Genomic DNA, 127508 nt, shown 5'->3' with positions numbered 1-127508 from the left:
TGGGATTAGGGAACATGGTTTCATAGCTGAGTGCATGCCAGTGTTTGTTTAAAGGCGATGCTGGTAAAATGGTTACTGTAAAGGCTGTTTCAACTTTTGTCTTTATTTGAACATTTTTAGCTGTGAAATAATAGAGTATCGTAATTATACGTATTTCCAACCATTGAAGCGTTTGAAGAAGAAACACATGCAGTACAGATGAAGATATTCTTGCAAACTTGCAGTTACGAGAAAAGAGACTGAAAGCAGATGTGAGTTTCCATAGTGATGTCACATTTAACATTAATAAAATCCACTAGTGATAAATGTGCTATAATAATCACCATTCACATATGTTTTGATGGTAGGCCCATATAAAATATTCTTCTCTCACCACAGATGAAGAAAATGAAATAGAATATGGCTGCAATGGAGTGTAACATTAGGACATTTTTATACCCAGACCATATAAAGTACACTACTGGCCATTAAATTTGCTACACCAAGAAGAGATGCAGACGATAAACGGGTATTCATTAGACAAATATATTATACTAGAACTGACATGTGATTACATTTGCACGCAATTTGGGTGCATAGATCCTGAGAAATCAGTACCCCGAACCGCCACCTCCGGCCGTAATAACGGCCTTGGTAGGCCTGGGCACTGAATCAGAGCTTGGATGGCGTGTATAAGTACAGCTGCAACACGATACCACAGTTCATCAAGAGTAGTGACTGGCGTATTGCGACAAGCTAGTTGCTCGGCCACCATTGACCATACTTTTTCTATTGGTGAGAGATCTGGAGAATGTGCAGGCCAGGGCAGCAGTCGAACATTTGCTGTATCCAGAAAGGCCCGTACAGGACTTGCAACATGCGGTCATGCATTATCCTGCTGAAATGCAGGGTTTCGCAGGGATCGAATGAAGGGCAGAGCCACGGGTCGTAACACATCTGAAATGTAACGTCCACTGTTCAAAGTGCCGTCAATGCGAACAAGAGGAGACCAAGATGTGTAACCAATGGCACCCCATTCTATCACGCCGGGTGATACGCCAGTATGGCGATGACGAATACACGCTTCCAATGTGCGTTCACCGCGATGTCGCCAAACACGGATGCGACCATCATGGTGCTGTAAATAGAACCTGAATTCATCCGAAAAAAAAGACATTTTGCCATTCGTGCACCCAGGTTCGTCGTTGAGTACACCATTGCAGGCGATCCTGTATGTGATGCAGCGTAAAGGGTAACCGCAGTCATGGACTCCGAGCTGATAGTCCATGCTGCTGCAAACGTCGTCGAACTGTTCGTGCAGATGGCTGTTGTCTTGCAAACGTCCCCATCTGTTGACTGGCTGGACGATCCGTTACAGCCATATGGATAAGATGCCTGTCATCTCGACTGCTAGTGAAATGAGGCCGTTGGGATCCAGCACAGCGTTCCGTATTACCCACCGATTCCATATTCTGCTAACAGTCATTGGATCTCGACCGACGCGAGCAGCAATGTCGCGATACGATAAACCGCAATCGTGATAGGCTACAATCCGACCTTTAGCAAAGACGGAAACGTGATGGTAAGCATTTCTCCTCCTTACACAAGGCATCACAACAACGTTTCACCAGGCAACGCCAGTCAACTGCTGTTTGTGTATGAGAAATCGGTTGGAAACTTTCCTCATGCCTGCAAGTTGTAGGTGTTACCACCGGCACCAACCTCGTGTGAAAGCTCTGAAAAGCTAATCATTTGAGCATCTTCTTCCAGTCGGTTAAATTTCGCGTCTGAAGCACGTCATGTTCATGGTGTAGCAATTTTAATGGCCAGTAGTGTGCTTGGAAAGAGTTCCTGAGTCAGACCCTTACAAATGGTCAAAAAAGCTATAAGATTTGCTCTAAAAGTGAAATGTGCTGTTGATTCAAAGGGTTATGAATATCTGAGGAGCACCAACTACCCACTGCCATCAGCAAGGACCCGGAGGAGGAGGAGGAGGAGGAGGAGGATGATTGAAGCCTACAAATTTGCACCTGGCATTCAGCATGACATTATTCAGTGGTTAAGCGTGAATCTACAGTCTGAATATGTGCAAGGAAAACTGTTGAATATGACAAAGGTTTAAAAAGATGTAGGATTTTTTAGTGAAGAGTTAAGCAGTTCATCAGAGCTGCAGCTTGCCAGTCATGCCTTAGTTTTTATGGTGAGTGGTTTAACAGTGCACTGTAAGCAGGTTGTGGCATTTTTTTTAACTGGGAACACTAACAACCCAAACAAACTTTAGAACACACTCAAGAAGGCAATTGACTGTATACTCAAGGTGTAATAGTGAACTGTATTTCAAGTGGCGTGGTTGCTAGCAGTGTTGGCATTTGGGGAATTCTAGGAATTCATTCAATTCGCATGTAGATGAAGAGTAAAATTAAGCACCCTTACTTGCCTGATGAGAGCTTATAATTTGATGCATATGTGCCCCACATTTTAAAGAACACTAGAAATTGTTGTCACAAAACATAATATTGTCTGTGGCCGGCGTAAAAGAAAATACTCTGTCACAACACAGTTTCACTGAAGCATGTAGAATCTTCAATCAAAATTCAAGGGGAGGGTGGACCTGTAGTTGTTCCAAGTTTGTCAGCTACAGAGATTAATCCGAGTACAGTTGAAGAGATGAGAGTTCCAGTGGCTAGAAAATTGTTAAATCATATGTGGCTTCGGTTTTACAGTTTGCTTCATTAGCAGGGCTTCCTTCAAAAGAGGCTCTAACAACAAGCTTATTTATTAATAATGTTAATAAGTGACATGAAATATTGGTAAGTAGAAATAATGCAGAATCACTCTGCAAGAACAATGTAGATAGGATGATGAATTTTAGACAGATGCTGAAGTGGTTTACAACATTGAGTTTCAGCAACAAGAAGCAGCATATTCCAATACAAGCTGGACTTCAGCTGTCTATTACAACTGCTCTGGAATTTCCACAGACTCTGTAGAAAATGCCTTTTCCCAAGTCCGTGAAGCTGGTGATATTCGTCCTACATCAGTAAAACTAAAACATGTAATCAGGATGATAAGCATTGCACAGTATTCACATGTACCACGACCATCATCATATGCAGTGGATGATGATGATGATGATAAACATAAACATAAACATGAACATGAGCATTACCTCCACTTTTTTTCCAAATCAAAACAGCCAAAGGGTGAGACCGAGTTGGGGCCTCAAGCCTCAGACCTTGTAAGTATTTACACTGTTCAGCTAGCAGGACTGTATTACTCGCCTGGGTGGGTGGTGCATAAACGTATTAGAACTTAAAACACAGTTATATGTAACACATGTATTAAATCAACATATTCTCCAAAACTTTCAGAGAACCTTCCCTATGAGTGGACATCAGCTGCGAATCAAGGGACACTGATACATCCAACAGAGGCTGCATTTAATGTTACATGCAGTGGTGAAAGGGTCTTCCAAAAATGCCGTTTTGAACTATTGGCTATGAGCACTATGGAACTTGACATCTGAAGTCATCAGTCTCCTAGAACTTAGAACTACTTAAACCTAACTAACCTAAGGACATCACACACATCCATGCCCGAGGCAGGATTCGAACCTTCGACTGTAGCGGCTCCAGACAGTTATGAACTATTGAAGTATGAGAATGTGCCTCACCATTTGCTTACAATGTGTCCCACTTGTATTGAAAATGTCAGTGGTTCTTTTTGTCCTGAGCATGATGTCGTGGAATTGCTTTTAAAGACTTTTTTTCTCTGTGAGACTATACGTTTTCGCCAAAGGCTTAAACATGCTTCTCACTAGTATATCAGAAGTCTATGCCAGTAAATGTTCTTTTATGTGAATGAGTGCTGATGTTCAGAAATAATGTTTCGCTACTGTAAGTAGAACGTTGTTTTACCTGATCATTTCCTTTTTTGTGTTAAGCAAACCATCTACATACCTCATATTTTCATTTTTATTTTACAATTGCACATACTTTGTTGTAGCAGTTGCCTTCAGAAAATTGATTTGTTTTATCTGTTGTTGTTGTTGTTGTTGTTGTTGTTGTTGTCACTTTTGGCCATAATTATAATTTTTCTGTAATTGATATGGCAGTAATGTCACAGTAGGTTTAGTCTAGTACATTGAGGTTCAGCTACTACCAGACTTGAAACATGGCAGGTTGGTACATAAAGTTAAAGGAGACTGCTATCAAGTCAGCATGTTTCTAGTATGCTTGCTCTGGCTGAAACATAGCCAGAAAAGTTACTGCTTTTCAGTGACCTAATGAGTTTTGCAATATCTCTAGTAATTGTGTTGGCAAAACTGATGTCAACTGGTGGATTAGGTGATGCCAGTCAAAGAAAATCCACTGGGGTCTGCTTTTGATGGTCCATTTTGTCACTGGTTTTTCTAAAATGTCCTGACACAAGATACTTTGATCCTAGATGTGGACTACCTTTACTCTGCCCCTTCATTGAAATTGTCTCTATCTTGTAAAGATAACTGACTTCATGGTGACGTAAAAATTATTTTCAAGAGATGACTATATTTCTCGGTTATTATGTGAACTTGGTAAACTATTCACTGTTGAAAATACTGCTCAGGTAACTAGTAATCTAAAGTCTTGAGTCATTGTGAACTGTGAATGATGTGCACTGTTAGACAACATATTAGTTACCATAACTAGCGCATTTTTATGTGATCAACTGTTAAAAGTAAAAGTCTCGCACAGCAGCAGTTACGTTACTGATTTCCAGGAAATGTAAATCTTATACCACCGTGTTATTTGGGATTGTGTGTAAGTGAACTTTCTGCATCAATCAGAGTTTACAACAAAAAATTCCAGTTTTAGCAAGTACATCATACTCACTATCCTCATTTATCAAAATAAATATCTGTAAATAATTGGAATTTTCTTCATTGTTAACCGTTTCTTAATCGTGATGCCTCGGTCAGTTGCAATATTGGTTTGGTTTGAAGCGCTGAAACCAAAATTTATGAGGCATGTTGGTTGTACAGAATGTGACCATATTCATTCTCACTGCAATACTGGTATGTATCACTTTTAGCTAAAGATACAATTAGTAAATTGTATTACATTGGAAGGAAAATGGCCTTTTCATAAACAAAATTCTTCTTTCCATAAAGCATCAGGGGAACATAAAGCTATATGTTATGCTTTAAATAGTCTGTAATTGTGCCCTGTCTTCCAGTCACTGAAGCAGAATATTATTAATAAAAAATGTCTGGGGGGGGGGGGGGGAGAGAGGAGGAATGTTGTCAGTGGGATGGAACGTCTAGTGAGCTTTTCTGGTCAGATTTGTTTCGTATGCTAGCATGGTTTTTAATCAGTTTCTTGGTTTTAGGTACATGAAACGGCCCAACTTTGCAGGTAATGAGTTATTAGTGATTTTCCCGTGATACATTACGCAGTTTCTCTGACTCGTTTGTTCACTCTGAATACAGTACATACACTCCTGGAAATTGAAATAAGAACACCGTGAATTCATTCTCCCAGGAAGGGGAAACTTTATTGACACATTCCTGGGGTCAGATACATCACATGATCACACTGACAGAACCACAGGCACATAGACACAGGCAACAGAGCATGCACAATGTCGGCACTAGTACAGTGTATATCCACCTTTCGCAGCAATGCAGGCTGCTATTCTCCCATGGAGACGATCGTAGAGATGCTGGATGTAGTCCTGTGGAACGGCTTGCCATGCCATTTCCACCTGGCGCCTCAGTTGGACCAGCGTTCGTGCTGGACGTGCAGACCGCGTGAGACAACGCTTCATCCAGTCCCAAACATGCTTAATGGGGGACAGATCCGGAGATCTCGCTGGCCAGGGTAGTTGACTTACACCTTCTAGAGCACGTTGGGTGGCACGGGATACATGCGGACGTGCATTGTCCTGTTGGAACAGCAAGTTCCCTTGCCGGTCTAGATATGGTAGAACGATGGGTTCGATGACGGTTTGGATGTACCGTGCACTATTCAGTGTCCCCTCGACGATCACCAGAGGTGTACGGCCAGAGTAGGAGATCGCTCCCCACACCATGATGCCTGGTGTTGGCCCTGTGTGCCTCGGTCGTATGCAGTCCTGATTGTGGCGCTCACCTGCACGGCGCCAAACACGCATACGACCATCATTGGCACCAAGGCAGAAGCGACTCTCATCGCTGAAGACGACACGTCTCCATTCGTCCCTCCATTCACGCCCGTCACGACACCACTGGAGGCGGGCTGCACGATGTTGGGGCGTGAGCGGAAGACGGCCTAACGGTGTGCGGGACCGTAGCCCAGGTTCATGGAGACGGTTGCGAATGGTCCTCTCCGATACCCCAGGAGCAACAGTGTCCCTAATTTGGTGGGAAGTGGCGGTGCGGTCCCCTTCGGCACTGCGTAGGATCCTACGGTCTTGGCGTGCATCCGTGCGTCGCTGCGGTCCGGTCCCAGGTCGACGGGCACGTGCAACTTCCGCCGACCACTGGCGACAACATCAATGTACTGTGGAGACCTCACGCCCCACGTGTTGAGCAATTCGGCGGTACGTCCACCCGGCCTCCCGCATGCCCACTATACGCCCTCGCTCAAAGTCCGTCAACTGCACATGCGGTTTACGTCCACGCTGTCGCGGCATGCTACCAGTGTTAAAGACTGCGATGGAGCTCCGTATGCCACGGCAAACTGGCTGACACTGACGGCGGCGGTGCACAAATGGTGCGCAGCTAGCGCCATTCGACGGCTAACACCGCGGTTCCTGGTGTGTCCGCTGTGCCTTGCGTGTGATCATTGCTTGTACAGCCCTCTCGCAGTGTCCGGAGCAAGTATGGTGGGTCTGACACACCGGTATCAATGTGTTCTTTTTTCCATTTCCAGGAGTGTATATAAATGGGGATCCACCTTTGAACCCTATCCCTGATGTGATGCATGGTGGTGGATCCACCTAAAAGCTATATCCTGGTCCTATCCTGAACATACCCTGCGCCATGGGGATCCACACGTGAAACTGACACACACACACACACACACACACACACACACACACACACACAGAAAAGGGCGCAGTTGCACCGGGTGTTGACAGTTGTACTACATATACAAGCAACATTAGAATATGAGGCCAGAAGTGGGTGCAGAAGTGACGCAGAATCGGTAAAATTACGAAAATTTATGGAATATATGTGTAAATTGAGGAAAAAATACAATAAAATGTGTGAAAATTGAAGGAGAACGAAGAAGTATTTACATGTCTGCTTAGTGCCGGAATATTCCTGTACACGGAAACTAGTGTGGGACAGCAAGAGGAATACGAGAAGTAGTCTCTATCAGTTGTGTGGCATAACCTGCATACGACTTTGTATACAATAACTGCCTGTTCCGTGTGCGACATGTACCGCTATCTACCTGCAGTCATTAACAGCATACCTCCCCATACCACAATCAGCAGAGAACTTCCAACACATGCGTGATATATCAAACTCCTTCCGGTTCTAGCTCCATCATGCACAAACCATATGTTTCTTCTTCTTCTTCTTAACCGTGTGTTATACAGGGTGAGTCACATAACGTTACCGCTGGATATATTTCAAATACTGACGAACCGATTTCAAAGACCGAACGTGAGGAGAGGGGCTAGTGTAATTGTTTAATACAAACTATACAAAAATGCACGGAAGTATGCTTTTTAACACAAACCTACGTTTTTTTTAAAAAAAATGGAACCACGTTAGTTTTGTTAGCACATCTGAACATATAAACAAATATGTTGCATTGCATTGCATTGCAAAATGTTAATTACATCCGGAGATATTGTAACCTAAAGTTGACGCTTGAAACCTCCGACGTTCAGTTGCGTGTTGTAACAAACACGGGCCACGGTCGGCGAGCAGCATCTGCAAGGACGTGTTTACGATGATTACCGTGTTTACAAGTGTGGCTGTAGTGCACTGTTATGGTTTGGTCTAGCTGTCGCAGTGTCCGCATGTAGCGCTTGCTGCTATTGTTATTCTGCATTCGTCTCCGCACGCAGACCAACTGTAGTACACCATGTTACCAGACGTCTGGGATAGTGTAGTGTTGTAGGAATTGTGACCATGGTGTATTCGAACTTTGAAAAGGCGGAGATGATACTCATCCATGGCGAGTGTCGACGAAATGCAGCTGAAGTCTGCAGGGTGTATGCAGAACCGTACCCGGACAGAGAGCATCCAACGTGCCGCACATTGAAAAAGATCTACCGCCAACTGTATGCAACAGGTATGGTCATAGCACGCAAACGGGTCCGTAACATGCCCGTCACAGGAGAAGCGGGTGCGGTTGGTGTGTTAGCTGCTGTTGCCATGAACCCACACATGAGTACACGGGACATTGCGAGAGCCGGTAGACTGAGTTAAAGTAGTGTCATGCGCATACTGCATCGTCACCGCCTTCACCCGTTTCATGTGTCGCTACATCAGCAATTACATGGTGATGACTTTAATCATCGAGTGCAATTCTGTCAATGGGCATTAACAGAGAATGCGTTGCAGTTCTACGTGTTTAGCGATGAAGGGGGTTTCACAAACCACGGAACGGTGAATCTACGGAACATGCATCAGTGGTCCGTGGACATTCCTCGCTGGCTCAGACAGGTAGAGCGACAGCGACCGTGGACTGTAAATGTATGGTGCGGAATCATTGGCGACCACCTCATTGGTCCTCACTTCATTGCAGGGGCCCAAACAGCTGCAACATACATCGCGTTTCTACAGAATGATCTGCCAACGTTGCTCGAAAATGTCCCACTGGAAACGCGTCGACGTATGTGGTATCAGCATGATGGTGCACCTGCACATTTCGCAGTGAACACTAGGCTGACCCTTGACAGGATGTTCGATGGGCGTTTCATAGGACGTGGAGGACGCATACATTGGCAAGCCCGTTCTCCTGATCTTACACCTCTGGACTTCTTTCGGTGGGGTACGTTAAAGGAGAATGTGTACCGTGATGTGCCTACAACCCCAGAGGATATGAAACAACGTATTGTGGCAGCCTGCGGCGACATTACACCAGATGTACTGCAGCGTGTACGACATTCATTACGCCAGAGATTGCAATTGTGTGCAGCAAATGATGGCCACCACATTGAACATCTATTGGCCTGACATGTCGGGATACACTCTATTCCACTCCGTAATTGACAACGGAAACCACGTGTGTACGTGTACCTCACCCCTCATGGTATTGTACATGTGCGTCAGTGAAAAAGACCAATAAAAAGGTGTTAGCATGTGGACGTAATGTGCTGTTCCAGTCTCTTCTGTACCTAAGGTCCATCACCGTTCCCTGTGGATCCCTACGTAATTCGGTGCTCTCCGATACACACGATCGAACAGTGGAGGAGTGGTACTCAAGCGTCAACTTCAGGTTACAATATCTCCGGATGTAATTAACATTTTACAATGCACCAAACGGCACTGATTACGTATTTGTTTATATGTTCAGATGTGCTAACAAAACTAACTGGGTTCCATTTTAAAACAAACGTAGGTTTGTGTTAAAAACATACTTCCGTGCATTTTTTTAATGGTTTGTATTAAACAATTACACTAGCCCCTCTCCTCACGTTCGGTCTGTGGAATCGATTCGTCAGTATTTGATGTGGTTTACGAAATATATCCAGCGGTAATGTTAGGTGACTCACCCTGTATAACCAGAATAGTTTCAAATGTATCAGGCTAGTATTAACTGTACACCAATAAGGAGTGCTAACCTCAGCATGCATGCAGCTAGAGAGATTGTGTAATTGGATGGATGATGTGAGTAACATGGGTACGGAACAGTCTCTGTATAATGGCAGTTACAATACTGGCATGAGAGTACCTGTCTGTATCACTAGCGTCAGTCGAATGTGCTAGTTGGCAACACATGTTATGCTCTTTCCGAAAGCAAAATATTGAAGTATATTGATTATGTGGAACTCAGCTCGTTCTGTTCCTTCACGAGATATTGAATGTGACATGTATTGTCCTCTTACTTCTGGTCAGTTCCAAGTTAAATCGGAAACTATGTTGCAGGGAGGGTTGGTCAAAGACAGAGGAACAGTTACAAGATATATAGAGAGACCATCTAGAGTTTTAGTCGTGATCCTTAGCCAATACGTTGATTGAAGGGGTAGATCGTTTCGAAACAGAGAGCACAGTGCTGCTATGGATATGGTTCCTTTGTTGGGGTGGTAATCATCATAGGTGTTGGTGAGTTCCTTCAATTTCAGAATTTATCCTACGAATGCGAGAATACTTTAGGACCCCCATCAACATGGGGGGAGGGGGGGGGGGGAGAGACGGGTAATCATAATAAAATATTACCAAATTTATAAACTTTTTCGGCTAAGGGACATAGTTCACGCACCTCCTCTCAGCTGTTGGGTATTTCCTACACCAAGAAACAGTATTTGCGTTATGTGATGCAGGCAGTGTAGCAGGGTTCATGAGAATCATGCTGCAGTGTCACTGGCAGAGGGTGTCACCAGATCGTCGAGATGGGACGTTTTTGACGTGGGATGTCGCCGAGAGTGGTGATTTGGAATTCGTGTAATAGGGTAAATGATTTGAAATCAGAAAAAACCTGGTAAAATTACGAATATTGATGCAAAATATGTAAAACTGATGAAAATACAACTAAAATGTCGACGAATGAAAGTACTTACTTGCTTGCCTGGGTGTATGAAAGTCAATCTATTCTTCCACCAGTGCCATTGACAACTGACGGTGCATACTATCTTTGAACTATAGGTATAAGTCCTGCAGAATGCCACCTCCTTGTTCCACATGCGGTTTTTCAATGTAAGCCATAAAAAGGGAAGACATAGTGTCCAAAGTTTTGGAGGCCATGATGACCACCACCTAGGACATCAAAACAGTGATCATATACCTGGGTGCAATATGCACCACCAACATGAGGAATAAATGCTGTAGCTCTCTTTGAAAATGGAATACCGAGATATCTGCTACCCCATCACTGTCGAAGATGAGATTAAATTGAGAGGTCATCGCCTTCTGAAGCTGCTTGGAAACGCTCCACAGTGCTGCAAACTCTTCCAGTTTCCAAATGTTGCGATTTCTTCCAAATTTTTGCCAGTAACAAAGCTTAGTTTACACCATGTGATGTCCACCTTTCTGTGAGAGCAAAAGGGTTGAAACGTGTTAATGTGGGTTTAGTACCTGACATGAACCTCAAAATCACGGTAGAAAAACAAAATGTATGGCTGTGTTCACAGCTGTAGTTGTATACAACTTTGATGTGTTACAGAAACAGAAATAATGTGTCAAACTGCTAATGAAACACCAACACAAGAACCCTGTATTGTGACATCGTCTGTGGGCTATGGTCTGCCGCGTGGTTTGAGGCGCCATGTCACGGATTGCGCTGCCCTTCCTGCTGGAGTTTAGAGTTCTCCCTCGGGCATGGGTGTATTTGTGTGGTTCTTAACATAAGTTAGTTTAAGTAGTGTGTAAGTCTAGGGAACGATGACCTCAGCAGTTTGGTCCCTTAGGTATTCACACACATTTGAACATTTGGATATGGTCTCCCTCGAATGCAGGTGGCAAAAATTTTCACAGATCTCTGGAAGCGGTTTCGATCGCTGGCCGCCTGCTCCACTGGACGAGTTCACGTTAATGGTATCACCACATATGGTCAATGTCAACATGCAGACTGTATTTTTTTCATTGTATCTGAAGAGGGAAAGGTGATAAAATCTTATTGAGTTCTCTACCAGGTTGCATTAGCGAAGTTTTTATAGTTCGTAGTTTTACTCCATTGATTGTTACAAAAATGCCGAGGTGGGGAGGGGAGGGGAGGGTAGGGGAGAGGAGAGGATAGGATAGGATAGGAGGGACACACACACACACACACACACACACACACACACACACACACACACACACACAGAGAGAGAGAGAGAGAGAGAGAGAGAGAGAGAGAGAGAGAGAGAGAGAGAGAGAGAGAGAGGGGGGGGGGGGGGGGAGAAACTGTGCTGTCAACAAAGACTCTGACACCATTACACTGCCGTATTTCTATTGTAATAATCATGGGAATACGATAAAGTAGATTAGGTCAAGTACAGGGAGATATTTATAGGCAGTCATTCAATTTCAATGAATTGTACGTGTTATGCATCTGCATTTCTTCATGCTGTCCGTGTATACTGTGCATGGTTGTGAATTTCGTATGTTAGTGTGCTATTTTTTTTTTCGTTGTGACAGCTCTACTTAGTCAGTGCTGAGTGGAGGAATAGACAGTCTTCTAACTAATGGAACAGTGCTGTCGGAACGTAATGGGCTTTCGAAAGAAATAGCAGGGGTCTGTGAGTTGACGGGGGACACATCTTACTTGGCAAAATCAGGTGGATTCAACTGCTGTTTCGAAGACTGGAAGAATCGTGAGAATACAGCAGGTAAGCGATACTCTGACGAAAGAGGAGTAGAGAGGTGAGCTCTATACCGTTTCTTCTGAGTATTGTGGATAGACATATTACAATCTCTCACATACGTGTCGCTAAGTTACTGCAGTGAGAAAATTATGTGCTGATACGAAGGTTTTTTGCCGAGATCAGCAGCGGAAGTTCCGTCTTTTGTTTAATCGACAAATAAGAGACAACATTCTTTTGTGAGTTTTGTGTGTCTATAAATGTATGGACTGACATTTTAACAGGTAGAGTAAATTTACATCTACATGCATATGCATACTCCGCAAGCCGTTGTACGGTGTGTGGCGGAGGGTACCCAGTGCAACTACTAGTGATTTCCTTTCCTGTTCCACTCGCAAATAAAAGAATAACTGTCTGTATGCCTGCATATGAGCGTTAATTTCTCGTGTCTTATTTTCGTGGTCCTTACGTGGAATGTATGTGGACAGTGGTAGAATCCTTCTGCAGTCAGCTTAGAATGTCGGTTCTCCCTAGTGTTCTCTGAAAAGAACATCGCCTTCCCTCCAGGCATTCTCATTTGAATTACCTTGCGAGTGTAATCCGACAGCTGGAAAAAATTATTCACCATAGAAAGGGGCTCTGATGATCAGTTTAGTTAATTAGTCAATCTGTTTGATATAAATGACGTCCCGCCAGGTGGATGGAAGCAAGAGTAAGAGTAACACGGATAAGGTTCGCGAGTTGGAGCAGTAATCAGGCGTTTTGGCATTGCAGCGAGATCTTTTAACAAAATTTTAGTCTTCCATCCAGATATGGAGAGACGGTAATCATAACAAAATCAGCTATAAAGTGATACACAGTATTGACCTGATAGTAGAGCATGCTCTTAGCACCTGGTCATGAGCCACAAAAGAGCTTAATATTGTAGTCCTGTGATGCAGAACGTACCACATATCAAGCTGCAAGATTTTATTTTTTTTACTGGATGAGAAAATACAGCCTGTGTCATACTGTTGTACTGGATTTTCACAACAAGTAACAATAGTTAGTGATGTGAAAACGCTTGTATGGTCCAATTTCTTCTTTCTTCGAAAATAACTCGTTTAAAACGAAGGAATGTACATTTCATGTGAGAAATTCGAAGTGTAAGGACAAAAACATCCCTGTTCTGGATTGGGTAAAGTGGAATAGTGAGTTTATGTTGGAGTGGAATTGCAGTTAGAACTATATACGTCCAAGTCGGGACTGCTTGTCTCACAGTTTCTGATTCCAGTGGAATGCTCCAATCTGTCGGCTCTTGCCCGCAGCCGTAGGGGCATGTCCTGGCGGCGGCGCCGGCCGTAGTGGCCGTGCGTTTCTAGGCGCTACAGTCTGGAGCCGAGCGACCGCTACGGTCGCAGGTTCGAATCCTGCCTCGGGCATGGACGTGTGTGATGTCCTTAGATTAGTTAGGTTTAATTAGTTCTAAGTTCTAGGCGACTGATGACCTCAGAAGTTAAGTCGCATAGCGCTCAGAGCCGTTTGAACCTGGCGGCGGCGCCCAGTGGATGGCTGAATATTGAACTAGTCAGTATGCTGGTAGAGTGGCGACAGAAGTGAACATGTGGCTTGTGTAAGAAGTTTCAATATGGCGATTGTCTGAGCTGGATGATTACTCCCCTCTACCCCCCTCCCCGATGTAAATTGATTGGTTGACGGCTGGGCGATCACGGTGACAGCCTCTCTGGCCACTGAGCATCTGGTACAGCTGGAGATGTGCGTGGGTGCAGGTGTCTATTCCTCACAAGGCAGGAACGGACATGTCTCCCTGGCAGTCGGCGGACTGTGCGCGCTTTTCGATCGTGAGTTTGTGCAACCAGATGATTTTTTTCCACCAGACATGCTTAGAGTAAGGTGGAGACACCGTGGTGGAGGAGGGTGCTTGTGTCCTCAGACCTCGGTGCATACAAGATGTTGGATATTTTTAGTGCTACAATGTGTTTGAGCTGGAAATTTAATTACTTGATTAACATAATGTTGCATGTGATTATCAAACGTTGAAAATATGTCTTATTATGAAGAAGTATCATCGTAAGGTGGCGGTGAACGTTTTAAGCGATCTACACTGAAGAGCTAAAGAAACTGGTGCACTTGCCCAATATCATATAGCGCCCTGTGAGCATGCAGAAGTGGCATGGACTCGACTAATGTCTGAAGTAGTGCTGGACGGAACTGACACCATGAATTCTGCAGGGCTGTCCATAAATTCGTAAGAATACGATAGGGTGGAGTTCCCTACTGAACAGCACGTTGCAAGGCATCCCAGATATACCAAATAACGTTCATGTCAGGGGAGTTTGGTAGCCAGCGGAGCTGCTTAAACTCAGAAGAGATTTCCTGAGGCCACTCTGTAGCAATTCTGGACGTGTGGGGTTTCGCATTATTTGCTGGAATAGCCCAAGTCCGTCGAAATGCACAATGGATATGAATGGATGCAGGTGATCGGACTGGATGCTTACGTATGTAACACCTATCAGAGTCGTATCTAGACATATCAGCGGTCCCATTTCACTCCAACTGGACACGCCCCACACCATTACAGAGCCTCCACCACCTTGAACAGTCCCATGCCAACATGCAGGATCGTGCGACTGCTGCGGTCGCAGGTTCGAATCCTGGCTCGGGCATGGATGTGTGTGATGTCCTTAGGTTAGTTAGGTTTAAGTAGTTCTAAGTTCTAGGGAACTGATGACCACAGCAGTTGAGTCCCATAGTGCTCGGAGCCATTTGAACCATTTTGAACATGCAGGATCCATGGAGTCATGAAGGTGTCTCCATACCCGTACACGTCCATCTGGTCGATACAATTTGAAACGAGACTCTTTCAAGCAGGCAACATATTTCCAGTCATCAACAGTCCAATGCCGGTTTTAACGGACCCAGGCAAGGCGTAAACGGGTAGGCCTTCGGCTCCGAAAGCCTATACCGATGATGTTTTGTTGAATGGTTCGCACGCTGACACTTGTTGATGGCCCAGCATTAATATCTGCAGCAATTTGCTGAAGGGTTGTACTTCTGTCACGCCAAATAATTCTCTTCAGTCGGCGTTGCAGGATCTTTTTCCGGCTGCAGCTATGTCGAAGATCTGATGTTTTACCTGATTCCCGATATTCACGGTACACTTGTGAAATGGTCGTATGGGAAAATCCTCACTTCATCACTACCTGGGAGATGCTGTGACCCATCGCGTTCAAATTCACTTAAATCTTGATAACCTGCCATTGTAGTAGCAGTAACTGATGTAACAACTGCACCAGACACTTATTGCTTATATAGGTGTTGCCGACCACAGCTCCGTATTCTGCCTGTTTACGTATCTCTTTATTTGAATACGCATGCCTATACCACTTTCTTTGGCGCTTCAATATACACTCCTGGAAATGGAAAAAAGAACACATTGACACCGATGTGTCAGACCCACCATACTTGCTCCGGACACTGCGAGAAGGCTGTACAAGCAATGATCACACGCACGGCACAGCGGACACACCAGGAACCGCGGTGTTGGCCGTCGAATGGCGCTAGCTGCGCAGCATTTGTGCACCGCCGCCGTCAGTGTCAGCCAGTTTGCCGTGGCATACGGAGCTCCATCGCAGTCTTTAACACTGGTAGCATGCCGCGACAGCGTGGACGTGAACCGTATGTGCAGTTGACGGACTTTGAGCGAGGGCGTATAGTGGGCATGCGGGAGGCCGGGTGGACGTACCGCCGAATTGCTCAACACGTGGGGCGTGAGGTCTCCACAGTACATCGATGTTGTCGACAGTGGTCGATGGTAGGTGCACGTGCCCGTCGACCTGGGACCGGACCGCAGCGACGCACGGATGCACGCCAAGACCGTAGGATCCTACGCAGTGCCGTAGGGGACCGCACCGCCACTTCCCAGCAAATTAGGGACACTGTTGCTCCTGGGGTATCGGCGAGGACCATTCGCAATCGTCTCCATGAAGCTGGGCTACGGTCCCGCACACCGTTAGGCCGTCTTCCGCTCACGCCCCAACATCGTACAGCCCGCCTCCAGTGGTGTCGCGACAGGCGTGAATGGAGGGACGAATGAAGACGTGTCGTCTTCAGCGATGAGAGTCGCTTCTGCCTTGGTGCCAATGATGGTCGTATGCGTGTTTGGCGCCGTGCAGGTGAGCGCCACAATCAGGACTGCATACGACCGAGGCACACAGGGCCAACACCCGGCACCATGGTGTGGGGAGCGATCTCCTACACTGGCCGTATACCTCTGGTGATCGTCGAGGGGACACCGAATAGTGCACGGTACATCCAAACCGTCATCGAACCCATCGTTCTACCATTCCTAGACCGGCAAGGGAACTTGCTGTTCCAACAGGACAATGCACGTCCGCATGTATCCCGTGCCACCCAACGTGCTCTAGAAGGTGTAAGTCAACTACCCTGGCCAGCAAGATCTCCGGATCTGTCCCCCATTGAGCATGTTTGGGACTGGATGAAGCGTCGTCTCACGCGGTCTGCACGTCCAGCACGAACGCTGGTCCAACTGAGGCGCCAGGTGGAAATGGCATGGCAAGCCGTTCCACAGGACTACATCCAGCATCTCTACGATCGTCTCCATGGGAGAATAGCAGCCTGCATTTCTGCGAAAGGTGGATATACACTGTACTAGTGCCGACATTGTGCATGCTCTGTTGCCTGTGTCTATGTGCCTGTGGTTCTGTCAGTGTGATCATGTGATGTATCTGACCCCAGGAATGTGTCAATAAAGTTTCCCCTTCCTGGGACAATGAATTCACGGTGTTCTTATTTCAATTTCCAGGAGTGTATTTGACTCCTGTAAACTGTTAAACAATTAATTTGATACGGTAGTGCAAACATATGATTCCCAAAATTCTTTATATCGCATTTGCACAAGCCCTCTCTTTGTTCCCAGCATTAGACAATAGAAACACTGAGAAGGGATGGAAACCTCCGTCTTCATGTTGAGACGTTGGTTCACACACAAACAGGAAGTAGCCACTTGAGAGAGAGTGACGGTGATTTTGTGGGAATTCACCAGATATCAAATATCAAAGGATTGCCGTGACCTGATACTTCTTTCGGCAGGATGCAGCCACTTGACAGGGGTTGACGCATGTGCAGACGACCAGTCCTATCATGGCTGGCACGTGCAGGAATCCGCAATGTGCTGGCCAGCGCGGCTGCAGTTCCTGGTACTCATGTCTTGGGCGGATGGTGACGCATGGCTCCAATACATGTCTTCAGCAGTGTTCGAGTTGCTCTTATATGTATATATAGTCCAATAATGAGTGAATCATTGTTTTTAAATGGGACTTATCGATGTATTTGTGGTCGAAATTTCTTTTTATGTATGACGATGTGTGTATGTGATGCTCAGGCATTGTTGCAGACGTCAGATATGATTAGTGATATGACATATTTGTAATTACCTGTTTTAGATGTGTAATTCTCAGCTAAATTTAGCGGTGAATGTACTTACAGTATTCCACCATGCATGATCAGAATACCAGTTTAACTACTTTGTGGTCACCAACCAAAGTGCTCCCAGTATAAGCACAAAAAGACATGCCCATCAAGATTGGTAGCGTGACATTCTCTCACAAATTGTTTAAATAACCAATATTCCACATTGTCTTGGCTCCTGCAAATAAACATCGATATTGCCAGCACACAAAGACATTCTCCACCAAATTATCAAAGCTTAGTAGTGTGAACAAACTGTTTAAATAAATTTAATGTACAATGTGAAATAAATCCCATTATTTGTTTAAACAATATTCCAATATCTTAAATTGCTTAATACAGTGTGATTGACAATATATTACTGTCGTGAGATCCTCGCAGTCCAGCAGCTCAACACAGACTGAGCGATTTTTCCCGCCATTTTTTCCGGCTGTCGGAGTGGTTTGGGGTGGCGATTTCTCAGAGGATTGGCGGTTGGGGACATGCGTCGACTGGGGGAAAACTGTGATGTCATCAGGTGGAGTGTGTAATTAATTTAGTTAATTAGCATATCAATTTGATGTCAAAAGTGTCCCAGTATCAGCTTTACCCTGCTAAACCTGATAGTTTATTGCTACTGTATCTAACTAATACTGTATGTATTAAAGCGAGCTCATTCTCCTATTGGAGGACATAATGATGTCATGGCATATTCTGCAAAATCTCCATAATTATTAACAAAATGTATGACGTAAGACAAAGGTGTGTCATGTCGTAGGAAAAATGTGTAAGCACTACAGTTTTACCCATTTCCAAGACTGTCAGTCAAAGACGTGTAGAAATACATTATGTATAACAATTAGCACACTGCTACAAATGCACACCCAGATTACGAGCACTCGCCCCTGCATTCAAGGGATAATAAGAGTCGAACGCTTCAAGTGTGTTGGAACTCCTCGAACAGTCGCCGTCGTAGCTGCCAGGACAACCGAACCCAGGCCCGGAACAAGACAACTCCCCCCCCCCCCCCCCCTGGGCAATCAACACTATGCCAGACCATTTCCACAGGAGTGGTACAGAAATTTGCATTACTGAAACAACGGATGTGTGTAATCAACTCCGGCGCGACCGAACTGGTATGTGGTAAAGACTGCTACTAAGTCGGGCATTCATGGTGCGACGTCCCACTGAATTCTTTTCATAACTTGCCATCTTCATTGCGATCACACCGGAAACCTGTGGGCGACTTTGTAGACAAGCTTCGCTAACAATTTAAGCGCCTAGCACTGCCTTGCCTCATCTCTCTCTGGACCAATAAGAAACAAGCTCCCATCATCCCCAACCATCCCGCTTTCAATACTACAGCTTACAAATAGGCGACATTACATATGGTCACAACAAGATTTTTAAACAGATAAACCAGGGCTGGAGGAACGAGGCATTCCGCTCCTGCGATTGCTTCCTCTTCCAATTCCTCTCGCGGTGACGTCACAGCTGACGGTTCATTTGTCTGCTGTCAGCAATAGAGTGGGACAGCCTGACAGATCCCTGAAAGCATCGGCACCCTCATATTCACTGGCTGTCTCAACTTCGAAGACGCAGCGTTGTTTCGTTAGTCAACTTGCTCTCGGTGTTTTTTTTTCAGATTTTCTATCCATAATAGTGCGCTGTCGTCGGGTTGTCCTTTTGGTAATTGCTGAGGCTGTTATTCTGGGCTTAACTGTGGTTATTACTGCGGCTATTTTTCTATTACAGTTCTCAAGTATGTTGAAACAAAAGAATACTGAAAACCGTGTTTTCAAAGAAGACTGGGAGACTAAGTACTTCTTTGGACTCAATTCCGATGAAAAACCCCAGTGTTTAATGTGTAAAAAACACAACATACGTAGTAATCTTACTCGACATTCCTCGCCATTCCATGAAGCAACTTACGGACGTTACTCTCATGACGAATGACACCCTTTAGTGGATAAGGTAAAGAAATCGATGCAAAGTAAAGAGTTTAACTGCGCCGTTTGTGGTATGTTTAAAAGTAGCAAAACGTCAAAAATGCTTCAGGGACGGCGCATTTGAGAAAGAATGTGGAATAAAAATGGCAAAAGCATTTGCTTACGATGATGCTGTGGAACTCTTGAAAACAGGCCCTTTGACATGCAACAAAGTAAAAAGTCGTGTTATTGATATGGGGAGAGCGTAAAAAAGGCATTATACAGTTTAGTTGCAAACTGTCGGTAGTATTCTTTCTGTGTGAACGAGAGTACTGATCGAACAGATTTTAGTCAACTACTAATTTTTAATGGACGACTTTTCTGTACATGAAGAGCTACTCGCTTTAGATCCGTTACTCAGAACGACAGATTTGGATATTTTTAACGCAGTTAAAAATGTGTTGACAAAATTGGCGGTTTTAAAAAGTGCTCAGCAAATTGCAATGATGGTGCATCAGTTATTGTCAGAAGAGAAAGTGGCTTCGTTGGTCAGTGAAGAAAAAATAGAATAAATTGTTTAATTTTACATCGCATTATACACTAGGAAGCACTGTGGGCAAAGTGTCAGCATGCTGTCCGCAATAAAAGATTTCGTGAAGGTTACTAATATAATACGAAGACGAAATCGATCACTATCTCACAGAAAATTTAAACAATTTTTGGAAGAAGTTTACGTGGAATAAGGAAGTATCGTCCTTCACTCCGAAATTCGTTGGCTGAGCGCACAAAAATGCTTAGCTCGCTTTTTTGCACTCAGAATAGAACTTTTTCAAGTTTTGGAATGAAGAAATAAAATCAGATATTATAGAATGTGAAAATAAGTTGAAGGATTCACTTTTTTACCAGAACTAGCATTTCTATCTGATTTTATTCACTATTTAATTTATTTGAATTTTCGCTTGCAAGAAAAGGAACGCACTATTTGTGATATCATTACGGATATAATTATAGATTTCAGTGTAAGCTTACGTTATTTATATTGCAACTAAACAAGGAAAATTTGTGTCACTTCTCTAGTTACTGCAAATTAAAACACGTGTACGTGGCAGTATAATTTTCAGAGCTGTTTTCAAGATTTTAAATCTTGAGAGCCAGATATCATTTTCTTTAACAATCCAATGCAAATTAGTCTTGAAAGTGTTAGAAATGATGTTCAAAAAGAAGAGTGCAACTTACTAAATGATCCGTTCATGCTGTCCAGAACAAAAAGAGCTGCATCAGTTTTGGAAGTCATACCACGAGATTGATACCCAAAACTAGCAGGCTTTGCTCTTAAAATAAAATTATGTTTCCGATCAAGTGAAAATACACGTTCTTCAATGCAGTGACCAATGAGCCGTTGGAACATGAAATTCGTTTTGCTACAACGCACATTGAAATCGAAATTGCAGAACTTGTCGGCATCATATTAAGTAAATCTAACCTAAATATTTAAATATCTAATTAATCTAAGCACAACAATGTGAGAAAAATAAGTAAAAATGAAAGTTTTAGTAGACTAAGTCTTTCGACATTTACGTCTAAGGACTATGTAGCTCTCATGACCCACACCGCCTATAAGTCGTTTCTGCAATTGGCCAGCGTGACAGTCTGGGCCGTGACGGCATTGGATGAGTCGGGTTGGTGGAGGGGAATGTGTCGCGAGTCACGCTTTGCCAGGCCTGATAACCATGATCCCCAACCAACACTTTAAAACACATACAAGATTCTTGAATGTTTAGTATATTGTGTAACACATTATTTAACAGCAAATACACACTTGCTAAGCACTGAACGTCCAGTGTGCCTACGCTATTATCATGTGGTATCAGTGTTCGAAGAAACAATGCGCATACACCTGTCGCTCTTTACGTTACTTTGATTATCTCCCATTTTTCAAGGAAATACGCAGAATAAGGAACAGTCACTGCAGTAAAAAAAAAAACTAAGCCTACACACCAAGTGCCCATATTAAAGCATCACACTCAGCAGCAGTCGCCGCTGTCTCGCGCACATCCCTTCGCCATCAGCCACGACGACCCACGTCAGAGAAGTGAAGCGCCTCCATACTCTGGGCATACGTAACCGTCTAGCTGAGGGAAGAACCGCCAACTTCCCAGCACACATATGCAGTGGTTGCCAGTAAATGCCAGGAACACGTCCTATGCAAAACTGATAAATGGGGAATCACCAATCTGTGCTGCTATACTTAATGGCCCAGAATTTCTGTCGCTGACACGAAACGGCCACCTGCCTCCTGCAGATAACCTTCTTAAATGACGGCTACCTGACAGCGTCGTCCACACACTGTGGTAGAGAGACTTGCGTGCTATCAATATCAGCAGGATAATTCACTATGCAAGCGGCCTTAAAAACATTCTAAAATTATTTTTATTACAAGGCGTGTGTCGTAAGCATGTTTGTGAGCTGCTGGATAACAGAAACTAGCCATTATCCTGCCTTAAACAAAACGCATTGTTTAAGTGCCTCAAAATTAGTGGAAAATATGTAAAAAGTAAATTAAAGTAGAGGCTTTCATGTAAACATAAAATTACTAAGAAAAGTTTGTTTTATATTTAAGGCATCTTGTCATGTGGACCTGAAATCTTATTGGCTGGAATAGAATTGTCTTCAGTAATAAGTCTCGTTTCAATCTGATCCCCGATGACCAGTGAAGATGTGTGTGGAGACGCCCCGGACAACTATGGGATAACAGACTCTGTCACCCGCCATAGGGCCTGACAACGAGGAGTGATGATGTTTGGTGCCATTTCATTCCACAGCAAGACACCTTTGGTTGTCATACGTGGCACCATTACAGTACAGCGGTACGTTCACAGTATTCTATGCTACGTTTTGTTGCCTTTCAAGGCAAGCTATTTCAGCAAGATAATGCTCGCCCACACACGGCCAGAGTTTCTGTTGCTTGTGCTTGCCGAACCGTACTTTGGCCAGCATGGTCGCCAAATCACTCCCCAATTGACGACGTTTGGAGCATTACGGACAGGGCCCTGCAACCAGCTCGTGATTTTAACGATCTCACGTGCCAGTTGGACGAAATTTGGCTCGATATTCCTCAGGAGGACATCCAACAACTCTGTCAATCAATACCAAGCCGAATTAATGATTGTATTAGGGTCAGAAGTAGACCAACGTATTACTGTCTCGTTCCATTTGTGACATTCTTTCTCTTGAATAAATCATCCAGTTTTTTTCTGAAGCTGTAATCATATGTTTGTCTATAGATGTACATCACATCTACCGATTTCCATCCCATTTGAATAATTCCTTTGCGGTGTGTCTTTCTTTGTATTAAAATGTAGTTTCATCTGTTCCGTGTCTTGCGGTGCTTCTACAATGCGAACTACGATCTATAAGGCATTATGCTGCGACTACACTCTAATCACTACGGAAGTGAAAACGTAACTGACAGGGAGAGGCCTTGACGTTCAGATCACAGATTTGCTTCAACCTTTGTACACTTTTTGTCAGCTGTTCGTGCTCTCGTGGTTGGTGTTGTTCATCCTCGATCAATGGAGTCCGGATTTGATTCCCAGCCGGGTAAGCGATTTTCTTAGCTCATGACTGGGAGTGTGTGTGTGGTCCTCGTCATCATTTCGACATTATCGACGTGCAAGTCGCCGAAGTGGCGTCGAATAAAAGAAACGGGCCGCATATACACTGACGAGTCAAAACATCATGAGCACCTGCTTAATAGCGTGTCTGTCCGATTTTCGAATGAAATACATGAGTGATTCTGCGTATCAGGGATCCGGCAGTTTATTGTTAAGTTTTTGAAGATATGTGGCCTTAAATGTCTACGCACGGGTGATGTAATACGTGTAAATAACGGGCCGCTCATTTGCGTACACGGTGATGACGCCTGATAGCGACCCAAATGGTTAACATAGGATTTACATTAGGTGAATCTCGTCGCCGGGACATGAATGTGAGTTCACTACAACGCTCCTCAAACCACTGTAGCACGGTTCTGATTGTGAGACACAGACAGTTATACTGATGAAAGTCCACATAGCCATTGGAGAAGATATCAAGCATGAAGAGATGCAGGTGGTTCATAGCTGTCGGCGTGTCTCCGGTTACTACCACCGGGCTCTTCTAGAGCAGCAGAATGTCTCCCATAGCATAATACTGCCCTCACCAGCCTGCGCTTGTGGTGCGCCGCACGTTTCGAGTCGCTGTTCACCTCGATGACGGCGTTAGTGGAGACGACCATCGACCTAGTGTAGCAAAACGTGATTAACCCAAAGAGCTGATACGTTTCCATTGATTGACGGTCGAATTCGTATGGCTCCATGCCCACTGCGATCGTAACTGACGATGTCGTTGGGTCAGCATGTGAACACGTAGGAGTGGTCTGATGTGGAGCTCCATGTTTAACAATGTACAACGAACAGTACCCTCCAATACACTTGCGTGTGTACCAGCAGTGTGCTCTTTAAGCAGAGACGCCACCGATCACCATGTATTCTACTCTACAGAAGAGACAAGCCTCCAAACCCACGTTCTGTGAAGAGTCATGTTCGTCCAACCATTTAGCGCCTAGTGGCAGTGTCACAGTTCTTCTACCTCTTTTCGTAGATGCTCACGACAGTAGCACGCAAACACTCAACTATCTCCGCCGTTTCCGAGGTACTCGTTCACAGGCTCTGCGTAATAATAGTCTGTCCTTTGTCAAAGTCGCTTGTCTTAATGGATTTCCCTATTTGCAGCTGGGTGATCCCCCCTCCGTGTCTACTCCGTGAACATACACTCCTGGAAATGGAAAAAAGAACACATTGACACCGGAATGTCAGACCCACCATACTTGCTCCGGACACTGCGAGAGGGCTGTACAAGCAATGATCACACGCACGGCACAGCGGACACACCAGGAACCGCGGTGTTGGCCGTCGAATGGCGCTAGCTGCGCAGCATTTGTGCACCGCCGCCGTCAGTGTTAGCCAGTTTGCAGTGGCATACGGAGCTCTTCTTTTCCTTGTCGGTCAACATTTCGGAAATGTGTCAAACAATTTCAAGTTTAGAACTTAAATTCTGAAAGTAGAGCTGGATCTTATGAAAGCTGGGACAGAACACGCTAAAATACTTCCTAGTGATTTGTTCTTATATGAATTGTGGAAAAAAGCAATGCCTGCTGCTATTCCAGAAGGGTTTCAAAATTTCAGTAAACTCTCTTTTTGGAGTTAAAGTTATCGCACTGTATGTCTTTGACAGTGACTATATAGCTCATTGAGCTTTACAGTGACAAAGAATATGGAAGCTCCGTACATCTTGACTTCCAGGTCAAACCAAGACTATTTGAAGAACTTTTTTTCTAAACTTCATAGTCTGGGTGCATTTTACAACAACCCAACATCTTACGAGGTGTAAAATCAAATGCGGCTTCTAATACTGACTGGAAATATAGAAGACATCCCATTATTGACAAGTACACTGATAAGCCAAAACATTATGACCACTGCCCACCGTGACGTTTGATGTCGCCTGGTAGCGTTGCGGGCGCATGACACGGAGACAAAAACATGATAATTGAATGTTCACGTGTTAATGTCGTGAACATCTACGGAAAGAGTTAGAAGAACTGTGAAACTACCAGTAGGCGCTAAATGGTTGGAAGTCCACGACTCTTCACAGGACGTGGGTTTCGGAGGCTTGTCTGTTCTGTTTAGTAGGACACGTGGTGATCTGTGGCATCTCTGCCGAAAGAGTACAATGCTGATGCACCCCCAAGTGTTTTGGAGCGCACTGTTCGTAGCACATTGTTGAAAATGGAGCTTCACAGCAGACCACCCCTACGACATCGTCAGTTACGATTGCAGTGGATACGAGACCATCGAGATTTGACCGTCGATCAATGGTAACGTGTCGGTTCTTCGGGTGAATCACATTTTTGCTACACTAGCTCTGATGGTCGTCTCCACTAATGCTGTCATCGAGGTGAACGGCAGCACGAAGCGTGCAGCGCGCCACGGGCGTAGGTAGGTGGGAGCAGTATTATGCTGTGTGAGACGTTCTGCTGCGCCTGCATGGGACCTGTGGTAGTAATCTAAGACACGCTGACAGCTGTGAACCATCTGCATCTCTTCATGCTTGCTATCTTCCCCGATGTCGATGTGATCATTTCGCAGTGTAATTGTCCGTGTCCGGGAGCCAGAACCATACCACGGTGGTATAAGGAGCATTATAGTGAACCAACATTGATTTCTCGGCGACGACATTCGCCTGATGTAAATCCTAGGGAACGCATCTGGGTCGCTATCGGTCGCTGTCACTTTGTATGCAAATCAGCGGCCCATTATTTACATGAATTACAAGTCCCGTGCGTCGACATCTAATGCCACATTACTCTGCAAACTTACCAACAAACTATCGGATCCCTGATACGCAGAATCAGTGATGTATTTCGTTCCATAGACAGGCAAACAAGCTATTTAGCAGGTGTTCAAAATGTTTCGGCTCGTCAGTGTACATCCATTAGGAAGAGTACTAGTGAGGTGCCGTCACATGTTTCTTCATCGGAGGAACCGAATAGGTCGTCATACAGGCCATCATAAGCGAGTTGTGCATTAACATAATTGAAACTATGACAGATAATTTGTATTGTACCAATTTCAGAGAACAATAAGTAGTTCTGTTGCAGTTTGCTAGTGTTGAACCAGCAACCAGTGATGACTGCGAACCCAAGATGCACTTAAATATCTTGTGGTTTACGTAGCATGTAAATGTAAGCTTTCTCAGAAAAACATAAATTCAGATTAAAGCACTGGTAATGACTGGAACTCTTATCTTCAGAGTTCGGCTCACTTCTCGTTCAACTGCCTGGTTCCACAAAATAAAGGAGTTTGAAGCGATATTTTGCAGTTTTCATGAGTGACAAGTAGCTAAATGTGATGAAGTGATGCAATAGTTGCCGGCCGTGGTGGCCGTGCGGTTCTAGGCGCTTCAATCCAGAACTGCGGGACTGCTACGGTCGCAGGATCGAATCCTGCCTAGGGCATGGATGTGTGTGATGTCCTTAGGTTTAAGTAATTCTAAGTTCTAGGGGACTGATGACCTAAGATGTTAAGTCCCATAGTGCTCAGAGCCATTAGAACCATTAGATGCAATAGTTAACTTCTACAATAATGTCAGATTTTTCCGAAATGCATCAAATCAGCGGTTTCTCTTTACGTAAAGACAAAAACTTTTCCTAGTTCAAGGAATCCGAACACAACAGCTAAAACAGAAAACATAAAAAAGCTTGCAACGAAGGAAAATCTTCAACGGGTTGCTTCGTCGTCTTCGTGAGCTTCCACGTGTATTTATGGACTCAGTAAGATGTTTTAGCTCTTAATATTAAGTCCTTGAAGGTGGCAATTAATATAACATGCTGATGACAACGACGACGAGGACGACGACGACGACGATGATGATGATGATAGTGTGTAGGGTAACGATACGGGAGACCTACACCGCCGTACTATACAACGTCCTAATGGAGGTGGTTTGCCGTTGCCTTCCTCCGACCGTAATGGGGATGAATGATGATGATGATGAGAACGGCACAACAACACACAAGTGTCAAGTTCTTATAATTTTAGATGCAAGCGATGCTTAATAATGTGCGTCAGCACTTAACAATACGCATTTCATGAGGCTGGTGTTAAACGTAGACGGTAGAACAGTACTCCCGATGACGTCATACGCGTTAACCAACATCAACCCGATTCTCAGGAATGGCGTATCTGATTTTTTCTAGTTGCCGTAAGTCTCAGTAATTTTGTCTCCAATGGAATGTATCTGGCGTTTGGAGTCTCTTCGCTGGCTCAAATTCTCAATGTCGGAAAAAAATTTTAATTTCACGTAATAGACCATGTTCATATACTTCATTGGAATGAATGAGGTCCTTGTCAGTAATAAGTATCTTTTCTCCTAACATTTCGAGGGTAGACCGATAAAGTTCTTCTCCAGTCACTGCTGCACCTGCAGAAGTCGTTGCTGTCGATTCTGTATCAATATGTGCGCTTCTCGAAGAGGACTGTCACAGTACATGAACACATCTTTTATCTGACATATTGCAAAGCTCAATGCATGCAATCTTCATGACCTTCATCATCGGCAGTAGTCGAAGGATCGGGAGTCACATCCATTTTTACAGAAAAAACGTAAATTTATGATTTTCGAAGAATTCACACGTACGCTGTTCGTTTTTGTTATATTAGTAAGGTCTCCGCTGTGAAATTTAACTGCTGAATGGGGTCTGTCTGTGTCTGCAGGTCGAAGAGTTTCCTGGTGCAAAGAATTTCTGGGTATCTTACCCGACTGCAGGTATAAGGGATTTCTCAAATCACTACAGACATACATTTCCAGGAAAACTTTATGTGTTTGGTCGTTTACTTGTCGATGATTATAAATATAACACCTGTAGTAATTAAAATTACTAAACAACCAAATACCACTGAAAATTCAATAAAAGTTTATGCACATACAAATGTTTTCTCATTATATTACCTTGCAGTTTTCATATATACGAAATAACCTGAACAAGATGGAGAAAAGGCACATAAAAAATATTGAACGGGCTCTTACCAGCGAGCCACCGATTGCGGAACTTGAACGCTAACTACTTGAACGTCACTATCTCGTGAAACTTCTCTTGGGAGCTTCTCGAAACTGCCTAAGTAGTATGCCTTACTGCTCGCACTCTGTGTACAAAGTTTGTAATAAATCGATGATCCGAACGTCGTGGCCTCCGTTGGTGAGACATTATAAGGCCTGCAAGGCCATGTCCTACGTAAGGCCATGTCCTACGTAAGCGACAGAAGCGAGCGACTTCTAGATTCGCGACATTCCAGCGACAATCAGCAGCATCGGGCGAAAAGCTTGGATGTCCTGCGTGCGAGCGACCATGTCGCGCTACAGTATGGCTGCTTAGAGCCAACCAGCTGTTTCTATAAAACGGCGTCCCTAACCTGTGGAATACTGTAGCTCGAGAGTAAGGCTACAGAATTAGTTTTACTCGAGAAAATAAGGCGAAAAGGAATGCTGTGCATGAAATTTACAAAGGGATCATCATAGTTGATGTTATTCGTGAAATTCTCCATGGAGGTTCCTCCCTTTGTAAATTTCATGCAGAGCATTAATTTTCGCTTTATTTTTTTTTTAAGTAAACCTAATTCTGTAGCTTTACTCTCCAATGACAGTATTCTGCAGGTTAGGGACGCCGTTTTATAGAAACAGCTGGTTGTCTCTGAAACATCCTCTTTGAACAATTATACACTGTGCTTAAACTGACACACAATATTTTTAGCGCAACGCAATCTGACTTTCAATAATCCCTACAAAAGAAAGGCCCTGACTAACATTAACCTATACCTTTCACAAATCACTTACCTCATCAAAAATCTTCGTTAGTCGAACTACTGCAATACAGCGAGCGCCACTACTGCCAGCTAAATAAAAGATTCAAACTACGGAAGGCACTAACTACTGATAGACACAGTTAGCAAATGAAAAATTTTAATAGAGAACAAACAATGGTTTTACCTTAATAGTCATAATATATATATCAGTTCATGACATCCATTCTTACAAATTTCAAAACTCCGCCATCTCTCTCCCCACGTCCACCACTGCTGGCGGCTCACCTCCAACTGCGCAACGCTACGCTCCGCTAACAGCCAACTGCCTAACGCTACAATGGCGAGTATTACAACAATGCCAACCAGCCACAGACTGCCCACAGCACAGCCAGTGATTTTCATACAGAGGTGGTGTTACAAATAAAAAAACCTAAACAGCCTACTTACAGCTCTAAGCAGCCAACGTGTAGCGCGACATGGTCGCTCGCACGCAGGACACCCAAGCTTTTCGCCCGATGCAGCTGCTTGTTGCTGGTGTGTAGCGTATCCAGAAGACTCACGCTGTCGCTCGCTTCTGTCACTCACGTAGGACACGGCAAAGATGTGCAAAGCTATGCATTAACAGGATATTGTAGGTGGCTGTATGGCTTATAGCGAAGTTGTCATTTAACTTTAAGAAAAATTACCTGAAAGAAATTGTTTAAATTTTTGGACATGGGTGTTTATATGAATTTAAACAGTAGTTCCCTTAGTATAGGTCATATTATATCTTTAGGCTTAGTGTCTACTGCTTCATGTGTGATCGTCATTTTTAGAGGAGAAAACATGAGGTCATTTTTTAAGTTAATTTCTAGTGGAATTATCCTCTAGAATATTTAATCTTTACTACTCTTTAAGCAGCTTCAGGTATTGACAATAGCCTCGCAACACATTACAATCTATTACATCCTGTGATACTACTTTTTTTGATACGGCAAAGAGAGTAGAGGAAAGGAAAAAGTCAGTTCGCATCAGAACAAGCAGTATACTTAAAGAGCAAGTTATCTAATAATTTTATCTGATGTGTGAACAAACATAAGTTTAGTTTAGCTCCGAAATATTATCCATTGGCGCATGAAATAGCCATTCGCTGAGCCAGCTTGGTGTTAAGTTACGTTATCTAACGAATATAAAACAGTTCACGGAATAGTAATCGAGCTTTGTATTTCAGAATGCTCTTAAGCAACACTTAGTGGGTTCGATTAACGGTTTCAAATTAGTGCTTCCGTGGCGAATTATCAATGATGGTTCGTTCGCCAACACCAAAAAGGCTCTTAACTAACTTACAGCTTCGACTAAGATAAACTTCGAATCCAATGAAAATTGTAGTTCAACTGACGCAATTGACTGTGCAGTGCAAGCTACAAGTTAATGACACGCCTGACATTAAAATGATAGTTACTATTTCAGAACAGAAATAAGGACATTCTCACAATAGCTGCTCTATTCAAATAGTCTCAACAGAAAGTAGACTACAATAGAATGGTAATAATAATCTATGTGCTTTTAGAAGAAATGTGGGGCGCCTAAGACACCTCAGAGATGAGAACGAATACGCAATCTATGGACTCCTTGTGACAGTGAAATATTTTATTGACATTCAATTTCGAATAGTTCTCGGAAGGATAGAATACTATTCTGTGAAGGGTTACTAAAATCCGTCGTTAGAAACCGGTTATAACACAAAATTTATCATAGGATACATAGATATAACATTTACAATTAAACTATACCAGAAAACTATTTTTTAACATCGTAACGTCCCAAAATAATGGCGCGTGCGTTCAATAAAATCATCTTCAGTACAGCGTCAAAGAATTTATCAAAGATACTTAACAGTGTAATAGGGCCTTTGCGCTGAGAGTAGCAAGCTCACGTGCCATCAGTCCCGCTGTGGAAGGCACAGGCAGTTGCTTTGTGAGAGCCATACAAACAACATGCCCTTGGATGCGGTCACCCTTCAACGTGCGTGGCATCAGCATAATATACTCTTCTATTCAGTTGTTTGCTTCGTGAGTATTGCAGTTGTCGAAGAAGACCGTCTTTCATTTGCAGTAGTGATTAAATGCAACCGTGTAGATGTGTGTGTGAAGTACCTTATGTAGGTTAAAGACGAAAATATGGCAGTATTTAAAACTTTCTTTAAATATATTTCGTGCTACGCAACCATTTTCCAGCTAATTTTGTTACTGCAAGCCGCTGTGCAGTACATCCTGCACGTTCCTTTGGGGTAGTATTAGAGGCTTTCCTCCTACACTCGCGAATCGAGCGAGGGAGAAGTGTCTATATATTTAGGTATTCAGCTTACTTCCTCTTGTTCCCCCATATCTACACAAGACAGAGACTGCAAAATTTTTGCAGAGGCTACCTTGAATACCAGTTCGTAAATTTACCCAACAGGGTTTTGTAAGCATGCAGACTTTCTATAGATTTCCATTGATGATCTCGGTTACATTTTAGCGTGGGCTATACCGACTAGTGAATACCTTAACAGCTCGTCTTCGAATTCCTCGTAGGTCTCGTATCTTGCCTACTCAATAAGAACTCCAAACACTTACGCAACGCTCTTGGAAAAAGCCGAACTAGCGCCTTGGGTTGTTGTTGTTTGCTACACGGATCCACCGTGTTTTCGCACAACACTCCCACCAAAGTGGCTATTCACGCTCCTTCGCAACTGATCGCTCCATCTCTCATCACTTCATAGCGTTTCCTATAAATAAATGTGACATTGTAAAAGTTCATCACTAATCATTTATGACTACTAAGTGGGTAGGATTATTTTGACACAAATTTTGTATTTATCCACATTCAAAGCACTCTCATTGTATACAAAACTGTCGTTCGACTTTCCCTCAAAATTAGTGGGTGGAGATATATTACTGGAAGTAAGACATCGTCACCGAACTGCCTGTAGTGCCTCGCTGATGAATGGTGTACCGAAGAAAAATTAGGTACTTACTAAAGTTTTCTTAAGTACAGCAGGCGTTACTTTATTGTTACGGTTATATGCTCTTTTCTTGTTGGTTAGTCGGGATATACTAAACGTCACTGCACCACCGTTCTGCTTCAACCACTAACGTTACAATCTACTTTTGTGAAAGGGGAAGGGGCAGCTGTGGTGACGAGTGATCTGTTGCGTAACCCGAGATTTAAGCTGGAAGACGATGCCTTAGTTTCGTTTGGCGAAGCCAACTTTGTTTTTAACGTTGCGTGCTACATAGTTCCACTGACATTCATGATGAGTATCCTCCTATTTTCCCCATGTGCTATAAAATTTTCTACTTTTTAGTATGTTTGATGGCGATAATAACACGAACATCTCTCCACCCTCCCCAGACAGCCATGTTCCCGTGGGAGATAAGACTTGGATAGCTAAAATTCGTACCATTATGAGACGCTCGCCATATTGGTTAGTGTCACTGAGAAAAGCTATGGTATACATAGACACCTGGTACATATTCTAAGCAATACGGTTATTTCTGTCAATTGGAATTTTTCCTGAGTGTGGACACGTACCAAGAACAAGCGACGTGTCGCGGCTGTAACAGTAAATTGTATTTAAACATGTGCGCACACACCCATCTCATTGATAACCACGTCTACGACCGACAGCGTGTCACTGTGTTTGTTTCTTCACAGCAGTGCTTGCAGTCGAAGAGGGGGGCGGGGGGGGGGGCGGGGGTTAACAGGACAGTATCTCGGCAAGCAGTTGACGTGAATTGTGTGTGTGTGTGTGTGTGTGTGTGTGTGTGTGTGTGTGTGTGTGTGTGTGTGTGTGTGTGTGTGTGTGGAGGGGGGGGGGGGTGGGGGGGGGGTGGTACATATACATTAAAATGAATGAAACCATTAGTGTTTGGAACGTGGTAAACGTCACATCGAAGTTACCTAACGGAAGACAGTGTAGAATAGGATAATTTCGCAGTGTTTTTGATGGATCTGAATATTCAGCAACACGAATATCCGGCTGCTTATCTGAAGTTACGGTGGATACGATAGTGCATGAATAATACTTTTCAGACGATAACGCGATTAAGTGTTAAGATCGTTGTCCTAGTGGCAGTGACGGAAACAGTTCTCCTCAAAGAGAAGCTAATAGTTCTGGTGATTACGAAACTTCATAAGAAACGAAATCCAATACCGTTAGCCTTTTGACAATTTCGGAAGTAAGTATTGAACTTTTTTACGATCATCATACGCATATACTTAGTTGCCATCGACCACTCGTTACTCAAGTCATCCATCTATAAACCACACATCGAACATTAAACAAATATTCATGCTAAGGAAAAAAAGACGTAGCTAACACTCATTTCGATGATAAAAGCAGATTAAAGAACTGGAGTGATAAAAGCAGATTAAAGAACTGGAGATAACACATTCCACTCCAGTTTGACATAGTAATGAATGAAGGAAAATGTGTCGATAAATGTCACCTGAAATTTTAGGCAATACAGCATTGTTGCCTCGTAGAATGGAGGACGTCTTCGACGTAGATGTGGCGTTTAAATGTACGGCTGCTCACAACGTATCTTTCGGCTCTAACACGAATTCAGTGTTAGTTTCCTTTAGAAGCTTTACATACCTTTCATAAGGATCGTGAAAGCATTTCATTCTTTCACTCTGTTTGCCCACTATCGTACTTTAAATATGTACATCAGCTTCAACAGAATACCTGAAACAATATGCAGACTCACAACAGGTACATCTGGCAAAAGCAGTATATGGACCATCTTCAGACTCACATTCTTAAGTTACAAAATTAAATGCCCCGTGAATCACATTCTCGAATTCAGCATCATGTGCGGGAGAAGTGTACACGGCCGCTTGTCAGGAATATTTAAGAGTAGGGGGTACAATGCTCCAGCACATGATGCTGAATTCAAGAATGTGATTCACGGGGCATTTAATTTTGTAACTTAAGAATGAGAATCTGAAGATGGTCCAGATACTGCTTTTGCCAGCTGTACCTGTTGTAAGTCTGCATATTGTTTCATGTATTCTGTTGAAGCTCATGTACATTTTTAAAGTCCGATAGAGGGCAAACAGAGAACAATGAAATGCTTTCACGATTATTATGAACGGTATGTAAGTTTTCTAAAGAAAACTAGAACACCGAATTCGTGTCAGCCGAGAGATACGTTGTGAGCAGTGGTACATTTAAACGCCACAGGCACGTCGTAGATGTCCTCCAGTCTACGAGGCAACAATGCTAGCCTGAGATCAGCATCTCCCAAACTTTAGGCTCAAACTTATGCTGTCGCTACAGCATCCCAAAATGATTATTTTTGCTTAATGATTCAGTCGCTAGAAATGTTCAGTGGTGAGATCTTGAACAAGCAAAACGTTAGTCGTCTGTGATGAATTTTTTCCTATGAAGTCTTGTGTACGAATCCGTAGTAGAAATTGCTGCGGAACTGTTACATTTCGAACTGCCTGTAGCATGGCAGTACGGCATATTTGAGACGCAAAATTCTTGCGCCGCTGTAGAACACGCACTGAGACTGCTATTATCATAAGTTGCTATGTGGTGTAAGCTTTCAGAAAAATATTGTTCCAGTCATTACTTGTTTCAAAATAAACGGTTTACGATTTTTCTGTCGGTAGACTTTAGACCCTTCGGGTATCATTCTATAATTGTTTGCACCTGCTGCAGGAGGCCTTGCGCCGGGAAACATTTTCAATGAATCTGACACACAATCTGGAATACTCATAGTCAACAGCGAAATAATGGATCAGCAAGTAGCCTCTGTTGCCACTACGGAAACGATTTAACAAATGTTATCTAGCTGTCGTACCGTATCTCAAAGCATGTTTATTTGCCATTTGATCAAAGTGATAACAGTTCGATATTAAGTACAGCTGTCCAGTTCCTGAGATCTATGGACCTTTCACTACACACATTTTGTTGCTAGGCAGACTTGACAATGGCACAGAACATCACACGTTACCGTTTTAGCATACAAGGTGTCGAATTGCATTAGTAACATAAAATTAACAAAAATCTTGTGAAGAAATTGCATCTTCTGTAGCGCTTTTACTAATTTTGCTTTGGCCGATTAGTCCACTTTCCAAATCCCTCTTATCTTGCATTCTGGTTTCGTTAATATGTGGCCCATTACGCTGCAATAGTCACTCATGCGCCGGTGGAAACGATGGCATCTTTGGACGGGGAGAGTATGTTAACCACACACCCTCCAGAGTGTGAGATTAAATATTGCGTCACAGGTTGTACGCACTCACGGGGGGATTTCCCAACCATATTCTCCACACAGTGCGCGTATTTCATTCACAGGCTTATAACGACACAGGCTGTAAATGTGTAGTAAATATTTGAAAAGCAAATAGCCACTATTTATAATTTATTCGTGTTTACACATAACACAAGAATTTACCTCCTATTGTGATTAGTTTTAACTTATAAGCTATGTTTCATGTGCGTGTTGCTCAGTAGTACTGATAACCATCCTTTAGCCACTCCACTTGGACTCACTCCTAGAAAATAATTGCCGATGCAGGTAGCTCAAAAATAATTGTTTAAACAATTTTGGATACATCTCGTAAGTTTACGATCCTTACCGTCTAAGATTAGAAGAGCAGATAAAAGAATCCAATAAGAGTAGCGGATTTCGTCACTGGTTCGTCTAAAAAAACGAGAGAACAGTAAAAGTGCCCATCCAATTCTAGTGGCAGGAAGTGAGATGATATGAGTGATGGAAAGGTTAAGCATTAAAATTCCAAGAACGCACTATCCAATAAGTCGGGCAACATATTCTCTCGAATATTCACGCCACGGAACGATCACGGCAGCAAAATCATGAAAATCCGAAATGGTACGAGATGCCATAATTTCCATGCATCATGCGTGAAGGGAACAAGAAAGAAATGGTGGCTGACGAATTTCTTCCGACACTCTGTAAGATGACTTGGCGGAAAGGATCTGCCGTTTCAAAGGAAACCAGTCAGCTGTCGGAGCCAACCCCACAAGGAAACTTCTGGAAGAGCTGTCTCGCAAACTTAAGACTGCAGCTTCAAAAGGGTGTTAAACTTTCATAGTGTATGGCAGACACCTGTGTTAAGATTACATGAAAACAATCGTAAGATAAACCACAATCTGAAAAGTAACGAGAAACGGGCATAGGCTGGCGAAGATCTAGGGCATCCCCAAAGAATGGAGCTTAAAGAAAACACGAAAAAATTCCTTTTGCTACTTGGTATTAAACTGTAAACACAGTTTTACGGTAGTGATTGAACAAAAAAACTTTACATGTAACTAAGAGGTATTTGTTTCAGGTATGTTCTGCTCTGGTGTTCGTAGAGGCGTTTGAGAAGATACTCAGTAAATCTAAGACTACGTGGTCTCCACTCAGGATATTTGGACCGCCTGTGTGGCTACCGGTTACAACTGACAAAGGTACGTACTTTCAAAAGTATCTTGCCATTTGATTCCGTAAGACTTCGGGTGAACAGAAATTCAAAAAAGCAAAGCAAAAACTTCGCGATCGGGCCCAAAGGCCTACTGCCGTGTCCTCACTCGAATGACATTTAAATGCTTTATGCAGTGCAATGGAGTTGGCACATATCTGCCAACCGTTGTCAGCTTTTCAGATGCTAGACCCGCTCTTTCTCGTTAAAGTAACTGCTCATGTGGCCTTACTAGGTTAAGTAAACACCATTTCAGTACTCCCATCAAGGAAAATTATTGCAAATTCCGGGAATTGCACCTAGGTTCTCCTCACGGCTGTTCACTCAGCTTCGAATGTTTACCTCCAGGTAATTAGCGTTGACTATAGTCGCTAAGGAACAATTTTTTTTGTAGCCTTTCGGTTGATAAACAGTAAGATTTTTAAAACCTTTTTTAGGGTGAGAAATATTGTTCGTGTCGATGACTTCTTAAAATGTTCATCGAAGGTGGACGTTTGATAGTGTTCTTCCTACCTACCCGTCAGTACTGACACGGAGATTTAACACAACAGCTGGTGACCTCTTTCGTCCAAACTTCACAAGGCCTGTAAAATGCTATTCGGTTTCACCACAGTAAGCTGAAGCTTTGAGGTGCGCTTAGTCGGATTGGTCGGCAGAGCACTAGCCTGTACCGGTTCGACACAATTTTAACTGGGGCACAAATAACACGTAGGCACGTTGGATTTAAACATTAGAAGCGTATCACCTAAGAGTTATGAGGTGGTTTTGTCTCGAGTTGTATGTCCATATTCTTGTCAGTGCTTAACAAATCACAATCTTAACGTGGTTTTTTTCTGTTTTGCTTGCACCGAAATAGCAGTTTTGCAGTATGATCGAAAAGTACCTCTGGTGCATGATACCGAGTGAATGATTCATTGTATCAGAGGCGTTAATTGGTTTTACATTTGTGATTTGAAGACTTAAGTGAACAAGGAAGTAATTACTATTCGAAAGAAGGCGGGTGCTGACAGGTGTGAAAGACATCGAAGCATATGCTTAGTAAGTCATGCTTGCGAAATAGACGAATTACTTACTGAAGAATGGAAAATTGGTATAAGCCGACCCAGGGGAAGATCAGTATGGGTTCCGAAGAAATATAAGAACACAAAAGGCAGTACTGACCCTAAGACTTATTTTAGAAGGTAGACGAAGAAAGGCAAATATACTTTTATAGCTGTTGTAGATATCGAGAAAGCTTTTGACATTTTTGACTGGAATACATTGTTTGAAACTCTGAAGATATCAGGGGTAAAACACAAAGAGCGAAAGATTATATAGAACTTGTACAGAAATCAGACTGCAGTTGTGAGGCACCATGAAAGGAACGCAGTAGTTAAGAAGGTAACGAGGCAACGAGGCAGGGTTGTAGATTCTTCCCGGTGTTATTCAGTGCACTGAACAAACAATCAAGGAAGCCAAGGAGAAGTTCGGAAAGGGACTTTAAGTTCAGGAGAGACGAAGAGGCTTGCTCGGGCTATAGTAGTGTGGAGACCTGCATGAAACCAGTCTTGAACACACTTTAGACAGGCCATTAATAGCAGCACCTCTGAGGTGTCGAGTCTGTCAGCCCATCAATCCATCCATCAATATGTGGCCATAATGCCAACTCATGTGAACTGGGTTTGTGCAGTTGGAAGACACTGGGCGTACCGCAGAGGAAAGAGTGTAAGAAACCAATACGTTCAGTGTGGCATGGTTATTTTATTCTTATTCGACAGAACCTCTATAGTACTAAGTTACAAAATCTGGTATCGGGCTGCTCGGAAGCGGACTGTCCGTCCGAGCAAATGGACCCCCATGGACGATAGAGGACGGTGTCGCCGCAGGGCTGCTCTGGCCTTGTGAGCGCGTCATCGTCTCGCCGCGTGAATACACCGGCCATTAGTGTCCTTTGTGGTCGTCAAAAATGCCACCGCACCTCGACCGCTCGGTAAGCCGTATACTTAGTCACATAGGATTCGTTACTCTCTCCACCGTACTACTGACTAATCATGGACGACTTCGTTTTGGTATTGGTCTTCCTCTTTGATCTCGATTTGGGTTGTGGCTCGTACTTGACCCGTTGACAGCGTTGTCAGAAGTGCTTTGCACTTCATTGTTGCGTAGGCTGCTACTGACTTGCTCTTGTTGTCTGGTACTTGTCGAGCACTTGATTCGTGGTTGGGTGTGGTTGGGTGTAAGTTAGATTAAGTAGTGTGTAAGCCTAGGGACTGATGACCTCAGCAGTTTGGTCCCATAGAAACTTACCACATATTTCCAAAAAAAATTCTGTGCATTCTTATAGCTGCTTGGGTGATTGGTCCCTCAAACAAGGGAGATTATCATGGAATTCAAAGAAATCCACAACCGCGTCACGCTCTGTAATGAAGACGCTGTTACTGTCGCTCACAATGTTCACACTAGGAAGCTCAAGCACAACGAACTGTCTGAATCGATAGCGCTACCGGTGGTCTGATTTGGTCGGTCGGCCGGTCCTAAAATAATAAGTGTTACACAAGACAAGCCTAGACACGACCTGAAACTGCGTTTGGTACAACCAAATCTGACCATATCGGTCGTTTGTAGCGCCCTTGGCCGGTTAAACTCATCAACGGCAACAGAAAGACTTTTAATTTCACTGGGAAATTGGAGAGACTACCTTGTTCAGGACAACTGGTCACTGTCGTATTCCCTAAAACGCCGTGTAGAAAGCAAAACGCTCCAGTAGCTCGGTACTATTGCGCCTATAGCACCACGCATGATTTGCATGAGTTTGGATCTTCGAACACGGCAAGCTTTTTTCAAATGCAAAAAACTGAGAATAGTAACGAATTCAGAGTGAATGGCTGTAACTAATTTATTGCTCAGCAAATTACACGAGTGTTTGTAGCTGTCCCACTTCGTTCGGCTTGATTGAATCGTGATTCCATGCACGTACTAGATCGATAAGGCATAAATTGGGAGGGATTTTAGCAAAAATATGTCAAAGCGTACCACTTAACATAAAAATTGTAATTTATCACACTGCCTTAGCAAAGATTTGGAGCAATCGTAAGAATAGATCAAAAAAGATGGGTAAGCCTGAGCTCAGACTGATGACAGTATTTCACTGAAATATTATAAAACAATACGGTCTCCTGTACTAAAGCAGACAATTGACGTTTCAATTAGTAAATCCTTTATAAACTCACGTTCATAAAAAACAGAACACCCTGAACGACTATATAAGACGTATGAAGCGCAAATTGCGTCCCGTGGCTGCATTCACCTGGTTCTAAAGTTCATCTGTGGTAGTCGGCACTGGTTCACAGCGGTGCATCGGTAATTCAACCATATTACACACATTTTGGATTGGCGACAAGTCTGGTGGTATGGCGGGCCAGGTCAAAAGGCTAACATCCGGTGACACAAAGAAGACACGTGCTCGTGCTGCAATATGTGGTCGTGCATTGGATTGCTGTAAGTTAGGGTTCGGGCTGTTGTCCAGAAAGGGTGTGGCTACAGGTTGCAGGATGTCATTGACGTAGTTCACACTGGTCGGTGCCCTGGAGACGCGCCAACTGTGATTTGTGATTGTACCCAATACAACTCCACACAGTACAGCCTCGAGATGCCGCTGTGTGTCTCGTGCGAATTCAGTCGGTGATGCAGTGCCCCGTCTGTGACAAACCAAAATGCGGTTATCACTTTCAGAGAGAACCTGGATTTGTCTGATAACAACCCTCTCCAGTGACGTCGTACCATACACCATTCCATTACAATGTAGCATGTCTCTGCACATTTCTCAAAGGTAGGTGAATAAATGGACAATGCCTACCGAACCATTACCACAATAAACAGCGATGGACTGTCGCCACTGATAGTGTAAGATGTGTTACTGTTCCATTGTTGTACCAGAGCCGAGGAGGATGGAGATGCATTCTGCAGTGTAATTCGGATGAGGTTGCATAAACGATTGGTCCTCCACTCAGGGGGTCCACAACTTTTGTGGATATGTGCATGGCGAGCACGGGGCCCCGAGTCATTGCAGCCTTCTTTCTCCCTGGGGCTGCATTTCCTTTCCCTTCCCCTCCTTTCCCCTCCTTGCTCCTTTCCCCTCGCCCTCTCCTCTCCCTCTCTTGGAGTCCTTGCTTATGTTCCCCCCCCCCCCCCCCCTCTATCCTCCTGGCTCTGTTGGTTTTACAATTCGGCTTTGTTGCATAATCATCTCCTCCTTTTGGCATTCCTTGGTCCCCCTCTGGGGTTTGACCTCAATTACAAAATTTCTCTTCCGTAGTGTGAGCCATTTGGGGAAGAGCACCTTACCTAGTGTCTCCGGTGTGCGCCTTTCTAGTACATTCCACCTTTTCTTTCATGTCATTGTCTGATACTAAGGTGCATAGCCAGCATGGTAGCCAGCCCGTGTGGTGGTCGCCATGTGCCCTTTTGGTTGAGCCCCCTGAACACACAGGGATCACACTTCTGATACCTTAGCTGTGACCACCTCATGCATGCCTTGGAGTGGTTGCTCGTCATCCTGGAGCATCGGAACTCCTGGCAATGGCCGCCGTGCCAGAAGGCCCTTGCTGTGGCTGGGTGGCGCCCGTGAGGAGAGACCCTGATTGGAGTGGGTGGTATCAGGGCAGACGCTATGTAAATGAAACGCATACAGGTCCAGAATTCTGGCCGTTCTTCTGCGGCTGTCTCTATGTGTGGAACTGATTCCTGAAGTGCTGCTTCCCTTGCCCCCTTCGGACTTCCCTTCCATGACTACCCCCTGGGAAGAGGGTCAGGCCCATCAGCTAAGGGCGAAACCTTTCCCCCATTATCTAGTTCGCACCAGGACTGATGAGATACCTTCACCAATACCAAACCTTTATTCCTTGTGGAACACGTTGAAGACAAGTTTGGCGAAGTGGACTCCCTGAGCAAGATGCGGTTGGGTTCATTGCTGATAAAAACTGCTTCAGCTGCCCAATCTGCGGCACTTAATGCCTGTACCCATCTTTGCACAATTGCTGTGTCCATTACCCCCCTCCCCCCACCAGCCTCTAAATATGGTACAAGGTGTGATTATTCACATGGACCTCATCCTTCAAACTGTTGAACTTGGGGACAATCTCGGACGGCGGGGTGTTCACTTTGTTCGGCGTGTTCAGAAGAATCCTAAAGACATCGTATTGATACTGGTGCCTTTATCCTGGCCTTTGAAGGGATACCCTCCCTGAGAAAGTTAAGATTGTGTTATCGATGTGATGTGAAGCCATACATCCCACCTCCTATGAAGTGTTTTAAGTGCTTGCGTTTTGGACATGTCTTCCCGTTGTTCACAGGCCCCTCTCTGTGTTGACTGTGGACGTCCACTCCATGAGGGGAGTCCCTGTGTTCCCCCTCCTATGTGTGTAAATTGTCATGGTAGTCATTCTTCACATTCACCAGGTTGCCCAGTATATAAGAAGGAAAAGAAGATACAGGAGTAAAAGTCCCATGGTCGTTTAACCTACAGAGGCCCGTAAGAAATATACACAGACTCCACCCTGTGTCCATGACATGTAGTTACGCCTTGGTTACATCTTCACCCCTTCCTCCCCCTTCCTTACCCCCATCCTGGACCCCTCTCCTACCCCTCTCACCTGCAGCTCCCACACCTTCTCCTCTGGGCGCTTCTCCCCCTCCCCAGCCGGAGAAGTGTCCCACTCCTTTGGCGTCTGCCGGTCAAGGGCGACTCCCCCGGGATGCACCTTCCCGGCACAAGGTCTGCTGCCACGCGACGACCGCGAGAGTTGCGGTCTGGCGGCCCCCCAGGTCGCCCGGTCTCTTTCTGTTCCTGATCTTGCTGCAGCTGGCTCCTTTATGCCACACAGCTCTCCTCGATCTGAGCCTGAAAAGAAGAAGCAACATAAGTCCCGGGACAAAGAGCCTCTGGTGTCACCAGAGGTCCCTTCCCGGACTTCACAACCGGATACTGACCTGTCGTTCATGGATGTCGCCCTCCTCGTTGTCGGTGATGGGTGGGGACCCGGTGGTATAACTGGATTTAGCGTGTTCAGCCCCCATTCAACCCATCGTTCTGTGGTTCTCGAATGGAATTGTAATGTATACTATCGTCACCTTCTGGAAATGAAATCCCTTCTTTCTTCCTACTGTGCAGCTTGTGTGGTTCTCCAGGAATCTCATTTTACTGATGCTCACTCACTGACCCTCCGTGGGTTCCGTGTTTTCTGTCGAAATTGGGTCGGACACCTGTGGGCTTCTGGTGGCGTTCGTACATTGGTCTGTACAGACATTGCTAGCATGTGGATTCCTCTTCAAACTAAACTGGAAGCGATTGCTGTTAGGGTCCACTTAGACTCTGCAGTCACAGTTTGCAATCTTAATCTCACTCCTGACAGGACCCTTACACCTGCTGCTTTAACTGCCCTTCTTCAGCAGCTTTGTCCTCCCTTCCTCCTCCTTGGGGATTTTAATGTTCATCATCCCTTGTGGGGCAGTGCCTTTCCATCTAGACGAGGTCTTCTTACAGACCAATTTATTGCAGACCACGACCTGTGAATTCTTAATGATGGCTCCCCTACTCGTTTCAGTTCCGGTCATGGTACCTCTTCTGCCATTGATCTTACTCTTTATTCACCCTCTCTCCTCCCTTCATTACGCTGGTCGCCACACGACGACCTTTGTGATAGCGACCATTTCCCATTGATTATCTCGCTCCCTTCCCGCTCCCCGATGGACAGGTTACCTCGTTTGTCTTTCCAACGTGCCGATTAGCCTCTATACACAGCACAGGTCGTGTTTTCTCCCTCTTAGTCAGGTTGTATTGATGACGTCCTACGTGACATGTCTGACGCGATTGTTCGCGCTGCTAGCCTTGCTGTCCCGCGTTCATCTGGGCCACTTCGTCGCCGGCAAGTCCCGTGGTGGAGTACGGCCATTGCCATTGTCATCCGTGATCGCTGTTAAGCTTTGCAACACCTTAAGAGGCACCCATGCGTAGCCAGTCTTACTACCTTTAAACGCCTGTTATTTAATCAAAAAGAACAATCGGATATGTTGGGACCGATTCGTTCCTTCCTTTGGTTCTACTGTCCCTCTGTCACGGGCATGGGCTACATTTCGCTCTCTCCAAGGTTGCCATCGACAGTCCACCCTCCCAGGCCTTCACCTCCCAGATGGCCTTTGTACGGACCCATTAGTTCTTGCAGAACATCTTGCGACCCATTTTGCAGTGGCATCAGCCTCCTATCCAGCTGCTTTCCTTCACCAAAAACAGTGGGCTGAAGCTTCCACCTTAAGTTTCATCCCTTGTGAATCAGAATCTTACAACGAACCTTTTACTGAATGGGAATTCCTTTCTGCTCTATCTTCTCATGATACGGCCCCTGGCCCAGGTTCCATTCATAACCAACTGCTTCAACATCTCAGTGCTCCACAACGGCAACATCTTCTTCGCGTGTTTAACTGTACCTGGCTCCAGGGTGACTTCCCTTCTCAGTGGAGGGATAGCATCGTGGTTCCTGTCCTTAAGCCTGGTAAGAACCCCCTATCTGTCAACAGCTATCGGCCAATTAGTTTGACCAATGTTGTTTGTAAGTTCCTTGAACAGATGGTAGCCTGTCGGCTCAGTTGGGTACTCGAATCTTGGGATCTATTGTCCCCTTACCAGTGTGGCTTTAGAGAGGGACGGTCTTCAATCGATCATTTACTTCAGTTGGAATCTGCAGTTCGGCAGGCTTTTTCCCAGAGCCGCCATTTGGTTGCAGTGTTTTTTGACCTTTGTAAGGCCTATTACACGGCCTGGCTCCATCACATGTTACTTACCCTTCATCAGTGGAGTCTTCGGGGCCCACTCCCGATTTTTACCCGCCAGTTCCTGTTCCATCGGTCATTCACAGTTCGAGTTGGTACTGTTTTTGGTTCTCCACGGACCCACGAGAAAGGAATCACACAGGGTTCTGTCTTGAGTGTCCTTTTCCTCATTGCTATCGATGGACTAGTGGCCTCTGTCTGTCCCTTGGTCGCCCTTGCCCTGTATGTGGATGATTTCTGCATTTGGGTTAGTTCCTCCTAATTGGCATCTGTAGAACTGCAGCTCCAGGGAGCTATACGGCGTGCCTCTGCATGGACCCTCTCACATGGGTTTAAATTCTCTCCTTCAAAATCGTGGGTGGTCCAGTTCTGTCGCCGTACTACGATCCACCCTGATCCAGAGTATCTTGCTGCACAGCGATTTCCTGTGGTCCCACAGTTTCGTTTCCTGGGTCTTCTTTTCGACAACAAGCTCACTTGGCTGCCCCAAATCAGACATCCTGAAGGTACGATGTTTCCGTAAACTCAATGTCCTTCGCTTCCTTGCCCACTCCTCTTGGGGTGCGGATCGTTCCCTCCTTCTCCGTCTTTATCATGCTCTAGTTCTGTATCGCTTGGACTATGGTTGTCAAGTTTATGGTTCAGCTGCTCTTTCCACACTGCATGTGCTGGATCCAGTCCACCATCGTGGTATCTGTTTGGCCACCAGTGCCTTCCCTACTAGCCCTGTTGATAGTCTCCTGGTTGAAGCTGGGATACCCTCCCCCTTTCTGTTCGGCGGTACCAGCTTCTGGTGTCTTATGCACTCGCTATCCGTTCCTCTCCTACTCATCCTTCCTATTCTATCCTGTTCCCAGACCATGGACGTCGCCCACCCGACTCCCGCCCACGAGCGGGTTTACCTGTTGGGCTCCGCCTTGGGTCTCTTTGCCGTGAGTTTCAGCTTCCTTCTTTGTCCTGTCTTCCTCGCTCCCTCCCCTCCCTCCCCTCCACCCCCCGCCTTTGGTTGGTTTCTCGGTCTCGAATTCGGATGGATCTCCGCCGAGGTCCGAAAGATTCTTCCCCCCGGTGGTGGTTTGTTCCTTTTTCCGCCAAATTTTATGGGAGTTTCGGGATGCTGTTGTTTTTTACAATGATGGCTCTAAATCTGCTGATCATGTTGGATATGCCTTCACGTCCTCTGTTGGAACGGAAAATCATGTGCTGCCACCTACATGTGGGGTGTTTACTGCGGAATTGATGGCAATTTCCCAGGCCCTTAACTTTATTAAACAGTCCCAACACAACCGCGTTTTGTTATGTACGGACTCGGAGTGGCCTTCTTGCCATTGACCAGTGCTTTTAGCGCCATCCCTTGGTCTCTGCCATCCATGACCATCTCGCTGATATTCACCGTGCTGCTTGTTCCATTGACTTCCTTTGGGTCCCTGGCCATATGGGTATCCCGGGTAATGAGCTCGCTGATCGTTTGGCTGGGGGAGCAGTCACTTACCCCCATTTTCTGTAACCCCTCCTGCAGCGGATTTATGGCTTCACATCAAATCCCACTTCGCACAGTCATGGGCCAATTCTTGGGAGGCTACTCCCCTGTCTCTTAAAGTTCGTGCAATTAAGATGACAGCAGGCACATGGCGTTCTTCCTTTCGCCTCTCCCGAAAGGACTCTACCACACTGTGTCGTCTCCGCATTGGCTATACCAGGCTGACCCATGGTTTTCTTTTGTGATGAGCCACCCCTACTTTGTGGTTATGGAGCCTTCCAGCCAGTAGCCCACATTTTGGTTGAATGCCACCTTATTTTGGCTCTGCATGCTAAGTACAGACTTTACTTTTGATGTTGGCTGACGATTCCCGGATGGTCTCTCTGGTGCTCGGTTTCCTCTGGGAAAGTGGCGTTATTCTCAGTTTTAAGGTTTTTAATCTTTCTCTTGTGTTGGGACAGGGCGGTGATTGTTTGGGTGTCTCCCACTGTAAGCCGTGTTTGGAGATTCCCGATTCACCTCACTGACCGAGATCCTCTTTTCTTCACCTTTTACTCGGTTTTTACCTTTTTTAAGGATTGGTTAGTCTCTTTTTCCCATACGTATTTCTACATTCTACGGGTTGCACCTTTTAAGTCACAGGTGGTCTTGCCTATGCTGCTTCAGCATAGCGTTGGGTCCATTCTCTTGCCGACTTCTCATTTTGTTTTTTACCATTGACAATATGACTGCCCCTTTACATTTTTACCTTTTCCCTTTTATTTTTCTGACTTTCCTGAGATGTTCCATTAGCGAAATGGACCATATTTGAAACAAGAGACTGATGACCTTGCTGTTTGGTCCCTTAAACCTCAGACAACCAACCAACAACCAACGATTGGTCCTACACAACTAGCAATATCTTAGATTGAGGCCCCCTACGGGTCTAGGGGCTAGAATAGGCCTGAGGTATCCCTGCCTGTCGTAAGAGGCGACTAAAAGGAGTCTCGCTTTTCGACGCTATAAATTCAGGTATCATTTTATGGTTTCGCGGCCACTTTCCAAATTCTACAGATATGCGGGCCGTATGGGGAAGGATGCCTTACGTGGTGCTTCAATTAGCCATAGTGCCCTTAGATTCGATCTCCTGAACCTCTTGTAATGGCTTTGCCTCTCTACCTGCAATTCAACTGTTTGGGCGAGGACACTTTTTGAGGTATGTCATCTTCTTCCGTTGTCTCCTGTCCTCTTTCGCCCCCATTACTATTGGATTTCTCTGCACACAATATCCAGTCCGTTGTGGTGCGGCCGTCATGTACCTATTTGCTGGTAGCCCCCTGACAACACGAGGATCACACTGCTGATGGCTAAGCTGTAAATTCCCCATGTATGCCAAGGAGTAGATGCCTGTCTTCCTGGGCATCAGGACTCCAAACAATGACCATCATGCCAGGTGGTCTTTGCTGCGGCTCGGTGGCGCCCATAGTGAGAGCCCATGGTTGGAGTGGGTGGCATCAGGGCAGATGACCTGCAAACACGCGGATTAAGTCATTCTCTTGCTGATGACCATATGGCTCCAGCAGCCTCTAAGAAGGGTAAGATCGAATAAAATGCCGACAGGTATGACCCTAAGTAGTTTCCCTCCCTCACTACATCATGAGGGAAGTAAGGCTACAGAAAGAAGAGCCATATTCGCCTCAGTGTTTAGTCTTTAGCACAATGGATGGGGACTCCTTTCTACCTATGAAGCCTGTTTTTTGTTGAACATCTTCAGGTAAGTTTGGGGAAGTGACAATACTGTCAAAGATAAGTGGTAGTCTTGATCCAGACTGCATGCCCAGCCCAATCCTCGCAATTACTCACTTGTGACCAGCTGGATGGTACTCCTGTTTCCGCCACTCCCCATAAAAGCCTCAACATGGTGAAGGGGATTATTTTCCATCACGACTTCCTCTTGCAATCTGACGACGACCTCTGCGCCAATCTAGAATGGCAGGGTGTTCATTTCATATGGCACGTTTTCACGGAACCCAAGGACAACAGGTTTGCTACCAGTGCCTTCATCTTGGCCTTTAAGGGTGATTCATTGCCTGAAAAGGTCAAGGTGATGGTTTACTGCTGTGACGTTAAACCATCCGTCCCTCCCCCTATGAGATGATTAAGTGCTGTAAATTTGGACACAAGTCTTCCCACTGCACTTCCAACGCCACATGTCGAGACTATGGACGTCCACTGCATCCAGATACTCCCTGTGAGCCTCTTCCTACTTGCATCAACTGAAGAACAGCACTCTCCCTGCTCGCCAGACTGCTCATTACTCCAACAGGAGCAGAAACATACGAAGAGGCTGAACGTAAATTTGAACGATTACACCACGTTGGGTTGATGTCCACATGCACTGCAGCTACATAACCATTGCTATCACAAGTACCTGTCGTACCACACTTAGTGCCACACACAGTGGGCCCTCCGGGCTTACAGGATACATCTGGCCCCTGGGTGGTAGGGGGAAAATATCCTTCCTTTGATCCCATAGTACCAACTTCAGGAGCAAGACGTCCCCCCCTCCCTCAAACGCAGGGATCATCAGTCCCCTCCCCTCAGCTGGAGAAGCCACAGTCTCCTCTGGCTCCTCTTGCGTGGAAGGAGTGCCTTGGGACCCTCTCCCCCAAGGTCTCCCCTAATGCCACAGTGGACACTCGCCAATGGCTAAAGGAGCCAAAAGCTGCTGGACAAAGAGCTTCACGGTCTTCCTCTGTGCCTGAAGCTACTTTGGATAAGTCCTCCCAGCAAGCCCCTAAATAGAAGCGAGAAGACAAGCAAACAAAGAAGTTTGCTAAGATAAAGGACTCACCAATGGTCCCAACGCCGCCACTCCCTACCAATTCTGCACCTGTAGTTGAGATGGAGATCTCAGCATGCCCTGAGGACCTGGGTCTCACTAATGCCTCATCCACAATAGGAATGTATACAAATACTCACTCGGTGGTAGCATGTGACCCTGAGGCATAACGTGTGCCCCCTTGCATGCCCCACGCCTTCCCAGCCTCACGATAACGTCATCCTGCAGTGGAATTGCTACGGGTTTTTCCACCACCTGGCTGAGGTACAGCAACAGTTAAGCTTTACACCGACTTTATACATTCCCATCCAGAAACATGGTTACCAGCAATTCAGACCCCAGCCCTTTGTGGCTATAGGGGATATTAAAAGAACTGTAGCAACTATAATAGTGTGTCAGGTGGAGTTCGTGTCTATGTCCTGAACTCCATATGCAGTGAACTTGTGCCCCTTCAAACCCCTCTACCCCGCAGGTGCTCAGCATTCATTTGCTCAGCATCAGCTTGGCGACCCCAGTGTTCCTGAGCTAGACTGGTAAGCACCACCGGTCTGCTGTCACTGTAAGCTCTGGTCACACCACAGCGACCACCGTGTGGCACAGCAGTGGAATGTTGTATCTTTCGGAGAACGGGGGTCTTGGCTTCACTGCCTGGACTAAGAGGAAGGTACACAACTCTATAATAATAATAAAATAATATAATAATAATAATAATAATAATAATAATAATAAGAATAAGAATAAGAATAAGAATAAGAATAAGAATAAGAATAAGAATAAGAATAAGAATAAGAATAAGAATAAGAATAAGAATAAGAATAAGAATAAGAATAAGAATAAGAATAAGAATAAGAATAAGAATAAGAATAAGAATAAGAATAAGAATAAGAATAAGAATAAGAATAAGAATAAGAATAAGAATAAGAATAAGAATAATAATAATAATAGTGTCAACCTCAAGGTGTGCTACGTGCTGAGGAGTTGAATGGCTGAGGTAAAACAGTCTTCACCAAGCAACCTCTGGGCACCTACTGCCCTGCAGTTGTGCAAGGCTTGCTCAGGCATGAAACGCTCTGCCTGGATCGTTTGTTTCCCCAGTGTCTCGTGGATCCCTGTGGGACTGTCTCATGAAACTACTTCTCCTGACTGAACAGATGTACAATCAGGCAGTACCTACAGCCATTCCTCAAAGAGAAGCAGCCTAAGAGTAACAGACAATAGTGTGCCATAACACTTTCATTGTAATCAAGTGAAACGGGGGAAGCTTTGAGAAGGTATCCCATTTCTACATTCACAAGGCCCTGGAAGGTATTGCTGGTCCTTAAAAGTGTCAAACAACTTCGTAATGGAACACCTCTAGTTGAAACTGCCAATTCCAACCAAATATCTAAGCTTGTGGGATATAAGGCCTTAGGTGACTACCCAGTATAGGCTGAGTTGCATAACACCCTTTACTATAGTAAGGGTGTGGTTACCTGCTCCCATATATTGGAGGTGGACGCGGCGGAGTTAGGTGAAGAATGGAAGAATATGGGCGTTATGGCGGTGCAGAAGTATGAGAAGAGTCAATGGCAAACTGGAAAAATCGGCAACATTTATTCTAACTTGTAGTACCCCAGAATTACTGGAACATATCCTTGCAGGCTATATCTATCTGCCTTAAGGTTCGCCCATTTGTTCCTAATCCCATGCGATGCTATAAATGTCAAAGATTTGGCCATACCACTATTGGATGTAACGGGAAGGCTATGTGTGGCAATTGTAGAGGCTCAGCTCAAGAATCAGGGATTTCTTGTACACTTCCTCCGAAATGTGTAAACTGCTCTGGGATCACCCAATGTGGAGCAGAAAGTGTGGTGGTCACAACGATGAAAGAAGAATTCAAGAGATGAAATTAGACTCACACATCCTATGGTGAAGCTAAAAAGGCTTTCAAAACCATGCAACCACCCGTTTTGCTACTTTTGCATCAGTCCTTTACGCACCAATAGCTAAGTGTGATGCCTCCACATAAACTCAGACCACAGATTCCAGTACAGACATTCACCTGCTGATGTACCTGTTTGGGGAAACACTGCACTTGCAACTGATGTCGTTCGGAAGCTGTCAGCGGTAGGTTTACCACCTAAGCCACGCCGGCCGCTGGTGGCCGAGCGGTTCTGGCGCTGCAGTCTGGAACCGCGCGAACGCTACGGTCGCAGATTCGAATCCTGCCTCGGGCATGGATGTGTGTGTTGTCCTTAGGTTAGTTAGGTTTAAGTAGTTCTAAGTTCTAGGGGACTTATGACCTCAGCAGTTGAGTCCCATAGTGCTCAGAGCCATTTGAACCATTTGAACCTAAGCCACATATCACTCCCCAACATCAGAAGCCAACCAAGCCACCCCCACAACCCAGGCAGCTGCCGCCTACTGTCAGTAAAGAACAACGTCCTTCGAAAAGTAGTCCTAAGTCCAAGAAAGCGGTAGGTAAACTTTCAGATCGACGAGCACCCTCACATCCTGATGGAGACTATGCTCTTGAGGATATGGACTTCCAATAGGAGGAACCAGAGAGCACTGAACTGCCTAACATTCCCCCTGACCTCCCCAGTAAATCATTGCCTTTCAGGGAGAAAGAAAAGAACCACCACCGCTGACAAATTGCTTCCATGGGGACTTCTGTGTTGCAGTGGAATCTCAAGGGATATCGCTAACATTTGGAAGAATTGCAGCTGCTGGTCCCGAATGAACCTTTCTGCAGCTGCTCACAAGAAATTCATCTTAGTCACACGCCTGCATTACGTGGATACCATGGATACCACATACAGGAAGGAGGATACTACTGGAGAGTTTGCTAAAGGTGGAGTGGCTGTTTTCCCTGATGACAGATGCCACTACTCTCCTGTTCCTCTTACCACCATCATGCAGGCAGTTGCTGTGAAAGTTATCACACCCTTTACTATCACAGTGTGTTCTTTTTACATGCCACCTAATGACGCTTTGGCGGCAGGCGCACTGGCAGACCTCTTCCAGTCATTCCCTCGCCCATTCCTCGTTGTGGGAAAGGGGGGGGGGGGGATTTCAGTGCCCACAATAAGCTGTGGGCCTTGCTCCAGAGGTCATGATTGAGACACTCGTCCATTCTGAGAAAATCTTCCTTCTGAAGATGGGTCAGATGACTAACGTTGCCGCACCTACAGGGTCTATTTTAGCTATTGATCTTTGTTTTTGTTTCCCAGCCATTGCAGACTCAGTTCAGTGGGAAGTGGCTCCTGATCTACATTCTAGTGACCACTTCCCAGTGTTGGTCCGTCTGCTGACTAGGACAGTGGCCAACAGAAGACCGTGCAGGTGAATGATACAAAGGGCAAATAGGTTACAGTACAGTCGAGAGGCCATTTTTGAACAAAAGGACTGTGCACAGGCGGCGGTGGCCCATATCACTCATGAAATCAAAAGGTCTGCCACAGAGGCCATCCTCAAGTCTAGCAACCACCTCAGACGGCGGCCTGTACCCCGATTGGCAATCTGGGCCAGAAGAACAGCTCTGCAGAACTTAAAGCAGTGTCCAACTACAGACAATCTTCATGCCATCAGGCCTGCGAGAGCACATGAAAGGCGAGTGATCAAAGAATAGAAGAGGGCTTCCTGGAAGGAATTCACGATTTCCATTAATCACACCATTTCAGCTGCATACGTTTGGGAATCAGGCAAGGGTATTACACATCCCCTTACGGCCTTGTCAAATAATGGGGTCTTGGTGGTCATGCCAGAATCCATGGCTCACGGTTCAGCTGAAAATTTTACTGTTATTGAGTCATCCAGACAAGCTCCTGTTGTTCAGGTATTCTGTCGGACTGCAGAGATGAGGAAGCTCAATTTCTTCTCACGCAATGAGGAAGGCTACAACCTCCCATTCTCCATGTGGAACTGGAATCAGCTTTGTTGGCACCGAGACACTGTTCCAGGATCTGATGACGTCCATTGTGCCATGCTTCATCTGTGCCCTGAAGCAAAAAGACAGCTTGTCTCCTGTTTCAATCATATCTAGTTTGATGGACTGTATCCCACGACTTGGAAGGAGGAAATATAAATTTCATTTTGGAAACCACGCAAGGACTGTAGCGCCCCTAACATTTGTCGAAGTGGTGCCCTTATTAGTTGTATGGGTAAGACACTCCAATGCATGTTCAATCGTCGCCTTGTCTGGCTGCTAGAGTCACAGGGTCATCTGAGCTGCTCCCAGAGCAGTTTCAGGAACAACAGTTCCACTACTGAAAACTTAATTCTACTGGAGGTGGTTATGCAGGAGGTCTTGTTACCCTGAAACCATTTAGCTTGTGTGTTTTTGACCTCGAAAAAGCATATGACTTGACTTGGAGGTACATCATCATTTGCAAACTTCGTGAATGGAAACTACATGGGCCAGCCAGGGTGGCCGAGCGGTTCTAGGCGCTTGTCAGGAACTGCGCGAACGCTATGGTCGCAGGTTCGAATCGTGTCTCTCTCTCTCTCTCTCTCTCTCTCTCTCTCTCTCTCTCTCTCTCTCTCTCTCTCTCTCTCTCTCTCTCTCTCTTTCTCTCTGTGTGTGTGTGTGTGTGTGTGTGTGTGTGTGTGTGTGTGTGTAAGTAATTTATTTATGTTTGACTAGATGTACGCGACCATTGCCCCCCCTGGTGGTACCTCCTTCCAGGGGGGGGGGGGGGGGGAGGAGGGAGGAGGAACAAGAACATGATAATGAACAAAAAGATGTACAGTTTCTTTATGAAGTAATGAAAATTGAATAATTCCATTATATGTGTTTCCTTTTATCTGTGCTGCATGGGGGTAACTCGACAACAAGCCTGTCTCGTCTGACGCAAAGGATAGAGCTTAAATGAGAAGTCAGGTTAGAATGCGGGTTTATAATTTTGACTTAAAATGGATCTACTTTATAAGTTAAATTTTTATAAATGATTAATTTTATATTATCTATATAGCATGTGTGTAGAATGATGTTTGAATTTTAATTTAATGGGGGTAGTTTGGGGATAGGTGTATGTAAGAAAATGTAATTAACTTGTCCTTGTGATCATGCGCTTCTATAAGATTGAATTTGATGCCTTCATTAGAAGTGAAATATATCATTAGAAGATAAAGTAATATATGCGGTGTGAAAAGCTTGTGTACAGTTAATAAGAGTTCAATAAGAATAATATTTAGGTATGTCTGGGCACGTTTTTGAAAGACTGTTCATTAGTCCATTGCCTAATGTGGTTCAAGTGAGATCGGGATGGTGAAATTTACTTCTAGGCATGGTGTTACATGAGGTTGATTTGGTACGATTGTCTGTTTGACCACTGTGCAGGTGACTGGTGTGGGAGTGATTAAAGTTTACAGTTAATTCAATGTTTGAGTGTAGATGACTTAAGTGATAAGACTTAAATGGTTAAATGTAATATTTAGTATGTGATGGTTAGCTTTGGAGATTTGGTTGAGGTTTAAGAAGACTGAATAGGGTGGTGAGTTTGAGCTCCGACCTTGTCAGGTCTGGTCTAAATTGGATACTTCTTTGAAGGACAATATTTTTATTTAATTGAAAGAGAGAAAATAATTGTTCTGTCTTTGTACGTTATCTATAGATAAGGGAATTAGTTCTTTTAGTAAAAAAAAATTGTCTTACAAAGAAGAGATTGTTATGGAGGAGTGAATATATAAATTTGCTATATTTAATTCTAGTTAGAGGTCTATGGCACTAGGACTGTACATAAATAATTTGGGCTATGTTAGTATGTGCTTAATATCGAAGAGTACGACGGGAATTTTATAATATTAAAAATAGTTTTGGTCTTCTAATACGCGAGTCTGGAGACGTCTGTAAAAAGAAAAAAAAATGGCTCGGATCAGAAAGACTGATGCGTTTCTGTCATCTGGAAAGGGTCTTGAATTAGCTGAACTGTTCTGAGAGCGACTTGGGTCGACTGAAAGTGCTCTGATGTAAAATGGTCATTTTGTACCGTTTAGGAAAAGGAATTCTATCTTTACTACAAGGACAAGGTGAGCATCGGAATATTGTTATGATGGGTGTGTGTTTAAGTATATAATATTAAATGCCCTATCCTCAGTGAGAGGGGTGTATATGTAGGTAAAAGTATTTGCCTATTTAACTACTTGTATGCGTAATTTAGTACGTTCAATTGTTCATCGATTATGACTATCTGTGGAAAATAGAATTATTATATTCTATTGAGCTGGGTTGTGTGTGGGGGCGTAAATGGTTTTACAAAATTATTATAACAGGGTGGGTGGCCTATAAGTAGAGCAAGTTCTGTGAAAGCATGTGTTGAAGGAATGGGCGAGTGGATGACAAGACTCAACTATGACATCTTCTAAAATGTCGGATATTGTAAATTGAGGTCTTCTTTTTATCATATGTATGACTTTTGCTTGGAATTATGTTTGTCTATTTGTTCTAAATGCATATGCATCAATGCTTAGACAGGAAGAACACTTTTTTATTATTATTGAGTTTTCGCAGGAATGGATAGGCTTTTATCTATGCGAGTGTTTGATTTGTGAGCCGAAATGTCAGCGAAGCGTGAATAATGCCAGGTTCGCTGGCTGGCGGAGACACTATTTACATGTACAGTTGGAGATGCAGGGGAGGAAAGATCTGCGCTATTCAGGAATCCATTTGTACACTGTATGTCGTTAGACAATAGTTGGAAAGTAGGTATACAGAGAGCACACTTAAGCATGCTGGTCCTGGGGCTGAGTGGACGGCTATTCAGATGGACAGATATGTGGCTTTGACATGCCGCCGCTGGCGCTCGGCCGCTCGCTTTTTAAGGTGCAGTGGGATTAGTTTCAGCATTTAGTAGTTTTGGTGGTTACTGGATTAAGAACTGTAATATTGAAGGTCATGTCTTCAGCGGGAATGCTGTGTAATTAAGTGTTGACGTAATTGAAGATATGTTTCGCGATTGGTGATAAGTTGATGGCGCAATGTAGCTACCAATGTAAAAAATAGCTGTCTGCTGCTGAAAAGGAAGGAAGGAAGAAAGAAAAGTGACCTTGCTCTCAGACCTAATGGACGAGTTATTAGATAAGAGCAAGTGATGGTTCTTGAATGATATTGTGTGTTGGGATATGAGTCTCTAATCGGCAGTGTGAATGAATGTGTATGTTGAATGGATGAAGTGTAATGCATGATGGAAGGAGTGAGACATTAGAACATAGACGACGAACGAATTCGCGTTTTCCTTGTTGTTCAATGAATTGTGATGATGATTACAGTACACAAGCCCACGTCGGCGATGACTTCACAGGCCTTACGCACGCTGGTCGGGTATTCATTATCAGGGATAGCGATTGAGGCGTGTGGCTGATAAGTTGTTTTTCTTATGTTGTATAATGACTAGAGAAGATCAGTTTGCATGCTATCATGAGGGGGGGTGCAGCTTGAGGACATAGATAATTGGACGAGATTTTTTATGTGGAAATTTATGCAATCTATAGATAGTGATATTCGACCGCTAGTGACAACAGTTAAGAGCGGAAAAACAGGTTCAAATAGAGCGCTGGCAGAACGTTGCGGCAATGGTAATAATATTTAAGTGGCAGGTGGTAAATATGGACCAGGCTTTGAATATTGGCGCGAGTGTGGTATGTGCTTGATGGTCTGTATAGTAGTTTGGGGTGCCTTAGTTGCGTTTGGTATTTAGCCATGTGTGTAAAATAAATTTTAGTGTTGAAAGTGCGAGAAAGACGAGTTGATTGGTGTTTAGATAGAGGTGGCGTTTGTAATTCGAAAAGAGGGGATGAGAAAGGTAAATTGATTGATTGGACATGGTTTGTGGGGTGATCCATGAGCGTCAAGATAGGACTGAGGACGTTTGCGTATGTTGATGGTGGGATGGGTGTGAGTTTAGGTACGGTGGGAGGAGTAAATTAGACTTATTTATTTTAAAAAATGTTGTAAACCAATCATAATATTGAAGGTTTTAGATGCCTGGTCACGCGACGAGGCGAGAGCAGGGATGTGTAGTGTTTAAAGGGTTGTGTAACGCCAGGGCAGATTTCACTCTCCAGTAAACAACTTTGGCGCCAAGCGTGTTCTTTGTCCACCATGAAACCACGTGGTTGATCGCTGTGACGTCAGAATCAGTAGGTTCCAGTGTGTCCGGCGAAAACATGTTTACGCCGCTGGACCTGCACAGTCCTAGCGAGCATGGCTTCAGAAAACATCGCTCTTGTGCAACGCAGCTAGCTCTTTATTCGCACGAAGTAATGGCCGCTATCGACAGGGGATCTCAAGTTGATTCCGTATTTCTAGATTTCCGGAAAGCTTTTGACACCGTTCCTCACAAGCGACTTCTAATCAAGCTGCGGAGCTATGGGGTATCGTCTCAGTTGTGCGACTGGATTCGTGATTTCCTGTCAGGAAGGTCGCAGTTCGTAGTAATAGACGGCAAATCATCGAGTAAAACTGTAGTGATATCAGGTGTTCCCCAGGGAAGCGTCCTGGGACCTCTGCTGTTCCTGATCTATATAAATGACCTGGGTGACAATCTGAGCAGTTCTCTTAGACTGTTCGCAGATGATGCTGTAATTTACCGTCTAGTAAGGTCATCCAAAGACCAGTATAAGTTGCAAAGCGATTTAGAAAAGATTGCTGTATGGTGTGTCAGGTGGCAGTTGACGCTAAATAACGAAAAGTGTGAGATGATCCACATGAGTTCCAAAAGAAATCCGTTGGAATTCAATTACTCGATAAATACTACAATTCTCAAGGCTGTCAATTCAACTAAGTACCTGGGTGTTAAAATTACGAACAACTTCAGTTGGAAGGACCACATAGATAATATTGTCGGGAAGACGAGCCAAAGGTTGCGTTTCATTGGCAGGACGCTTAGAAGATGCAACAAGTCCACTAAAGAGACAGCTTACACTACACTCGTTCGTCCTCTGTTAGAATATTGCTGCGCGGTGTGGGATCCTTACCAGGTGGGATTGACGGAGGACATCGAGAGGGTGCAAAGAAGGGCAGCTCGTTTTGTATTATCGCGTTATAGGGGAGAGAGTGTGGCAGATATGATACACGAGTTGGGATGGAAGTCATTACAGCATAGACGTTTTTCGTCGCGGCGAGACCTTTTTACGAAATTTCAGTCACCAACTTTCTCTTCCGAATGCGAAAATATTTTGTTGAGCCCAACCTACATAGGTAGGAATGATCATCAAAATAAAATAAGAGAAATCAGAGCTCGAACAGAAAGGTTTAGGTGTTGGTTTTTCCCGCTCGCTGTTCGGGAGTGGAATAGTAGGGAGATAGTATGATTGTGGTTCGATGAACCCTCTGCCAAGCACTTAAATGTGAATTGCAGAGTAGTTATGTAGATGTAGATGTAGCGCATGGACCGCTACCGATGGCTGTGGGGTAGGGTGGGGTGAGGTGAGGTGCCCGCTTGCTCGCGGGCTATAGGCGGCGCCAGGGGTAGCTTCCTCTCCTGGCAACTATTTGAACTAGGGCAGTTTGAGTCCTGACCTAGTGGTGAACACACTTGCATGAAATTGTTGAAAGTCTTATGTACAAGTCCCTTTCCAACGAATCCTTAGGTGGGAGCAGTCTGGTGACTGAGATTAGTAAACTGTCTTTTCTTCCGCGCCATTTTGTTACCTTAGTAGACATATGGGAATTGAATTTTGTTCGTGACAAAGCCGGCCGGAGTGGCCGAGCGGTTCTAGGCACTACGGCTGGAACTGCGCGACCACTACGGTCGCAGGTTCGAATTCTGCTTCGGGCATGGATGTATGTGATGTCCTTAGGTTAGTTTCAAGTAGTTCTAAGTTCTAGGGGACTGATGACCTCAGAAGTTAAGTCCCATAGTACTCAGCCATTTGAACCATTTGTTCACGACAAAAAATTAAAAGTTGGTGCCAGTTCGTAGGAAATGGTGACTGTTGGGTTACTTAGGTTAGTGGAGGTAGGCCAAGTGAGCTATTTTCGTGAGATTTTCTTTGCTTAGTAGAGATAAGAGCGGTGTGGTGCATTATCATGTCGGAATTTGAACTTGCCACCATTTTCTGGGGGTTGGGGGGTCAGGTTAGTGGATGTAGCACAATTGGTCTATTTACCGCCTTTTTCGGGGTGTGGCGGGTTATTGTGCTGGAATTTGAATTCCCTGCAAAATAACTAATTGTGAATTAGGTTCGTACAAAAATATAAGTGACAGTCAAAAGTTTGTAGGATATGAAGTATTTGGTAGGAGTGATCAATTATGGTGTTGGAATTTGAACTTGTCACAGATTTTTGTTATGGATGTAATGCAAATGGCTTTCTTCCCGCCGAAATCGGACATCTTGAATAAATAATAAATGATGATGATAAATAAAACTACAGTTTTTCGAGACATCGTGTTGGGATTTGAATTTGGGGGCGGGGGGGCAATTATGTACTGAAAGTAGGCTAATAACGAATGATATAACGGTTTTGCAGGCATTATCCTGTTGGAATTTGAATTTCGCGCCAATTTCTTCTGGAGGGTTGCGTTAGAGAGCATAACCAAATTAGCCTATTTTCCCGCCAAAATCCGCTATCTTGACTGACATGCTCTGTTGCCAAGTCTACATGCCGCCATCTTGGATGACGTCACCGCCACCATCGTGAATAAATTTGCCAAAACTGGAGTGTGTGCTGATAGACAGGTTGCCGCACTACGTCTAAGGACGTTAGAAAGCCTCTGAAAGAAACAATTTCCACAGGAGGGAAGCATTTGACAGTAGTGTACATTGTTTTTTCCGGATTACAAACATTGCTCAGTGTGACGAGCATCTGCATCCACATCCTGGAAATTACTACAGATACCATTTCACAATTGTTCACAGCATTTTTCGCATAGTGCACCTTGGAATGGTCATCTGTTGTGACACAGCTCATGCAATGCTTGAAGATCGCATTTCCTCTGGCGCTCTCACCCACAACAGTAACCTATCAAACAACTTGTGACGCAACTGGCTGTTGGCCTCCAAGGAGCAATTCCCAAATCGCCAGTTAACACGAACTTCTGAATAATGTTAACTCAGTGTAGAAAGAACCTCTACATATTCCTTTAATGCATGGATACACCGGAAGAACAGCAGCACTATTGCTATTTCATCAACAGTTTTGAGTAAAGCCCCGCTCACCTAGGTCAGTCCAGCGTTTACTATCTGCAGCTGTAATGCATATTTACGCTTATTTCAACCCTACATCGCCGTAGCAGTACCGGTGCATAACGGTAAATCATGACGCTAACTCTACTAACAACGAAAATCCTGCAGAGCACCTTCTGAACATCATTCCTATAAAGTTGGGTACCCGACTGTAAATAGTTTTCCTTGTGAACTGACTCGTGTAGCGTATATTTAATTATAACAACCCACTACTCACGTTTAACTGGAAAAAGTAAACAACCGAAAGGCTCAGAACAACGGCGGATCCTGCCAAGAGATGCTGACATACGCAGTAATAGCAGAGTAAGACGATCTTTCATTTTAATTTTACCACATTTCTCGGATATTTTTTCGGAAACATCAACATTAACAAACGTTTGTCACTGTGCGAATATTTTCAGGAACTTTTGAATACCGTTAAAATGAATATTTTAGAAATAGAAAAAGAAACTTCATTCAATATCTCTGTTGGTGGAAGTTAAGAGCATAAAACATGCAACAAACCTACGTGCCCATCTGCGCACTATCATCTACCGAAAACCTTGTTTCTGTATATACTGCTGTTCAGGAAGCAGGTTTTACGCCTTTTCACTCTGTGCATCTGTGCTGCTTTTAGTGCTTGAAAACTTTTGTAGCTCGGTAACTAAGGTAATTGAGTAATATGGCTACGTCCTATATAACGTAATGGCTCCCAAATGCATAGAGATAGCATATTTATAAAAACACACCTCAATGACGTCACTGTGTGCTGCATTCTCTGAAATTTAGACAGATTTGAACGAAAGTTATTTTATGTTCCAGGATACCTCACCGCCATGCAAGCTATGATCATTAGTGTTACGTACTGCGTAGCGTGCTGTTTCCTGTTCAGGGCACAATATGAGGTAAGCAGTAATTTTTCTTTCGTTGGCTGTCAGTGTGGTGTAAATATATCCTGCTTGTGAAAACTAGCACAATGAAGAATGTACGCACATTGTGAGGAACTTTGATGAAAATCTAAGTAGAATAATGTAACCGCTAATATAATAACATTAAGCCAGTGTGAAATGAACTGCCGGGTGTGTGGTGGAGACATATTGACCCTAATAGCAGTAATGCACAATTACCTGAGATAAACTGAACTGTCAGTAATTACATCCTACATCCCAGGTATCCCACGTCACTGCAGCCACTAATCTGGGCAGATAAAACTGAGAAAATTCAAATAAGTGACTCTTACAGGGCACAAAACATGACAGCTACAAGAACAGTAGTACCCGTGCTCGCCTCTGCAAAGTGTTTGCTCTTCACACCGCGAAATTTACACCTTCGCGAGCCGCTGTGCGTGGTGATGGCGGCAGGTCTTCTACCTCGAAACGAGGACACGGCCCATCGCAGTGTGAACAAATGGTGGTCTTCGTAGGATAATTCGCGGCGTCGCTCTGAATCACGTTAGGAGTGTATTCGACCCAGGAGGCGGTAGTTCGGGGAAACGTGAGTTGGCAGGAGAATCGTGAGATATCAGTCGTCAGTTTCGCCAGCGTTGACCAACAAACTACGGCAGATCATACTGTATTCATGAGGGTACGTAAAGTGTAATTCCCAAAAGATGCAAATTGTTACCTTCAAATACTACAGGTGGTTTCCTGAATACCACTTGCCATGAAATATTAAGTCACGATTAAGAAACACGATGGATTTCTGCAAATTATGTCCGCGCTAACTATCGTTATCATAACTGGAGACAACTTCCCTCTCGTCAACATCTTCATCTACGTGATTAATCTGCTATTCACAATAAAGCGCCTGGCAGAGGGTTCAATGACCCACCTTCAAGCTGTCTCTCTACCGTTCCATTCTCGAACGGCACGCGGGAAAAACCAAGACTTAAAATTGTCTGTGCGAGCCCTGATTTCTCTTATTTTATCGTGATCATTTCTCCCTATGTAGGTGGTTGCCAACAAAATGTTTGCACAATCGGAGGAGAAAACTGGACTGAAATTTTCCCCAATTTCGCGATAATGCAGTACTTTTTCGATGTCATCCGTCAGTCCCACCTGATGCGGATCCCACAACCTACTCCAGACTATGGCGGACAAGCGTGGTGTAAGCACTCGCTTCAGTAGACTTGTTGCACCTTCTAAGTGTTCTGCCAATGAATCGCAGTCTTTGGTTTCTCTTACCTACAACATTATCTATGTGATCATTCAAATTTAGCTTATTTATAATTGAAATCATTAAAAGTTTTTAGTTGAATTTACAGCCTTAAGATTTGTGACTTATCGCGTAATCGAAATTTAGCGGATTTCTTTTGTTACTCCCGTTATAACTCCACACTTTCCTTTATTCAGGGTCAGTGGCCACTTCTCGCACCATACATATGTCTACATCATTTACAGTTCGTTTCGGTCATCTGATGACTTAAGACTGTAAATGACAGCATCCTGTGCAAACAATCTAAGACGGCTACTCAGATTGTCTCCTATGTCGTTAATAAAGATCAGGAACAATAGAAGGCCTATAACACTTCCTTGGGGAATGCCGGATATTACTTGTTTTACTCAATGACTTTCCTTCTATTACTACGAACTGTGATATTTCTAACATGAAATCACTAATCCAGTCGCACAACTGAGTCGCTATTCCATGGGCACCCAGTTTGGTTAGAAGACTTTCTGTAGCTCTCGTCCCAATTGGTTTATTCTCCTGACATGGATGCAGTAAACAGTGCATAAGAAAGTGGCAAATGGGAGGGAATTCAATGATTTCTAAAACTGAAATTGCGGAGTGCTGGGATACCACTGGATTTTTATTTATAATTATAGAAGTCAAGAAATCGAGAAAGATTCTTAGAGCCAGTTTATCGTTGACACTCGTAACAAGATTCCCAGTCATTAGCTCCCGAGCACTGCAGAAGTCGCAGTAATACACTTCCAACGATCTTAGAATCAGCATGCGACTGCACGAATGTTTTCAGAGTCAAATTTAACAGTTAATTCAGTCTTAAAGAGCAGTTGCACGTAGCACACTACCTGTGGTGTTGCCACGTCTAAACCAGTCGTAGTACAAAGTGTCGAGTCGTGAGCTGTTTTAACAGTTTGATGGCAGCCCTTTCAGGGCCATCTTGAATCTCACCCCCATCAAGATTCATCCTGACACCTTGAAACTTATTAGCACTCTCTCCACCAACTACATACGCTGAAAATCTGTTTATCGATTTTGGTTCTCGTCGATTCCTCTTTAACCTTGTTGCGCTGCAAACTTTTTTGATACAGAGCGAGGGGTCACAGTTGCCAACACAATTCACGGTAATCCAGAATAGTGTTTCTCGTGGCTTCCTAAAACTGCGTAGTTAATTTGAATATGACGCGGCAGAGTTTCTCTACTAGTCTGTATTTGTGCTCCGTCCCTAATGGTCTCTGCGTCGAAAGGACGTTAAAACCTAATGTTTCCTCACCTTGTTTGAAGAATATGCGGCGTCGCGACCTCCTTATCACCAGAAAAAGATAGGTGTAGAATGTTACCTCGTTTCTGCGTCCCACAGTTCCTCAGTCTTCACACCACGTGCCCTACGAATGAAATGTTACGCGAAGCGTACTGGGTGGAACACGGCGCTGGCTACAAATGTTGGCAACTATTGTGCTCAGATGACCCACTAAAATTCTTCCCTTAAGATACGTGACGTCAGGAAAGATTTTCTAACGAAGCAGCCAACGCAAGGCTGTTCCTTCAGACTCAGGAATAGGTATCTGAAATTCCCTTCTTGTTGGTATGCTTCCCATACGTTGCTAAATCAACGTGATGTCAGCATGCATTTTATTTTGATATTAAATGGCGATGCTTACATGCAAATGAGATCGTTTTTTCATGAAAACGCGGGTAGCAGTAAGTGGCTTCCACAGTAATTAAGAACTAGTGCGACAGTGCTCTCGACCTGTGCAGGAGCATTGAACCTTGTAGTATCGTCTCTTCCTACCTGTAAACACATGAGATGACATGACTAGGCGACATTTTGAATGCAACAAAGTCGATGCATGAAAGTGGATTATTGCGTTACGGAATTATTGCTCAGATAACTCATCAGTGCATTGTGGCGATGATCGTGTGAAGGACGTAAGATGAAAGGAACCAGAATAGTAATATGTCCGGCAACGGATTGTCAACTGGATCGCCTACGTGGCAATGAGTTAAAGGCACACCTTGCTAAAACAGCGTCATCAGTACAGACGGCAATATAACGACTGAAAAACTCGTCTCTTGTTTGTCCAGTTAAGTGCACCATAGTCGCATTACGTGAACGTGGACTATAACAGGATGTACCATTGCAATTATAGCGAACACCATCTTCCTGTAGCTGCATTCCAACAGAAAAAAACATGTCAAAGTGTTGGAAAGGTGGTTAGTCTGTAAAATATACTAATTTCTTCCTAGCCTGGACAGTCCTGACATGTCAGCTGTAAAATGTTTGATATTTAGTTAGTAGCAGCTAGCTGCTGATGGTTTCCCAGTGCCAGTAATAGCTAGAAAAGCTCCAAGCAAGGCGCATTGCAACCAGAGGTGCCGAAAGCGAAATCTTGAGAAACCATTTATTGGAGTGTTTCGGGTTCTCTATGTACTGATTAATACGGATGTAATATAAAATTGTTTAGAATCGTGCCTTATCATTTAGTTTAGGATGAAATTTCAAACCTTCAATTCTTCCTTTATGTCGCAAGTTTTAGAAGCAATCTAGATGGCTGTAATGTAACATGTTATAAAATTTCTTTTCCAGGGGAGGAAATTGCTGCTCACACCCTGGCTGCTGTTGCATTCGTTCGTTGTGACATACCAAATGCTGTCCATAATGGCCTTCACAAAGTTCTATCAGTCATCAGATCTCGCTTTAGCTTCGTGTTCAATTTGTAAGTATTATAGTATTGCAAAAAGCACACTCGTCTTACGTACGATAGTGGGCCCCGTCCACCTTCAGACCTAATTCGCTATTAAGTCGGGACCTTAGGAATAGTGACACACCTAGAAACGTAGATTACTATGCACTATTTGTCGAAAATGAAACATGGGAAACACAAATCATGACTTCGTATAATTACACATCCTAACATAAATTTAATGGAAATCTGTCAATATTAATGTGTAGTATTACAGTACTACATGTAAAAAAAAGCACAGCACGGGGAATGGTAGCAAACATGCAGCTACGGGATAAATTAGGAACTCGATGACTGGCAGACGGTTTATTTTGTACAAACACCAGATGCACACTCGTCCGAACAGTTCAAATACTCTTGAGTGGAGGGGACAGTGCTAAGTCTCCAAGTCTTCGTAGACGGAAAGAAAGTCTGAGAAGTTACAATACTAGACACATACAATACTGAGAGCTAAAGCAACAGTTTAAGGGATTATTGGTGTCAACGTTAAGGACATTCGCTTCGACAGGGACGGACAGACGGGAAGAAATTAAACAATGAGACATAACAGTAGAATTTAGATGGCCACAGGACTCGCATAGAGGATCTGAAGTTCCTAGTACACATAATATTTATGTGCCTTAAAAAGGAATTCTAAATGGGTTGATGCAACTGTCAACGGGACTACTCGCCATAGAAATAGCTGCCGAAATTGTGCGCGCACTGTTACAGTATCCTAGGGCGTATTATATAAAAGTTAAAATATTCGTAAAGGGGAAAAAAGTTTCCCAAAGAATCAGCGCGGACTCAATAAAAAATTACTGGTCTGAAATAAGTCTTTGTTAATATGCAATATGTTACAAATAGATGGAGCTGAAAAATCTTGATTATCTTGCTAGGTTTCCGAAAGACATTACACACTGCGTTTCTACTAACGTAGATACGATGATACTACCTCCACAAATGTGATTGGCTCTACCAATATTTGGCTAATAGAACACTGTACGTTGCCGAGAGAAGAAATTTCGTTGGGTGATCGTAAGGAAATAGAGAAACTCAAGACTGTATTTCCACCTAGAATAACGAATGTCAGGTCCAGTAAATGTGGACAAATAAAATGTTTGTAACACATGGAAAGAACCCGATAACATCCGACTAGTCGATTGGTGATACACGTCGCAAAGTATAAGTATTTAGGGGTGATACTATTTAGTGATATGAAATGTGACGATCAGCATTAGAGGAGGCAATGATAGACGTAGTTTTCAGAATGAGATTTTCACTCTGCAGCGGAGTGTGGGCTGATATGAGACATCCTGACAGATAGAACTGTGTGCCGGACCAAGACTCGAACTCGGGAAATTTGCCTTTCGCGGGCAAGTGCTCTACCAACTGAGCTATCCAAGCACGACTCACGCCCCGTCCTCAAAGCTTTACTTCTGCCAGTACCTCGCCTCCTACCTTCCAAACTTTACAGAAGCTCTCCTGGGAACCTTGCAGAACTAGCACTTCTGAAAGAAAGGATACTGCGGAGACATAGCTTAGCCACAGCCTTGGAGATGTTCGCAGGAGAGCTTCTGTAAAGCTTGGAAGGTAGGAGGCGAGGTACTGGCAGGAGTAAAGTTGTGAGGACGGGGCGTGAGTTGTGCTTGGGTAGCTCAGTTGGTAGAGCGCTTGCCCGCGAAAGGCAAAGGTCCCGAGTTTGAGTCCCGGTCCGGCACACAGTTTGTATATGTCAGGAAGTTTCAGACGTAGTTTTGTCTTAAAGGTACCTCGAAAATGCAATTCACCTGTAATGGAAATAGCATATAAGACTATAGTGCTACCAGTTCTAGAATATTATTCCAGCTTTCATAGTTCTCAAGTACTCAGCACAACATGGATCGAACGAATTAACGAACGTGCAGGATCGTAACAGGTCAGTTCAGTCCATACGCAAGTTAAAAAAATCGGGAACTTAAATGGGAATATTTGGAAGAAAGAAGGCGTAGTTCTAGCGTAATGTCGGGGAATCTGAGAACCTCTGTACTCGAAAAAAGCGTGGGCGACCATTATGCTGCCACTATCATAGATCACGTAGTGATCATGAAATTAAGAGGTTAGGGCGCACTTCCTCGTAAAGGATGTTATCGCACAGTTGTGTGTACTTGACAGCATATGCTCCAGGAGGCGAGTTGGGCGCCTACGGCGTTGTCACAGGTACCGTGATATACACTAGGATGCCAAGTCTGCAGTGGACGATGATTTACATGTCATGATAATTAAAGCAAGCTTTATAAACAAAGGTAGCTAAAAATCATTTTATAGGATGACACTGTTGGACAGAGCTATGCTGTCATAGGATATTGTGCTTTAAAATATGTACACCATATTGCTCATCAGCGCTGCAAGTCACTTTGCATTGCAGATGCAATTCCCATTACCATGAAGATCACTACAAATCACCATATCAAACGTAAATTACAAACATAACTACATTGCACTGATTGCAAGTGCTCATGTCCAACACTAGCTGGCAACTTTTTAGCGAGCTTGGCTTATGAAGTTTCCTTCAGTTATTATACATTGAAGATGGTCTCCAGACTGACAATGTAACGAATACATCAAAAGTTACTTCCCAGTTGTCAGTTTAAAGTAGCCTTCGTACCAGTCAATGTAGTCTCAGAAAGTAAGCAAGCAACTGAGTAGTTTCTACTAGATAATACGTTTGGGATTACATCGATAAAGTCGTAGCGGCTAGTTATTCACACAGAGAAGTTGTCTTTGAAGACAGTATGTTGCTTAGTAGAATGTCGTGAGGGTTGAGCTAGAACTGCAATGGTACAAGTCTACCCCCAGATAAATTGATATCCTTACAGCTGTCTCAGGACAGTATACTGACTAAACGGTTTCACGGCATCCAGAATACTACGGATCTAGTACGGATTATTTCGGAAAAAGGAACGGGGTAATTTCACTGCCTGAGATGAACGGCTGTTGACTTACAAATCCGGCTGAAGACTCCGTTCAGGTAACGGCGAGGATCTTGCATTGTACTAAAATATCTTGAGACCCAGAACGTAATTACGTGTTATTTGAATTTATTCACCTAGGATCATTAATGTTCCAGATATAGAGCTCAGGTTTCTTTCGGACCAACTAATGCAGACTTAGTACCCCAGGGAGATGTTTGCCACAATCCTAACCACAGCCATAAACAGCCCGTTTTATAGTAAATAGAAATATGGCTCTGCCATGTAACTTTGCTTCCGCCTTGCCAGCCACGGCAGCCACGCCAGATGAAAGACAGAGGAAAATGGGTTTCAATATCTCGATGAGAAAACTTCAAATCTTTTGTTTCCAATATAAAAACAGCTGAAACGCGGGAAGGTTCCAAATAATTGCAGACGTTCCTGCGTCTGCAAAGTCCCCGATAGAGCTGCGTTTGATTGCAGCGTTTTTGGAAGTGATACAGATCCTCTTGCGGTATGAAACAGTGAAGAATTTCATGTTGGGAAAAGTCCTCAGTGGTATAAGCGGGTGAGATGAACAGGACTATCTGTCCGATCACCTGAATTTACGTCAATTTTGGCGATTGTTGGAATGTCGACACTGAATGGGCCCACCACCATCACTAACCTTGACTCTCTCTGTGGTAAATTAAAATAAGGGTGTCGTTGAAATATTGTATAATTTGATTGGAAACAGCAAATGCTTGTGTACAAATGCCTCTCGGTCGTAACGTAAGATGACACGGAAACTGTACAGCACGTCAATTATACAGCTGCCTCATTAAATTAATGTGTAATTTCCACGACAGTAGACGACGTCACGACCGAGTATAAGCAGAAATCTATAAATACAGTAGCACAGAATATACAGTTCAGAACGACCATAGCACTGTTTGTAACACTGCTGCTATCACTAGAGGCAGCTAAACAGTTGACATCCTAATCATATAAAAATTTTAACGTTCTCAATAGTAATATTTTCAATGCTTATGCTGTTAACATGAAAGAACTTACTATATTGATTTTTTTAATCTTATATAATTAGATGTTTGTTTTGCAGTTTTAAATTTGCTCTTGCTGTGGTCCTCATTTGTCTCCATGAGCCACGTGACAGCGGACAACAATCCTATATAGATGTGAGTGGTAACACTTTGTAGCACCACCTTCCGAAGTTGCGTCCCATGTTATGCAGCTGTAAGGAAATCAACTTTCTGGAAGGCCAAATGTAATTCTGCAGGGATTAAAATCACTGCTCAAAGCTCGGCGGAAAAACGAGACGAGCAGCCGTACATTTACACATCCACTTAGAGCAGTCCTGGCTACTGCTAATTTTACTCCACCTAACTATTAAGATGTTACAACATATCTATGCCGATATTTTATTAGTTTGTGTTGTACGCATGCTACGTTAGTCTTACGTACATCTTGTGATGTCGAAGTGTATAAAATCCTACTAGTAGAGTTGAAAATTTGGTTTTCTAAAACCTCTGCGAAGGTTCATATGACCAGAATAATCACTGTGATTTTGTTAGAATAAACATAGTAATGACGAGATCCAGTTGATTTCTTGTCCATTTTTAATATTTATTAAGTTATTATGCTGTTCGCTATTACTGCTATTAATACTGTACAGCACAAGGTTTTATCATTCTATTTGTAATGCCTGGATCTGTCCTAAAACGGCCTGTGTTGGTTTCCCTAGAGAGAACGTACACAAATAAAGTACTGTAACAGAGCTAATTGCACCTCACTTTCTTTTCCTCTGCAACGTACATGTGGTAACCAGATATTCCTAACATGCCTCCGAATGGAGGCTGAGAGATTTTGCATGAAATAAGTTCCTCTGAAAATTGCTCTCGTGTGGAGATACTTAGGCGCGTATTGCTTCCTAATGTTTAATAACATTGGCTGGTGGTAGAGCTATTGGGGGCATCTGACCACAACACACATTTTTTATATGATCAACGCACCGTTCAGTACTGCTGCCGTGATAGTTTTCTGTTACTGGTATTACAAAATGCTCTCCAGCATGGCACACGTAAGAAGTGGCCAACGACTTGCTTAACTGACGACTTCCCAAACTGAACTAAACACCGACAAGAAACCGTGCCAGAGGAAGACGAGGTAAGTGTTAAAGGTTAACTGGCCTCTGCGTGGAAACTAAATGTCTGGGCATTACGATCCAGTCCAGTGCTGGGACTGAACTGTCAACATGCATCGCCAGAGAAATCACCACTAACAACTAGGTTTTCCACGGGTTGCTGAAAGCGACTACTTGGGTGGTTTCCTTGAAAACATGACTTTCTTCCCTAGCTTTGTTCCATATATCATCCTCCGTCCCTTAACGTCTCTGTCGCCGATGGAATGCTCAACCCTAATCTTGGCTGTCTTCCCCGTGATAGCCACCCAAGTGGTTGTGCTTAGAAGTCTACAGCAAATGATTATACTAACAGTGAATTACTTTAATTACTCTAGTAGATTAAACATTATTAAAAAATCTCATTATTGCGCCTGCGTAGAAGTGACAGTGAGACTGAAAATGTTTCCTTATGAGTTACTGAGTTTCGTTATAGCCATTTGCAGCTACACTAAAAAAATTTAAATTCTGTTCCAGCGAGCCTGAACTCGATGAGTAATTCAAATTTCACGCACTAGAAACTGTACTGTACCGCATAGCTAACATACTACTGTGGTAGACTCATTGCCGTTATGGCGGGTAAGGCAGACAGTACTAAAACACTAAAGATACGCAGGAGTAATTTGTCTAAAGGTAAAAATTTACTTACTGTCGCAACCTATGTGTTATTCAGGTCTTTTGGTAGACTTAGGAAAATAACAGTGAAAGACTTTGGACATAGATGCGTCACAACTGTGATTGATTGGATGACAGTTATAAAAAAACATGTTTCACAATCATGACTACTGGTGACGGACTGTGACTCTAACCCGGACTGCCCGCTTAACGCAAGCGGTCGCCTTAATCTCTTTGGCTAACCGAACATGCTTACCTTGCAACCCAAATTCTCATTCCTATTCCCGCAAGAATTCGTACATTGTGTGCACCCGCACTCAAGTTATTATCGTCAAGAAATTATATAGTGGTGTCGTCAGACGGAAGACACCACAGAGAACACACACTTTCAGCCCATCAACGAAGACCAAAGGAGGCAGATTGGGGAGGGCAAACATCGTATAGTTGCCAATTTTTGAACCGAGTTAAGAGTGTTTGTCCTGAAAGACATACTAAAAATACTGACCGGAGAGGGGGGGGGGTCAGTGTTGGCGTGGGGAGTTTAGAGGTACATTCATTTTTTTTCTCGAGTAACTCGAAAACCGCGACTTCAAGCGAAAATGTTTCCCCAGTACAAAATTCAACTAAATTAAATTTCATACAAGAAGGTCCTCATCATTTTTCTCTAGGACCAGTAGTTTCCACGTTGCAAACGATCAAAAAATGCTAAAAAACTAAAGCTTTAATAGTATAAAATTAGTTTACTGACAAATGAAGTGGGTTACAAATATCTAGCATGTATCACGTCTATGTGCAGTAGAGTAGTATCAAGGGATAAATTTGTGAAACGTGGTGGTGGTGGTGGTGTGTGGGATGAAAATGAGACAAGGTACGTCGCTAGATTGAGTTCGTGAACTTAATCGTCTTCATAGATTTTAAAGCTGAAGAGTTTTCCCCCTTCCACTGTTAAAAGAAGAAACTACAGTGTGTTTCACAGCTGTACCGACCCTCCGCAGTGCGACTTGCGAATCACTGGCGACACAGTGTACAGACGTGCCCGAGGGTGTTTATTTTCCGCTAAATGCGTCAGCACTACATGAACTGCATAAACGAATTTCTAATGCTGGCGCAAGAAACGTATGATTGAATCCACATACAGCCTTGCCAGGGTTCTGCGATGCTACAAATTAGTTAGTCGTTGTACGGCAGCTGTAGTGTTCTTCTCGGAAACGCAACTTCCTCCGCCATCTTCAGTTTAGACAACCTATTTCACCATGCATTTTTGTTCAGTTTGACATAAGTGAATAGACAAAATGTCGCATGGGCACGGGTGTACGTAGAAGTTATTTTCAATTTATTAAATAAATACTTATTTGCAGTTAACTCTCTTTGCGCTCGAGGTCGAATTTTGGAGAGCCTCCTAACATCTCAAATGTTGTGCATCCTCAACACAGGTACTCACTCATTTCTCTCCTGCTACAGGGTCATTCTCAGCCATTGACCTATCTTTCTGCTCTCCAACCCTCACCGACTCTGTTCACTGGGAGGTCATTGACGACCTTCATTTCAGCGATCACTTCCCTATCCGCATTCATCTCCTGGATGTATTGCTGGAGCAGCGGCCACCATCGTGGATAATAGGCAGGGCTAACTGGCCACTGTTCACTCGGTTGGCTGTCTTTGACCGCCACCATAGCATCCAAGAATGGGTGGATCACATCACGCTTGTGATCCATCATGCTGCTGACCTGTCCATACCACAGTCTTCTGACACTCTTAAGCGGCGCCTTGTGCCTTGGTGGACAGAAGAGTGCCGTTCAGCCATCCGGGACAGGCGTGCGGCTCTTCGCAGATTTAAATGCCGTCCAACAGCGGTCAATCTTACCGCCTTTCGAATCGCTAGAGCCAGGGCACGCCGTGTCATTAAAGAGAGCAAGAAAAGGTCATGGGAGGCGTTCCTGGACTCCATCAACCGTTCCACTTGTTCCACAAAAGTGTGGGAAGCCATCCGGAGGATTTCCGGTAAACATATCCGTTTACCAATAGCTGCTGTCCTGAACCAGGGATGCCTCCAAACGACACCCAGAGCCATTGCTCAGACGCTGGCAGAGCATTTTGCACAAAGTACTGCCACTGCAAATCAGGATCCAGCGTTTCGTCGCTACCGTGCGATGGTCGAAAGAGCGAACTTGGACTTTCGGTCGAACAGTTCTGAGGTGTACAACTCCCCTTTCTCCATGTGGGAACTTGAATCGGCTCCTAGTGAGACTTCTGACACTGCACCAGGTTACGACCGCATCCGGTACTCCATGCTTCGACATCTGCCAGCGGCGTCAAAGGAAATCCTCCTCGAATGTTTTAATCTCATAAGTCAGACAGGAGTGTTCCCCACCTCGTGGCGGGAGGCAATCCTCATCCCTCTCCTCAAACCAGGAAAGGAACGCACATGTCCCAGTAGTTATCGTAGTATCTACTTGACAAGCTGTGTCGCAAAGAACCTGGAACGGATGGTTAACCGGCGTCTGGTCAGGCTGTTAGAGACCAGACAGCTCCTTAGCCGCGTTCAGTGTGGATTCCGAAAATTTCGGTCCACGGTCGACAACCTGACCACCCTAGAGACGGCTATTCAGAAGGCTTTTCTCCGTCAGCATCACTGTATTGGTATCTTCTTTGATATCTGTAAGGCATATGATACTACTTGGAGATACTGTATCCTTGCACAACTGCATCAATGGGGCCGCCTCCGGATTTTCATTCGGTCTTTCCTGTCTCAGCGGTTTTTTCGGACCCGCGTTGGTAACACACTGTCTGATCGCTTTGAGCAGGAGAACGGTGTCCCCCAGGGCAGCGTTTTAAGCGTTACCCTCTTTGCCATAGCCATCAACAGTATAACGTCTACAGTGAGGAGTCCAGTACAGTGTTCCTTATTTGTGGACGACTTTGCTGTTTTCTGTTCCTCCTCCAGTATTGCAACCGTGAGCCGTCAGTTGCAGCTAACAGTGCGGCGGTTAGAGGAGTGGGCTGCAAAGACGGGTTTTCGGTTCTCTGCCGATAAGTGTGTTTGTGTTCATTTTTATCGTTCTCGTCGTCTTTTTACTTTGCCTGCCTTGCATATGGGGGATACTGTCCTACATTTTAGAGACACAGTGCGGTTTCTGGGCCTAATTTTTGACTCCAGGTTGTCATGGCTGCGACACCTACGTGACTTGAAAGCCAGAACCCTGAAGGCACTCAACATAAAGTGCCTCAGCCACAGGTCTTGGGGAGCGCACAGGGCGCGTCTCCTTCAGTTTTACCGAGCTTTCGTGCGTTCACGGTTGAACTATGGGTGCACAGTATATGGGTCAGCGAGGCCTTCTTATTTGCAGATCCTTGACGCTGTTCACCATGCTGGGATTCGACTGACCACGGGTGCTTATCGGACCAGTCCCATACCCAGCCTCTGTGCTGAGGCTGGGGGACTGCCACTTACCATCCGGTGGCAGCTCCTGCTGGTGCGCCAGGCTTGTAAGTTTCTTGCAGCTCCCAGCTCGCCTGCTCACCATCTTGTTGCCCATCCACCTCTGGACCGCCTTTTTTCCTGCCGTCCCCGGGCTACGTTGCCGTTTGGGATCCGTGTGCAACGTGTACTAGAGTCCCTCGTTGTGGAGTCTGTACAACCCCAAATCCAGGGTTTTAACCGCCTGCCACCCTGGTTACTGAAGAGGCCCAGAGTGATTTTAGATTTATTGCAGTACTAGAGAGATTCCACGCCTTCTTCCACAGTTTTTAATGCAGCATTTTCTGCCATTTTATCTGAGCACCACGACTATGTAGCTGTTTTTACGGATGGGTCGAAACAAGGGGATTCTGTTGGTTGCTCAGTTGTTTTTCCAGATCGTGTCTTCAAGGTCCGCCTGCCTCAGACTTTCGCTGTCATTGATGCAGAATTGTCTGCGATCTTGCGGGCACTGGAGCACATGAGACATTCTTCCTCTCCTAAATTTCTTGTCTGTTCAGATTCACTCAGTGCCCTTCACTTATTGCAACGTTTGTATCCGGCAGACAAAACTGTCCAGACCATCCAGGATGCCCTCCTCCGACTACAGCGACTGGAGAAGGTTGTAGCTTTCTGCTGAGTTCTGGGGGATGTCGGCATTGCTGGGAATGAAAGGGCAGATCTCGCAGCCAAGGAGGCGTGTCTCGCCTCACAAGTATCTGTGTGCCATCCCCTTGCACGCACTCACCTCGCTGTTGAGCTCACGGGTTATGCGTCGGTGGGAGGATGAGTGGCTGGAAGTGACTGACAATAAGCTCCGTATAGTCAAGCCCACAACGCGTGTGTGGTGTACTTCCTTTCAGCCCCATCGACGGGACGAGGTTCTCCTCACTCGGCTTCGAATAGGCCACAACCCTATGACGCATGGCTACCTGCTCCGGCGAGAGGACCTTCCAATGTGTGGTGCTTGCGGCGTCCAGGTCACTGTGCGCCACGTTTTATTGGATTGCATTTTATTTTCTGACCAGCGGGCCGCAGCTGACTTGCCAGCGGACCTGCCATCTCTTTTAGGCAACACTCGGACGAATGTGGCTAAAGTTTTAAAGTTCTGTGACATGTCAAATGTTTTTACAAAGATTTTAGGGAGAGGATTTTAATTTTCTCACTGTGTGACAAGCTAGCCCATATTTTATCTAAGTGGGCAGCCAATAACAATTTCCTGTGACATTCTTGTTGCTATGTTTCCCCTTTCCTTAGGTATTACTTTCTTATGTAACATTTTCCTTTTCCTGCTTTGAGTGTGTGCTTTAGTTTTCTTAGGTCTGTCCAGGTTCGTTCTTTTAGTGTGTGTCAGGGCGCTCATGACCTCGATGTTGAGCGCCCATAAGCCCCAACACACCACTGCAGTTAACTAAGCCTTAGAGTATACGTTGATATACACAATGGCTGAGAAGTATTCAAATTGTGTTGCCAGCGATTTTTTTAATTTTAAGGGAGGGAAGAGATTGGATTAGTAAATGTGACACCTTTCAGCTATCCGTCGGTGAGTGTATTGTAATACTGTAGAATTGCGTTGTAATCACTTGGTGATAAATTAATGAACGGGTAGAAAGTTAATGCACTTCTTTTATCACTGTTATTAGTAGACTGTATAAATCTTTCCCATTCAGGTATTGCTGGCACTTGTCGAGTGGGATGCAAAGAGTGCAACCACTCACTACACACACCAGCGGTATGTCTCCCAAGACAGCTGTTAATGTCTGATGTAATGGGTCTGGTAATGTTAAAATATAGAAAAGTACTCTGCTGTAACCCGTTGCTCGAATTACATTGAAATAGTTATCTTGTAGAGGGAGATCTGAGGCTGGGGTGATGCATTTGATACCCCTCAAGTGGTGAAAACTACTCCAGGCAGTGATAGTGCGATAATGAAATAGACATCGTCGAATATATTTTGACAGCATGTTAAATTTGGGATAGGCTCTTCAGTGTGGTACAGTTAACAGCAGTAAAACTTGAGCTTTTTAGAGTTTTTTACATAATACCTCATTTAACTCCAAATAAGTCTTCACTACACTGAAAATATCTCCACTACATATACATGAGCTCAGTGAAGTTTCGTATATTCACATGAGGGAACCTACATGAGAGAACTGAACAGGAAATTCTGGGGAGGTGCAGTCTGTCTGTATACTGAAAAGTGAGCAGTCCTCGTGATGGGGAATTGGCTTTTCTGGAAGATCATTACAGCTGTCTTACAGAATGACAAAGAATCAGTTACACCTCCAACCGTGTGGAACGTGTGCAGAGATTCACGTACATTATGTCCATAGGGGTCACTTGCGTTAGTATATTAACTCCTATCTGCAATACATGTTGTGTTAATGCACATTGTGGTAAGTGCGCGCACGCCCATACACGTCTACGCACTGCATAGCAAGTGATTCAAAAAGTATACTGTGGAGGGTCGGTCGGCCGCGCGGGATTAGCCGATCGGTTTAAGGCGCTGGAACTGTGCGGCTGGTCCCGGCGGAGGTTCGAATCCTCCCGTGCGTGTGCGTGTCTCCTGAGGGTAATTTAGGTTAAGTAGTGTGTAAGGTTAGGGACTGATGGCCTTAGCAGTTAAGTCCCATAAGATTTCGCACACATTTGAACACTTTTTTGTGGAGGGTCCGTATAGAACACTCCAGTTTCTTCTTATGACGTAATGGGGTAGATAGTGGGAAATTACCTGCTCGCTCTTCAATTTTCAGACCTATGAAAGAGAGAAGTGCACGACCATAATCCGGCGATCTACCTAGTATAACACATCTACCATACACTTACCCACTCCCCTTTCCTCCTCCTCCTCCTCCTCCTCCTCTCCATTCCCCCACCTCTCATGCTTCACTCGAACACAATTTATCCTTTAACATGGCTCTACTACACTTAGACGTGATACAGCTGTTTCTAACCCACTTCATTTAACAGCCAAACAGTAATTTTATACCGATAAAACGGTATTTTTACCTGCGATTTCTTAATCCTCCGCAATGTGCAAACTATTAGTCCTCAACATAAATGAATACTTTTTGGTTTTGCAGGAAACTTAATGTAGCTGAATTTTGTACTGGGAACCATTTTCACTAGAAGCCGCAGTTTTAGTTACTCCAGGAACGTGATAGTGACCCTTCCACCACCACCACCACCACCACCACCACCACCACCCCTGCAGGTCCAGGGGTTAGAATAGGCCTGAGGTATTCCTGCCTGTCGTACGAGGCGACTGAAAGGAGTTTCACTCGTTTCGGCCTTTGTGATGGTCCCCTTTAGGGTTTGACCTCCATTCTTCAAAATCTTCCGGAAGAGCGAGCCAGTTAGGCAAGGGCGCCTTACAAGGTGCATCGTGTCCATCGTGCATTGAGATCTTTAGCCCACTTTCTCGTCATCGCATTACAGTCCTGCTCGTGCTCCATCGCTTGGGCGAGGACACCTTCCTGGGTGAGTTTTCCAACATGCACTATGCAGTGTCGATTTCTGCATCTACGATGATCATGGACTTCTTTGCACGGTAGCCAGTCCGTTGTGGTGGAGCACCATGTACAGTGCTTGTTATAGCCCACTGACCACACAGGGGTCGCTCTGCTGATGCCTACGCCGTTAAATCCCCACATATGCCAAGAGGTAGATGCCCATCCCCCCCCCCCCCCCCCCCCCCCCCCCCCCCGGGACAACAAGACTCCTGGAAATGGCCATCCTGCCAGGTGGCCTTTGCTGCGAATGGGTGGCACCTGCAGGGAGGGCTCCTTATCGAAGTGGGTGGCATCAGGAATGAATGACACGTGATGAAGTGTAGTCCATCATCTATTACTGGTGGTGAAACACCAACTATTTCCAAGCGATCACAAGCTCAATTCAACGCACAGGAGTATGGCCCCAAATCGATCTGCTCCCTCGCCACACCATGGGAGGAATGTCAGGCTAAGGATGGCAGCAGATCTTACTCTCCCCAGTACCTTGTATGGGGAATCGTTCATGATGATGAAGACCCAGTTTTTTGTTGAGCATTTAGAGGACAAGTTAGGGGAGTTGGAGGGCTTGTCCAAAATGAGATCTGGGTCAGTCCTCATAAAAACAGCATCCTCCGCTCAGTCACGGGAGTAACTAGCTTGTGAGAAGCTAGGGGATGTTTCTGTAACCATCATGCACCATAAAAGCTTAAATGTGGTCCAGGGTACCATACTTCAGAGACCTTTTGCAGTCTGACAAGAGCTGGGCGCCAATTTAGAGCAGCAAGAAGTACATTTCGTCTGGAGTGTCCACTGGCGTTCGAAGGATAATAAAGTTGCCACTGGTGCCTTCATCTTGGCCTTTGAGAGTGATACATTGCCCGAGAAGGTCTAGGTGATGGTCTACAGGTGAGAGGTAAGGCCCTATATCCCACCCTCGATGAGGTGCTATAAGTGCTGGAAGTTTGGCCATATGTTTTCTCGCTGTACTTCCAGCATCACATGCCGAGATTGCGGAAGCACATCACATCCCAATACTCCATGTGTCCCGCCTCCCATCTGTGTCAACTGCAGAGACCACCATTCGCCCTGCTCACCTGACTGCAGGATTTTCCAGAAAGGAAGGAAAATCATGGAGTAAAAGACCCTGGACCGAATGACCTACACTGAGGCTAAGAGAAAATTTGAACGCCTGCATCCTGCGCATATGACATCATATGACAGTGTCTTACATTTATTCTCCGCAAGCCACCCAACGGTGTGTGGCGGAGGGCACTTTACGTGCCACTGTCATTACCTCCCTTTCCTTTTCCAGTCACGTATGGTTTGTGGGAAGAACGACTGCTGGGAAGCCTCTGTGCACGCTCGAATCTCTCTAATTTTACATTCGTGATCTCCTTGGGAGGTAAAAGTAGGGGGAAGCAATATATTCGATACCTTATCCAGAAACGCACCCTCTCGAAGCCTGGCGAGCAAGTTAAACCGCGATGCAGAGCTCCTTTGTTGAAGAGTCTGCCACTTGAGTTTGCTAACCATCTCTGTAATGCTATCACGCTTACCATATAAACCTGTGATGGAACGCGAAGCTCTTTTTTTGGATCTTCTCTATCTCCTCCGTCAACCTGACCTGGTACGGCTCCCACACTTATAAGCAATACTCAAGTATAGGTCGAACGAGCATTTCGTAAGCCACCTCCTTTGTTGGACTACATTTTTCTAATGACTCTCCCAATGAATCTCAACCTGGCACCAGCCTTACCAACAACTAATTTTATATGGTCATTCCACTTCAAATCGTTCCGTATGCATACTCCCAGATATTGTACAGAAGTAATTGTTACCAGTGTTTGTTCCGCTATCATATAATCATACAATAAAGGATCCTTCTTTCTATGTGTTGGCAATACATTACCTTTGTGTATGTTGAGGGTCAGTTGCCACTCCCCATACCAAGTGCCTATCTGCTGCAGATCTTCTTGTATTTCGCTGCAATTCTCTAATGCTGCAGCTTCTCTTTATACTACAGCATCATCCGCGAAAAGCCGCATGGAACTTCCGACACTATCTACTAGGTCATTTATATATATTGTGAAAAGCAATGGTCCCATAACACTCCCCTGTGGCACGCCAGAGGTTACTTTAACGTCTGTAGACGTCTCTCCGTTGAGAACAACATGCTGTGTTCTGTTTTCTAAAAACTCTTCAATCCAGCCACACAGCTGGTCTGATATTCCATAGGCTCTTACTTCATCAGGCGACAGTGCGGAACTGTATCGAACGCCTTCTGGAAGTATAGGAAAATGGCATCTACCTGGGAGCCTGTATCTAATATTTTCTGGGTCTCAATAAAGCAAGTTGGGTGTCACACGATCGCTGTTTCCGGAATCCATGTTGATTCCTACAGAGTAGATTCTAGGTTTTACAGATGACATGATAAGAGAGCAAAAACATGTTCTTAACTTCAACAGATTGATGTCAGAGAAATAGGCCTATAGGTTTGCGCACATGCTCGACGACCCTCCTTGAAAACTGGAACTACCTGTGCTCTTTCCAATCATTTTGAACCCTCCATTCCTCTATAGACTTGTTGTACGCTGCTGTTAGAAGGGGCCAAGTCCTTTCGCGTACTCTGTGTAGAATCACACTGGTATCCCGTCAGGTCCAGTGGACTTTCCTCTGAGTGATTTCAGTTGCTTTTCTATTCCTTGGACACTTATTTCGATGTCAGCCATTTTTTCGTTCGTGTGAGGATTTAGAGAAGGGACTGCAGTGCGGTCTTCCTCTGTGAAACAGCTCTGGAAAAAGGTGTTTAGTATTTCAGCTTTACACGTGTCATCCTCTGCTTCAATGCCATTATCATCCCAGAGTGTCTAGATATACGCCGGCCAGAATGGCCGAGCGGTTCTAGGCGCTACTGTCTGGAACAGCGCGATCGCTACGGTCGCAGGTTCGAATCCTGCCTCGGGCATGGATATGTGTGATGTCCTTAGGTTAATTAGGTTTAAACAGTTCTAAGTTCTAGGGGACTGATGACCTCAGAAGTGAAGTCCCATAGTGCTCAAAGACATTACAACCATTTTTGTCTAGATATGCTGTTTCGAGCCCGCGAGTTGGGTAACGTAAGACCAGAACTTCCTGGGATTTTCTGTCAAGTCGGTACATGGAATTTTACTTTCGAATTCACTGAACGCTTCACGCATATCCCTTCTTTCACTAAGTTTGACATCGTTTAGCTTCTGTTTGTCTGAGAGGTTTTGCCTGCGTTTAAACTTGGAGTGAAGCTCTCTTTGCTTTCGAAGTAGTTTCCTAACTTTGTAGTTGTCCCACAGTGGGTTTTTCCCGTCCCTCACAGTTTTACTCGTCACTTACCTGTCTAAAACGCATTTAACGATTGCCTTGAACTGTTTCCATAAACACTCAACATTGTCAGTGTCGGAACAGAAATTTTCATTTTGATCTGTTGGGGAGTCTGAAAGAAATCTGCCTCCTATTGCTAAACAGATAAACCTCCCTCCCTTTTTTTATATTCCAATTTACTTCCATATTCAGGGACGCCACTACAACAGTTCTGGCACCATCAGCTCCACCAACCCAGTTCACTTCTGAGCCGGAAGACTACACCTGCCCCATTGTTGGTGAGGGGCATTTCCATCCCTGTTGCTCCTGCACCACCTACTTCAGGTGCAACAAACCCCCCCCCCCCCCCCATACCATTGGGGGACGTCCGTCCCCACTTCTAAGCCGGAGAAGCGTAAGTCTTCTTCAGCTTCTCTCGCTAGGAAGGTTCCCTTGGGTCACTCCCTTCCCATGTTTCTTATGTTTCTTCTAGTGGGAAAGATGACACCCGCCAGTGGCTGAAGAGCCCAAAATCAGCTGGTCATTGGGCTTCATGCTCAGTCCTGGAGACTGAGCCAGTAAAGTCTTCCCAGCCAGGGAAACCCATGGAGTAGCGAGAGAAATCCAAAAAGAAAACCCCTAAGACCAAGGAAATTGCGGTGGCAGCCATACCACCGCTACCTACGAGCTCTGTGGCTGAGGATGGGGTGGAGATTTTGGCGTCTGCAGAGGACCTAGATATGGCCAGAACCTCAGACACAATGGATATAGACTGCTCGGGCAATAAATCGGTGGCAGCAGGTGACTCTGAGGCCTAAGCTGCCTCATTGAATGTTTCATGCTTTCCCAGTCTCACGATGTCATCCTCCAGTGACATTTTGGCGGTTTTTTCCACCGCCTTGCTGAGCTACAGCAACTGTTAAGCTTTACACCTGCTATCTGCATCAACCTCCAGGAAACCTGGTTCCCAGCAATGTGAACCCCTGCCCTCCATGGCTATAAGGGATATTACAGGAACCGTAGCGACTATAATAGTGACAGGTGGAGTTCATGTCCTAAACTCGATCTGTAGGGGACATGTGGCCATTCAATAACTGTCTGCAATGTATGTCTTCCTCCAGATGGTGCAGTACCCTGAATGTATTACTTGCACTGATTGGTTGACTAGCTAAATCTTTCCTACTTCTGCGAGATTTTAATGCCCATAATCCCTTGTGGGGTGGTATCATGCTTACTAGCAGACACAGAGATGTCGAAGCTTTATTGCCACAATTCGACCTCTGCCTCTTAAATACTGGGGCCACCACACATTTTAGTGTGGCCCATGGTAGTTACTCGTCCATTGATTTATCAATATGCAGCCCAGTACTTCTCCGATCTATCCACTGGAGAGGACATGATGACCTGTGGGGTATTGACTGTCACTACCCCAGCATCAAGCACACGGACGCCTGCCCAGATGGCCTTTGAACAAGGTCGACTGGGGAACTTAAACCTCTGTTGTCACCACTGAATCTCCCCCACACGGTAACATCGATCAGAGTTAAAGTTCTTATACATTGTAAGCCGTATGGAACTTAGTGCATAAAAATTTGATTTGTTAATAAGTTATTCCAATGTTGATCAAATAAGGCAATAATTGGTATTAATAATTGTCATTGTATAATAGACGATATGTGATAGTCATTGTTTGAAAAATGGTATTTTCATTTTTTGGTCATTTGAGCGTACGCGGTGTAAAGACGTACTAGTACACCGCGCGTACGCTTCAGGCGTTCAGAGTTGGTAATGGTTGGCTTACAGTAGCTATTGTACGAGGTGGGTCTAGTACTCCATCTGTACCAGGACTAGAAAGTTTTGTCGACAGAGACATAATTGCCTATCGTACTTATCATATGGCTGATGGTTGAACAGGTAACTACAGCAACTGTTTCTGCGGCAGAGGCGCCTGAGGCGTAAGGAAGTCCCTTGGTGGTCGCTGAAGCAATTAAGCACCATTGGCGACACCCTTCCCTAGAGCACTTAATAGCTTTTTAAACAGCTCCATGTCAGTGTTCACTACCTTATCAATCAATGGAAGGAGTGTTGGGAGAGATACATCTCCACCATTGGATGTCACACGTCACCTTCCCAAGTCTGGGAAAAGATCAAACGTCTTTTCAGGTACCAGGTCCCATCAGCTATCCCCAGTGTTACACATAAATGGCGAGTTATGTACCGACGTAAACGCGTTGGCCGAGCACTTTGCCCGAGCCTCTGCATCGGGGAATTACCCCCCAGCCTTTTGAAAACACAAACAGCGGCTGGAAGAGAACGTCCTCTGATTATTCACTACACGCTGCAGTGAATCTTATAAAGCCCCATTTACAGAGTGGGAGCCCTTCAGTGCCCTTGCACATTGGCCTGACACAGCTCCTGGTCCTGATTTCATCCACAGCCAGATGATTAAACATCTCTCACCTGACTACAAGCGACATCTTCTCGTCATTTTCAACTCGCTCGGGTGCAATGGCCTTTCCATCGCAATGGCGGGAGAGCACCATCTTTCCGGTGTTCAAACCCAGCAAAAACCCGCTTGATGTGGATAGCTATCGGCCCATCAGCCTAATCAACGTTCTTTCTAATCTTCTGGAACGTATGGTATGTCAGAAGTTCGGTTGGGTCCTGGAGTCAGGGTGCTTTCTGTCTCCATGTCTGGGCGGCTTCCGCCAGGGTCGCTCTACCACAGATAATCTTGTGTCCATTGAGTCTGCCACCTTTTCCAGGTGGCAACACCTGATTGCCATCTTTTCTTATGTACATAAAACATACGACACGACTTGGCGACATCAAATCTTTGCCGCACTGTATGAATGGGGTCTCTGGGGACCACCAGATTTTTATCCAATACTTCCTGTCGCTCCGTACTTTCAATGTCCAAGTTGGTGACTTCCATAGTTCCATCCATATCCAGGAGAATGGAGTCCCTTAGGGCTCCATATTAAGTGTGTCTCTATTTTTAGTGGCCATTAACGATCTAGCAGTAGCTGTCGGGCCCTCTCTTCCACCTTCTCTGTATGCAGAGCACTTCACTTCAGCATTTCGTACTGCTGCTCCAGTATTGTTGTTGCTGAGCGGTGCATTCAGGCAGCCATCCACAAGGCGCAGTCATGGGCTCTAGCCCACGGCTTCATGTTTTCAGCCGCAAAGTCGTGTGTCATGCATTTATGTTGGCGTCATAACATTCAGCTGGAACCCACACTTTACCTTAATGACAATCCACTCACTGTAGTGTAGACATATTAATTGCTAGGACAGGTTTTCGACACTCGATTGACTTGGCTCCCTCATCTTCATCAGCTTAAGCAGAAGTGCTGGCAGCACCTAAATTCCCTCCATTGCTTGAGCAACACCAATTGGGGTGCAGAGCACTCTACGCTGCTGCTGCTGCTGCTCTATAGAGACCTTGTCCAATACCGAATTGACTATGGAGCGACTTCAGCATTGCATTTACTGGACCCGGTGCACCACTGTGGGGTTCAATTAGCTACAGGAGCTTTTAGGACGAGTCCAGTGACAAGGGTACTAGTGGAGGCTGATGTCCCTCCACTGCAGATCAGACGTGCGCAACTGCTCGCCAGTTACGCAGCAGACATTCATAGTTCCCCTGAGCATCCAAATTAGTCTCCTTTTCCCACCTGTAGCAGTCCATCTCCCGCACTGCTGGCCCAGATCTGAGCTAACAATTGCGGTTTGCATGCGGTCTCTTCTCTCTGAACTGGAGTCTTTCCCTTTACCACCTCTACTTGCTGTCCGTTCACGTACACCTCCATGGTGTACACCTCACCTGCAGCTTCGTCTGGACTTTTCGCGTGACTCAACCCCGCCGCTCTCCGCATTCACCTCCTCGATTCTTGACGTGTTCCGGGGCTCTGAAGCGATTTACACCGATGACTCAATGGCTGATGGTCACGTAGACGTTACGTATGTTCCTGGAGGACATATTGAGCAGCACTCCTTGCCAGTTGGCTGCAGTGTTTCTACTGCAGAGGTGGTGGCCATATCTCGTGCTCTTGAGTACATCTGCTCATGCCCTGGCGAGTCATATCTCCTGTGTACTGGCTCCTTTAGCAGCCTACAGGCTACCCTAGTCACCCTCTAATAGCGTCCATTCGGGAGTCCATCTATGCACTGGAACAGTCTCGCCATTCCGTTGTATTTGTACGGACCCCAGGACACATCAGAATCCCCAGCAACGAACTTGCCAATAGCCTGGCAAACAGGCGATGCGGAAACTGCTTCTGGAGGTAGGCATCTCCGAAGCAGATCTGCTTTCGGTTTTACACCACAGTGTTTTCCGGCTTTGGGAGTCGGAATGGCATAACAACATGGACAACAAACTGTGTGTCATTAAGGAGACCATTAATGTGTGGAAGTCTTCCATACAGGGCTCTCGTACGGAGTCAGTTGACATCTGCCAGCTCCGCATTGGCAATCTGTGGCTAACGCATGGTTACATACATAATCGTGAGGACCCACCTCAGTGTCACTGTGGCTCCCAAATGAAAGTTGTGTCCACCTCTTGCTGGACTTCCCACTTTTAGCCACTCTGCGGCAGACTTTTAACTTTCCCAGCACCCTCCCTTCGGTGTTGGGCGACAATACCTCCACAGCAGCTTTAGTTTCATTTTATCTATGAGAGTGGGTTTTATACTTCTATGTAGGTCTTAGAGCATGTCCCTCTGTGCCCTCCACCCTACTGCTTTTAGGATGGAGGTTTTAATGTGTTGCAGTGTGGTTGGCTAGTCACTGTAGTCTATCATGTTTTACTCTCTTCTGTCTCTAGCGTCTCTCTTTTGTTCCTTTTAGTGTTCATTGCCTTCCCTTCATTCTTGTGGCTTTTCCTTTCTTTCCATCTTGCGTTATACATTTCGCCCGTTTTATTCTCACACTTGTGGAATTGTTTTATTAGGAACAAGGGACCGATGACCTCATAGTTTGGTCCCTTCTTTCGCCTTTAAAGAAACCAACCACCAACCCCCCCCCCCTCCCCTCCAGCGCTCACACCCCACCAGTCAGTGTGTTGTTTATGACACACACTCTCCTATCACTGTGCAAAAATTTTAGATTACAGTTTTCACTCCCCCCACCCCCGGATCCTTCTTTTCTTTGTTGAACGGGCTGTATCATGTATACGTCAAAATACAGCAATTTGGGTGAATGTTCTAATATGTTGAGTTAAAACACAGATGATGCAAGGATATCTTTAAAATACATATAGAGTGGCATTTGGCTGGCTGATGACAAAAAAATTGATCAGTGAGTAACCCTGATAAAATTACTATGTGAGGTCATGGAATAGCGATACACACATATACAAAGGGCTGTAGTGCCACGTACACAAGGTATAAAACGGCAGTGCATTGGTGGAGCTGTCATTTTTATTGAAATGATTTAGATGTCCAACTTGATTATGGCTGTGTGACAGGAATAAAAACGTTGAATGCGGAATGGTAATTTAAGCTAGATGCATGGAACATACAATTTCGGAAAATGTTCAGGAATTCAGTATTCAGAGATCTATAGTGACAAGAGTGCGCAGACAATACCAAATTTCAGGAACTACCTCTCACCGTGGGCAATACCTTCACTTAGCGACGGAGAGGAGAGGCGTTTGCGTAGCGCTGTTAGTCCAGACGGACAAGCAGCACTGCGTGAAATAACTGCAGAAATCAGTGTGGGATGTATGACGAACGTATCCATTAGGATAGTGCCTCTAAATTCAACGTTAATGGATTATAGCAGCAGACGACCGACGCAAGTGCCTTTGCCGACAGGTTGGATCTGTCAGATGTGCCTCGATTTCAGCTGTTAGTGTTTGAAGAACATTCTGGACAATTTGAGTGAATGATTTGGCCACCCAGACCGCCAGACATGAATCCCATCAAACATTTATGGGACCTAATGAAGAGGTCCGTTCGTGAACACAATCCTGCATCGGCAACACTTTCGCAATTATCGACGGCTATCTGCATCTACATGAATACTCTGCAAATCACATTTAAGTGCCTAGCAGAGAGTTCATGGTACCACCTTCACAATAATTGTCCATTATTCCAATCTCGTACAGAGCGCGGAAAAAGCGAACACCTATATACTTCTGTGCGAGATATGATTTCCCTTATTTTATTATGATGATTGTTTGTACCTATTTACTCTGACAATAACAAAATATGTTCGCATTCGGAGGAGAAAGTTCATAATTGAAACTACGTGACACTATTCCACTGCAACGAAAAACGCCTTCATTTCAATGATGTCCACCCCAAATCCTCTCTCTCTCTCTCTCTCTCTCTCTCTCTCTCTCTCTCTCTCTCTCTCTGCCCCCCCCCCCCATTTCATGATAATACAAAACGTGCTGCCCTTCTTCGAACTTTCTTAATGTACTTCATCAGTCCTGTCTGGTAAGGATTCCACACCGCACAGCAGGTATTCTAAAAGAGGAGGAACAATAGTAGTACAGTTAACGTCTTTAGTAGATATATTACATTTTCTACGTATCCTGCCACTAAAACGCAGTCTTTAGTTAGCCTCCCCCACATCATTTACTGTGTGTTCATTCCAATTTGTTGTTTGTAATTGTAATTGCTCTTTATTTAGTTGAATTTACGGTCTTCAGATCCGACTGATTTATCGTGTAGTCGAAGTTTTAACGGATTTCTGATAGCATTTATGTGGATGACATCACACTTTTCATTATTTAGGGTCAATTGACAATTTTTGCACCATACAGTTATCTTTTCTAAATCGTTTTCAGTTTGTTTTTTTATCTTCTGATGATTTTACTGGTCGATAAAGGACATCATCATCATAATAATCTGCTATAGAGGTGCATGGCTCAGTTTGCAGAGGATTTTCAACAATTTGAGTCCATGCCACATAAAGTTGCTGCATTACACCGAGCAAAATGAGTTCTGAAACGATCCCGTGACGGTAGTTACCTTAGTGTACAATCCTTAACTGTTCAGGGAGTAAGTTGGACAGTACACAAAATCTTAAGTCGTACAACATTCTTCTCGTTGTCAACTAAAATAAAGGTCAAATCTGCAGGTACATAAGCTCGTGCTGTCTTTACTAAAACATACTGGCAATAAAATGAAGTGCACTGCATTCTGTATACCCCAAGCACCCAATACTGGAGAGACCTATCACTAAAGCAAGAAGTAGTGCCTCATGGGGCTGTGTCCTGTGAGGAATTGTTAGGCTCTCAATTCGTCTGTGTAGCTGGAACGAGGCATGCCATGCCTCCGTTGTTGACTAGCTGCAACTCGTTGTCAGCCCCTTCAGAGCCATTCTCCTTTCTACCCATGCTAGACATTGTGAAAGAATGAGGTGGTAGCATGTGAATCCTTTATCACTACGTGTCCCCTGAGTTGCAATGTCTCTTTTTGTTCCACTGCCGTGTGCCCTGGCACCCAGCTTGATGATACCTCATTCCACAGGGTTTGTAGGTGGAGACGGGTGTCCTGGATATTCTGTGCAACATCCAATTGGATACAAGCTTTATAGAAAGTGAAGGGCACTCAAGCAGTTGGAGCAGATGGGATCTCATACATTCTTGCTTAGTTTGCAGTAAATTCCTTAAGTAACGAGATTTCGACGGCACGATCAGGGAAAGCCACAGAGCAGCAAACGAAGACCTCGTAATTAGACCTGATTGTGAATACAGTTCTATAGTTGTGTTGCTAATAAAAATTTCAAAGACTGTCGTCACACGACCTAAAATAACTCTAGGCCTTTTCAGTTATCATTGTGGCAGTCTTTCAATCCTGGGTTTGGGCTTGTGATTGTCCAATACCAAGTGACTAGCTCTTGCTTCACGCAGTTCCCAAATCGTCTTTTCATTCTAAGACGCTTTGAGAAAATTTGTTCCATAGTCTGGTGAACAATGGTATGGTATGGTATGGTATGGTATGATGGTGAACTTATAACAAAGCTCTGCCACTGGATGGCAAGTGGCAGCTCCTCAGTCTCACTGCAGCGAATGGGTATCGGGCTTGTCCACCACACACAAGACCGTTTCGAAGAGAGATACCGTACCTCAGAATTTTCTATTCTGATCTCAATGTCGTTTGAGTTATTAAATGTTGCACATATTACTCGGTTGACTTTCCCACTTCACTGATGCAATTTGTAACCATCTGCCACTAAAGGCCTCCGAATTGTCACATGTAACATGTCAGTGCGTGAAAAATAATGTGCTGTTATCAATTTGTTGTCAGTTCGTCCACACGTGGAGCACCCTCTCCTTCAGCATGACAATGCCAGACTACAAAAAAAGCACTGTGTGACATGTGGAACAAACCTTCGCTTTGGATTCATGGTCATCAATCATCCTCAATACAGTCACAACTCGGCCCCTTCCGGCATTCATCGATTTACAGATCTTTACGGACACTTTCGAGGGCTTCACTTCAATATTGATAAAGTAGTGCAAGCAGAAGTGAGGTTGTGACTCCATCAGCAAAGTCGAACATTTTACTGCGATAGTATCGACAAACTGGTCTCTTGTTGGGAGAAACATGTTTATCGCCAGGGTGACAGTCGAGAAACGAATGTGTAGACATGGAAAAATAAAGATGCAGAATGTTAATGTTTGTTTTACATAAAAAGCTTTAAGAGTTTATACGTTGGAAATGACAAAGCGCAGGAGTGTACTGCCAGAGTCCTCCCAGTTGTGCACAGGAAGCTAGACTTACTTGGGGTGCGGTCAATGTGACTACCACATCAAATGGAGCTGGTCATGCAACACAAGGCAGTAGAGACTGCAGATAGTCATGGTAGTGTTCTTCAGTACAGCGTGGCCTGGTGACATAAGGATAACTTCACTGGGAAGAATCATTAGGAACACGGTAGGAGAATGGAGTGTGATGATTGTAGTCCAGGAGTTTGGTATTCCTCACAGGAATAATTCATGTTTATGGGTTGTTGTTTTCAGTCCTGAGACTGGTTTGATGCAGCTCTCCATGCTACTCTATCCTGTGCAAGCTGCTTCATCTCCCAGTACCTACTGCAACCTACATCCTTCTGAATCTGCTTAGTGTACTCATCTCTCGGTCTCCCTCTACGATTTTTACCCTCCACGCTGCCCTCCAATGCTAAATTTGTGATCCCTTGATGCCTCAAAACATGTCCTACCAACCGATCCCTTCTTCTAGTCAAGTTGTGCCACAAACTTCTCTTCTCCCCAATCCTATTCAATACCTCCTCATTAGTTACGTGATCTATCCACCTTATCTTCAGTATTCTTCTGTAGCACCACATTTCGAAAGCTTCTATTCTCTTCTTGTCCAAACTAGTAATCGTCCATGTTTCACTTCCATACATGGCTACACTCCAAACAAATACTTTCAGAAACGGCTTCCTGATACATAAATCTATATTTGATGTTAACAAATTTCTCTTCTTCAGAAACGCTTTCCTTGCCATTGCCAGTCTACATTTTATATCCTCTCTACTTCGACCATCATCAGTTATTTTACTTCCTAAATAGCAAAACTCCTTTACTACTTTAAGTGTCTCATTTCCTAAACCGATTCCCTCAGCATCACCCGATTTAATTTGACTACATTCCACTATCCTCGTTTTGCTTTTGTTAATGTTCATCTTATATCCTCCTTTCAAGACACTGTCCATTCCGTTCAACTGCTCTTCCAAGTCCTTTGCCGTCTCTGACAGAATTACAATGTCATCGGCGAACCTCAAAGTTTTTACTTCGTCTCCATGAATTTTAATACCTACTCCAAATTTTTCTTTTGTTTCCTTTACTGCTTGCTCAATATACAGATTGAATAACATTGGGGAGAGGCTACAACCCTGTCTCACTCCTTTCCCAACCACTGCTTCCCTTTCATGCCCCTCGACTCTTATTACTGCCATCTGGTTTCTGTACAAATTATAAATAGCCTTTCGCTCCCTGTATTTTACCCCTGCCACCTTTAGAATTTGAAAAAGAGTATTCCAGTCAACATTGTCAAAAGCTTTCTCTAAGTCTACAAATGCTAGAAACGTAGGTTTGCCTTTTCTTAATCTTTCTTCTAAGATAAGTCGTAAGGTCAGTATTGCCTCACGTGTTCCAACATTTCGACGGAATCCAAACTGATCCTCCCCGAGGTCTGCATCTACCAGTTTTTCCATTCGTCTGTAAAGAATTCGCGTTAGTATTTTGCAGCCGTGGCTTATTAAACTGATTGTTCGGTAATTTTCACATCTGTCAGCACCTGCTTTCTTTGGGATTGGAATTATTATATTCTTCTTGAAGTCTGAGGGTATTTCGCCTGTCTCATACATCTTGCTCACCAGCTGGTAGAGTTTTGTCATGACTGGCTCTCCCAAGGCCGTCAGTAGTTCTAATGGAATGTTGTCTACTCCGGGGGCCTTGTTTCGACTCAGGTCTTTCAGTGCTCTGTCAAACTCTTCACGCAGTATCGTATCTCCCATTTCGTCTTCATCTACATCCTCTTCTATTTCCATAATATTGTCCTCAAGTACATCGCCCTTGTATAAACCTTCTATATACTCCTTCCACCTTTCTGCCTTCCCTTCTTTGCTTAGAACTGGGCTGCCATCTGAGCTCTTGATATTCATACACGTGGTTCTCTTCTCTCCAAAGGTCTCTTTAATTTTCCTGTAGGCAGTATCTATCTTACCCCTAGTGAGATAAGCTTCTACATCCTTACATTTGTCCTCTAGCCATCCCTGTTTAGCCATTTTGCACTTCCTGTCAATCTCATTTTTGAGACGTTTGTATTCCTTTTTGCCTGCTTCATTTACTGCATTTTTATATTTTCTCCTTTCATCAATTAAATTCAATATTTCTTCTGTTACCCAAGGATTTCTAGCAGCCCTCGTCTTTGTACCTACATTATCCTCTGCTGCCTTCACTACTACATCCCTCAGAGCTACCCATTCTTCTTCTACTGTATTTCTTTCCCCTATTCCTGTCAATTGTTCCCTTATGCTTTCTCTGAAACTCTGTACAACCTCAGGTTCTTTCAGTTTATCCAGGTCCCATCTCCTTAATTTCTCACATTTTTGCAGTTTCTTCAGTTTTAATCTACAGGTCATAACCAATAGATTGTGGTCAGAGTCCACATCTGCCCCTGGAAATGTCTTACAACTTAAAACCTGGTTCCTAAATCTCTGTCTTACCATTATATAATCTATCTGATACCTTTTAGTATCTCCAGGGTTCTTCCACGTATACAACCTTCTTTCATGATTCTTAAACCAAGTGCTAGCTATGATTAAGTTGTGCTCTGTGCAAAATTCTACTAGGCGGCTTCCTCTTTCATTTCTTAGCCCCAATCCATATTCACCTACTATGTTTCCTTCTCTCCCTTTTCCTACACTCGAATTCCAGTCACCCATTACTATTAAATTTTCGTCTCCCTTCACTATCTGAATTTCTTTTATTTCATCGTACATTTCTTCAATTTCTTCATCATCTGCAGAGCTAGTTGGCATATAAACTTGTACTACTGTAGTAGGTGTGGGCTTCGTATCTATCTTGGCCACAATAATGCGTTCACTATGCTGTTTGTAGTAGCTTACCCGCATTCCTATTTTCCTATTCATTATTAAACCTACTCCTGCATTACCCCTATTTGATTTTGTGTTTATAACCCTGTATTCACCTGACCAGAAGTCTTGTTCCTCCTGCCACCGAACTTCACTAATTCCCACTATATCTAACTTTAACCTATCCATTTCCCTTTTTAAATTTTCTAACCTACCTGCCCGATTAAGGGATCTGACATTCCACGCTCCGATCCGTAGAACGCCAGTTTTCTTTCTCTTGATAACGACATCCTCCTGAGTAGTCCCCGCCCGGAGATCCGAATGGGGGACTATTTTACCTCCGGAATATTTTACCCAAGAGGATGCCATCATCATTTAATCATACAGTAAAGCTGCATGTCCTCGGGACAAATTACGGCTGTAGTTTCCCGTTGCTTTCAGCCGTTCGCAGTACCAGCACAGCAAGGCCGTTTTGGTTAATGTTGCAAGGCCAGATCAGTCAATCATGCAGACTGTTGCCCCTGCAACTACTGAAAAGGCTGCTGCCCCTCTTCAGGAACCACATGTTTGTCTGGCCTCTCAACAGATACCCCTCCGTTGTGGTTGCACCTACGGTACGGCCATCTGTATCGCTGAGGCACGCAAGCCTCCCCACCAACGGCAAGGTCCATGGTTCATGGGGGGATGTTTATGGGGAGCATGATAAACCACAGGGCCTGCAGTCCAAAGCAGAGGAGGTGGTTGACCATGGTCAAGAGCACCAGCTGATAACCGCTACACTGTGCAGCAAGGAAGAATGGACCCTCGTAGAACAGAGGGGGCAGTTGGAATCACATTTAACAGGCCTGCAAGGCACGCAATTCGCGCTCCACAGTGACTGCTTGTAGGTAGGCTCTTTGCCCAACAGCTAGTATGTTCTCTCTCTCTCTCTCTCTCTCTCTCTCTCTCTCTCTCTCTCTCTCTCTCTCTCTCTCTGACACTCGCAGGTCGGCAGCACCAATTGTCATGGTGCCAAGAGCATAGGGACTGGACCAATGAGGAGAGGGGTTGGGTGCTCTTCTAGGATGAGAGCAGATATTAAGTCTGAGTGGTGGTTGTGGACAAACCCTGTTATGGTGACAGGTGCTTACATAATGCACCTAGAAACATCGTCAGACATGATTGTTTTGGTGTTACAGTGTGGTTAGGCATGATGTTGCATGGGTGTACACAACTCATACTGTACACTCAATGTTATTGTGACGTTGTACTCCTTCCCAGTCTGCATCTTGTCAAGGGTGCATTAGGCCCTGACTTCATTTGCATGACTGCATCAAACAGTGCAGGTGGAGCAGCTCTTGGAACAAGAGGATGTTAGGTGAATGGACTGGCCTGCCTGTTCCCCTGACTTGAATTCAACTGAGCATGTATACAATGCTTTGGGGCAACGTATCGCAGCTCGTCCACTGCACTAATGGTGATCCAGCAGTTGTCGGCTGTGCTGTGGGAGGAAAAGGATGCCCTACCACAAGAGCTTACCAACATGGGAGCACATGCTTTGCATCCGTGATAATCACACACACTATTGAGAAGCATTTTCCGCCATTTGTAATAGCCCAGGGAGCATCATGTATCACAGTTTCAGAGTAATTACTTTCTTTGAATGAAAGTGTGATTCTTGTTACTCTCTTTATGTATTTCTTTATTCCCTATACCATACTGTAAAGGTTCTTTTTATTTATGATCCAAGTTCCATCAAGCTGTGATACTTGGCAGTAACACATCATGGGAAACTTCTTTCGTCCTTTAATTTTGCACATAACTGTAGAATGGTGTTAAAGTCAAATTTGTAAAAAGTAGAATGAATAAATGAGGCAGTTAAAATGATTCCATTCTTATATAAGTACAAATTATTTCGGAAAATGATTATTTGAAGGCTACAATTCAACTCTTAACAGAGCACGATGCCAGTAGTGGAGCTATGGGCATATGGCTGCAGATAACAATCCAAGTCAAGGTCATGGCCCATGCTGCTGGGGCAACTCTGTGTGGTAAATACAAGGTCACTGTGTGACCTGAAACCTATCATGTGTCAAGATAACCCCCATTATCTGCCACACGCACCAGTTGGGGAATTGTATGACACACACACACACACACACGTAAGTCAATGACTTAAAACGGTGAGAAAATCAGAGTCCTTCCCCTGCCTGCCCTCTCCCCTCCTTTATTCACCTCTCTAGCCCAGCTATGGGAGTTTTGCTATTTGTGGACTGCCCATTCTAGTGGAAAGATCAGTTGCAATTGAACTGCCAATGTGATTTTGCTTGGGGGCCAGGATATAAGTTTTTTCTATGAATAAGAATGGGGTATACGAAATTAAACATTAATTTCCTTTTTTATTAAGAATTTGCACGTTAATATTTTCCTTGTGAAATACGGATTTATTTGGCAACAGTTTTTTATTGTACCTACATATTTTCATAATAAATAGAAATGGATACATATGAAGAGACTTCCTTACACTAATACTAGTAAAAATAAAGAGTAAAAATATACTTTTTACAGCTATCATTCTTTTCTGATAAGGTTGTTACATAATAGAAATTTGTATTCACAGTTTTCACTCTTTTTATATGCTGTTTCTGTATACAAGCTGTTATTTAAATGTGAAAATTAGAAATGTATTTAGTAATATATACAATATACACTGTCCAGTCACACATAAATGTGACCACCTGTCAAAAAGATTGAATCACCACCTTTTGTAGCACAGACCACTGTTACGCATTCAAGAACTGTCTTAGTGAGGTTCTTGAAGGTGCTGCCAAGGATGTGGAGCCATGCCACCTCAAGTGTTGCTTTATATTTCTTGATTGAGAAAGCACTCAAGTCTTGGATGGGGGATTCTTTCTGGGGATCAAAGGCAAAAAAACATGGACATGGTTTCTAAAATACAGAAAAGGGCCATAAGACAATAACTGGAAGTAGTAGTTTGTCTCACTGTAAAGAGCTGTTTAAAACATTGGGCATTCTTACTTAACCAAGTGATTACATCTATGAATCTGTGGTGTATATCAGGGAAAATAATACTAAATATTACATTTACAGTATTGTACGTAAAAATAGAACAAGAGGCAGTTTGGAATTACATTTACCCAGGAAAACCAAACAAAAAACTCGGAACAATATTTTATGTACAATAAATATCGAAAGAAGAATGCTGAAGATTATATGGGTAGATCACATAACTAATGAGGAGGTACTGAATAGAATTGGGGAGAAATCTGTGGCATAACTTGACTAGAAGAAGGGATCAGTTGGTAGGACATATTCTGAGGCATCAAGGGATCACCAATTTAGTATTGGAGGGCAGTGTCGAGGGTAAAAATCGTAGAGGGAGACCAAGAGATGAATACACTAAGCAGATTCAGAAGGATGTAGGTTGCAGTAGGTACTGGGAGGTGAAGTAGTTTGCACAGGCTAGAGTAGCATGGAGAGCTACATGAAACAAGACCACAACGTCAAATTTCGAAAGGAAGTGAAAAAGTTTACTAGAATAGACCTATTTAAAAAGGCAGCTAAAACATTATTCAAGATTGATGCATGCTACACAATTGAGGGGGTCTCCAGCAAACCCCATCTTTCCAAAGTTAAATTAACATTTATAAATTACAAGTTTTCTCAGAAGTATCTAAGCTAGAAAATTGAAACTTTTAGACATTTATTGGATACAACTTGACACAGGCATTTTTAAAAATTTGAATTCAGTTGTTAGATTCACCACTTTTGTGCCATTTTTGTTTATAAATTCATCAGAATACAGGTTTTTGGGAAAAAGACTTCGTTAAGTTATGCAGAAGGGACTGTAACATTTCCAGGCAATTTGAAGGAAATTGGTTTGGTAGAGCCTGACAACACATAATTTGTATGAAAAATAAAGCTTTTGGAAATCAAATGATGAAGTTTGGATTACCTTTCCACAGGATGGATTATCTTCATCTTATGGAAACTGCTCCTCCAGCTTCTTCTTTGTCCTTCTCCTCTTTACTCTGGCTTGTATTTCTAGGCTATTTGCAGCCCTGTCAGCAGCCCAGACATGTTCCTTGTCTAAAGCGAGCATAGTTTGTACCATGTTGAAACCCATCTCCATTCCCATATTTCAAAATACTTTGCACCCTACAACATTGCCATAATTGAAAGTAGCAACAGCATCATACACAAAAAAAGTGTTTCTATTCCAACGAACACAGTCTTGGGGATTCTGGACCATGTAACACTATTTACACTTTCATTGCAGTTTTGAGTTTTTCCATGCACACACTCTTTCAACAGTTCAGGTGCTGTGAACTCTCTGAAAATAGTTTTATCACCTTCGTTACCACATCAAGCAGACTACGTTTGAGTGTACACTTCACCAGTTATCAGGTCCTTGTTGTACTTCAACCAACTGTTTTCTTCTATGGGACACAATGATAGGAACTTCCGTTGCTTTAAAAAGTATAAAAAAAGCCCGAACAGCCTTCATTTCAATCGACACTGTGTGTTTTGCCTAATAGCCATTCCGTAATAGTTCTGTATTTTGTCATTTACTCTGACAGTTAACCTTCCCTCCCCATCCAATCTTCCAATTCTTTACCATCACTGAGGGTGGTTTTTTTTGTACAAACCTTTTAGCCACTGAAGTCTTGATCCTATTCGTTTCTGTACATGCCAAATACACTCAAATTTATGCACTACATCATCATCACAGGGATTCAGTTCGTGTATCTGAAACTTTTAGTATCACTGTCACCAAGGTAATTGATCTATCACACTGTATCACATGCAACATAATGTTGAAATATACTAGGAACACAGCCACTACAGTTAAAAAGCAATCCGTCTGCAGGCCACAAGTGGCCCATCGGGACCATCCGATCGCTGTGTCATCCACAGATGAGGATAGGAGGGACGTGTGGTCAGCACACCACTCTCCCAGTCGTTATGATGGTTTTCTGTCACCAAAGCCACTACTATTCGGTCGAGTAGCTCCTCAATTGGCATCACGAGGCTGAGTGCATCCCAAAAAATGGCAACAGCACATGGCGGCCTGGATGGTCACCCATCCAAGTGCCAGCCACGCCCGACAGCACTTAACTTCAGTTATCTGACGGGAACCGGTGTATCCACTGCGGCAAGACTGTTGCTGCCACTACAATTAGCTGTGGTATTATTCTCATGTTTACCTTTACTTTTTTGTGGACACCTACAACATTTAGAGATTATGGCTATATCTAAAACATTCCCTGTATACGTACTGCTGGCAGATACTACACCATGAAGAGCTGTGTGTCCCTGTTTATGCCAGGTGCCCTCAAATGTTGTAACCAAGTCTACTACCACTGTTTCCTACTAATGCCTCTGCCACAGCTTTCTTCATCAATTCTATACAGGCATATTCTCCTTTACCCCCTATAAATTTATTATAGTTTGTAAACTTGGTTGGGGGATTTGGAAGATTTATCAGGCCACAGAAAACTGCAGAAGCACCCTTACCAATTGTACACAAGACAAACAAATCTAATGTTGTGTTCATAGATTGTGCTACCATTTTCTTCATTTGGTGTTATTGCAACACTGCTCCAAAAGATGGTCATGTATAAACACTTACCACACTTCAATTCCATTTCACTGGGAAGTCATACATGACTTTTGATTGATAGATAGATAAAGTTTATTGGGCACCCAACTGCGCGGTTATCAGCACCCGTACAAATTCCCAACCTTTGCTCAGTCCGATCTCACCACTTTCATGAATGATGATATGATAAGGGCAACACAAACACCCAGTCATCTCAAAGCAGTTGAAAATAACTGACCCTGCCGGGAATCAAACCCAGGACCCTAGGATTGAGAAGCGAGAACACGACTGCGAAACCACGATCTGCAAACATTTCTGATAGTGTGTTCCAAACCAATGTCACGACACTGAATACATCTTACCGTTTGCAAAAATTCTGTTGAGAACTGACATGTCAAATATTCCATTTACAACTGATTTGCCCATAAAACATTCAGTTTTCACTAACTCAATCATCTTCCCTTCAAGTATCTTTTCCTCACTTTCATTGCAATGACAGGTGTACCAGCAAGGTTACGTTCACACACTTGTTTCAGTAATAACACCTACCTTTGGCTTTCCATGATTTCTCCTTTTCTTGGAAGCCTTCAGAGGATGCCTAGTCAACTTTACATTTAGCAATGATTGTCCTTCAATAAAACAGAGACTTCAATGAATAGAATTCACTACGAATATTTTCAGGAGTACAAAAGTGTAAATAAACATGAAACACATGACAATCGAGCAAGTGATATATACTGAACTATCACAGGTTAGCCAAAGCACTTATTTTGTAGTACATGTTTTCTCTCACGTCACTAAAATGTACATGATGAGTGTACAGATTCATGAGCACAACATTTGACAGCAGTTTAACAGCACCACAGTGGGTCACACCCATACATAACACATTTCAAAAATATTTTAAAAATAGTCATATCTTCTGAACTGAATAAATTATATATCAATTGAAAAGGGAAAGTCGGTACATTTTCAAAATGCAAAAAGTAAAAATTGAACATTTCATGATTTTGAACCCTTCTGGGGCCCCTGAAAAAAATCACACAGAGTAGAGAATATTAATGTATGGAAATAACTACAGTATCTTGTCACATCTAAATAAATAATTATGGTTTACTGATTTCCCAAGGAAACGAAGAGTCAAGATGGAAAATGCATGACAGTACTGTCTGTCAACTTTTTTTTTTTTTTTTTTTTGTTGGACAGTGCCACATTGTTGAATATGGGGTCTGGAGTTGATGAAAAGGGTGCACCAGCATTTTCACAGTCCAGGAGTCATCATTGGGGGTTCTCACTGTACTTGGCTATGAAGAACAAAACCATGTTTGCAATTTAACTGAAACGAACTGTACTTAGATTGAGGAACAGTATACAATAGGCATTTACCAAAAGGGAGAGTGTTACTGTAAAGACACTGACCTCATACCTGGGAGGATGGAATTGCTCTGTTTAGCCATCCTGATTTAGGTTTTTCATGTTATTTCTGGATTCTAAGGCAAATGCCAGGATAATTCCTTAACCAAGGCCATGGCTGACCTCTGTCCTATCCCATCCCCAAAGGCTACTACCCTTAAAAAGCATGTTAGGTATGCTGTGTGTTGTATATTGTGGCCTATTTGTTTGCACTGTATTATCTTAACAAATCGTGTATCACTGAGAGGTGAGCCTTGGATGAATAAGTAAGTAAATACATACTATAACCAAACATCTTAAAGAAGCTTCTTCAGGAACCTAGGGATTTTTACACTTTCATGCCAAACCATACACTCCTTTATAAAGCATTTGTGATTAATATGATAAGCACAAATTTAGGATGAGATCAGCAAGTCCCAACCACAATACTAGAAGTAGAAATTATTTCTGTATAGACCATGCATCCCTCTCAAAAGCTAAGAGTGGAGTTCTATATTCTGGTGCAGATGTGTCTAGGGCAGCAAGCAGGAACTGTACATCCTCAAATACTGTACCTATTTAAAAACCAAGTGAAAGAGTACCTCATTAGCAACTCCTTCCCAAAAGTTTGAAAACACTCAAGAACGTAAATTCTGTGCCACTGTAGTATTGGGTTGGCACATAAGTTCATAGAATATTTACATAAGGTTTATAAACAGAAAAGATACACACAATAGACTAGTTGCCAATAATATATTTTCCTTCACTATTTAGATTCCACATCTGTAGAAATAATGTGACTTTGAGGCGAAGAACTCATTGAGATATGTTCAGAGCGCAGTTTCATCCAGAAAGTAAGTTCCTTGAATGTTGTTTGATAGAAAGCATAAAAGTTGAAAATCTGAGGGTGCAAGATCACGTGAATAAAGTGTGTGCAGAATGACTTTCCAACTCAACTTCTGAATAGTGTTTATTAGTCTAACTGAAAGTGGATGGGCATTATCGTGGAGTAGCATTGCTTCACGCAGTCTTCTAGTCATTGTTCTTGGATTGCATTTGCGAGACGTCTCAGCTGTTGACAATAAATGTTAGTAGTGATGTTTCCAACTTGGGGAAGTAATTCATTGTACACCACCCCATCATTGTTCCACCAGATCTGTACTGCCATCTTTTGTGGCTGTGCACAGGTCTTTGTATAGGAAGTTAGCAAATGTGTTGAGCTCAACCATTCCTATCTTTTCTTTACATTACAATATAGACATCATTTCTCATCATCAGTAGTGATACAGGATAGACTGAGTGATGTGACATAGTGATTAGTACGCTGGACTTTGATTCGGGAGGTTGGTTCAAATCCGTAACCGGCCATCCAGATTTAGGTTTTACATGATTTCTCTAAATCACTCAGAGCAAATGCTAGGATGGTTCCTTTGAAAGGGCATGGCTGATTTTCTTCCCCATCTTTGAAGTAATCCGAACTTGTGCTCTGTATCTCATGACTTTGATGTTGAAGGGACATTAAACCTTAATCAGTCACACACTGATAAAGGATAAGAATGGTCAGTGTTGTTCATGAGCCAGTTGATGATGAGCAAGCAGGGATGATTTTGTTTTGGAACATGTGGTAGTCATACCCCCAATTTTTGAACCTTCCACATTGTAAGTAAATGTCACAATGATGGAATGGTCATAGTATATCCCATTTGCCAGTTATTGAGTACACTAACATGGATCATTGTTGATTAATGCATTGGAATTTTCATCATCAAATGAGTTCTCCCTGAATGTGGAGTCACACTAATGTCAAAATGATCCTCAAAAAAATAAAACCATTTTCTTGCCGTACTCTGTCCAATGGCATTATACCCATACATAGCGCAAATGTTCCTGGCTGTCTCTGCTGTCACCCTTCTACTGAACTCAAAGAGAAGAATATGTCAGAAATGTTCAGATTTTTTCACGGGCACTCCATTTTCTAGTGTTCACAGCACCATTCATTATCTCAGAATGAAAAATGACAATATGTAAACTCAGACAGCAACAGTGCACTAAAAAATAACAATTTATAAACAAACCCATAGCAACTGAAATGCCAAAATGCAAAACAAACACATTATGAACTTTTGCACCAATCTAATATTTGTTTTAGGCAGAACCTGATTTTGCCAATATACACACAGCTGATAGTGATCTGTAGGAAGCTAAATAAATCCTTTGTTTAAAGTATGAGATTAGATAGCTGCAGCTGCTACTGCTACTTGAGCAGTTTTGTTTTGTTTTTTCTTTTGTTTTCTTTAAAGTAGCTGTCTTTCTTGCAACATATGTACATAAAAGAAGTACTTAATTACCACATTTATCAGTTCAAAAAGATTATCAGTGGTAATATTTTGTTGTTGGTGGTGTACTTTACAACAGTAGCCAACAGTATAGCTTTGTCCTGTTAATGTGTAACGCGACTCATTCCATATCTCTGAAAGCACTCGTTTATGATGGGATTGATGAAAAAAGATGTGTGTATGAATGAAGTATTTAATTAGTCACTCAAACTTCAATAGTGTCCTACAAAACAGGGAGGAAGAAGAAGAATTTTTGATGTGTAACACCCTGTAAAGCCTTCTGGAAGCTGGTGAAGCCTTGTACTAACATATTATTGTATCAACTTCAGCACACCACCTTATTTCACCCATTCTTGTAGTACTCAAATGTAAAAGTAGTCTTCTTTTCAAAAATCTTAATTGCCTATGTTGTGTACATATATATAAGTTAAAATATCATGTCTAGATTAGTTTCAGTTGTCAATGCAACCATCCTTAGATCTGAAAATGAGTAGAAAATACAGAAAATTACCCTAGAACTTTTTGATACAAAGTAATCTAATCTTCACACTTAAAATGTCACTAAGACATCAATGGAAGTTCAATATAATGGTCCCCAAACTACTGTAGCACCGTTCTGACATCGAGACACAAACATTGACGTCATCATCAGCGAAGATATTAAGCAAGAGTAATAACCTACTAGTCATGGTACTCTGGTGTATGGGATGAATCTCAAATGGAAATATTATGATTTTTTTAACATACCATGCTCATATAATAGACAGGGTGAACAAGAAACAAGATGCCAACTTAGTGTATTATCACACTTAGATATGGGATGAGTCACAGGAGAGGAATATACATTAAAGTTAGAAACATACATACATACATTTTTGAATTAGTAATACAGGACACATTGTTAATAGTATGTCATTATTCAACTTTTATTTTTTAGCCTTCAAGCATGTCAGGTAAAAAAAAAAAAAAAAAAAAAAAAAAAATAATCTATACTTGTACATTCTAATTACTCTAGGTTGTCAAATTTGTAGGTAAGCTATATGAAAACACTAACAGTTAAAGGTATCACATGAAATAAATGAATCAGGTCAAACTTAAAAGCAACAGAAACATTTACGTATACAGTGATTACCCAAAACCTTATGACCACCTGTTCGTTAACTTGTTTCTTCGTAGCTGGAATGAAATATATCACTGATTCTGTGTATCAGGGATTGAACAAGGTGTTGGTAAGTTTGTGGTGGTATTAGACATCTATGCACAGGTCATATTTGACATCTATGCACAGGTCATGAATCATTTAACACCTAGTTAACTTGTTTCTTCGTAGCTGGAATGAAATATATCACTGATTCTGTGTATCAGGGATTGAACAAGGTGTTGGTAAGTTTGTGGTGGTATTAGACATCTATGCACAGGTCATGAATCATTTAACACCTAGTTGTAGTTTCACTATCTCTCTACCTCTTTCTGTAGATGCTCATAACAGTAGCATGTTATCATCTGACCACCTTTCACCATGGTTGACATAGTCATTCATGGGCTCTGTGTAATAATAATATGCCCTTTGTCAAAGTCACTTATCTCAGTGGATTTCCCCATTTGCAGCCCAATCTTCACTAGAGTGATCCCTGTCCATGTTTGCTCTGCTTACACACTTTTGCTGCCACATCACATGCATGCAGCGCCACAAGGTGGCATCCAACATTGCTGCAATTGGGTGTGGTCATAATGTTTTGGCTGATCAATGTATAAGAGACATTAAACTTCATTATTTTATATTAGCATTCATTAAAATTCATCTACTCAATAAAAGCAACGTTCCCATTTATTGCCCTTGTATTGCCATGGACTTAGCATATCTTGCTTTAGTCAAGTTTTACTTCATGTTTCAAACTTGGTAGATACTGGTACTAGTACACAATTGGGGCACAGTGTCGCCTATGCTGGTCAGCTGTATGTGGTGTTCTTCAATTGCAGCACATACATCCAATCACTCTGAAATAAATGATGGCCAAAGGTAATATTATGGTGCACATCATACTAGGGTGTATCTATCATCATCATCATCATCATCATCATTAAAAAAAAAATAAAAGAGTCAATAATTAATCAAGTACACTGCACATGTTGAGCAGGTTTCCAACTTTACTCTGTATTAACATATCCAAGTACACTTCCGCATGCTAGAACATTGGGCTTTCATATTTTTGGCTGGGATGTATCATATAGTTAAATAAGACAGAATTCTAATTCTCCAGTTCTGATCAAGGTTTTCCAGAGGTTTCCCTCTTTGTCAAGGAAAATTCCAGAACTATAATTCTCCTCCCAAAAAATTTCCACATTGGAACTCCCATCTGTCGCAATACAATTATGTGTAGAACAGTTGATAAGAAAATGTATAAAAACCAAGGAGTGGGTGTAAATGTTATTACAGAGTTTAATTCAATTTAACTATAATACCATGATACTGTCTTGAGTATTTTTTGCATACTTTATGTTTATTAAAGTGCTACCTATTGTCAAACTCATTTTTGGTGATTTCTCCCCAACATCATAATAGACAAATAATGTTCCCTTAATTTATTTATGCGTCATTCGTATTTCTGTGTAAGTGATGCCTCAAGTATCAAACAAACATTTTGAAGGGGAATGAGGCTTATGTTATGTTATCAGACAAGATGATTAAATTACCATCCATTCTATCTGAGTTTCGCAGCTGAATAAGAAATTAAATTTACTGATCTCAAGCTTTAGTTTATTCTCCTCAGTAAGTTTTCCATCAAGAATAGATGGAACTAAACAACAGTGATTTAAAACTAGTTTCAATCACCCATGAAATAGATTTTAGTCCAGTCAATTTACCTGACCAAAACTGTCATATGATAGCAACAAAGTGTTCTCATTAATCAGTTTTACAATGCATGGAAAAAGTACAACTTAGCAGAAATATATAAATGCTGATTCAGCCACTTTATGGTATTTAAAAAGAATTTAATCAATTAACAACTATGATACTCAGTACATGAGAAAATAATTTTCAAAAAATATTTAAAGTTATATTAATCCAATTTTTCTTTACAACAGGTATGGTACAAGACAATTACAGTGCAAGCACAGAGAGAGGGTGAACGACATACAGGATCAGAGTAACTTATGTCAGGAAAAGAGAGCTTTATTTAATGTAGTATTATACCTACAATAAACATTTAAAAGTTCATTACAGAACGAGGAATACTTAAATTCTCTACTACCAGTATGTCATAAGAACTGTAAAAACCTTGTGCTATGCACAAGAAAAATTCCATCAACAACAAAAGGAAATTTAGAGCATTATTATGCATGAAACAAATAATTGTGGCAAATTAAAAGCCCAGTAGATGAAGATCAAGAAACGTCAAGAGCACAAAAAATTCGCCTAGTCTAATTTTTGCACAGTGGTAGGAGGAAGTGCAATGAGCAATGAACTAATAATTCTGACCCACGTGTGTGCAAAAGCGGATGTAGGGGCTCTAGTGCATTTTCATGTGGTAAACACGATTAATATTTTTTCTTCGCTCATTTCGTTTACCAATAAACATTTATTTCTCACCACTTCCTTAATGTGGAAACTATCAGTGCGAGAGAAAAATGAATAGAACCATTTCTGTAGGACATTAAACTATACTTACATAAAGATGAAGCATCATTCTTGTGCTATGGTGGCAGTTATTCCATTTTAACGTCCATATTTCAGTTTTATGAAGTGTAGTTGCATATTTCACTATTACGATGTGCACTCGTGAAATACACTGTGTTATGCTGTATTGTATTTGTTACGAACTCCTCACTAAAATCACAAATCTGGTCTGATATTTCATACGATCGTATTTTGTTCATCAGGCAACAGCACGGACCTTTACCGAACGTCTTCCGAAAGTGTACAGCGGGACAACAATCCCTTCCCTCGAGATCAATACTTACAAACGTGACCTATCGCCAAAGAACTTCCGCGTAGCAGACCTTCCTGATACAGAAACATGTAAGTTATGGTCAAACAACTTAGCCACAGGAAGTGCAAGAGTGTTGCACATATAGAAACTTAAAAAGCTATTATAGATCGCAAAGTTTTTTTTAATACACATTATGAATTTTTTTATCCATATTTTTGTCGGAGAACTGAGATCTAGGAAGTACACTGATTTTACACACATGAGATTTTGAAAGCTATTACAAATTATACAATGACAGTTACAGCACACTCTAACATAACAGTCGCGACACTCACTGCTGTGAAAGTTGTTACCGTTTGACAGATGGAGCGACAGTAGTACTCCAAGCGGCGAGTAAGATGAACATTTGACGTGTCGTAAGAATAATGTTCGTTTTGCATCCATTTCCTACGTAATTTACGAAATATTTGAGTTATTTTCTTTCCTCTAAGGGTTTGTGTAGTATCAGAAGGCATATATGTTTCTAAAAATGATTCTAAAATAAGCGCAAGTATTGACAAAAACCATGAATCGAGTGGCAAGCTACAACACGTTCGTGAAGAAACACTTGTGACACTGGATAGAAGTGCAGTTTACCATGTTGATATCAAAAGAATATAAACACACCGATTCACACGTAAGAAGCACAGACATGTACATGCTAAAGCGATCGACAGCTCATTTATCGTTCTGTAGGCCTACTGTATTTGTCATTGTTGTCACCTGTTACCACAAGTACGACCTTCATCTTTATATTATTCCCAGTGGGACAAGCAACTGCCAAGGAATGGGAGAAATATATTGAAAACACAATGAGCTGATTACATTACATTTCACGTAAAACCAAATATTTGAATAATTTTCAATCTGTTAGTCAACAAAGTGTTAACAAAATAATGGCATCACACGAAGGAAGCAAGGAAAATTAAGTGACTAACAACAGAAGTGAATGAAATACATGCCAAACGCTTTTGTAAGACACTAATAACTCCACTTAATCTAACCACTTCATCGTCAAAGCGTGTCTGTGTTGACGATTCACACTAATTTGGCACTGATACATGGACAGTTGAACTGTCTGCTTCTGTGTCATAGGACTGTTTTGCAGATTTAGATGGATTGTCGAATCTTTGTGGCAGTTTCCTCTGCATCGTCAGTTGAGGTGGCTTATTTTGGATGTCAAACAGTATGGGTACTGCATTCTACACGAGTTCATTATTGCCTGCGTTCATGAACTGATTTTGTTCGAAATGTAGCAAACAAAACCTAATATTATCGTACAGGTAAATAGGTTTTTTTCATAAGGTCCTCTCGTCTGCTACTAACTAACCATTTTCTGCTCCTAAAACGAAACATTAATCATTAACACACATTTAGTATGCAAGTGAATCCTGACGATACAGTTCAGTAACATGATGGTATATCTCTCTGAGGATCCATAGGAAACGTAAAAAAAGAGAGTTGTGGTGTCTTCTTCCTGTTGTTGCTGCAGTTTAATCCGCTACAAACGCTCCAGCTTGTAAAAACCATTGTAGAAATCAAAGTAAACAAACACTTTTCGGTTCCACGATCGCGCAGAACTCACAGTTTAAGTTATTGGCCGCTTGGAGCGCTGCTGGTGCGGCAGGCAACAAAATCGAGTCGAAGTGTCGTGACTTATGTTAGACTGTGGTTGCAGCTTGTGTTTCCAATACGATTTTTACAAATTACGATAATAACACTTTAACTGTTGTATGACTGCTACATCGAATTCTATAGAATATTCCGTTGTTGTTATATCAGACGATAATTAGTTTTTGTTTCTGAATATTTGATGAAATATGTGAAGATATGATTTGTTTGCAAGCTCCACTTGTTCGTTGACAATAAGGTCTGGGGAGAGAGCTGTGAATATACACTCCTGGAAATTGAAATAAGAACACCATGAATTCATTGTCCCAGGAAGGGGAAACTTTATTGACACATTCCTGGGGTCAGATACATCACATGATCACACTGACAGAACCACAGGCACATAAACACAGGCAACAGAGCATGCACAATGTCGGCACTAGTACAGTGTATATCCACCTTTCGCAGCAATGCAGGCTGCTATTCTCCCATGGAGACGATCGTAGAGATGCTGGATGTAGTCATGTGGAACGGCTTGCCATGCCATTTCCACCTGGCGCCTCAGTTGGACCAGCGTTCGTGCTCGACATGCAGACCGCGTGAGACGACACTTCATCCAGTCCCAAACATGCTCAATGGGGGACAGATCCGGAGATCTTGCTGGCCAGGGTAGTTGACTTACACCTTCTAGAGCACGTTGGGTGGCACGGGATACATGCGGAAGTGCATTGTCCTGTTGGAACAGCAAGTTTCCTTGCCGGTCTAGGAATGGTAGAACGATGGGTTCGATGACGGTTTGGATGTACCGTGCACTATTCAGTGTCCCCTCGACGATCACCAGAGGTGTACGGCCAGTGTAGGAGATCGCTCCCCACACCATGTTGCCGGGTGTTGGCCCTGTGTGCCTCGGTCGTATGCAGTCCTGATTGTGGCGCTCACCTGCACGGCGCCAAACACGCATACGACCATCATTGGCACCAAGGCAGAAGCGACTCTCATCGCTGAAGACGACACGTCTCCATTCGTCCCTCCATTCACGCCTGTCGCGACACCACTGGAGGCGGGCTGCACGATGTTGGGGCGTGAGCGGAAGACGGCCTAACGGTGTGCGGGACCGTAGCCCAGCTTCATGGAGACGGTTGCGAATGGTCCTCGCCGATACCCCAGGAGCAACAGTGTCCCTAATTTGCTGGGAAGTGGCGGTGTGGTCCCCTACGGCACTGTGTAGGATCCTACGGTCTTGGCGTGCATCCGTGCGTCGCTGCGGTCCGGTCCCAGGTCGACGGGCACGTGCACCTTCCGCCGACCACTGGCGACAACATCGATGTACTGTGGAGACCTCACGCCCCACGTGTTGAGCAATTCGGCGGTACGTCCACCCGGCCTCCCGCATGCCCACTATACGCCCTCGCTCAATGTCCGTCAACGGCACATACGGTTCACGTCCACGCTGTCGCGGCATGCTCTACCAGTGTTAAAGACTGCGATAGAGCTCCGTATGCCACGGCAAACTGGCTGACACTGACGGCCGCGGTGCACAAATGCTGCGCAGCTAGCGCCATTCGACGGCCAACACCGCGGTTCCTGGTGTGTCTGCTGTGCCGTGCGTGTGATCATTGCTTGTGCAGCCCTCTCGCAGTGTCCGGAGCAAGTATGGTGGGTCTGACACACCGGTGTCAATGTGTTCTTTTTTCCATTTCCAGGAGTATAAATTTCTAGCTCTTCGAACAGATTCATTTTCTTTCCTTTGTCCACAGTGTGTGGTATTTGTGGTTTTCTGTAATGGTTTTGGCTGAGTGATCATGGTCTTTTAGATGCATTGCACAGGTGGATTTATCAAAGTTATTTAGCCAGAAGGTATCCATATGCTCACAGTATCTTATAGTGAAACTCCTTCCAGTTTGATCTATGAAGAACTGTGCGCAACTGTAACATAAAAGCTTTTAACTACCTAATTTGTGGTGGCATTGGGTATCTATCTCACTGCTGTGAATGATGGTCTGCTGTAGCTTGTCGTTAGTGCTGAAAGAAATTTGAATAGTATTGGTACAATTTTGTAATATGATGACATGATGGAGACCATAGCTGTTGTTTGAAGACAAATGTTGATGGTATTGGGCTGCAAGTTACCAATATCATACACAAAAACTTACAAAATCAAATAAATGTGACTCCAAACTGCTCAGAAATATTAATAGAAAACTATCTGAAAACAAAGCTCTGGTAGTCAAATCTGATAAAGGGAACTCAGCTGTTGTTATATATATGAATCTGAATATATCTACAAAACTCTAGAATTTTTCCAGAATAATAACATACATGAAATTCACAATACCCCACACCCAAATTTTAGGCCCAGCTTAAGAAACTACTAAAATCTTATGACTTCCTGGTATCTGACTCTGATGTTCCATAATGCCTTGTCATGAATCCATCCGCACCAAAACTATGTTCGCAACTCAAGATTCATAAAGAAAGTTGTCATATATGCCTCATAGTCAACTCAAGAAACAGTCCAGCATACTTTATCATCAAGAAACAAATACATTCTGAGTGACTTTTACACCTATGAAAACAGTTCTTCAATTTAGAATAGCTATGAACGTATTGAGCATATCAAAGACTCACCAATACCAAAGGGTGCCAAATTTGCCTCAATGGTCATTGTAAACGTTTACACCAACATTCCTATACATGACACTATTCAGATAATTAAAAACAACCTATTGAAACAAAAAACTATCCAAGGCTGAGATAAGTGAACTCATTTACATGCTAGATTTCGTCCTATCACACATTTATTTTACTTGTAATAACAAAATTTATAAACAACAAGATGGTCTTGCAATGGGCAGTAGTTTGGCAGGAATACTTGCAGATATTTACATTAACCACATAGAAAATAATTTTTTCAGATCAGACAGCTCACTTGAAAATTAAATAATATACTACAAGAGGTATGTGGATGATACTATCATCTTGTTCAATGGTACAACTGAGGAGATTGAGAAACTAGCTAAGGTCCTCAGCAGCATGCACAACAACATCAACTTCACTGTAGAACATCAAGTACATAAAGGCATCAATTTTCTTGACCTTACAATATCTAATGTAAACAACAAACTTGCTTGCCAGACTTACAGAAAACCCACCACTAGTGATGTTGTCATTAACAACTCCTCATGTCATCCAGTACAACACAAAATGGCATTCTTCAGATCCACACTTAATCATATACATAAAATCAAACACAGCCCCATGATGAACAAAGAGAAATTAACATTATCAAAGAAATTGCATATAGAAATGGATGCAACCAAGATATAATTGATAAACTGAACAACAAAATCACAAAGAAGCAATGCACACCTACTAAATCAGATTCCCAAGAAGGAAAGAACACATTCGCCTGTGTACCCTTTATAGGAAAAATTTCATACCAAATTGCCAACCTCTTTCGGAAAACTGGTATTCAAATTTCTTTCAGCACTAACAACAAGATACAGCAGCACAGCATTCACAGTAGTGAGACAGATAACCAGTGCCACCACAAATCAGGTATTTACAAACTTTTGTGTGACAGTTGCCCACAGTTCTACATAGATCAAACTAGAAGGACTTCCACTATAAGATACTGTGAGATTATGGATGCCTTCTGGCTAAAAAACTTAGATAAATCGACTTATACAATTCATCTAAAAGACCATGGTCACTCAAGCCATTGTCATTACAGACAACCTACAAATACTACACACTGTGATTTTTTTCCCTTTATTGTAATTTTGCACCTTATACAAGGTGAGCTGGCAGCGGCAATTTTACGCCACTCTTCAGCCTCAGGCAGTACAAATAGAGATAAACAATGAAGACACATAAGCAACAGAACATATTGGTGGTCAAAATAACAGTAGACACAGTAATTTTAAAAAAACAAAGCCGTTCACACTCGAAGAAAACAAGAGACTGTCAGCACTGTACATGAACACTGATGATGGTGATGATACACATGAACGATAGAGCGTGTGTGGCTAAAAACACTAAAGCACAAACACGACGGCACACACACAAAACTGAGGGCGACGATCTCCTGCGCGCTAATGTTCACGAGGCGTGTGCGAGTCCGGGGACCTGCCAAAAGAGGAGAAGAGGGTGGGGGAGATGGGAGAGTTTAGACGCCAGGGGCAGAGGAGATGGAGGGAAGAAAGAAGGTATGGGGGGTAGGGGAAGCCGAGGGGGAGGAGGGGGGAAGAAGGGAGGAGGGAGAGAAGGGAGAGAAGGGAGGGAGGGTGCTCTGAGGAAAAAACACGGGAAGTGGAAGAGGAGGAAACACTGTGAACAAAGGAAATAAATTTATATCCACAGCTCTAGCTCCCCAGATCTTATTCTTAACGGACAAGTGGAGCTTGCAAACAAATCTTATCTTCACATATTTCATAAAATATTCAAAAACAAAAACTAATTTTCCTCTGATATAATAACAAAGGAATATTCTATGGAAATTCGATGTAGCAGTCATACAACAGTTCAAGTGTCATTGTTGTAATTTGTAAAAATCATATTGCAAACACAAGCTGTAACTGTCATTGTATAATTTGTAATAGCTTTCAAAATTTCATGTGTGTAAAATTATTGTATTTCCTAGATCTAAGTTCTCTGACAATAGTGTGGCTCAGAACAGTTCTACCTGTCACTTTTTAATTTGTAATAGCTTTGAGTAATTTCATATATATTATAACATAATTGTACTTCCTAGGTATAAGCTCTCTGACAAAGATCAAAAAAATTCATAATGTGTATTAAAAAATGTCTTCGTAGTCTATAATAGCTTTTTAAGTTCCTATATGTGCAACACACTTGCACTTCCTATTGCGAATTTCCTTGACCATAACCTACATGTTTCTGTATGAGCAACATCTTTACACGTGCTAAGTTCTTTGACCATAGTTCATTCATATGTTAATTATGTTTGTACCTAAACACAGTGTATTTCACGACTGCATGTTGTAATAGTGAAATATGCAGCTAAACTTTACAAAACTGAAATATGGACATGAAAATGATAGTAAGTGTGCAACTACGTGGGAAATCTGTCACCACAGTGTAACTATAATAATGATGTTTCATCTTTATGTAAGTACAGATATATTTTCGACAAATGGTGACTTGCCGCTTATAATTGCCCCACTTGTTTTTGTTTAGTCACCAGCAAATATTTTTTGTGTGTTTATAAAGTGATCTCCAGCAACATGTACATGAAAGTATAATTACCAGAGGATGAGCACAAGCTCGAAACAGGTCATGTGACAAATAAATAAGCTTTTATTGTGACAGGTAGCAGAAATTTTTCTACACCCTATACAGGAACAGTCACGAAGTTCACTATGGATAAAATTCATTTTTGCTAGAAGCTGTGATTTCCGAGTTCTTCAAGAAAATTGTAAAAAGGTGGCCTTTAAATGGTTCCCCCCACCCACACATGTGCACACACCCTACCAGCCAGGTTTTCTAGTATGTTATTCATGACACACCCTTCTACCACTGTTCAAAATTTTACAAGGACACAAATTTTGCCCCCTCACTTTCCTTTGTTCGCTGGACTATAAATCATGTTCAGCACTGAGTGAATATAGTAGTGAACCAGATGTTAAATTGAAGTCACTGGATACCAATTCAGTAAATTCTTCCTGACTATAGCTGGAAAACCTGACAAAAACTGGACAGTCAAAAGGATAGCCATAACATTTTCTTAGGCTTTGTATGCTTCACCAGCAGACAACAGTTTCGCCATATCAACTGTTATTATGGAGATCCCAAATTTAAGTAGATCAGTAACTATTCTGGTGATGATGATATTTCAGCATTGGTAACCCTCTGTATTTACGCAATAGTTCTAACAGGAACCTTGAGTTACCTCTGTAATAATTCAGTGAGTTAAAGCATATTCCCTTAAAAAAAAACCTGCGGGTTAGGGGGTTACAATAGACCCTCGGTACTTCTGCCTGTCGTAAGAGGCGACTAAAAGGAGTCTCAAAAGTTTCGGCCTTATGTGATGCTCCCCTCTCAGGTTTGACCTCAATCTTTCTAAATTCTTCCGAAGAGCAAGCCAATTGGGGAAGGGCGCCTTACATGGTGCACTGTATCCGTAGTGCGTTGAGACCTTAGCTGGCTTTCTCACCGTCACAATGCTGTCCTGTTCGTTTTCCATCTCTTGGGCGAGGATACCTTCCTGGGTGCGATTACCACTATGCACTGTGCGGTGTTGCTTTTTGCTGAGACGACGACCTTGGACATTTTTGCACCTATGATCCAGCACGGTAGCCAGTCTGTAGTGGTGGGGCCGCCATGTACCCTGTTGGTTGTAGCCCCCTGACAACACAGTGATCGCTCTGCTGATGCCTGCGCCGTTAACTCCCCATGTATACCAAGGAGTAGATGTCTATCCCCCTGGGGCATCCTGCCAGGTGGCCCTTGCTGAGTCTGGGTGGCGCCCATGGGGAGGGCAGTTAGTCAGAGTGGATGGCATCAGGGTGGATGACCTGCAATGAAGCGTGGTATATCATCTCCCGCTGGTGGCCAGCCACCAGCAGTCTCTAAGCGTTCTCGGGCTCAGTTTAATGCTCAGAAGCACGATCCGAAAACGTTCCCCTCCATGGCCACACTGTGGGAGGACCCTAAGTCTCAGGATGGCAGTCACAATAATTAGCCCCAGTTCCTAGTTTGTACAAGAGCTGATTGGGAGTCTTTCATGTCCACAAAGCCTCAGTTATTCGTAGAGCATTTAGAGGACAAGTTTGGGGAGGAGGAGGGTTTTTCCAAAATGTGCTCTGGGTCAGTTTTGATAAAAATGGCATCCTCTGTCCAGTCACGTAGGTTACTTGCCTGTGACAAGTTGGGGGACGTTAACATTACCATCACACCACATACAAGTTTAAATATGGTTCAGGGTATTATTTTCCATATGGACCTACTTTTGCAGTCTGATGACGAACTGTGCACCTACTTAGAGCGTTGAGGTGTGCATTTCGTCCTGCGCTTTCATCGGGGTCCGAGGGTTGCTACCGGTGCCTTCATCTTGGCCTTCGAGGGTGATACATTACCGGAGAAAGTCAAGGTGATGGTCTATCGGTGTGATGTCAAGCCCTATATCCCTCCCCCAATGCAGTGCTTCAAGTGCTTGAAGTTTAGCCATATGTCTTCCCGCTGTACATCCAGCCTCACATGTCGAGATTGTGGACTCCCATCACATCCCAATACTCCATGTGCCCTGCCTCCCATCCGTGTCAACTGTGGAGAGCATGATTCACCTTGCTCACCAGACTGCAGGATCTTACAGAAAGAGCGAAAAATCATGGAATATAAGACCCTGGACTGACTGACCTATAGTGAGGCTAAGATGAAGTATGGCCGACTCCATCCTGTGAGAATGACATCTTCCTACACCGCTGCTACAATAACCATGCTAGCACCATCAGTTCCGAGAATTCCAGCTGTATCAATGAGCCGTACCACTCCCCATGCCCCCTTGCCTGTGGGGAGGCTCTCCCAACCCTGTTACTCCTGCGCCACCTACCTCGGGAGATACATCCTCCCACCCATCAGGGACGTCCATCCCCACGTCTGAGCCAAAGAAGTGTCCAACTTCTTCAGCTACTATCGCTCGGAAGGGGCCCTTGGGTCCCTCCCTTCCAGGTTTCCACCAGCGGGAAGGATGACACATGACAGTGGCATAAGTTCCCACCAGCGGCTGGTTGTAGGGCTTCGCAATCCTCCTCCGTCCTGGAGCCTGAATCGGTGAAGCCCTCCCAGCCGGTGAAACCCAAGGTTCAGTGAGAGAAGTTCAAGAGAAAGACCTCTAAGGCCAAGGAACTTGCAGTGGCACCCACCCCACCGCACCCTTTGAGCTCTGCGTCTGAGGATGAGGTGGAGATTCTGGTGTCCGCTGAGGACCTCGATCTCGCCAGTCCCTCGGACGCGATGGATAGCACTTGCACAGGTGCTCAATCGGAGGCAACAGGTGACCCAGCGGCGTAATCTGACTCCCCAGTCCCTTCACGCCTTTCTCAGCTGTGGATCATATCATCCTCCAGTTGAACTGTGGTGGTTGCTTCCAACATATTGCTGAGCTCCGACAACTTCTCAGCCTTCACCCTTTCTTCTTCATTGGTCTTCACGAAACTTGGTTTCCGGCAATGCGAACCCCCACCCTCTGTGGCTACCGGGGTTATTATAAGAACCGGGCAGTTTATGAAAGAGTGTCTGGTGACGTCTGCATCTATGTCCTTCACTCTCTTCACAGCGAGTCTGCCCCTCTACTAACACCTTTAGAGGCTGTCACTGTTCGGGTGCGGATGCCACAGGCTGTTACTGTCTGCAGTCTCTATCTTCCACCGGATGATGATGTCCTGCTGCATGTCCTGGCGGCGCTGAATGCCCAATTGCCGCCACCTTTTCTGTTACTGGGCGACTTCAACGCCCATAACCCTCTGTGGGGTGGGTCAGTGGCAACAGGTCGAGGCGCCACCGTAGAGAATGTATTGGCACAGCTCGACCTCTCCCTTTTCAACGATGGTGCCTTCACACATTTCAGTGTGGCACATGGCATGTACTCTGCCATCAACCTTTCGATCTGCAGCCCTAGTATCTTACCATTTGTTCAATGGAGTGTGCATGACGACCTGTGTGGTCGTGACCACATTCCAATCTATCTGTCACTGCCACTGTGTCACTCTTCTGGGCGCCCTTGCAGCTGGGTTATGAATAAGGCTGACTGGGACTTGTTCTCCTCCATGACCGCTATTGGGCCTCTTTCTACTGAAGCCATTGATGTGGTGGTAGACTCAGTCACCATCAACATTGTTACTGCTGCAGAATCAGCCATTCCCCGTTCTTTTGGGTCCCCTCGGCGGAGGATTGTGCCTTGGTAGTCGCCTATGATCACCAAGGCGATTAAAGATCGGAGGCAGGCGCTCCAGCGTCACAAGCGGCATCCATCTTTAGAAAACCTCGTCGCCTTTAAACGGCTCTGTGTGCAGGCACTCCGCATCATTCGCCAACACAAGCACGGGTGCTGGGAACGGTATGTCTCCACCATTGGCCTCCATGTCTCTCCATCGCAGGTCTGGGCCAAGATTAGACGCCTCTATGGCTATCGGACCCCTGTCAGTGTCCCTGCGCTCTCACAGAATGGGGCAATTTGTACTGACTCCGACATAATAGCCAACCACTTAGCAGACCATTTTGCTCCTAGTTCCGCATCTGTGAATTACCCACTGGCTTGTTGGAACATCGGAGACTTTCATTTCACATGCGCCATCCTGAATCCTACAATGTCCCATTCACTGAGTGGGAATTGCACAGTGCCCTAACTGCTTGCTCCGATACATCTCCCGGGCCAGGTCGCATCCACTGTCAGATGCTGAAACACTTCTCAGTGAACTGCCAGTGACGTCTCCTCGACCTTTAAAACCGTATCTGTGCCGAGGGTGAGTTTCCATCCCAATGGAACCAGGCAAGAACCCTTTGGAGGTGGACAGCTACTGCCCCATTAGCCTCACCAACATTCTTTGCAAGTTGCTCAAACGCATGGTGAGCCGGCGGTTGAGTTGGGTTCTCGAGTAGCGGGGCCTTCTGGCTCTGTCTGAGGGTGGGTTCCGTAAAGGCCGCTCTGCCGCCGACAATCTGGTGAGCCTGGAGTCAGCCATCCGTACAGCCTTTGCCTGCCGTCAGCACCTCGTCGATGTATTTTTTGACATGCAGAAGGCGTATGATACGACATGGCGCCATCACATTTTCTCTACACTTCATGGTTGGGGTCTTCGGTGTCCACTGCCGATTTTCCTACGAAATTTTCTGTCACATCGTATCTTCCGCGTGTAAGTCGCGGCCTTCCATAGTTCTTCCAGAGTTCAGGAGAATGGGGTACCACTGGGATCTGTCCTAAGTGTCTGCCTGTTTTAATTGCAATTAACGGGCTCGCTGCTCCGGTGGAAACGTCTGTCTCAACTTCCTTCTATACTGACGACTTCTGCCTCTACTATAGCTCCATTGACATTGCAGCGGCTGAACGTCAGCTGCAGGGCGCTATCTGCAAGGCGCAGTCTTGGGCTGTAGCGCATGTCTTCCAGTTTTCGGCTGCCAAGACCTGCGTTATGCATTTCTGCCGGCGATGAACAGTTCACTCTGAGCCGTGGCTTTATCTTGCCGGCTAACTTTCTACTGTGGTGGAGACACATCGGTTTTTGGGTGTGGTTTTTGATGCCTGGTTGACTTGGCTCCCACATATTTGGCAGCTTAAACAGATGTGTTGGCGGCATCTTAATGCTCTGCGATGCTTGAGCCACACCAGCTGGGGCGCCGACCGATCTACTCTCTTACGGCTCTACCAGTAAGTAATCCAGTCGCATCAGGATTATGGGAGCCTGGCTTATGGTTCAGCATCCCCTTCTTCATTGGGGTGCTGGACCCAGTCCTTCACAGTGGGATACGACTTGCCACTGGTGTTTTCTGGACCAGCCCTGTGAACAGCTGACTTGTGGAGGCAGGTGTTCCTACACTGCAGTTATGGCGCCAACGTTAACTGGGCGCTTATGTTGCACATGTTTGTAGCTTGCTCAGGCATCCTAATTATCGTTTGCTGTTCCCTCGGTCAGTCGTCCATCTCCGGGAACGTCGGCCCCAGTCGGGTTGTATGATCGCGGTCCGCGTCAGAAAGCTTCTCTCAGGGCTTGAGGTTTTCCCTCTTCCACCTCCTTTCTGGGCCCCTCTGTGTACACCCCTGTGGTGCGTGCCCTGCCCTTGCCTTCAGCTCGAATTGGCATGGGGCCCAAAGGACTCTGTCCCTCCAGAGGCCTTCCTCCGCCGCTTTTTTCCATCCTTACCACATATCAGGGCTCTGGTGTTGTTTACAGTGATGGTTCGATGGTTACTGGTCATGTCAGTTATGCTCTGACTCTAGGGGACCATTACAAACAATATTCATTGCTGGCTGGCTGCAGCATTTTCACTGCTGAGCTGGTCGCCATCTCTGGTGCACTAGAGTATATCCACTCCTGCTCAGGTGAGTCCTTTATTATCTGTAGCGACTCCCTGAGCGGTTTACGAGCTATCGACCAGTGTTTCCCTCGCTCTCATCTGGTGATGGCTATCCAGGAATCCCTCCATACTCTTACCTGTTGCGGCCGCTCTGTGCTCTTTGTGTGGACCCCAGGCCATGTTGGGATACCCGGCAATGAACATGTTGACCACCTGGCCAAACAGGCCACCAGTAAACCATCTCTGGACGTTGGCTTCCCGGAGACTGATTTGAGAACGATCTTACGCCGCAAAGTTTTCGAACTTTGGGACACTGAATGGCACAACCTGCCCACACCAAACAAACTCCGTCCTATCAAGGAAACGACGGATGTGTGGCGGTCATTCATGCGAGCCACTCGCAGAGACTCAGTAGTCCTTTGTCAGCTCCACATTGGCCACATCTGCTTGACACACAGCCATTTACAGCGCCATGAGGACCCGCCTCTATGTCGCTGCAGGTCGGCTTTGACAGTGGTCCACATTTTGTTGGCCTGTCCCCTTTTAACTGTTCTCTGGCAGACGTTTGCGCTGCCTCATACACTCCCTGCCCTTTTAAAAAAATGACACTGCTATGGGAGGCTTAGTTTTGCGTTTTATTTGGGCAGGGGGCTTTTATCACTTAATCTAAGTGTTTGTCCTTTTTGTATTGATTCTGGTCTTTGGCCAACGATTTTAGTCTGAGTTTTTAGTGTGTTTCTTGGTGGTTAGCTTTTTATTTTTTTTTGTCTCTATGGTCAGCCAACCGCTGTCACACTCTGTGTGATTTTAATTCCTTTTGTCTGGTCTCTGTCTAAGTCTTCTTGTCCTGTGCCGTATGCTTTCTTTTCCATTGTTCATTTTTATTCTGTGTGTGGGTTTGAAATTTTGGAAAAAGGGACCAATGACCATAGCAGTCTGGTCCCTTTAATCCCCCATACCAAGCAACCAACCAAAAAAAGCAAAAAGTGCAGTAGTAATATCTATTTAAAAAGTGGAGATAATCAGGTGACTTATAATTAGTACATGGAACCTTTCCAAGACTTTTGGCTGTGAAAACGATAAAGATAATCAGGGGAAACTAAAGTGTTATGACATTGAAGGCCTCTTCAGGAAGGTAGGAATTATTTTACTTATGTGTAAACACATTTACTCTTTAATAATATCTGATGTTAATAACTCTAATGAATTTAGCATGAAATGTGCAATTTACAACAACAATATTAAAAGTAAAAATAATTTCCATGTAGGCTTCGCAGCCTTTCCTAGGGCTCAGTTTACTTGTTTATCACAGTGTAAAAATGTATAACATGTTGCCAGCAGACACCAGGCATGAAACTGAAAATTACCAGATATTCTGTCACAAAGCATAAGACAAAATTATTAACTACTTCTCCTATTGTTGTTGTTGTGATCTTCAGTCCTGAGACTGGTTTGATGCAGCTCTCCATGCTAATCTATCCTGTGCAAGCTCCTTCATCTCCCAGTACCTACTGCAACCTACATCCTTCTGAATATGCTTAGTGTATTCATCTCTTGGTCTCCCTCTACGATTTTTACCCTCCACACTGCCCTCCAATGCTAAATTTGTGATCCCTTGATGCCTCAGGACATGTCCTACCAACCGATCCCTTCTTCTAGTTAAGTTGTGCCACAAACTTCTCTTTTCCCCAATCCTATTCAATACCTCCTCATTAGTTACGTGATCCACCCACCTAATCTTCTCCTATAAACTGTTGAAATATTTGGGCTACAGGATTTAAACTCTGGTTAACAGTACTGTTCATATTAAACATGTATTTAGCTTTCTCAGTTTACTGACTAAAGGGCCTTTAAAATCAGTGAAATTGCATAAATGCTTAATATGACGTAGAAAATAAAAACAGTATTTTAGTAGTATAAAGGGAGAACAAATGGCTTTTTTTTAAAGTAGCAGTTTATTCCTCATTATGTGTCTACCTGAAGTAATCTAGAAGTAATTCCTGTAATTATCACTGTGAGGGATTGACAGTAAGTCATGATTTGTCATTATATTGTTTTTCATATCAACCTTTTAGTGACTATTTATGCTAGTAATCGTGAAGCTCGACTCTTTCCACATCTGTGGAGACTTTGCTTCATGATCAAATTTTGAGAACATGACATGTGACTGAATAAATGAAGAATGAATGAAATCTTCATTCCACAGAGGCTGTACATAGAGATTTCATATAGGTAAAAGGATATTCAAAAAGGAATTTCGGATCACAAAAATAGAAATTACATTACAGTAAGAATGAACTCCACTTCAGTGGTGTTTCATGTACTCATAATTGTTTAAATACGTATTTACAAGATTTATGTCTTTGAACCTGTCACACTGTTCTTATTATACTTCTCTTAGGAATGAATGATTCAAGTTTCAGAGAAGAATTATCTCAGAATATAATGTGGTGGGAAATTAATGTAAGAACATGACGTTTACATACTGATTTATGTCTCCATGTTATTCACATTGCAAATAACGTAATGTTTGATTTTGAAACTGTCATCAAATAAGTGTCTTAGAGCTCTAATAAAATGTAGACATTCCAATGCAAAATATGTTGCCACATTTAATGATAGTTTCACGGATCTGTATTTGCTACTGTGCTATTTTTAAGCAGTACCCAACTTAATGAACTGCTTCTATTGAAAAATTCAGAGAATACTAGATTGAGGACGAGCAATAAAGAATTTTTACAAAATGTCATTTATAGCCTAATTTACTCTGTTAACACTTCTTTATTTGTCTCAACAGCAATTATTGTATCATCAATGAAAAGAGATAACTGATTTTATGTATTAGGAACTGTGGCCTTCTGTTATAATAAATAAACAAACACCATCTGGATCACATCATTTTGTGTGTAGTTGGTGGTATACACTACTGTTGCGATACTGCACTTTGTGGTGTCAGACCAGAAGATGATCTACAAAGCAGACTGAAACCAGTAGTTGATATATAAAACATTTTATTCCAGACAGTGTTTCTTTATTTATTATAAAAGATATAGTTTTGACTCCAGCTTTAAATAATGTGGTACCTAACACATTTATGGAAAAACAAGCCGTGACTACTTACTTTAGCAATCATTCTTCCCCTAAGTGATGGCTCTGTCTCAAATAAGCTTTATGTTAATGAAATAATAAAAACTGAAATATCATCATCTTTAAGCTTTTATAATTAAAAATGGCCTCCTGTCTGTAAGTTGCTTAAAGTGCTTGTTATAAGTTTATGAATTAGTTTTTTAATATCAGGTAACTCAATCCAGTTTTGTACTTATATATACCAAACATAATTTGCTGTAACAGGATTTTCAAGTTCATACAGTCAAATACTCTGAATAAGTAATAGAAATTCCCAACAGTGGCTAAGCTCACCAGAGAATGGAATAGAACAGAATAGAATAGAATGGATCATTTTCCATTCAGCCAGTGTCATCAGAGTTTATATGCAACTATAATTACAAATATACTTTATATTTATACTTTAGACTTTACACATTACATTAATATATTTGCTGTCGTTATGGTATTCAGTCCAAATACATGTTTTGTGCAGCTCTTCATGGTACACTATCCTGTGAAAACGTCATCTCTGAATAACTACTGCAACTTACATCCTTCTGATTTTACTAACTGTATTCATCTTTTGGTCCTACGAACCGATCCATTCTTCTAGTCAAGTTTCGCCACAATTTTTTCTCTCCAATTCTGTCCAGTACCACCTCATTAGTTACACAATGCACCCACCTAATCTTCAGTAATCACCTGTAGCACCATGTTTCAAAAGCTTCTATTCTCTTTCTGTATAAACTATTTATTGTCCATGTTTCTCTTCCATATACAGGTATGTCTGCATGCCATTTAAATACTTTCGGAAAAGACTTCCTAATATTTAAATCTGTTTTCGGTGTTAAGAAAATTTCTTTTGTACAGAAACTCTATTCTTGCCATTGCCAGTCTTCATTTTATATCCTCTCTACTTCAGCCACCGACAGTTATTTTGCCGCCCAAATAACAAAACTCATCTACTACTTCAAGTACCTCATTTCCTAATCGAATCCCTCAGCATCACCTGGCTTAATTCGACTACATTCCATTATCATTATTTTGCTTCAGTTGATGTGCATCTTATATCCTCCTTTCAAGGCATTGTCCATTCTGTACAACTGCTCTTCCAAGTCCTTTGCTGTCTCTGACAAAATTACAATGTCATCACCAAACCTCAAAGTTTTTATTTATTCTCCCTGAACTTTAATTCCTACTTGAAATTTTTCTTTTATTTCCTTTACTGCTTGCTCGCTGTACAGCTTTAATAATGCTGGGGATAGGTTACAACCATGTCTCACTCCCTTCTCAACCACTGCATCCCTTTCATGTCACTGACTATTGTAACTGCTGACTGCTTTCTGCACAAGTTGTAAATAGTCTTTTGCTCCCGGTATTGTACCCCTGCTACCCTTAGAATTTTAAAGAGAATATTCTATATCTACATCCACACTCCGCAAGCCACCTGACGGTGGGTGTCGGAGGGTACCTTGAGTACCTCTATCGGTTCTCCCTTCTATTCCAGTCTCGTACTGTTCGTGGAAAGAAGGATTGTCGGTATGCCTCTGTATGGGCTCTAATCACTCTGATTTTGTCCTCATTGTATCTTCACGAGATATACGTAGGAGGGAGCAATATACTGCTTGACTCCTCGGTAAAGGTATGTTCTCGAAACTCAACAAAAGCCCGTACCGAGCTACTGAGCGTCTCTGCTGCAGAGTCTTCCACTGGAGTTTATCTATCAACTCCGTAACGCTTTCGCAATTACTAAATGATCCTGTAACGAAGCGTGCTGCTCTCTGTTGGATCTTCTCTATCTCTTTTATCAACGCTATCTGGTACGGATCCCACACTGGTAAGCAGTATTCAAGCAGTGGGCGAACAAGTGTACTGTAACCTACTTCCTTTGTTTTCGGATTGCATTTCCTTAGGATTCTTCCAACGAATCTCAGTCTGGCATCTGATTTACCGACGATTAATTTTATATGGTCATTCCATTTTAAATCACTACTAATGTCTACTTCTAGATAATTTATGGAATTAACTTCTTACAGTTGCTGACCTGCTATATTGTAGCTAAATGATAAGGGGTCTTTCTTTCTTTGTATTCGCAGCGCATTACACTTGTTTACATTGAGATTCAATTGCCATTCCCTGCACCATGCGTCAATTCTCTGCAGATCCTCCTGCATTTCAGTACAATTTTCCATTGTTACGACCTCTCGATACACTACAGCATCATCCGCAAAAAGCCTCAGTGAACTTCCGATGTTATCCACAAGGTCATTTACGTGTATTGTGAATAGCAACGGTCCTACGACACTCCCCTGCGGCACACCTGAAATCACTCTTACTTCGGAGGACTTTTCTCCATTGAGAATGACATGCTTCGTTCTGTTATCTAGGAACTCTTCAATCCAATCACACAATTGGTCTGATCGTCCATATGCTCTTACTTTGTTCATTAAACGACTGTGGGGAACTGTATCGAACGCCATGCAGAAGTCAAGAAACACGGCATCTACCTGGGAACCCGTGTCTATGGCTCTCTGAGTCTGGTGGACGAATGTGCTGAGTTTCGCACGATCGTCTTTTTTGAAACCCATGCTGATTCCTACAGAGTAGATTTCTGGTCATCAGAGAAGTCATTATGCTCGAACATAATACGTGTTCCAAAATTCTACAACTGATCGACGTTAGAGATATAGGTCTATAGTTCTGCACAGCTGTTCGACGTTCCTTCTTGAAAACGGGGAGGACCTGTGCCCTTTTCCAATCCTTTGGAACGCTACTCTGTTCTAGAGACCCACGGTACACCGCTGCAAGAAGGTGGCAAGTTCCTTCGCGTATTCTGTGTACAATTGAACTAGTATCCCATCAGGTCCAGCGGCCTTTCCTCTTCTGAGCGATTTTAATTGTTTTTCTATCCCTCTGTCATCTATTTCGATATCTACCATTTTTTCATCTGTGCGACAATCTAGAGATGGAACTACAGTGCAGTCTTCCTCTGTGAAACAGCTTTGGAAAAAGACATTTAGTATTTCGGCCTTTAGTCTGTCATCTTCTGTTTCAGTATCATTTTGGTCACAGGGTGTCTGGACATTTTGTTTTGATCCACCTACCACTTTGACATAAGACCAAAATTTCTTAGGATTTTCTGCCAAGTCGGTACATAGAACAATACTTTCGAATTCATTGAACGCTTCTCGCATAGCCCTCCTCACACTACATTTCGTTTCGAGTAATTTTTGTTTGTCTGCAAGGCTTTGGCTACATTTATGTTTGCTGTGAAGTTTCGTTTGATTCCGGAGCAGTTTTTTAACTCGGTTGTTGTACAACGGTGGCTCTTTTCCATCTCTTATGATCTTGCTTGGCACATACTCATCTAATGCATATTGTACGATGGTTTTGAACTTTGTCCACTGATCCTCAACACTATCTGTATTTGAGACAAAACTTTCGTCTTGAGCCGCCAAGTCCTCTGAAATCTGCTTTTTGTCACTTTTGCTAAACAAAAAATTCTTCATACCTGTTTTAATATTTCTGTTTATGGCTGCAATCATCGATGCAGTAACCGCTTTATGATCGCTGATTCCTTGTTCTGCGTTAACTGTTTCAAATAGTTTGAGCCTGTTTGTCACCAGAAGGTCTATTATGTTATAGCCCCGAGTCGGTTCTCTGTTTAACTGCTCAAGGTAGTTTTCAGATAAAACGCTTAAAAAAATTCACAGAATTCTTTATTCCTGCCACCCATATAAACGTTTGAGTCTCCCAGTATATATCCGGCAAATTAAAATCTCCACTCAGAACTATAACATGGTGGGGAAATCTACTCGAAATATTTTCCAAATTTTTCTTCAGGTGCTCTGCCACAACAGCTGCTGAGCCAGGGGGCCTATAGAGACATCCAATTACCATGTTTGAGCCTGCTTTAACCGTGACCTTCACCCAAATTATTTCACATTTCGGATCTCCATCAATTTCCTTCAATGCTATTGCACTTTTTATCGCTATAAACACGCCTCCCCCTTCACTGTCCACCCTGTCTCTGCGGTATACATTCCAATCTGAGTTTAGAATTTCATTGCTATGTGAGCATTGTGACCGTTTATTAATGAGAGCAGTTCTGGGACTTTTCTATAGACGCTCCAGCAGTTTACTATTACCACATTAATATTGTTATTCGCTGTTGCGTTTTGCCTACCTTGCCGCGTCTCAGAGGCGTCTTGTCGGGCCTAGGTAGGGAATTCTCTAACCTAAAAAACCCACATGTTCACTCCACACGTACTCCGCTACCCTTGTAGCCGCTTCCTGCGTGTAGTGCCCGCCTGACCTATTCAAGGGGACCCTACATTTCTCCACCCGATAGCGGCGGTGGAGATTTGCACCCCAGATCTCCGCAGAATCGTCTGAGCCTCTGGTTTAAGCCTTCCACTCGGCTCCAAACCAGAGGACCGCGATCGGTTCTGGGAACGATACTACAAATAGTTAGCTCAGATTCCACCCCGTGAGCGAGGCTTTCCGCCTTCGCCAACTCCGCCAACCGCCTGTATGATCTGAGGATGACCTCTGAACCCAGACGGCAGGAGTCATTGGTGCCAACATGAGCAACAGTTTGCAGTCGGGTGCACCCAATTCTCTCTATCACTGCCGGCAAAGCCTCCTCCACATCTCGGATGAGACCCCCGGCAAGCAGACAGAGTGAACACTGGCCTTCCTCCCCGACCTTTCCGCTGTTTCCCTAAGGGGCTCCATCACCCGCCTAACGTTGGAGCTCCCAGACGGAGCGGGTGATTCCACACGGCCAGCCTCCACATTGACTCTCCGCCTCGTGTGCCGCGAACGCCGCTGAACCCGCCGCTCCCCTTGTGGAGAGGGTGGCCCAACCGCGCCCGGTACCCGCGAAGATGTCTCGACAGCAGGGACAGTGGGTGAATCATGTAACACTTGGGGTGTACCATGCAACACACCAGACTCCCCACTGCCGCTACTCTCCGAGGCAGCAGCCTGAAGGTGGCTGACCGCGGCTGTCAAAACGTTCAGCTGTTCGCGAACAGTGGCCAGCTCCTCCTGCATCCGTACACAGCAGTCACACATCCTATCCATCCTAAGAAATCAATTTACTATAGAGAGTTAATCAACTTTTAACTAGACTGCTAATTCACTAAAGGCGGCTGATAGCTGACTAAACTGTGGTTACTAGACACTCCTTGTTGAAAACAATGAAAATAGCACTACCTGTCTATGGACTGTATTCAAAACAAACACGAGCTCTACTGGCACTATGGCTGGCAAAATGGACTCTCTCTGACTGTATTCAAAACAAACACGGAACCAATGAACACTATTACTAACACTCGAAAATTAAAGCTTCCTAAAAGCAAAAACACTCGGAAAATGAAGCGACAAGTAAGAAAAATACAGTTAATACTAAAAATAAACGCAGCTCGCTGCGCAGCAGACGTGACACAGATGGCAGTTACGACGACACTACCACTATTCCAGTCAACACTGTCAAAAGCTTTTTATAAATCTCCAAATGCTGTAAACTTAGGTTTGTCTTACCTTATCCTATTGTCTAAGATAAGTTGTAAGGTCAGTATTGCCTTGTGTGTTCCTACATTTCTCCAGAGTCCAAACTCATCTTCCCCAAGGTTGTCTTCTACCAGTTTTTCCATTCTTCTTCACAGAATTTGAGTTAGTATTTTGCAACCATGACTTATTAAGCAGATGGTTCACTTTATCCACATGTGTCAGCACCTGCTTTCTTTGGAATTTGAATTAGTATTTTATTTTTGAAGTCTGAGGATATTTCACCTGTCTTATAAATCTTCCATGCCAGATGGAACAGTTTTGTTATGGTTTGCTCTCCCATGGCTGTCAGTAGTTCTGACAGCATGTTGTCTCCTCCTGAGGCTTGTTTCCACTTAGGTCTTCCAGTGCTCTTTTAGATTTAGTATAATATCTCACATATCTCACCTTCATCTGCATCCTCTGCCATTTCTATAATATTGCCTCCAAGTCCACGTCCCTTGTACAGACCCTGTATCTACTCCTTCCCGTTTTCAGATTT

The 127508-nt window shown here is 43.6% G+C and overlaps 1 protein-coding gene and 1 long non-coding RNA gene across 4 annotated transcripts; one reads left to right on the top strand and one right to left on the bottom strand.

Moving 5' to 3' along the window:
- The first annotated feature begins 31085 nt into the window (after positions 1-31085).
- On the top strand, positions 31086-104958 carry LOC126299127 (uncharacterized). 3 transcript variants are annotated; one of them, XM_049990873.1, is made up of 5 exons: positions 31086-31251; positions 36530-36650; positions 60736-60818; positions 64685-64814; positions 104820-104958. In XM_049990873.1, exons 1-5 carry the CDS (start codon positions 31177-31179, stop codon positions 104861-104863), a joined length of 453 nt encoding a protein of 150 aa, XP_049846830.1. In that variant the 5' UTR covers positions 31086-31176; the 3' UTR covers positions 104864-104958. The 3 variants fall into 3 exon arrangements, with proteins under 3 accessions (XP_049846830.1, XP_049846829.1, XP_049846831.1); XM_049990872.1 differs by lacking the exon at positions 104820-104958 and adding an exon at positions 68871-69550; XM_049990874.1 differs by lacking the exon at positions 104820-104958 and adding an exon at positions 68871-69489 and having other exon boundaries at positions 31086-31204.
- On the bottom strand, positions 102688-105727 carry LOC126299128 (uncharacterized). The gene is made up of 2 exons (XR_007552726.1): positions 105404-105727; positions 102688-103730 (listed from the first exon to the last, which is right to left on the bottom strand). It is a non-coding gene; the product is annotated as an uncharacterized LOC126299128 (long non-coding RNA).
- Positions 105728-127508: the final 21781 nt, after the last annotated feature.

This window comes from Schistocerca gregaria, chromosome X (genome assembly GCF_023897955.1).
Source record: "Schistocerca gregaria isolate iqSchGreg1 chromosome X, iqSchGreg1.2, whole genome shotgun sequence".
Lineage (NCBI taxonomy): Eukaryota > Metazoa > Arthropoda > Insecta > Orthoptera > Acrididae > Schistocerca > Schistocerca gregaria.
The sequence above is the reverse complement of the archived record's forward strand: the minus strand, read 5'-3'. Positions and strand labels throughout refer to the sequence as shown.

What these genes read in the sequence shown, in the direction of transcription:
- LOC126299127 (XM_049990872.1), top strand. Translation starts at nt 31,177, where the DNA reads ATGCCCTTGGATGCGGTCACCCTTCAACGTGCGTGGCATCAGCATAAT. An exon ending in ACCGGTTACAACTGACAAAG is followed by an intron (nt 36,651 to 60,735) that starts GTACGTACTTTC and finishes TTTATGTTCCAG; the next exon opens with GATACCTCACCGCCATGCAA. An exon ending in TTTAGCTTCGTGTTCAATTT is followed by an intron (nt 64,815 to 68,870) that starts GTAAGTATTATA and finishes TTTGTTTTGCAG; the next exon opens with TTTTAAATTTGCTCTTGCTG.